At 41.8% G+C, this 144179-nt stretch overlaps 2 protein-coding genes across 2 annotated transcripts; one reads left to right on the top strand and one right to left on the bottom strand.

The window, feature by feature from the left end:
- Positions 1–3432: 3432 nt before the first annotated feature.
- On the bottom strand, positions 3433–22706 carry tmem71 (transmembrane protein 71). Its single transcript, XM_007887886.2, has 11 exons — positions 22506–22706; positions 15588–15682; positions 13705–13768; positions 12060–12269; positions 10314–10486; positions 8433–8636; positions 7786–7861; positions 6957–7021; positions 6781–6848; positions 4521–4547; positions 3433–3915 (listed from the first exon to the last, which is right to left on the bottom strand). The coding sequence occupies exons 2-10, from the start codon at positions 15625–15627 to the stop codon at positions 4524–4526; spliced, it is 924 nt and encodes a 307-aa protein (XP_007886077.1). The 5' UTR covers positions 15628–15682; positions 22506–22706; the 3' UTR covers positions 3433–3915; positions 4521–4523.
- A 29994-nt stretch (positions 22707–52700) lies between these two features.
- On the top strand, positions 52701–130133 carry cables1 (Cdk5 and Abl enzyme substrate 1). The gene is made up of 10 exons (XM_007888370.2): positions 52701–53476; positions 88213–88284; positions 88796–88888; positions 97145–97222; positions 107628–107733; positions 109328–109484; positions 113792–113895; positions 125002–125108; positions 127740–127947; positions 129888–130133. Exons 1-10 carry the CDS (start codon positions 52818–52820, stop codon positions 130026–130028), a joined length of 1725 nt encoding a protein of 574 aa, XP_007886561.2. The 5' UTR covers positions 52701–52817; the 3' UTR covers positions 130029–130133.
- Positions 130134–144179: the final 14046 nt, after the last annotated feature.

Genomic DNA, 144179 nt, shown 5'->3' with positions numbered 1-144179 from the left:
AGATGATAGATACTAAGCTAGAAAAAGTAGTAAACAGTGAGGAGGATAGTAGCAGACTGCAAATGGACATAGACAGACTGGTAAAATGGGCAGACATGTGGCAGATGAAGTTTAATGTGGTGAAATGTGAAGTGATTCATTTTGGAAGGAAGAATGAAGAGAGGCAATATAAGCTGATGGTACAATCTTAAAGGGGGTGAAGGAACAGAGAGACCTGGGGATTCATATAAATAAATATTTGAAGGTGGCAGAACAGGTAGATAAAGCTGGTAAAAAGCATACGGGTTACTAGGCTTAATAAATAGGGCCATAAAATACAAAAGTCAATGATAAACCTTTATAAAACACTGGCTAGGCCTCAGCTAGAGCACTGTTTTCAGTTCTGGACACCATACTTTAGGAAGGATGTCAAGACATAGCAGAGGGTGCAAAGGAGATTTACCAGGATGGTAACTGGAATGAGGGACTTCAGTTATCAGGATAAACTAGAGAAGCTAGGGTTATTCTCCTTGGAGCAGAGAAGTTTAAGAGGAGACTTAATAGAAGTTTTCAAAATTCTGAGGGGATTCGATAGGGTGAACAAGGAGAAATTATTTCCAGTGATGGGTCAGTTTGTAACCCGAGGACACCAATTTAAAATAGTTAAAAGAAACAGAGGTGAGGTGAGAAATGTTTTCACACGGCAAGTTGTTCGGATCTGGAATGCATTGCCTGAAAGGTTGGTGGAAGCTGATTCGATCACAACTTTTAAGAGAGCAGATAATTATTTGGGGAGGACAAGTCTGCAGGGCTATGGGGAGAGAGCGGGGGAGTGGGATTGAATTGAATAGGTCTTTTCAAAGAGCCGGCACAGACACGATGGGCTGAATGGCCTCCTTCTGTGCTGTATGATTCTTATCATTCTAGCGGGAGTCTCCACACACACAAATTGCTCATGTATTACACTTCAGTGTACTTTCCCCATTGAGCTAGTTAGATCAGAGGAAAAGGAAGTGGGGCAGGTTACAAACTTTTCCTGAAGTACTTAAGCATGTTGAAGAAACGGCTTTGAAGTGAAGTTGTTATAGCCCCTGTGCACACCGCAACCATCAGATAGCATTAGATATCAAGCATAACACAAGAATAGAATGTAGGATTAGGCTTTAATTATTGTTTATATTTCTGAATTACGTGAGTAGTAACATAACACTCATTTTCAGGGAAATGCCCTTGGGATCCAGATTTGACCTAGTCGAATAATCTTCTATTTTTTGCCTCAAGTGATTTATTGTCTCTCGGTGATTTATTGTCATTAAAGGACACCAATCCTACTGTTTTTCATCATTTATCTCTGGCAATGTGGTAAACACATCAAAAACAAGTCCAAGAAAAGAATGTATCCACTTTATTTGTTTTCCAGTAAATTCATTACAGCAGGAACTGTCCTATTGACTCCCAATGACCAGTTTAAATCTGTTGAGGAGTTCAGAGGAGCTGGTATTGGGAAGGGAGGTAGGGATGTGCCACATTACCTTTTGTTCTGTCCTCTCTACACTGGCCTGACTCTGTGGTTTCAGCTCTTTTTGTGATCCTACTTTACATTTGTTTTGCTTGGGGATCCAAAGATTGAGCAAGATGATAATCTATCCATTGTTATTTAATGTATCTACATAGAACACTGCCTTTGCACATTTACTGTAGCTTTACGTATTCATAGCTTCCAATAAGTTATCAAATAGACCTGTTAGTTTTTATTCATCTCATTTAATACAATCATATAAAAATGCATAAATAAAGTTGCATATAATCAGGACACAATAGCCTCAACAACATTTAGTAATTTTATTTTTGTTATGACATTTCTTAATCATAAAAAGATTTTCCACACAATTTTCTGATATTTACAGTTTAGAAAGTGATCCTTTAATCTCTGTCTGAATTGTAAGAGTTAAATCTACTACAACGCACAACTTCATGCAATTTATTTGAAGTCTACTTTACTAGGAGGTGTGAGAAAAGGCAATATATGATGTGGTTATTATCACATTAAACAACAATTCAGTCAAAAGCTATCAAGCTATAGTTGGGCTCAAAGGCTGCTCAAAATATCTGATCTCAACCAACTTTGTATTGAGAGGTGCCATTCTTTCCAGCTGTGGAGCACTGTATTTTAAGGTGCAGATACTGTCTTATTAACTGGTGTTAATTGTAACAAGTGTCACATTTCTCTTCCCCCCACCATTAGAACACCTGCATTTAACTTAAATGGCGACCAGTACAAATGACAATATATCTGCCTACACATCTCATCATCCTCAGTACACTTCTGTACTTTGAAATAGCAATATAAACCCTAAAAGACTATGTCCAATAACATTCTGACTTTGTCCCATTCAGTGCTTCTGATTCTATGGAATATTCCTCACATGGATCAGAGTTGTCCTCATCTACAGAATTTCATTAGGGCATTACAGTATTTTTACTCTACATAAAATACATTTTAAAATAGATTTTTTATTATCAATATATAGTCACACATATCTGTTTAAAAAATCACAGGAATAGAGAATTATTTTAAAGAATATAACTGTAGGGGAAATATCTTTCAATTCTGTGTGCGTCTTTGTCAAATTGGGGAGNAAAAATTACTTGTGGGAAATATTTAAATAGCTGTCTTTTCTCTGTATTTCCCATATCAACTTGTCCACTACCTCCACTCATCAGGCTCTGGCCTGCTCCACATCCCCCGCCTGGCTCGCCCCACCAGTCGGGGCTTCAATCTCTCTGCCCCCACCCTGTGGAACTCAATCCCACAGTCCCTTTGCCTCGCTTCTTCCCTTGCCTTCTTCAAGGCACGTCTCAAGACCCTCCTCTTTAACTGCACCTTTGGCCACCCTCCTACCCCTGCCCTCCCTGCCCTCCGCCTCTTCTGATCCCAACCCTCTGCTCGGGTTCAAATCCCTGACTACCCAGTGCTTTGGAATATCCTCCCGATGTGAAAGGCGCTATACAAATGTACATTGTTGTTGTTGTTTGGAGATACTCTACAAACTGCAGGGAATACCTCAGCTGGTGCCATGGATAGGAATTGCCAACAAACCATTCCAACAGGAAAAAAAACTCCTTGTTGGTCCTACTTGCTGAGGTGCAGGCAACCAAAGGTAGAAAACACAACCTCGTCTGACTGCTGTCTACCTGGGTAGTGTCAAAGCCTCCCTTCTGGCAGGTAGATAGGAACGAGCATCAATCACACTGTAACCAACACCTCCATGAGAATGGTTAACTCCTGTTGGTTGTAACACATCATTTGAACATTTGTACAAATTGATTTTATTGTTTGGTGATTCAGGTAGATCAAGAAAAACCTCCCGTTCCACCACTGGCCGCTATTTCAAAGAAACAGGAACTTTTCATCCCACTTATCTTGCTTCCCTAACAACATTCATTTTTATGTTTAATTGACTATTATTCTTCAATGTGAAAAGCACAACACAAATGTGAGTTTTGTTGTAACTGAATGTGGAGGATTATGTGATTGGAAGAGGGATTTGCTGTTCCTTGACTGATTTTGGAGGATTAAAGTGGTCTTCAACCTGCACTGTTCTGACAGGGAATTGCCCCCAACCCTTCCCTCAAGTTGTTTTAGTATGTGCTTTTTTAAAAAAGGTAAAAATAATTTCAATCTGTGTTGGGAGAGAGCAGAAGGATATTAGGTGCTCAGTTATCTTCTCAATTAAACACGGCACCATGATCATTGACATTACTTGTCTTCCTGATCCTCATCCTGACTATGAACCGAAGAAAGGGTCAAAGATTTGCTTCTCGTAGCTTGATTTCCCTTTATCTTGTTAATAAGGTCCATCGGTCTTTTTTTCCCAGCTTCCTGGTTGATTGTCCCATATGCAATAGCAAGTCAATTTTTTAAAAAATTAAGATCTGTTTCAGACAAAAATAAAAGTTACCAGAATATTCCAAACTGTTGCTACAATATCATACAACAACAATGTTACATTTATTTAGCACCATTCACATCGGGAGATCATCCCAAGGCATTGCAATAATCAAGGGGTTACACCTGAGTTGGGGATTGGATTTGGGAGGGTTGGGGGGGGGGGGGGAAGCAAGATGACTGAAGGTACAGTTAACGAGGCAGGTATTCAGACAGAATTGAGAAGGAGTGGAGGGAAAGGGTGAAGCCAAGGAGTTCCAGAGAGTGGGGGTAGGTAGGCTGAGAGCTCGACCACCAATCCTGGGGTTGGCAGGGCAGGAGACATAAGCAAGCCAGTGCCTGCCTACAAAACTACAGTGGCTAAGTAGGCTATAACTAACATGCTACAGTGAACATCGCAACATTACAGGACAGATTCCTTACAAAGGAGTTTTGTTGCACAACATCTCAAATTAAACCCTACTTTACATGATTATCCACTTATCTTAAGATATGAAACATTTCCAACAGCGATGTGTCTAGGGGAAGCATTCCTGCCCATCATTCAGTAAACCAGCATTTGCAATGAGTTAATAAACTGTTTAACACTCACTTTTTAATCATTCTTTGAAGTAATTTCCTTGAAAACAAGAAATACACAGCAGCAGTGTTACAATTTAAAGTGATGATTAACACATAATAGATATATTTTCCAAAGTCAAGTTTTTAAGAAAAATCTGCCTTCACTTCCAGAAGACTTCTTCCTGGGGCTATGCTTTCATGTGCTCTGATCACCATTTTAACTCGCTAAAGTAGCCAATACTCATGCGTGGGGCATGATTCAAGTTTCAGTAACTTGCTCGATAATGGGTGTGCATCAGAGCAGAGTCCAGTCCTGTCCTGGCCCTCATACAACGTTCTCCAACAAGGGATATTGGATAATGATCCTTCCTTTTGACGTACCACTGATAATGTTAAAACTTCTCTAAAGCACAGTATCACAATTACCATTAAGTGTAGTGAATGTGTATGTGCAAATATGGCACCTAATTTACATACAGCAACTTTCCACAAAGAGAAGGAGAATGATCCATTCATCTGGAGAACAGGACTTCACTTTTTGAAATAGTGTCACGGGATTCTTTAACATCCATCTGAACAAGCAGACAGGATCTCGGTTTAAATCTCTCTGAAGGATCTGTAGGATGGCACCTGCCACAATGCAATCCTTCTCCTCCACTGCACTGGACTGTCAACCTGGAACGGTGAATTCTTGTGACAAGGAGCAGGAACCCTGGCTGATTTCCCTACTCAATCCAGAGAATTCATGCCAATTGCAGCTCCAGCACAGGCCAGAGGTTACGAATGGAACCTATATGATTCAGACACCCACTGGATAAACTCACCGAGCCATCGGAGAATACAATATAAACCCTTTTTTTGTTGAGTCTGCATTGACAGAAATCGTAGCTATCCATTATCTTTCTAAATGTTTTAAATTGCACTCATCTCCTTTTGACCAGTTAGTCCATTGCAACTTTGCGGTATTCAGTGTTAATTCTGATTGTTTAGCACTAATCAGTAACATCCATTAAATCTATATGAAATTTATAACAACCTATAATCCCTACATTTGATACAATGCCTTTCACATCTCAAAAGTGTTTACCAGAATTTATTGTAAAGAATAGTGACTACGAAATCTATAGGCAAATTTTCCTTCCCCGAGATATATGTTAACATTTAAATACTGCAATAGCTTTATCACCAGTTAGAATTAAGGTTGGATTATTTAATAATAATTATAAAAATAATCCTTAAGTGTAAATCCCTAGTATCTCTGACTGTACTTATAATAATCTTTGCATTTGATGTAGCGCTTTTCATGTCTTCTAGTCTTGGAGTGATTGATCATTTTTGTTTAGGGAGATTGTTGGCCAGGACACCAGGAGAAACTCCCTTCTCTTTTTCAACATAGGACAACATGCCATGGGACCTTTAACATCCACCTGAACGGGCAGACAGGGCCTCAGTTTAACATTGAGAAGCATCTGAACCTCTAAGATTTAGTACCTCATAAGAAAATGTTCTTACATGCAACAAGCCTGAGCTGCTATGTTCACTTCTCCAGTTCCCAATTGCAACCACCAGTGCTCAGTGGCACCAAGTGGGCACAATTGAAACTGCATTGAAATACTGCTCAGTTCTTTGTCCACCAAACAAAGTTAGAAGAGTCAGAGCAGAATGAAGCGATAGTTCAAGCTATATGTCCTCAAACTTCAAAAATAAATGTTTCAAAACTAGCCTCAAATAAGCTCGGTCTCTTAATCAGTAATACTCTAATAAATAATAATGGTAATCCTTGCATTTGATATAGCGCCTTATCACGTCTTAGAGACGTCTCAAAGCGCTTCGCAGAAAATACAGTACAGTGAATTGATTGTATATTTGTGGGTGAAACGCGACAGCCAATTGCACACAGCAGTGTCCCACAAACAGTTGTGGATTAAGGGACCAAATTTTTTTTAAGGATTATTATTCCTGGAAAAGCAACCCACCAATCGACTAACTGGGTTCCTACTTACTACTAAGTAAACAGGCATGTGGAGGAAGGAAACTTGTCCAAAATTTTGCCCTGCCGGGAATCAAAATCAGATCTCTTTCTTGCGAGGTGAGTTCTCTAACCACTGAGCTACAGGATTGATACTTGAGGGATACTTGAGGGATTGATAGTTCAAATAGCCTTTGTCTGTGCTGTAATATTCTACAATTCTAATGGCAAATCAACCCAGAGGATCTAAGAGAGCCTGAACTCCGGTTGGAAGGCCAACACTTGTTCTCTGACCCAAAATAATCATAAAATGCACACCTACCTCTGTTTGTGTAGGACGTAGGATGTCATGGGTTTTAACACCAGAAGGAAATGCAGATTTTGCTGTATCTGTAAAATATTGCAGATCAGAATTTAGTTACCTCTACTCTACATTGTTTATCACTTAAAGGCCTGTGTGCCAAAGAGTCAGCAGAAAATGAAACAAGTTGTACTTACACAGCACAGCTGTAAACACTAGTGTAGAGGTGAGCAAAGTCGTACCTAGTCCCCCTGAGAACCACCTGCAAGAAAGCCAAAGCAAAAGGTTACTACATGCAACGTTTGCATTTATATAGCTCCCTTCACGTGCGATAGCGTTTCGAAGCGACCTTAACAGCGGTGAAGCAAGAGATCTTGCCAGAGTGGGGGAGGGAGTGGGGGGAGGAGCCCTCGGTACAGTCGAATAGGAAGGACTTCAGCTGCAATCTGAAGACTAGCAAAGAAGGTGCAAGGAAATAGGGATTGAGGCACAGTGTTCCAGAGTTTCGAGGCAAACTGAAAGTACAGCCAACAATAGAGTGGAGAGAACAAGGGATGTGCAGAAAGCCAGAGCCAGCTCAGCGAAGGACCTGGGTAGAGGAGAGGGGTGTGAGCAGGTTGGAGAGGTGGAGAGGTGCTTGAGCATGAAGTCATTTATAGCTGAACGAGGATATTGATAATCAATAAATTGCACACATTTGGAACAAGAGTCTGAAACAACAATAATTTGCATTTATATAGCGCCCCTCACACAGGCTAGAGTCCCAGAACACTTGACCGTGGCGGAGCATGACTCCAAGCCGGGGGGAGATGACAGTAGGCACGGTCAAACAGGAAGCTCTCCAGGAGCAACATGAATATGGGGAAGGAAGGGACAAGGAAGGCAGAGGGATAGAGGAAGAGTGTTCCAGAGTTTTGGGGAATGCGCAGCCACTAATGGTTGAATGGAGGGCATGAGGGACATGCAGAAGGTCGGAGACAGTTAAGCGGAGGCAGTTTAATATCAGTGTTCACATAATTACTGTACCTTACAAACACAGCAACACATACACAGAGAGTCAGAATAATCAGGTAAAAAAAGAAATTCTTCACAGCTGCAGCATCTGAAACAAACAAATTAGGCTGTTAATTTCATGCTGATGCTTAACTTTCTGATCAGAGAAAAATCTTTTTCATTGACTAATGAAAAAAAAATGCATGCTGTAGATCAAACACAACAACAACAACAACAAGATTCCATTTATAGAGCGCCTTTCACGTCGGGAGGACGTCCCAAGGCGCTGAATCACCAAACTAACTTGCACTTATATAGTGTCTTTCACAAAGGAAAACATCTCAAAGTATTTTGTAGAGAATGTACGGGAAGAGAGGTAGGGTAATCAAAGACAGGTTTTGACAGGATTTCACTGGAGAGAAGGCAGGGTGCAATGCATTTAATCCATGACTGTTTGTGGGGCATTGTGTGAAAATTGACTGCCACATTCACCTACAAATACACAGTCACCACACTTTATAAAATCTTTGAGATGTTTCAACATTAGAGGTGCTACATTATTATAAATGACATTACATTGTTAAAATGGTTCATCTGCTTCTTCACCTGCCAACTGTTTCCTCCTTGAACAGTTTGCATTTATGATCACTCTGAATATTTTGATAAGTATCCAGACTCACCTGGACCTTTTGGCATGTGACTGCAGAAACATTTGGCAGAAAGTAATTGGGAATGAGGAGGAAGATCTAAAATGCCTTCTGTCGACTGAGTTACCAACAGACCCTCTGTGGAGCAGACTTCAGTATTCATTAGGGACTCAGTGTTGAATGACGGTGTATTTTCTTCCGATAACCAGGATTTTTCACTGAAGTCTGTGGTACCTTCTGAAATAAAAGATTTAAATCGTACATCAGCAGCCTGAATTTCTCAGGCCTTAAGAGCATTCTCTGAACAAGACTGAGGCTTCATTCAACAAGACCGAGGCTCTCCTGATTGGCTCCCGTCAGCGCCTCCTCACCTCAGGTGCTGACAGCATCACCATCCAAGGATGCAGACTCCACTTTGCTAAGCCAGTCCGGAACCTTGGCATCTTGTTTGACCCTCAACTTTCATTTCTACCCCACACCATGCCTTGTCCCGCTTTGCCTTCCCCCAGCTCTGCAACATCACCCGGCTCCACCACTGTCTCACACCGCAGGCCGCCGAAACCCTCATACACGCATTCATAACATCCAGGCTTGACTATGCAAGCTCCCTGCTTGTTGGCCTCCCCAACATCTCCCTGCAGATCTTCCAGAACGCTGCAGCCAGTGTCTTCTCCCGCAACAGGCTCCGTAACCCTATCACTCCCATCCTCCACTGGTTTCCCATCATACCAGAGGATACAGTTCAGGATGCTTGTCCTCACCTTCAAAGCCCTCCATGGCCTCGCTCCCCCCTACCTCTGTGACCTCCTAGCCCCCTACCAACATGCCCGCTCCCTCCACTCAGCGGGCTCCGGCCTGCTTCACATCCCCCGCACTCTGCCCCCACCCTCTGGAACTCCATCCCGCAGTCCCTCCGCCTCGCCCCCTCCCTTGCCTCCTTCAAGACCCATCTCAAAATCATTCTCTTCGACCTTGCTTTCGATCACCCTCCTTCCCCCAGTGCCCTCCACCCTTCCTAATTCCGACACCCAGCTCGGGACCGAAATACTGACTGTCCAGTTCCTTGGGACGTCCTCCCGACGTGAAAGGTGCTATACAAATGTAATTTTGTTGCTGTTGTTAACACTTTTTTAAGACTATGGAAGTTTGGAAAATAGCTAAATTCAGTCTTAATTTGGAAGCCAGTTTTCCACAGGTCTCTTTAAGAACTCCAGAAAACCAACTTTAAAACTAAAATTCTGCACAATCTCCAATTTTAAGGCAAGTTTTCTTTAAGCCCAAATCATGAGATTTTATAAGTTTAATTACAAATACTAAGTGTAGTGATTGACTAGTGGTACTGCAGGTTACTGTCTGCTCCATGTCCCCTGCCTCACCATCACTGGCTGAGCCTTCAGCCACCCGGTTCCCTGCTTTCTGAAACTCTCTTACATCCCTCTGTCTTGCACTCTCCCAACCTCTTGCTGGTGTCAGGTTGGCTCAGTTGGTAGCATTCTCACCTCTGGAGTCCGAAGGTTGTGGTTCAAGACTTTGAGAGTCTTGTACTCTTGAACTCTCTTGAGACTCAAGACAAACCCACATAATCTCACACTTGAATAGAGTGCTGGGGATGTGATGCATTGTTGGAGGCGCCATCCTTCAAATGGGACTTTAAACCATCTGCCTGTTCAAGTAGATGTTAAAAATTCCATGAAATTATTAAAAATTTGGAGGGTGACCCGGCCAACAATTCCCCCAGATAGAATTGGTCATTAATTTTGTGACTATTTGTAGGACATGCCTGTGCACAAATTGCCCATAAATACATACACTGCATTTTACAGTATATCCTATGAAGAACTTCAGGATGTCCTCCTAACGTGAAAGGCATTATACCAAATGTAAGGATTATTAGTAATTATTGGTATCATTTACCCTGGTTGTTGCTGAAGCTAGATTCAAAGTCACTGCCACCATCAATCCAAGAGGATTCTGCCAGGGGACACTCAGCCCCACTGAAGAGACTGCTGTTTAGCCATGAAACAGAGCTCTTGATGTTGAAAAGATTTGCTAATGATCTGCGGACACGTCTTCTACGCCGGAAAATCCTAGAAAAGAAAACAAAAGTTTTATTGCATTTGGTCTTGAGTAAGACAAGACTGAGGCTTGTGGTGGATTCTTTCAGTAGGTTGAGTTTTGGAGAGACAATTGAATACTATCACAGTCTAAGCCTAGCTCAGAGATCAGTATCACTGACAAGTACTCAAGCGTCCCCTCCCCCTCTTCTGCTCCACCTGTTGAACTTGGCAATCCACTAGAGAGGCATCTGCTGGGAGGTCGTACACAGCCTGCAACCGCATAGAAACTGACCATTTGGCCCAACTAGTCCATGCTAGTGTTTATACTCCACATGAGCCTCAACCCTCCTAATCTCCTCTCCCACACCCCTCTATTCCCTTTTCCCTCATGTGTGCATTGAGGTTCCTCTTAAGTATGTGTCAAGTAGGCTCAGTTGGTAACACTCCTGCTTCCGAGTCAGACGTTGTGGTTTCAAGCCCCATGTCGGGATTTGGAACTCATATAGACTAAGCTGACACTCCAATGTCGCGCTGGAGCTACGTTGTATTGTCAGAAGTCCCTCCTTCAAATGAGACATTCAAGATCCCATAGCACTATTTGAAAAGAAAAGAGAGTTTCTCACGTTATCCTGGCCAACAATCCCCCAAATAAAAATGGTTATTCGCTTGATGGCTGTTTGTGGAGCATTGCTGTGTGACAATTGGCTGCCGTGAATGCCCACCAAAAAAACATAGTCTGTTAAAAAAAGCAAATGCTTTGAAGTGTTTTGGGATAACCTCCCAATGTGAAAGGACCTATATGAAATGTACGTATTATTATTAATCATAAATACATTGATGATTACGCATATTGGCATTATTAATATCATAGTTGATTTCAAGATCCTCATCCTCACCTACAAGGCCATTCACGGCCTTGCTCCCTCCTACCTCTCCAACCTACTATCCCCCTACCTACCTGCCCGTACCCTCCGTTCCTCCGGGTCCGGTCTGCTCCACATCCCCCGCCCCAATCGCCCTACCATCGGTGGTCGGGCCTTCAGCCTCTCAGCCCCGAGGCTCTGGAACTCTGTCCCCCAGTGCCTTCGCCTTGCTTCCTCCCTTTCCTCCTTCAAGGCCGGTCTCAAAACCTTTCTCTTTGACCGAGCCTTCAGCTCCCCTCTCGACTCTCTTCCCCCTTCTCGCTCCCTCCCATCCCTCCCCTCACCCTGACCATTTCCCCCCTCCTCGCTCCCTCCCCTCCCCTCACCCTGACCGTTTCCCCCCTGCTCGGGTCATGACCCAACTGTGCAGCGCCTTGGGACGTCCTCCTGACGTGAAAGGCGCTTTATAAATGGAATCTTGTTGTTGTTGTTGTAGTTAATTCAGCAAGCGGGTGATCCTAATGTGGGAACCTCAACAGTGAATACTGACTCACGGTATAGTCATGTTCATTTAGCCATTGTTCACAGCGACAATCCCATCCTAAGCCAAGGAAATTCCAGTCAATGTCTCTTAAAGCTCATCTCCCAGCTATGATGGGCTGCTAACCACGAGTGCAATATGGATCTTGCTCTGATACGCAGCTCCACAGGCTGAGGCAAAATAGTGGAGAGACACCTACCTCACAAGGTTCTCCTTGTAACTGATGTTCATTTTGGATGGGGTCAGTGTGATATTTCCATCCTCATCCATAAAGCTCTCCTCACTCAGATCATAATAGCCATTGCTCAGCAGGCGAGGACTCCGACGATACACAAAAGGAGAACCAGTCACAGTGTTCAGGTTGAAGAGTCCACTGGGGGTTTCACCAGGTAGCAAAGAGAAGCTTGAACTGCAGGTAACATAATACAAGATTAGAAGAGAACTTTGGATGCAGGGATAACACTAGTCAAATGGGAAAATCTCTGTCCCCAATCTGCTCCTCAAAGTTCTACCAGGCTGCATAAGCAGTGGCCCGGAGCATTGCAAATCTACCTGACTCCAAAGCGGACTACCAAGAAGATTGACTCCCTGCTTATCTCCTGCTCCCATCCTCACCCCCTCAACCCCAGGAGGATGTTCACCTCACTGAAGGAACAGGAAAACAGGATTGTTACTTAATTGCTATACAAACAACCCTTTTCAGCCAGTTTCATGGGTTTTATCTGTTAAATATTAGTTTCATCTCAGTACATAATCATTACAATGCCTCTTCAGATTAGCAACTGAAGGAAATTCTTGCAATAAACTTCACCCCACAGATAAAAATATATTATGTGATGTTTACTGCCTGATGGATGCTAAAGAAAAGCCTCACTTGTGTGCAACAAAAACAGACACCCACCTGCTTATTGCACAAGTTTAGAACCACAGTTATTTGTGTTTAGGTAATCTGTGCACAATAGCAGATACATGAGTGCCGAGCATTAACATCTATTTATTTTGTATATTTATTTAGCACAGCATGTGTGGTAGCATGGCTCAGTTTATAGTACCTTTCCTCTGGGTCAAAAGGTTGTAGGTTCAAGCCTTACGTGGAGACTTTGCGAACTCACAATCTAGACTGACACTCCAGCTCAGTAGTGGTTTGAGAGGTGCTGGCCTTCAGAGAAGTTAAACTGAGGTCCTGGTCAGGTAAAAGTTAACAATCTCACTTTTTAAAAAGAGAAAGGAGTTCCTCCTAATGTCCTGGCTAACTATCCTCCAGATCAATTGATCGTTCACTTCATGACTATTATGGAGCATTGCTGTATGCAAATTGGCTGCCGCATTTGCCTCCATATATAGAGTACCACAGTTACAGCAAATAACTGTGAAGCACTTTAAGACGTTCAATGTTTAAGCACTACATTAAATGCAAGGATTATTTTCTATAAAGTCTGAAGTAGCCCTCAGATATACTGGAGCAATAAAATGCATCGCACTGAGCTTTCAATCCTTCAGTATTATAAGACAGCATCCAATTCAACAGCAAGAGCATAGACAGAGGGGCTAAGCTGGTAATAGGAACAACAGCCCTTAAACTTTTTACTGGGGTAGAATCAACAATTTCCATTTGGTTTGAAATGGTTCCCTGTTTCCGAGAAAACAGATCATTCAAACCAAGTGGGGCACTACACACATTGAGCTAAAAGTAGCAATCTTTTCATCACTTTCTTGCAATTGAATTTTTCATTGTAAGGTTTAATGATTGTTATTTTTACATATGATCAGATAATAGACCCCTTTGGTCCCTATGATGAGAGGAAAAATGCTAACCACTGCTAATAAATTCACAGTGACATTACCTTTGCAGAGCCTCGTCAGAAAACTCATCTCTGTCTGTCTCTTTCTGAAGCATCTGTGTACCTGCTGCAAACATTAAAAAATCAGAGTTAGTTAAAGGAACAGCCTCAAACCTGTAACCAAGGTGAAGATTACTATCAAACCCATAGATGGTTGAACTGCCTTCTGTAAGTTGAATGTGCCTGTTTTACATTAGTAGACATGTGAAAGCTGCTATGGTTTAATCTTTTCCCCAATGAGTATCTGAATATAACCAGCTCAGAGTTTCTAACTAGGAGCACTAGACCCTCCTGACAGTACAGTAGGGTTAGAAACAATCCCTTCTCTACATTGCAAGATTCAAAGGCACTGCTTATTCTTATTCCCTCCCATTCCAATCAATGGGAGAGAATAAGTCTAACTTATCACCACAGCTCACTCTTTCTGTATTGACATTCCTAGATTGTGAAATTGTTGATTGTTATATGGAGAGACTTTAATGATGTACATTTATAAAAGGATTCTCTCATTATAAGCACACATCATCAAAGTCACCATACTTTGTGATAAGAGGAACTCCCACAAAAGCAAAAGGCAGCTGTCAGCTACAAAGTATGGCTCCATTTCCTTTTTCACAAAGTTCAAATAGTTTCATCACTGTGCCTTAGGCTATAGCTCCACGAGCCTGCAATTGTTCACACACACTGGAAAATCCATGTTGGAATGATCATCGCTGGTAAGAAACATTTTCAAATAATTCTGATCTTATTTTGCAAAGTTTTTTTAAGCAAATCTCCAAAATAACTTATTGGGCATTAGTGATTCTACATTGTTAATTAGCCAGAATAGATTTCTTCATGTTGTGAAATGTAATTTCTCCTGTCAAAATAAGGTACATCTGTTCCCAGCGTCACCCAAGCTGAACTGGGCAGTAATGGCTACTCAGACGGATAAACCAGATAAGATTAGAAGTATTTACATCACTGTAGCTATTGAAACATTCAGATATAAATACTAGTATATTTTGCACTTAGTACTTAGACTCTAATACCCTGGTAGTCTAAATCCTTCATTACTGATTGACAAGGGAGTTTCATCCCAGTGTCCTGGCCAACAATCCCTCAGATAAAATTGGTCATTCACCTCATGGCTATTTTGCACTGCCGTGCTCAAATTGCCTGCTGCATTCAACTACAAGTTGCACAATCCCTACACTTTACAGTAAATCCTGTGAAGCAGTTTGAGATGTCCTGATATGAAAGGTGCCATATCGATTATTATGATATTCTCATGAGCGGCCATGGTGCATGAATCACTCCACTGCCGGCAATATTGTGTTCTCTGTTTCTGGCCAAATACCTCCCTCTAAAGTCACCCTCTGACATTCCACCAAAATTATTTTAAATAGTATTCCTAAATCACAGCTGGTACATTGTGCAGGATGTCCCATGACTCAGTCTACTTTCTGCAAGGAACGTAGGTTCCTTCTGATTACCACACGGTAAATAACCACATAGATGCTCACTATCAAATCTGACACATGAAGAATGGCACATTACATTATATCTCTACATCCAGGTAAATTTGGATGAACTTGCTGAACAATGTCCTACATCTAGGAAAGAATAAGTGGTTGAATGTAAACGACTATAATTGAGTTACAAAATATGGCACAATCAAGATGGGTTAAAACAAAGGTCTAAACCAGACACCGGTCTTAACTGTATTTGGGTCTTTTTAGCTGCCTTTAATATAATTTATAACGCTCTGGGACAACATCTGAAATGGGAAGAGAGGAGGAAAAACAGTGGTTTTCTCTCACCAGGTTATTCACATTAGCTTGCTCTTAATGAACAGCGCATCACAGTGTATCATTGAGTGATGGCCTTTTGAATGTTGAGTTTACCTTGTAGTGGTGACGAAAAATAAGGTGATGCTGGATACATTTCTGACGTTGTTTGTTATTCAAGAGTCAAGTATTGATGAGGAGTGAATACTGATCTATTAAAAACAAATAGATAGTTCAATTAAAATAAGATGACTGTTTCAGTAGACTCCTAAAGATTTACTTGAGCACTTCAACAATGAAAAACACACTTGCCTGAGCTGGTATTTTGTCTGCTGGAAATCTTTGTATTATTGCAAGTGTACAAACTGCAGGGCAACCCCATTACACCCCATCATTCTCGCCTTTGACTCAGAAGGTTGTAGATTCAACTTGGGATGTGTTGCATTGTCGAGGGTCCTACCCTTCGGATGAGACATTAAACTGTCTCCTCTCTCCCTGTTCAAACGGATGTTCAAGAACCCATGGCACAATTCAAAAAGGGTTGTTTTTCTGTGTCCTGACCAAAAATCACCCAAATAAAATTGGTCATACACTTCATGGCTGTTTGTAGGACAACAACAACAACAACAACAAGATTCCATTTATAGAGCGCCTTTCACGTCGGGAGGACGGGACACTGCTATGTGCAAATGGCTGCTGCACTTGCATATAAAATACACAATCACGATACAGTAAATCCTCTGAGAGAGCCTACCAACATGAAAGTTACTGTATGAAATGCAAAAATTATAATTTGTATTATTTATCTAATAATAATAATACTTGAATTTGATATAGCTCCTTATCACATTTTCAAGATGTCCCAAAGTGCTTCACAGAACATCCTGTAGACTGTAGTGATTGGTCCATAAACTCAGACCCCACATTAAAACAAAGTTAATTGATAGGAACTGAGCAGAGCAAGATTAGAACCAGTGACCATCCCACCCTATGGTCCTAAATTCTTAGTATGCAAGCACCTAGAGAGGTTTTGCAAGGAGGGCGCTAAATAAATGCAAGTTGTTGTTGTTTCAAGGTTATATTGTTGCAGTAATGCTAGCCTAGAAGTTGAAAAGTGTAAATAAATCCAAAGGATGGTCAAGAACTGTAGAAAACTGGCTTCCAAAATAATGAATTTAAGAATCGATTCCAAAAATCTTAAATCTTGTGACTTAGAACATGAGAATTTCCAGCCCAATGTTAGATACTGATATCTGTTAGTTATCGCGATAAATGTCTTTCTTTGTTAGTAATGTTTTGTTTTCATTATTTGTTTCTTTATTTGTTTATTTTATTATTATTATTTAAAATACAGTAACAAATAAAGCACATTTAAAAAAGGAAAACATTCCCTCAGGAAAGCAAAAACCCTGAGATTGGCCTCTGAAGAGTGATTTCCGTTTAGGTTAACATTCTGCCTCCAGGAGGGAAAGTGAGAGAGCACATGCACTTCAAATAAAACACTGCTCCAGTTATTTCAGTGCATCGATGAAGTCATTGTAACTTCAGAATGCATACGTTTGGACAGCCTTTATCCCATTAATCTGCAGACAGACTGGTTACAGTCTGCAGTACAATCTCATAGTAGCCCGGATGGATAGTCGGTGGGAGTCATGCCCACAAACAAAGTGAACGGAGTTTGAGATTTATTTTCAGTCGAACGAGGGAACGGGACATCAGCTCTAAAATTCCCCAGAACTTAAAGGAAGTTTTATTTATAGAACAGCTACACATTCCCATGATCTGCAGCCTTCTCCCCTCCCGTGCTCCCCTCCTTCCCAAACTATTTTCTTTCAACCTATTGCACAATCCAGAGCTGTGCAGCCAAAATGAGGTCAGTGTTATGCTCTTGCTCAGACAGTGCTCAAGTGAACTAACAGATTGATCAGTGATGGCTGTATGCAGAGCTCTGATGCTTTTCCCTTTATTCCGCAGAGAAACGTCTTCCAGCCAATAACTTCAGAATGTCACAGCCCACATTATTTCTATTTCATCCACTAACCCTTAAGCGCCAGGAACGCTTGTGTTCAATTTCTAAAGGCTTCTTCAATTACATAAACATCTTTACAGGAGTAACGATACTAACTTGGTTTGAACTGTGCTCATTACGTAAAATTAAACGTCTCAAAGTGCTCAATAAAATGCAGTTGATTAGAAATGAAAGTGAACCTTATATAGGTAAAACAGCAGCTAAACTGCATCAGCACATCTCATAAACAAAAATGAGAATGGATTTTAGTATCAGCCACTTAGACACATTCATTAACCACTGTAAACAGACACACTACTTACTTGTCAAAAAAAATTAAGAGGTATATTTGTTTGTTTAAAATACAAAAATACATTATTAGTAGTGGTCATGCTCAGAGGGATCACTGGACAATGAAAGAGTCGACATGATCAAGGCTCCTGAATATACAGGGGTGACTCAGATAACGAGTTTACTTAAAAACATTCAACTATACACATTCACATCATTGCTATCCTGCTCATAGGTCCTCGAAGAGTTAAGATGAGGTCACGGTCTGCATTTTATGTTCAGCGCTGGACTGAAGTGTCAAATATTTTCCCTCTTCCCAACCCCAGGTGTTTATCCCAGTTTTACCATGACGTTATTATATAACGCACACAGACAAATCAAGACACCTTCTATACCTGCCACTGAATTAACAAGGTTCTCATCGCTACAACAGTAGTGTACCTTGTATTAGGAGAGAAAGTGCTGAGGAAGTCTCCATAGCAACTCCTTTGTCTACAATGACTCAAACCTTACCTCTGTCTTTTGCAAATGAAAATTCCTGTTTATCACAGTAAACAAGGCAAGCTTCGAAGCGAGTACTACATTATTGTAAAACATAACAGTCCCATCAACCCAGATATTTTAAACAGTTCTGAACGTGTTATTGCTACATTCTGAAGAACGGTTTGGTTAGTTGATGTCCAAAGCTTTATTCACTTGCCGAAATCAACTGGAGAGTCAAAATAAAGAGAAGAGCCCACACATGCCTGAAAATCCAAATTAAAAATAAAGGAAGTGCCTGAAATGCATGGCAGATTTATCAGCACTGAAACCAAAAAAAGTTAATATTCCTCTAGTATAAAATTTCTCATAAACCTAACCTTAAGACTATTTTGTCTTAAAAATTAAAACCATGCAGGATATTAGAAAATTGTTACATTTAGCTTTATCTCAGAAGCCAGTTAAAATAATAACAATAATAATCTTTGCATTTGATACAGCACCTTATCACGTCAGACGGACGTCTCAAAGTACTTCACATTGTTGACCAGGATACCAGGAGAAACTCCTGTCTCTTTTTGAATCTTTAACCCTGAACCGTCCACCTGAACAATTTTCCTCAGCTCCTAAAAATAAATGGCTTTCAGTTTAAGACTGAGATGAAGACTTTTTCAAAAATTCTGCGCAATGTTAAATTTTAAGGCAAAATGGTCTTACGGTCTGAGACTAGGTGAAATTTTAGTTCCTTGGGTATGGCTCTTCATCATGTGCTCTGGCAAAGAGGCGTGCCTGAAACACTAACCTGTCTTCCTCTTTCAGACACTCTCAAAATGCCTCTGGGCTTCCCGGCTGTGTACACTAATACCATTTCATATTAAAATGTGCAACATAAAAAGACAGGTGTAGGGAATATCACATAATTATAGCCTGTATAGGGAGTACTAGTCTCCTGAAACAGACAACAAATGAGTCCTGAAATCAGGTTTCACTCAGGGGAGTTTAATGTCTTCCTCTATGCTGTCTCCCCTGACAACTGAAGCTGCCAAAAAAAAGCACTAATTGAAAACAAAATTAAACCACTTCACATGAACTGCAGCTTTATTACATTGGATAAATGGAGTGGTTTTGGGGGGGAATTTGAACAATTCACAATTGATTTGAATAATGTTAAGAAAATGCTGGAATTTTGCTAGCGCTCTCCTACTATTGCCCTGGAGTTTCAGCCTAGACGTTGAGCTCAAGTCCTGAACTTGGGGTTTGAACCCATATTAGGAACCTATTAAAGTGCTGAGTGTAGTACTAAAGAACCTTCTGACTCAGATGAGAGTATTGACGAGCCAGGCTGGCACCAGGATCAAAGTAAAAAGTAAATAGTCCAAGTTTTTGAAGCAGTTCACTTTTGTCTTTACACCATTTGTCATGGTTTGGTCTTATTTGATCCAGTTTGTGTGTGTGAGCACTCACATTAGCTGTACAGACTTGATGTGGTTAATTCCGGAAGCAGCTCTCTACTTCTTATGTCTGTTTGGCAAGTCTGCGATTCAAAAAGGACTACACAGATAACCAGATAAAGCATGGTGCAATCAGCTGAAACACAATACAAGCAAGTCATAAAGCAAGTCATAGAGTATCACACACAGCACATTACATTTTCCTACAGTACTGAACACTGTCTTTTCACTCTAGCGTTCTGCGCACACATTTTGAGCTTTTCTGCAAGTTGAACAGCTTGTTTGATGCACCCCTCTATGTCAAAGAACGTCATCCGGGTGCAATATCTGAAGAGTTTTCTAACAAACTAAATTGCTCAAACAGATGACTACACATGCCTGCAATCACATGTAAAACACCCTGGAGCTGTGTTAAGAGGGTCTTTCATCAAAACAGGTCATCCTTTTTACCACACGGAACAAATGTCACTACAAATAAGTGATGCTCAACGGGTCTGTTGTTTTATTCACCAAAATCAGTAACTAAATTCCAGAACTTAAAATTCTTAACATAAGGAAACACACACACACACAACATTTCACTGGTTCTGGGAAATTTTAAAGCATAATTATTAAACTGCATGAGAAATTTGACAAAATCTTGCAGCATACTAGGCCAGAAATTCCGCCTTGTCTTCGGCTGCCAAGTCATTTTCCACAATACTGCTTAAAAATTGTGCAAAACTTATTTCCATGTTAAGGCTGAATTTTAAAAAAATTCTACAATTCTGCATTACCTTAAATTTTAAGAGAAAATAAGACTTGGTGGAATTTTAGACCTAGAATTTTTAAACTACTCATTTAGTGGAAAATCACACCTTCAATTAAGAGTTCAATTGACTGATAAATATCTGAGCAAGGCATCTAAACAAGGACTTCAGAGGCATCACAGTTTTATGTTTTCAGACTTAAGAATGTTGTCAGAACTCAAGAAAATTCTTCAATTTAGTCGTGATTTTCGGGAAATGTTCTTTCTGCAATGATAACATATTTAAGACAATGGTCCTTAGGTGAAGACTATGAGAATTGTAAGACGTCTGATTTCACGGGATTTAAGACATAATGATCATCCACAATTCTCCTTTGAAGTCACGTGCGAGTGTTTTTCAAATGTGACCATGTAAATGTCTTGGAGTAGCTTTAATCAGATTAAAGTGTATAGCACTGAATATACCTCTGATGCCCTACTTACACGACAGGAAGTAATGTGGTATCTAGCTGCAGAGCAGAGAGACCGAAGTGTAGGGCCTGCTCCCATCACTCTATTTGACATTAATTTTTGTAGACCTGGTTATCAATTTTGTGATGTTAATGCATCAGATCCTATTCCCACAATGTTGCCATTAGTTTTCGATCCTTTTTTTATCCCACATCTGTGTCATGACCCGCTCTGCCTTCCCCACCTCCACAACATCGCCCAGCTCTGCCACTGTCTCACACCGCAGGCTGCCGAAATCCTCATACACGCATTCATTACATCGAGGCTTGACTATGCAAACTCCTTGCTTGTCGGCCTCCCCAACTCCTCCTTCCACAGGCTGCAGATCATCCAGAACTCTGCAGCCCGTGTCCTCTCCTGCACTAGGCTCCATGAACTTATCACCCCCATCCTCGCCCGACTCCACTGGCTTCCCATTACACAGAGGATACAGTTCAAGATCCTGATCCTCACCTTCAAAGCCCTCCATGGTCTTGCTTCCCCCCGACCTCTGCGACCTCCTAACCCCCTACCTCGCTCCCCCCTACCATTTTACTCACTCCCTCCGCTCAGCGGGCTCTGGCCTGCTTCACATCCCCCGTCTCGTTCGCCCCATGACTGGCGGGCGGGCCTTCTGCCACTCTGCCCCCACCCTCTGGAACTCCATCTCGCACCCTCCCTTGCCTCCTTCAAGACCCATCTCAAGACCCTCCTCTTCGACCGTGCTTTCGATCACTCTGCTAGTGTACTCTATCTGGGTCCTAAATGTCAGTAGACACAAACTTATCAACACAATCCACGTTCATAGCGAATGCCATTACATTGAAAGATTAACCAATGTAACACTATTAAAGTTAGCGAGAAACAATGTGCATCTACTTGCAGGTGTATTTCACATTCAGAATCAGGTGTAGGAATCTACAGAAACGACAGAATCTGCCAGACTAAAAAATAATGTAAATCCTAGACTACTGTATCGTGCTACTTAATCACATGATTCACAAAATACTTAATTTAATTCCCTCTTGCATTTGCTGATACACTCTTCCTACATCTCTTCCCAGGGTAGTCTCCCAAAAAGGTAAACTACAGTTAACAATAATTACAGAACTTGGGAAGCACTTTGAGACGTTTAAAACTTTTGACATATGAAGGTGCCATAAAAGTGCACGCTCTCGCTTACCCTGTTCCATATAGACCCCACTCTCTCTGTATTAAGTACAGTACATTTATTATTATTATTATTGATATTATTAATTAAGTCTTCTCTGCTACCCTTCAGCCTATGTCTCCTTTACCCTTTGTAACAGACTTTTGACTGATTGTATTAGATCTAATTATTAGGGTTCGGTTTTACTTTACCATTCGATTCTCATAGAAAATTATAATCTCATTTGTGTGGAATACAATTTTTTTTAAAAAAAAACCAAATCAAGCGAAAGGGGCGAATTAAATGCAATCCAAATATTCCATTTTTAAACTAAAAACAAAAACTCAAATATTTCCAAGGATAACTTTTGTGTGTGTGTGTGTGTGGGGTGGGGGGGGGGCAGAGGATTGATTGTTACCTTGGGATAGCAGAGCGAAAGCCTTGGCTGGAGGAGCTATTAACGATGAGGAGTGAAGCAGGGGAGGGCAGCTGTGACCTGGCTGTGGCTGTGGGGGGTGCAGGACAGCTTCATCCCTGGTTTACTAACCCGTTAGAAGCAGAGCCACACAATGGAGAGGGAGAGTGACGGGGGAGAGGCTCTGAGGCTCTGACAGCCGCCCACCTCCCCTCCCCTCCCCTCCCGGCTCGGCTCGGCTCGGCTCGGCGCTGTGCCACCAGGGCTGACGGGGTGTGCACACGCTGATGGCCGGACCCTGGACGTTTGCCGTTGCATTTGTGCTGTGGTGGGACAGTGCGGGGACTCACTCTCACAGACTCTCCGCTGCACAGCACTGAAGGGACGCACCCACTCTCCAGCACTACTGCAGCAGCGCCCAGGTCCTAGAGCCCAGACAGAGATTGCACCTGGGGGTCAGAACTGGCTCCTTTATTTGTTTTGTTCTTGGCATTTCAGAGGGGGTACATATTGGCTTCATTCTGAAACGTCATCCCAATTTTCAGTGATTCCCTTTCTTTTTTCTGCAGCTCTGCACTGAATATGCAGACAATCGTCTTCGAAGTTAAGGCTGAATTAACAATCTGTCCCAAAGTATCTGGAATAGGCCATTCGGTCCCTCCAGCCCGTCCTGCCATTCTTTTAGATCACGGCTGATCTGCACCTCAACTCCAATTTAAATTAAAACATTTAAGCNAAAAAAAAAAGGCGTAGGGTAATTCCAGTCACACCAAAGTAAATGTTACTTACTTGATTTGATATTACTTGATTTATGCCAGTAGCCAACCATCATAGACTAGGCAGGCGGCTTCACGTCACAACGTTGTTTTGCTTTAAAAGAGACATAAAGTAAGAGAGAGCTGAGAATCGGAAATTCCTTTAATCTTTCTCCCATTTCCTAACTTTTAAACCTCTCATAAAAACATTATTCTTTGACCGTGCTTTTGGGCAACACCCTCAAATTTCCTTTCTTTTCCTCCCTGCTCGTTCAAGCACTCTGGGGCACTGCCTTGGTTGAGGGGTGCTAAATAAATGCACGTTTTTGTTTTGTTGTCAATATCCATTATCTTTGTAAAACACATTTCCTACATGAAAGCACAAATTGTTGTTATCAACTACAGGAACATAAACTGGGATACAGACAATTGGGCACACAGAAACGCACTGCTCTTTTTGGTCTTAAACAACAACAAATTGAATTTATTTTGTTTGAATTTGTTTTTAAAACAAACTACCTTCCAACCACACAACAGCTCTGGTTAAAAGGGTGGATGACAGACTCCCAGGAGGAGCAGGAGAGGCTTGGCAACAGCAAACCTTGTAATATTCCCACTCCTGCAGGAACAATCCAGGCTGCTGTTTAGGAAGGATTACTCTGTATTGGAGAAACATGACTCCAAATGTATTCTTTGATGAACACAACAGTAACATTATATTAACTAGGGGTCAGTTGTTAAAACCACTGCCTAGTGCGGAATTGAGTTGAACAGACTAAGGACATGGCAAGTCTGAACCCTAGTCTGTGCTGAACTTGCAGGGGAAGGACTAAGGGAACAATAATTGATCCCAGCTGCCCCTGGGCTAGTGAAGGGAAAATGTCAGCCAGGGATCCTGTTTCTGATAATTATCCAGTGTGTTTTGCTAGAAAGTGGATGTACACAGATATCTGAAAGTAGTCTGTGAAAGTAATTAAAGGAAGATCAATTAAATTAAATATAATAGATGCAAATATCATGACAGCTGTGTGTCCCCTTTGGTAGTCGAGTGATAGTGCAATGCTACATTTATTTTTGATTCAAAAGCTGTCCTGGTAGCTTTTTATTAATGCCACGTGGACTAATTTGCAGATGCAGATAGTCAGGAAGCATCAAATAGTGAAATTAAGTGGACTCTGAATCCTCTCCACCCCAGATGTTACCCTGTACAGGGAGTTAATTAACCAGATATTTTGCTCATAGCTGAAGGCTCCAACACTACTAAGATTCAGCTGGTGTTTGATTTAGGATAACACTTGATCCTCTAAATTATGTTCCACTGTATGGAGCGTTGTACTGTCAGAGGTTCCATCCTTTGGATGAGATGTTAAACTGAGGTCTCATCTGCCTGTTTGGATATATGTTAAAGATCTCATGACACTGTTCAAAAAGAGATGGGAGTTTCTCACAGTGTTTCTGATCAATAATCTTCCAGATAAATTTGGTCATTCACCTTGTTGGTTGCTTGTGGGGCATTGTTTTATGTAAATTGGCTGCCGCAATGCCAATAAATACACATTCACTACACCTTACAGCAATTCCCTGCAAAGCGCTTTAAGACGTTTCAAGTTTATAGGTGTTAGATTATCATTATTATATTATTATATTTTTTTATATAATATATAATAATAATAATGTAATAACATATTATATTATTATCATCTTCTAACTCTTTGTAAATATTCAACCTTAGATACATAGGTCTTTTAAAACAGAGTGTGAACATCACAAACTTTTCTTTTGTATCACCGTCTTGTCGCAATAGTTTTTGTCAGAAAATTGCAAAATAAGCTGTCGTGTGCAGGGATAGGATTCAGGATCATTATAAAGAAGACAGAATCTACATGTTGCAATCGAAATATTCACTAAAAAACTAAAACATGCTGAGGACCAGGACGTATCAACACAGTAAAATAACTCGTTAGGGCTCTAGGACCAGGAGGAAGCCTTTCCCACAACAGTAGCATCATTCAAAAGAGTCGTTTGAATCGGGGAAGTGATCTCAGTCAGAGGTTATAACGGATTGAATTCTGGCACACAAATTGTGATTTTTTAAAAAATGGTGCCAACATGCACCAAATTTGCAAAATCTCGCTTTTCCTCTGAGTTTCGCTATAAATAGGAAAGCCCAGCACACAACAACAACAACAACAACATGCATTTATATAGCGCCCTTCATGCATGGTAATGCATCATGCATCACTCCCACCCTCGCTCGCCTCCTGATTGGCTCGCGTCAGCGCCTCCGCACCTCTGGCGCTGACAGCATCAGCATCCAAGGCTGCACTCTCCACCTCTCAAAGCCAATCAGGAACCTCGGGGTTCTGTTCGACCCTGAGCTGTCCTTTCTCCCTCATATCCGCGCCATCACCTCCGGAATATCACCAGACTACGGCACTACCTCACCCCTCACGCTGCTGAAACACTGGTCCACGCCTTTATCACCTCAAGGCTGGACTATGGGAACTCTCTCCTCGCCGGCCTTCCCGCACCTCCCTCCACAAGCTGCAGGTCATTCAGAACTCTGCAGCTCGTGTACTGTCCCGCACCAGGCTTCGGGACCACATCACTCCCACCCTCGCTCGCCTCCACTGGCTCCCCATCCCCCAGAGGATCGAATTCAAGATCCTCATCCTCACCTACAAGGCCATTCACGGCCTTGCTCCCTCCTACCTCTCCAACCTACTATCCCCCTACCTACCTGCCCGTACCCTCCGTTCCTCTGGCTCCGGTCTGCTCCACATCCCCCGCCCCAACCGCCCTACCATCCGTGGCCGGGCCTTCAGCCTCTCAGCCCCGAGGCTCTGGAACTCCATCCCCCAGTGCCTTCGCCGCCTCCTCCCTTTCCTCCTTCAAGGCCGGTCTCAAGACCTTTCTCTTCGACCGTGCCTTCAGCTCCCCTTTCGACTCTCTACCCCCTCCTCGCTCCCTCCCTTCCCTCCCCTCACCCTGACCATTTCCCCCCTGCTCGGGTCCCGACCCAACTGTCCTGCGCCTTAGGACGTCCTCCCGACGTGAAAGGCGCTCTATAAATGAAATCTTGTTGTTGTTGGTAGCGTCTCGGAGCGCTTCAGTGGCAGAGCCTGGTGCCCAGCAGGGTAGAGGCTATAATAGGCAAGGTCCTCAGATGTGATCTGAAGACAGGGAAGGAGAAGGCAAGGCAGAGGGATTAAGGAAAAGAGATACATAATTCAGGGGGCACTGGCTGAAAGCACAGCCACCGATGGTGGAGCGGAGGGGACGATGGATGTGCAAGAGGCCAGAGCCAGCTGAAGGAGTGGGTGGTGGAGTGGGCAGTTAACAGATCGGAAATGTAGGGGGATGCCAGGGCATGAAGGGATTTGTACATGAAGGTGAAGTATAGAAAATGATGCATCTAACTTCTGCGTCACATCTCTACAAGAAGTTAATTAGATAGGTTTTTGAAGATATTAACATTTCCACAAGTGGAATCAGTATCTACGTTTAAATGTTTTTTTATGAGAAATAAATGGGGGCCAGCTGTAGGATACTGATCATATGCTGAAATATGACCATGTTTAACATTGACTGGTATTTAGATTGACTGCAGCTCTAGGATATTGTTATTTGTTACCTGCAGTCTCTCTTAATTGTCTCAATTTACATTTAAATTAACGTTTAATTTACATAACAATTTACAGTTAAATTAACAACTGACATATTGAGCTCAACAACAACATTATTTTGTTACTTTGTCATTTTCGGCCCTAACGTCTATTGTCATTCTCTACTTTTATTTCCACCCTTTCAATGTCACTTATGCCATTTTAATTTGGAAGTTAATTTTTCAGAGGTTTTTTTGGGTTATGTGAGAAAACAGCTTCTAACTGGGAATTAATTTAAGCCTTTTTTTCTCCCCATCTTAATTTTGAAGATTTTCTTCACCTTAAGAACATGGGAATTTAGACCTTTGAGATTCTATGTGCAGAACAAAAATGGGAAGTCCCAGTGATATAAAGAATGTGGTTGCTTTATTGTAATACTAATGGTGGGATTGCACTATTACCTATTTGTAGAGGAGACTGCTTCTGTGATACCACCTGTGTTTTTCCAAACTATCCAGTTTAAACTTCCAAAAATGAGCAGCAGGAAAACAATGGGATGTTAAACGAAGGCTGATCCACCTGTTCAGGTGAACATTTAAGATCCAATGACGCATTAGAAAAGAGAAGGGAGTTTCTCCTTGTGACCTGGACAACTATCCCCCAAATTGGTAAAATTCACTTCAGGTCTGTTTGTGGGACACTGCTGTATGCAAATTGACTGCTGTGTTTGCCTACAAAATGCACAGTCACTCCATGTTACAGTGAATCCTGTGAAACACTTTGATACATTTTGACAATGTGATAGGTGCTAATATCAAATGCAAGAAGTATTTTTACTAACAATGTGCATCTCAGACAACAACATAGTTTCTGTTGATGAAATTACAGGACTCATTGGAAAGATACTGAATCCAGCAATGTAACAATGTAAGTAAGGCAGCTGACTTACAGATGGATTAACAATTACCATTGAATCAGGGCATCAGTGCTTTGATTGTGTTTAATATTTGTTAATTCTGTTCTCTCATATCACTGGGTTCAGACGTCCTCAGCTTTCTGTTTATGTAGATTATAGTAATATATCTCTATATTTAGTATCGCGCTGGAGGAGGTTGTCAAGAGGAGTCTCAAAGAGCTTCATAGCATTTACTGTAAAGTATAGTGCTTGTGTATTCTTTATGCCTTTAATGGTTACAAGAGCATTGTTGGAGAAACTGCAGTCATTTGAAATGTTGTTACACTTTAGTTCCAGAACATGATCCCTTCTCTTTTTGAATACTGCCATGGGACCTTTAACATCCACCTGGACAGGCAAACAGGTTTAGCATCTCATTTGGATGACACTTCCAATGACGCAGCATTCTCTGCCAGCACTGCACAATACAAATAAATGCAAGATAAGAGCTAAAAAGTATGAATAAGAGATAAAATTTATTGCCAACTCAATTGTGTTCAGATGCCCAGAATTCATGCTAAAGCTATATAGTGCTTTGGTCAGATACTATATGAAATACAGTAAACCTCCTGTCTTACCAGCCTTCGCGTATCCGCAATTTGTATCTAGCCGGACCAAGCCAGAAATGGAAAAAATTAAAAGTAATTCTGTGGGTCATGTGTGGACTCCCAATAGCCACTCTCCTTGTGTGCTTGCTGGCCTTCGGTGGCCAGGGCTATTGGCTTTGATTCTGTTTGAATACTGCGAGCTGCAGGGAGCTTGTTCACTATCTTCTGCTTGTGGGATTTAAACAATTGCATTGCGGTACCGGCATTTACTGGCAGTTTTTCAGAACTGAAAAAAAGTCGATGCCAAAAACAACTGGAAAATAGCTGTACTGGCATTGTAATTACAATTAGCCAGAAACTCCAGCTCGCCAGATTGGATCTCCCCACCATTCATCCAGCCAGCCAGGGTTATAGCTTACAGTGTTTAGTTCTGGTTACAGTGACGTAAGAGAGCTAACCAGGATCCAAAGAAAGCACACAGCAGCGTAACAAGCCTGGTTCAAGTGTTAGAAGAATGAGGAATGACTAGATAGGCTAGGGCTCATCAGTCATGAAAAATAAATACCTCACAGAGATTTCATGGAAGTAAATGAGGTTCTAAGTATAATTTATTTTTAAAAAACTGAAAGAATACTTTCAGATGTGTCAAATCAGCAGGACAAGAGGGCCCAGGTTCAGGTTCAGTGTTCATTGTGAATAGCAATTTTAGGGCAGTCCACCAGGAATGCTTTCTTCACACAGTATCAGCAGGTGGAATAAGCTGCCAGAAAGGGTGGTTGAAGCCAGGACACTGGTAATTTAAGAAACTGTTTGATTCTGTAATGGGAAGAAAGTAGGATGGATATTGAGGATCTTTTCATATGAACCTATCTTGTAGCAATAATAATAATAAGCCCTCTTTAACACTCAAACATCTCAAAAAACTTCACAAGTAACTGCTATCAGTGACCGTGTTTTATTGTAGGAAAACACGACAGCCACAGTGAAGCCCCATAAAAAGCCATGGGTGAAAGACCAATTTATCTGGAGGATTGTTGCCAAGACACCAGAAAAAAGTCCTATCCCTTTCTAAATACTGTCATTAATTCTTGAAAATGCACCCAAATGGCAGATGGAGCAATCTCATTTGAAGGACAACATCTCCAGCACTGCAATGGAGTGTCAGCCTCGACTGTGACTTCATTGTGCAGAATCTGTGGAAATTTTTTCAATTCAGTTGATTTGTTCAAAATCAAAGTGTTTCTTATCTAAAAGTAGCCCCAATCACCACCCCTGTAAGCCCCTTAAGACCGTTTTGCCTTTAAAATTAAAGATTGCACAGACTTGTGGAAAATTCTACACTTTAGACTTAATGTGGAAGCCAGTTTTCTGCAGTTCTTATGAAGAACCAGCTTTCAAATTCAGACTGAATTGAAGAATTTTCCATAGTTCGATACAAAATAAAATTTTAAGATGAAATGGTCCTACAGGCTAAGTCTAGGGGCAATTTCAAACCTATTGTGATTGTGGGACACTATCCACTGGCGGATGGTACAAAGAAAGTCGTGGATACCTTTTATTTTTGCCAAACATTCCAGTAACTTTAATACTGTGTAAGTATCAGGGCTCCCTCCAGTGGCAGAAAGGAAAGTTCTTGAAACAGTTCCATGTTTTGCAGGAACTATAGGACCTGTGATTGGAACAGAATGTATGCCCAATAATGTACTTTCCCATTTGCCATGTGAAGGGCTCCATTCATTCTTCTGAGAAAACCATGAATACTACTGCCGTTGAATAGGTTGTGTGAGCCTGACTCAGTTGGTAGCACTCTCACTTCTTTGTCAATAAATTTATGCGTTCAAGCCCCACATTGGGACTTCAGGAGTCCTGTAGCTCAGTGTTTAGAGCACTCGCCTCGCAAGCGAGAGACCAGGGTTCAATTCCCGGCAGGTCGAGATGTTGGGCAAGTATCCTACTCCACACACCTCTGTTTACCTAGCAGTAAGTAGAAATCTGGTTGCTAGTTGATTAGCGGGTCGCTTTTCCAGGGATAATAATCCCTTCAAAAAAAACAATAATAATTTGGTCTCTCAATCCACGACTGTTTGTGGGACACTGCTGTGCACAATTGCCTTCCACGTTTTGCCCACAAATATACAGTCAATTCACTTTACAGTATATTCTGTGAAGCGCTTTGAGACATCTAGAAGACCTGAAAAGCGCTATATCAAATGCAAAGATTATTATTATTATTCAGTGTTTGGTGGCATTCCAAAGCACTACCTGGGGAGTCCTGCATTGTTACAGTTGCTATCCCTCAGATCGTACTGAGGTCTAGTCTGTCTGTTAAGGTTAAATGTTAAAGATTCCACAATTTGAAAAGAGAAGGGAGTTTATTTAATCTGGTCTCCACATAAATTGGAAATGTATTTAATGACTGATTGCGAACATTGCTGTTTGCAAACTAGCTGCCACATTCAACTAAAATGTCACTTCACTTTACAAAAATTATGTGCAAAATGCATTGAGACATTCCAAGGTTATTCGAAATTCAAATGCAAACAATAGGAAGATAAAGGTAAACAAATCTGTCTATTGTATTAAGTGGGATACCTATTGAGTTGTAGTTTTTTGTACAGAGCCAGCCATCATTCAGTGTTCTGAATAGACAAACGGGAGCATAAACCTATGTTTGATCTCTGAGGACACACTTTGGATGCATGATAATAGCCACATTGAATGTGTCTATTGAATATGTACAATGTTGCAAATGTTATTCTATAGTAACATTGTAACAATTTCAGACCGGAGAAGATCATTGATCAAACTGGTTTACTTCGATGTCCCACATGATTCATTTTTGAATCTAATAGCACTACAGCCTTTTAACTGACAGGATTTTGTCCAGCTCCTTTATGAAATCCTTTTGCCATTTCTCATTTGACCTCTTGTCTACAAATTTGTTCACATACCTAGGAAGTCTCCTGCAGTTCCTATTGTTCAGTTTCGCCCACAAAATATAGTCAATTCACTTTACAGTATATTCTGTGAAGCGCTTTGAAGATGTCTAGAAGACGTGAAAAGCGCTATGTCAAATGCAAGGATTATTATTATTAGTAGTAGTATTGTTCCTTTAATTTTTGAAGGTATGAAGACCTTCAAAATTTTATTTGTATTTCATTGTACCTTTCATTGAATTTTATATTTGCAGAAATGCTGAATCCAAATTGTCAAAAACCCTTAATATTCTGATTTGTGTATCAGCCTGGCTCAGTTGCTAGCACTCTGACCTCTGAGTCATTTCATGACTGCTTGTGGGACATTGCTGTGCACAAATTGGCTGCCCTTTTGCCCACAAAACACATACTACAAGCTTTGGGTCGTCCTCCTGGCGTGAAAGTATTATTATTGTTAAGTGCTTCTATCTATCAAGTTACACCCTTCCCCCACCTCTTCAGTCATTTCTGCTCAAGAGAGATTAGTCCCAGCAAAGCCACCATTTCCTTGAATAAAAACAGAAGTCGCTGGGAACACTCAGCAGGTCAGGCAGCATCTATGGAGAGAGAAAAGTGAGTTAAAGTTTCAGGTCAATGACATTTCATCAGAATTCACCCTTTCCTAAGTTTGAGAATTAAACTAGTACCTCCCCTTGTACCATCTCAACAAAAAAACACATTTCTTTATGATTCGTCTGTGAAAAAGTAAGAGATTGACTCTGCTGAAGTTATAGAGTCAAAATAGAGGGTTGTGGACCCAAAATATTGACTCACTTTCTTTTCTTCATAGATGCTACCTGACCTGCTGAGTTTTTCCGGTTCTCTCTGTTTTTTGTTGGCACTGAAGGAATATTGTGGTCTACTTTAGCATGCCAATAATTATCATATCATACAACAATGCCAGGCTGGCTCAGTGGAATCACAAACTGACACTTCAATACAGTGCTGGGGGTGTATGTATTGTCAGTGGTGTCATACTTTGGATAACTGAGATCCTGTTTGCCTGTACAGGTGGATGTTAAAGATCCCATGGCACTATTCGAAAAGAGAAGGGAGTTTCTCCCCCAGTGTTCTGGCCAACAAATCCCTGAAACAAAATTGGTCACTCATTCTATGGCTGTTTGCAGGACATTACTGTGTGCTAACTAGCTGCTGCATTTTGCCTACAGAATATACAGTCAGTCCACTTTACAGTACATCGTTTGAATCACCAACGTGATAGGGCGCTATGTTAAATGCAAAGATTATTATTACTATTATTTTTGCCTTTTCACCCTTGTGTTTTCACAGGAAAATGGAGTGGAGAAAAGTATCCGAGGACAAGAGTGGTTCACAGAAAAATTCTGCTCAGGAAATAGGAGCACCATAGATAAATTGTAAAGTAGAATGCTGGGTATCCATATGTCCAGTTATTCACATGTTAATGTAACTATGTAGGCCTATGAAGCAGTTATGTAGTTGGATATGGGACTTGCGATAGGGATGGTCTGATGATGGCTACATGATGCTAACAATCTTGCACGTGTGCAAACAACTTCACACCTACTTATCGACAATGATTTTTTTTGCCAGTAGTGAAGGTAAGTCTTTGCATTTTTACATTATATAGTTCAGGATTAGAGATAGTCATAATATAGAGGTTTGTAGAGAAAGAGACTCGGAGACCCAAGGAAAGAGCCTCAGTAAGCAGACAGATACAGTATGGTACTATAGTGATATGGAACAAGTTTTTAGTTGACGCTGAATTCAATTTATATTTACTGATCTCCAATTATCTATATTCTACATACTGTATTTCCAGTTAGTCTGGATCTTATCTCTTCTGTAATTGGCGGAATGCTGGTAAGAGATGTTGGGAACTCTAGAAGACACAAGGAAACTGAGAAGAGATGCTGCCAGGATTGGAGAGAATGGCCGAGGAATCTTAATTATGATGCTAGAGGCAAAGATATGATTCCTATAAATTCTTCCTCTCTTGCAATGTCATGTGATGCAAGGAGTGTTCACTTGACAGCTGTGATCAGCCCAAATAAAATAGGTCACTCACTCCATAGCTATTTGTGGGACATTCCTGTGCAACAAATTGGCTGTCCATGTTTGCCCACAAAACGCACAGTCACTGCACTTTACTGTATATCATGTGAAGAGTGATACTGGGTTCAATTCCCAGAAGAGTGAAACGTTGGGCAAGTTTTCTCCCTCCACACACCTCTATTCACCAGCAGTAAGTAGGAACCTGGTTGTTAGTCGATTGGCGGATCGCTTTCCTGGGATAATAATCCCTTCAAAAAAAAAAACTTGGTCACTCGATTCACGACTGTTTGTGGGTCACTGCTGTGCATAATTGACAGCCGCATTTCACCCATAAAATATATAGTCAACTCACTTTACAATATATTCTGTGAAGCACTTTGAGAAGTCTCACAGATGTGATAAGGCGTTATATCAAATGCAAGGATTATTCTTATTACAGGCACTTTGAGATGTCATCCAGACGTGAAAGATGAATATCAAATGGAAGGATCAGTACTATTATTCTTGAAATAGAGCACGACATTTGCTATGCTGCTTTACAGGTTACACGCCCTGCAGTGCATTTTTCCAGATTTCCGCCACACTGCTGGAAGGAAAAAGTAAGGGGAGCAAATTTGGACAAATATCTGCTTTGTGACTGAAATGTAGCACTGGTCTTGATATTCCTGACAATCTACAGGAATTCCATTCAATCTGGATTGACAGGAATAGCAAGATCTGCTACTGGAGCGGCCATTGGGATGGCATGATGTTTGTAGCTCCAGTTACCAGAAGGCGACCCCCATTTCTGATTTGGTTTCCTTATGAGGATTCTAATTTGAAAGTGAGCCACAAGGCATCAGGTGAAACATTCATGCCTCATGTGACATTGGCTGAGAGGGAGAATTTACAGGATTCATACCTTTGCCTCACATATCTTCATTAGGATTCCTCTGTCACTGTCTTTGGGTCCAGCACAATTTCTTCTCAGTTTCCTTGTATTTTCTGGAGTTCCCTCAGCATTTCTTACCAGCCCTCTGTCAAATACAACAAATCTACATTGTGCCTGTATCCTGAGCAGAATTTTTCTGTAAATTATTCTTTCCTCGTATAGTGTACTTTTATTTTCTTTGTTCTCTCTTTTTCTGTGGAAACACAGAAGTGGATATTGTGACTCGTAATCACATCTGATGTTGCATGTTTCACATGCACTCCTCCAGCTCTCCCTGTGTGGGCTCCACAACCAGTCGTGGATTGAGTGACCAATTTAACATAACATAACATGTAGGAGCAGGAGTAGGCCATTCGGCCCTTCGAGCCTGCCCGCCATGGCTGATCTTCTAATCTGACTCCAGCTAATAACCTGACCCTGACTTATCCCCATATCCCTTATCCCTTTTGCAATAAGAAATCTATCTATCTCAGTCTTGAATATGTTCAACGACTGAGCGTCAACAGCCCTTTGGGGTAGCGAGTTCCATACATTCACCACCCTTTGAGTGAAGAAGTTCTTCCTCAACTCAGTGCGAAAGGGCTGGCCTCTGATTTTAAGGTTGTGACCCCTGGTTTTAGTTTCTCCAACCAGGGGAAACAATCTCCCACTACCTACTCTATCATGCCCTTTGATGATCTTATAGGTTTCTATAAGATCTCCTCTAATTCTTCTATATTCTAGAGAATATAGGCCCAAATTGGTCAGCCTATCCTTCACTTTATTATTATTTATTAATTTATTATATATATATTTTTTGAAAGGAGTTATTAGCCCCAGAAAAGCGAACCGCCAATCGACTAGCAACAGGTTTCCTACTTACTGCTAGGTAAACAGAGATGTGTGGAGTAAGGAAAGTTGCCTAAAGTTTCGCCCTGCCCGGGAATTGAACCCAGTCCTCTTGCTTGAGAGGTGAGTACTCTAACCACTATGTACAGGACTGCACAGTGTGAATTAGTAAAGTTATGCAAGTTACAATCAGTTAATTAATCAAAAGTAATGCTCATGTATATTCAGTACAATTCACAGGTAAAGTTGGCTGGACCAATTTTGTGGAGAAGAGTTGGACGAAGAACTAACTGACTGACTGGCACCTGGATTGTCGTTTTGTGAGCGTCAATCAATATGTTGACGGTTGTCTCGATCTTTGCCTTCTTTCTTTGAGATATTAGTTGCGGGAAGCTAGTTTTATGGGTAGCTAGTCCGTTCCCAAATCTCTGCTCTTCTGCTTTCTTGCTAAATCTACCATTCTTTTACCCAGTTTTTACATTACATGTTTTGGACTCCTTTTTCACAATCTGTTTTGTATATTTCACAAAGTCAGCTTAACTTCTGCAAAACATAAGACTCCAGACAGCCTTGACTCAGTCATTCTGTTCTTTTTATTTTTATCAGAAATTATATGAGCTTATTTGATCCTTTGACAGTCTCATGATGGAGGATTTCAGCCAATTTACTCTCTTGATTAGAATGTTTAAACAATCAGCGTTTTTATCCTATAAACACATCCATAGTGTCTTGCAGTTCCTTCTTTTTGGTCAACTTATAACACACATGAATCCTGGGATTGCTTAAATTGCTTACAGGAGGGATGGAGATTTCCTTGGAGCTGAGGTGCCTTCAAGGTGACGTTCTTGGCAATGCAATGTTGGAATCGAGTCAATCCTCTAAGGAGGTCTCATTAGAAGGACTTGGAATGGTAAATGGTAAAGCAGTTACTAAAAACAGGAATTCTTCACACTCAGCTCCTGATAAGTTTGGAAGTCAAAGTCTTAACAAGTAGTGTGGTCCTAGCTAGACAAGCAGTGGGAAGCTTGCCAGGCAATGCTCTCAATGGCAAGCTATAGCATTTTTAGCTGGTTAGACTCCAGCAGGACCACAATGCACAATCTTGAGAAATATCACTGTGTCTGGAATAGAATGCACACATTCTCTCTATCTCTCTCTGGAGAGAGCTCCCTGTTTCCCTTATTCTGGAAAGCCACTTGGGCCATTCTTAGCTCAGCCCATTCCTCCCAATATAGCATAAATCTATTTTTTAAAAAATAAGTCCACACTGAACCTGTGCCAGTTGTTAACTACCCTCTGGGAAAAGAAAGAGTATTATGCACAGGTTGGCAAGAGTTAATGCTTGGGGATCTAAGTTGGGATATTTCTGGGAGTTGGGAGTTTAACCGTCTAAAACCCCATCTGAAGCCACATGGTGTGCCGTTAAAAGATCTCATGTCGATTCTAATGATTCCAACTTGTAAAGAGCAATTTCAGGACCAATATCAGAAAAGTTTTCTTTTCCCAAAGAAGGGCTGAACACAACAAAACAAAACAAAACCAAAGCAGCAGCTTCAGGAAACCTGGTAACATCAGAGAGGCCATCATCATCATCATGAGTTTCTCATTCTCATCTGACCAAGCCTCAGGTGGATACTGTTTTTCTTCTGTGTATACATTTATATGTTCTTGTAATGGTCACTGATCTGATTTGATATCCTCTGTTTATGTACCCAGCACTATACTGAGATCATGTACCTGAGATCACTTTGTTGTAGATATCAGCGTTGTGTACAAATAAACTTTGATGCAAACCTATAGTTACACATATTAATAATTTATGTAATCATATAATATAAGTTATTTATTATTTCTTCAATTATAGGGTTTTCCTTTTTAATAATATGTAATTATATATTATTTATGTGTATTTATGTCTTTATAATAGCCTCTATCATATTATATTATCTCTTACAGTGCATAACTTGCCAGACAGTGCTCTCAATGGCAACTATACATTTTGATTTGAACTCCAGCAGTAGCCCAACCTGGGGCTCCCAAGGCTTGGCTTTCACCAATCTGTGGCTAATCCTGTATGGAGTTAGATCAGCAGGGTGCATCCCTCCAGAGAGAGAGTACTCAATAAATTGCAAACACCAGGAAAATTTCCATGTGCAGATGATATGTACAGTGTACAGTATATGTGGAACCTCTCAGTTTGGTTTGGATACTCTTAATGATGGTGATGTGTTGCTGTATGTGTCAGACACCCAGCTGACCAAAAACAAGACAACACTTTTTTCTTCTTTGTTTCTCCATCCCTTGATGATTGCAAACAGTTTTGGAATTCTTCCTCGGTTATCAGATCTAATCCTTCACAGCGGGTCTGATTCAATGTAAAGGGAATGGAGATAATACAATGAGTTTAGCAGGAGAACTTCCTCTATATGAATTAGACAAGTCAGGTGAAGGCTTTTGATGAGAGATGCATAGAAAGGCTTGTTAAAAAGAAGATTCTTCAAGACAAGGTGCTGAACAATTAGAAAGTACAAAGGAAAGTGAGTGAGTTGTTTTCCTTATATAAAATTAGCTAATCGATATGTCCTGCAAGCTTCCTTATAACAACAATTTGCATTGATGTCATGTTTTTTGCGTAAAAGTGTGAATAGGGTATTTCTGTACTGAGGATAGGGTCCGCTACATTGCAGAAGTAATTAAAATATAGAATTCCAAAATCCCCTTGCTCCCACTGAAGAATTCAAACTACAAAATCAAGAAGTTACTTTGAAATAAAATTGGGTGTTCTACGCTTTCTTATAAGATCATAAGTACAGAAATAGAAGACAAATTCAATATTGTATTGTGTTGTCCTTGCTTTGCTGAGGTACAGATGCTTGTTTGTGACTTACAGGTGCCAAACCCCTCATGACTTTACCAGCCAGGCTCAATTGACTAATCTGTTCAACCAGCCTGTGGTACATCTAAAACATGTGACTAGACCTATGTCATACATACCTAAATGTATCCCACATGAAAGTGTAAGGTAAGCTCAATATCTGTTCTTTTAATTGATTGAGATCAGGTTGTGCTGCTAAAATATTCTTTCCCTTGATTGATAAGATTACAGTATCAGAAACACTGGACTTTCTTATGGGTGCCAAACAAACCGACTGGTGCTGAAATATTTTTTATCTGCTGCTAAAATGCTATCACCACATAAAGGAATATTCTTACTGCAGTTAATCAGGTACCTGCTGAAGAGGTAATTGAAGGTAAATTAGAGAAATGACTGACCCAATAACTCAGCACAACAAACCTATATAGCTACAGGTTGGCTATGCAGAGTTGTTTCTGAATGGTTTGCCTCTCATACAGTATCTGGTTCAAGTGCTGTGCTTACTGACACAGGACTCCACCTAGGCAAACACAGCAGTCAATTTGCATACAGCAATATCCCACAAACTGCCATGAAATGAATGACCAACTTTATCTAGAGCAATGTGCAGGATTGCCATGGGATCTTTAATGCCCACTTAAACAGGCAGACAAGATCTTGGTTTAAAGTCTCATCTGAAGGATGGCACATCCGCCAATTTAACACTCCCAGAACTGTTATTGGCACTGAGGTCTGTGAGGTGACCCAGTGTGCTGTACTGCCTGTAACATGGTATCTCAGCAATGAACTAGTGCGCTCCTTATCTTGTGTTGCTCTGGCAACACTTACTAGATTTAATTGAACATCATTCCTAGCAGAAATAATATCTTAACAATAATGGTCATCTTTTGCTTGGGTAATGTTAAAGCCTCTTTTTAAATTGCTTTTCAGAGTTACCACGCAAGATGAAAATCGATACAGGATTCACAAGGGACTCAACTATGGCCTAAGCTCTAACACTGTGGTGGTTGATGCCAAGCACATGTCAAGCAACTGGAATGTAAGTGTCAATCATTTCATAGAATTCAGAACAAACCGATGCAGAAAAGCAATGAGCAGAACTTGTTTAATTTGAACTCTCCTTTTTACAGGTCAACGACCAGACATCAGTAACAGACAGAACAATATCAGAACGTTTGGGTCAACACTTATTGAGGTCATGTATAGCTAGTCTATACTGTAGTAAAATATTTAATTGTAGATTGACTTCATAGATTACTGCAACTCATTTTTTTCATAATCACCTTCTTAATAATAATAATAATCTTCACATTTTGCATAGCACCCTATCATGTTTTCCTTCTCTCCTTGCAACCTCTGTCTCTTGTCTGGTTTTATAGCTGCATTACTCTGCTCAAAGACCGCAAAAGATCCTTTGTAAAAAGGAATGACAACAGCTACAAGGCAAAGTAAAATATATGCTGCTGACGGGTTAAGTAAGGTCACAATCTAATGGTATTTTGTGGTACACTACAAAGCTTTACTATGTAGAATTGAGCTAAAGAACCCTGAGCTATTTCTAATGGAGTCTTTTGTAATTACCAAATCAACATTATATAATGGATGTAATTTAAACCTATCCAAATAAAATGTAATCAAACTGTATTGAAGATTACATGTAGCCATGTGCAAAAGTGTACCAATCACTGCAATGCAAATAATATTTTAGAAACAAAATATGTCTAATGATCTCTCCACCCTGATGTGAGCATGGTTTCTTTTTATAATTAAAATATCAGGAAATTGGTTTTGTAATATTCGTAGCTTGGAAAACTAGAGTGGGGGATGTAATAGTGACCTTATTGGCTGTCACTATATAACACACCACTATAACTGTCACTGGCTCTCTATACCATACAACCTAGAATTGCTTTGGTCAGCCAGGAGTCTGGCACATGGAAATTTCACTGTGACTAGAATGGAATGTGCACTCTCTCCCTGAAGGCACACACCCCGCTTGCCTAATTTCACAGAGTATTCGGCACAGGTTAGCAAGATCTAAGCTTTGCGCCACCCAGAGTGTGCATTCTACTGGATAAAATTGCATAACTTGCAATTGAGAGTACTGTCTAACAAGCTTTCTGCTGCTTATCCAACTAGGACCACCCTACCCATTAAAGCTTTGGCTTGCAGGGATAACGGAAGCTGAGTGGTAAGATTCCCTGTGTGCAGTGACTAGTCTACCCTTCCAAGTCCTGACTATGAGCCAGGATGCCTGTGCTGTTCCCAGTAGTGCCCTGGAATACTGCAGACCTGCCTGCCTCAGGAACCACCATAGAGGATTGACTGGAGTCTGACATTTTGTTGCCAAACACAAGCCCTCGAAGTCAGCTCAGCTCCAAGGAGATCTGCTTAGCTTCCTCACCCCACTGCCCTAAGGAGGATAGTGGAATCTGTTAAAGCTCATGTAAATTTATTGACAAATAGAGAATAACAAAGTTACCATAGAACGTTAATAAAATGCTGCAATACCACTCTAATTCACAAGGTGGTGCCATTAAAAGAATGAATGTGCATTCTTATTGTACTTTATAATAATATAATAATAATCCTTGCATTTGATATAGCGCTTTTCACGTCAGGAGGACGTCCCAAAGCGCTTCACAGACCACACTGTAAAGTGAATTGACTGTATATTTGTGGGCGAACGCGGCAGCCAATTGCGCACAGCAATGTCCCACAAACAGTCGTAGATTGAAAATGACCAATTTAATTATTGTTTTTGGTTTTTGGAGGGATTATTATTAGGTGTGTGGAGTAAGGAAACTTGCCCAAGGTTTCGCCCTGTGCTTGGAATTGAACTCAGGTCTCTCACTTGCAAAGCGAGTGCTCTAACCACTGAGACCACTGAGCTACAGGATGTATGATGTCTCAAAGCACGTTACTTGCAAGTATAATCTGTATTGCTTTTGTAGACAAACAAACAGAGACTGTAACCAGTGAGCTCCCAAAAAAGAGCTGTGTGCTGACTGATCAATTGATTAGTAGGATTGTTGGCCAGGACACTATGAGAAATAACGTTCTCTTGTCAAATAGTGTCACAGGATCTTCCACTGAAATAGCAAATGACACATGACTTTAAATCTCTCATTTGAAAAACAGCAGCTCTGACAATGCAGTGATCCTCCAGTCCTCTACTAATCAGCCTAGACTATGAGCTCAAATCCCAGTGTGGAACTTGAACCAACACTGACCCAGAGAGGAGTGTTATCTCTACATGCACACACCTCCACCAGTGTAAGCACATAGAGCTCTGTTGTGTTTACTGAAGGCTTGATATGGAGCTGACAACATAACTTTGCACTGCCAGCTCAAACAACTTTACAGCATGTATCAGAAAGGAAGCCCGCCTACAGCGAAACTGGTCTGTTAAATTCCCCACACATCTATATTTTATTTTCATCCCATTCTGTAAATAAAGGCTAAAACAGCAAAATATTTATTGAGTCAACACCACATACAACAACTGTTCTTTAAAACAGATACGCAAGCCATGAAATATGAAAAATAACATTCTGAAGTGCAGGAGCACTGGACTCTGCAAGTTAGGAGAGTAATCATTGTTAAGGGCTGCTTACAAAGCATGTTATTGTTAGGAACTGTCAGTATAAAAAAGACTAAAACAAGACATACCAATATTTACTGAGAGAGTGAGAGAAGCAACTTTCATGATAAACTAGTAACATACGAACATAAAAAATGCTAGACCAAAAAAGGCTAAGGTCCATCTAGATTTGTTCTTAATTTACTCCCATTCAATTGCAGGCCATGTCCTCTGGTTTTACAATTCTGGACAAGTTGAAACAGCCTGTCATGATCTATATTGTCTTGCTCCTTTAGAATCTTAAAAAGAGCAATCATGTCGCCTCTCAATCTTCTCTTTTCCAGCGTGAACATACCCAATTTACTTAGTCGTTCCTCATAGTTCAGTCCCTCTATTCCCTCAACCATTTTAGTTATCCTCCTCTGTAACTTCTTGATTTCTCCAATATCCTTTTTGTACTGTGGTGACCATAACTGTACACAGTACTCTTAAGGATGGTCTCCCCAATGATTTATACGGTGGCAGGATTATCCCACTGTTTCGGTTTGCTATTGATCTTTTGATACATCCCAACATCTGGTTTGCTTTACTCACTGACACAGAGCATTGTTGGGAGAGCTTCAATTTATTGTCAATCAGGATCCCCAGGTCCTTTACATTTTCCAAACATATTATTTTCCTTCTGTTCAAATAATAGTCCCTTCCAGGATTTTTTGTCCCCATGTGAAGTACTTTACATTTCTCCACACTGAATTTCATCTGTAAGGTTGGTATTATGGAAAGATGAGGTCAAATGGACAGAAAGGTTGTCTTCATTTAAACCTTTCTTGTGATTGACCACCCTACCAGTCCTGTTTCTTTTGCAAATGAATAGTACGGTTAACACCAGAAGAATTTTATAAAGAACTGCCACTGGAGGGCTCTACAAGACAATCAGTTCCTAGAGAGTATAAGGGAGTCTGGTGAATCGGAGCAATGACCTCATGCTTGAAGAATCAATCTTTATAGGGCAGAAAGGTTAACAATGCTTTACTTTTGCACATTGCAAGCAATATTATGGTTTTCTGTTTTATTGTTGAGAGTGAAATTTATTCCGTAATAGACAGAATGCAATTATTTAAACCCGATTGCTGAATAATTAGGAATGTACACTTCTTTGTTGGCCAAACACACATGAAAATATTTAATCAAACTTTTAAAAAAATATATAAAGGAGGTACAGATCGAAAGCTCTCTGTAGTCTGATGACTAATGTGTTGATTGTTCAACTTCAGGAGGTGACACAGTATTAGTCCCCTACTTTATCACATGGCCTGAGAGTAAGACCCCGAAGAAACAACAACAACAAATTGCATTTATATGGTGCCTTTCATGTCAGGAGGACGTCCCAAGGTGGACAGTCAAGGGTTAAAGGACAACACTAACACCTGGAGGTTTACATATTAACTTTGTGACAGTTAAAAAGTCCTGGCGACCAAATGTGCTTATTCAGTCAGACAGCCATGAAGTTTCCAATTAGATTCTTTGGTTAATATTCTGGTTGTTAGGGACCATCTTAGAGCCAGTGACTATAATACACAGTAATTGAATTTAATATGGTGTTTGTAATGGAGAAGGAGAGGTCACAGACTAAGGTCATAAATTTAAACAAAGCTAATTTTGAAGGCATGAAAAAGGAATTGGCAACTGTTAAATGAGAACACCATTAACTGACAAAAATACAGGTGAGCAATGGGAAATATTTAAGAACATAAGATAAGAACATAAGAATTAGGAGCAGTAGTAGGCCATTTGGCCCCTCGAGTCTGCCCCGCCATTTGATAAGATCATGGCTGATCTTCAGACCTAACTCTAATTACCTGCCTTATCCCCATATCCCCTAATCCCTCTATTTTTTAAAAATCTATGAGTCTCAGCCTTGAAGATGTTCAAGGACTGAGCATCTACAGCCTTCTGGGGTAGTGAACTACCCTCTGAGTGAAGAAATGTTTCCTCGACCTCTGAACACTAACACTATCTAACCTGAAAGGCCGACCCTTAATTTTCAGACTGTGACCCCTGGTTATAGATTCTCCTACCAGGGGAAACAGACCCTCAGTGTCTACTTTATCCAACCCTTTAAGAATCTTATATGTTTCAATAAGATCTCCCCTAATTCTTCTGTACTCTAGAGAATACAGCCCTAGTTTATTCAGCCTATCCTCATAGGTCAATCCCCTCATCCCAGGAACTAACCTAGTGAATCTATACTGCATCCCCTCTCGGGCAAGTATGTCCTTTTTTAAATAAGGAGACCAAAACTGCACACAATACTCTGGGTGCGGTCTCACCAAGGCCCTATACAGTTGCAGCAAGACTTGTACTCTAAACCTTTTGCAATGAATGCTAACATGCCGTTCGTTTTCTTAGTTGCTTGCTGCACCTGCAAACTAACTTTTTGAGACTGGTGGACAAGGACACCCAAATCCCTCTGATCACTAACACTATCTAGTCCTGTAGCTCAGTGGTTAGAGCACTCACTTTGCAAGTGAGAGACCTGAGTTCAATTCCAGGCAGAGGGCGAAACCTTGGGCAAGTTTCCTTACTCCACACAGAGCCTAATAATAATCCCTCCAAAACCAAAAACAATAATAAATTGGTCATTTTCAATCTACGACTGTTTGTAGGATATTGCTGTGCACAATTGGCTGCCGTGTTCACCCACAAATATAGTCAATTCACTTTACAGTGTGTTCTGTGAAGCGCTTTGGGATGTCCTCCCGACGTGAAAAGCGCGATATCAAATGCAAAGATTATTATTAGTATTATTATTATTATCTAATCTCTCCCCCTCTAGAAAATAATTTGTTTTTCCATTTTTTTTACCGAGGTGAATAACTTCACACTTCCCCACATTAAATTCTACCTGCCACCTACTCGCCCACTCCCCGAGCCTATTTATATCCTGTTGCAATCTTTTTGCATCATCCTCAGAGCTTACTCCCCCACCTAGTTTAGTATCATCCGCGAATTTAGATACGTTACAATCAATGTCCTCGTCTAGCTCATTGATGTAAATTGTAAATAGCTGAGGCCCAAGCACTGATCCTTGTGGCACTTCACTGGTCACATCTTGCCAATTCGAGAATGACCCGTTTATCCCTACTCTCTGTTTTCTACCCGTTAGCCACTCTTCAATCCATGCTAATATGTTCCCATTAATCCCGTGGGCCTTAACCTTGTGCAATAGCCTTTGGTGTGGCACTTTGCCAAATGCCTTTTTAAAATCTAAATATACTACATCTACTGGTTCCCCCCTATCTAACCTGCTAGATACATCTTCAAAAAACTCTAAAAGATTAGTTAAGATGTAATTCACAAGATTCCAACTAAATACATACATTTAAAAGCCAAAGATGGAGCTTCGGGTGTCAAACAACCGTAAAAAAGGTAAAGGAAACCATCAGACAAAAAAGAGAGGATGTACAAAACAGCAAAAGAAAGTAGAAAGTCAGAGGATTGGGTGCGCTATAGGCAGCAATAAGGTGACACCAAGCAAATAATAAGAAGGGCAAAACTGAAATATGTTTTTAAAAAAGGCTTGTGGATGATATTAAAGGTAATAGTAAAAAGATTTTAGAAATATATTAAAAGAAAGAGAGTGATAAAAGAAGAAGTGGGCCCACTAAAAACAGATGTAGGCAAAACTGTATTATATGGTAAGGAAATGGCAGAACTGCTGAAGGAATACTTTGTATCAGTGTTGACTGCAAAGGTGGATAAGCTGCAGATGGAGCATTCTGTCCAGTCTGGGCAGCTCAAATCAGGAAGTCTGTAGGGCCTTGGAGGAGTGCAAAGGAGGTTTACACGAATGATTTTGAGGATGAAGGACTACAGTTATGAAAAGAGATTGGAAAAGCTCCTCCTCTTTTCCTTGGAGCAGAGAAGCTGATTGAAGTGTATACAAACATGAGGAGTTCTATTAGGGTAAATAGGGAGAAGTTATTTTGATTAGATGGGGAGTCAGTAACTAGGGGATATACATATAGGACTGCCACGAAAAGAATGAATGGGGAATATAGGAGAATTTTTTCACCCAGGGAGAAGTTGGGGTGGGGAACACAATGCCAAGTAACCTGAAGTCGCAGCCTAGGCTGACACTCCAACGTAGTGCTGAGATACTCTGTATTGTAGGAAGTACCATCTTTCAAGTGATACGTTGAACTAAAAGCCTGTTAAGGTGGAGACCCCATGGCCCTATTCAGAAACAGTAGGGAGTTTCTCCCGATGTCCTGGCTGACAATCACTTGAATAAAATTGATCATTCACTTCATGGCTGTTGATTGCTGTGCGTAAATTGGCTTCTGTGTTCACCTACACAGTTACAGTTACTACAAATACACAGTTACTTCATTTCACAGTAATCACTGCCAAGCACTTTCAGATGCCTCAAGAATGTGATCAGGCACCAAATAAAATGCAAGGATTATTCATATTGTTTATTGTTGTTATTGGTTTTTCGTTACCTAATCTACCTATCCTATCTTTTCTTCTCTAATTCTTTTCTCATATAGAAAATTAACTTTAAATCACTTTTCTCCTTTCTCCAAACTTCCACCATCCATTTTGGAGGTGAGATCACCTATTTTTGAAAAAATGTTTTGATTAGTTTTGAAGACTGAATTCCCAGTTAATGGAAAGTCCAGACCCAGAGATGTGAATTGGTCAATGCTTTTGGGTGTATAAATGTGTCAAAACATCAACAAAGCTGATTAGTATACTAGCAGAGTACGCCTGTCAAAGTCTAAAGTGCAGTTCAACAATCGCGGGAGGTGAAAATTGTGGCAATTCGTAACAGTTATTACTAATAATTATCATTAATAACAATTATTAATAATTAATTATTATTAATCTGAGTCGCAAATAGGGACTTCTTCTGACAACCAGAAATAAGTCAGGCTGATCCGTTGGGACTGTGCTCTGGAATTCTATTGTGTCAGTGCAGAGTTTCCATTCACTGGCAAATCATATGTTTGGTCATTGTGTGAAATCCCAGTTTGCTACTTGGATTCCTTTTAAAAGAATTCCTTTGAAATCTCTGTGTATTAGACCCCAGAGACTCAGTGAGTAAATGTGGAGGGAATAGTTTCCCTTGATTTCAATTCATTTGCTTCTTCAAACTTTCCACCCTTTGCATTTCCTCTCCTTTAAAATGTATTGCAGTTAGAAATATTTCCGTTTTTTGCTTCTTAATTGCTCTTTTGGCTGGGTTTCTTTTCCTCTCTTTTTATTGGAATGGATTGTGCTGTGTTATGGTTTCTGCATTGGTCTAGCGAATCAAGCGTCTCCTTTTCTTCCTGTTTGATTCATTTTAATTATACTAATCTTTGCAGTTGATGTAGACCTGTTCACCTCTGGAGGATGTCTCAAAATGCTTCATAGGATACTGTAGTGACTGTAGTGACTGTATTTTGTAGACAAATACAAATACAGAGGCCAATTTGCAAAGTCCCACAAACAGCCATGAATTGAGTGACCTTTATTTTTGGTGGTTGTTGGTCAGAATGCTGGGAGAAACTCCCTTCCCTTTTCAATTAATGCCGTGGGATCTTTAACATCTCCTTGACAGGCAGACGGGACCTCAGTTTAATGTCTCATACAAGCAGCATAACATGTGCTTTCATATTCCATTACTCTATAATTCGCCCCAATAGTGTTGCTGCAGTTATGCTTGGAAATTTTTGAGTGAAATTGAATGACCTGAAGAAAATAAATCAACCTTATCTTCATTATAATTCAATAGACCACAACAATACTCAGCAGTTGCAAAATTTATAGGGCACTGAAAGAAACTGTTCTACAGTATTTCAAAACAAAGTTAATGAGTTTTAAAGTCTGCCCCTGATTTTAAAGCCTGCTCTGGTTCTATCTGCTCATTTCAAAGAATTCCAACCTCCAGGATATGTTCTCTTACTTTTAATCCTTTTGCGGCATATGAATCACTCACCGTCTCTTTGCTGCACGTCAGCTAAAACACAAAGGGAATCAAAGTTAGTGTCTTGAAAATGTCTGGGGAAAATATGAATGTTTTCTCATTGAACCACAATAATAATAATCTTTGCATTTGATACAGCGCTTTTCACGTCTTCTAGACGCCTCAAAGTGCTTCACAATAAAATGAATTGATTATATATTCGTGGGTGAAATGCGGCAGCCAATTGCACACAGCAGTGTCCTACAAACAGTCATGGATTGAAGTAACCAATTTATCATTGTTTTTTTTTCTTGAGGGATTATTATAGGGAGTGTGGAGTAAGGAAACTTGCCCAAGGTTTCGCCCTGCCAGGAATCGAACCCAGATCTCTCGTTGTGAGGCGAGTGCTCTAACCACTGAGCTACAGGACTCCACTCCACAATTTGCCAAGTTTCATGAGTTTCAAGTGAGATTAATGGGAAAAGCATATTGGTGATGCACCCCCATAATAATAATATTCTTCGCATTTGATACAATGCTTTCCATGTTGGGAGGACGTCTCAAAGATCTTCACAGGATTTCCTATAAAGTGTAACGATTGTGCATTTTGTAGACAATTTGCACACAGCAACACCCCACAAACAGCTATTGAAGTGAATTTATCTGAAGGAGAAACTCCATTCCCTTTTTTAATAGTGCTATGGGATTGTTAATAATAATAATAATAATCCTTGCATTTGATATAGCGCTTTTCACGTCGGGAGGACGTCCCAAAGCGCTTCACAGAAGCCATTTGTCCATTTGAATAGACATACAGGACCTTGGTTTAACATCTCATCAGAAGGGTCAGAGATTGGACATTCAGCCGTAATGGATAATTTCAGCAGAGAAATTGCTGTATTCATAGAATCATAAAATGCATATCAAAATGCAAAGTTATAATACAGGGTAAAACACTGGTCTCACAAAACTAGATAAAATCACTCACAATTGGAGCATCAATCACTTCAGAACTGGATGTCTGCAGGGATTTTCTTTACTTTGCTACAAATTGCTACAGGTCTGTCTTTTAGATAAACATTAAAATCGAGGTCCCTGTTCAGGTGGCCATTAAAAATCGCAGGGCACTATTTGACAAAGAGAAGGAAGTTGTTCCCAGTGTCCTGGCCAGCAATCTTCCAGATTAATTGGTCATTTGCCTCACAGTTGTTTGTATGATCTTGCTGGTGCAAGCAGATACCACATTTGCCTGCAAAGAAAAACAGTCACTATACTTGACAGTAATGATCAACGATCTATGAAGCGCTTTGACACATTTCAAACGACACAGTATAACAATGAAAATTCTTTCTTTAACTGAGTGCTCGAATTAATCTACATGAAAGAGCTACAGTTAGGAACGGTGACAAAACATGTATCAAAATGCAAATAAGTGAAGCCACACTCATTTTACAACTTCAAAGCAAAATATCTTTAAAGCTGCTGCGGGAGATAGCCATTCAGAACAATAATTACACATCACTTTGTCACAGTGAGACTTTGTGGACGCATCACAATTTTTGTGTGACTCAATGATTTATTTTTCTGGTTTTGCCCCTCTTCTGAAGGTGGTAGTTTACACTAGGATGCAGTACCAATAACCTCCCACTTCCCTAGAACATTGCTTGAATATCCATTATTCATGTATGAAACCAGTTTAAACAAGGAGGGAGGGAGAGAGGGAGGAGAAGGGGGGAGGGACATCACTGACAAACCTGACAATATTTTTACACAAAAACAGAAGTCGCTGGGAATACTAACATTGTACTGACGAAGGGTCGTGGACCCGAAACGTTGACTCACTTTCCTTTTCTCCGTAGATGCTGCCTGGCCTGCTGAGTGTTCCCAGCGACTTCTGTTTTTGTTTCAGATTTCCAGCATCCGCAGTATTTTGCATTTGCTTATATTTAATTCACTGCCACTTCTCTTCTAGGGATGCCTACCTTGAAGAAGTTCAGGTCTTCTCTTCGATGTGACTTTCATTCTTCCCTTTTACACTGCTTTCCTTTGCTATCTGTTTCCCTTCTTGTGTTTGATGATGTGCTCACTTCTGACGAAGGGTCATGGACCCGAAACGTTGACTCACTTTCCTTTCTCCATAGTTGCTGCCTGATCTGCTGAGTGTTCCCAGCGACTTCTGCTTTTGTTTCAGATTTCCAGCATTTGCAGTATTTTGCGTAATGTTTTGACACATTGAGGACCAAAAGATGATATTTACGAACTGTATTTGCAACTAGTTATCGCCATGGACTAATTGGGCCATGGATGAATGGCCTGTTTTTGTCCTGAAAAAATGATGCTGTTGTTGTATGTAATTCTATGTATTTATTGCATTAATTGTGACTTGCTGTTTGCTAATATCAGATTACAAGGTTTGTTTGCAAAATTGAATGCTGGCAAAGTCTGAAAAAAGCAAAACAATGGAAATCTAGGATTTCAAATCTTACCAGCTGGGCATTTGCAAATAATGCAACAAAACCGAATATCACTTTTTAGACCTCAAAGTCTAGTCAAGGCAAAATCTATCACAGACTTTTCCAGCCTAAACCATTGCATAGTATTCAGTAATCAGAATGATTGTTACCCCTGCCTCACCTCCCTCCCCCTTCCTAAATGGGAGAAGGGAATGGGGACGGAGCAGGGGTAAGATAAATGCTCAACAGTATATGATACCTTACATGGGGTAAACTGTGGGTAAAGTGCCTAAGCATAGAGAATGTGCCTCATGAATGTCACACTGATTCTCGAGGACTCCACTCTAACGAGAGATTGCCTTAAGGAAGATTTCTCACAGGTTAACAAGATGGACATGGCTTCTTATACACAATGTAATTTGCATTCTGAGCTATCATTCTGGTATAAGATATCACTTGCTGTTCTCATCTGTATGTCTTTTCAACCCCAGTGAGGCTAATTCTCTTGTCCCCATCGCTGTGCTGTTCAGACCAGCTACCCCATTCCAAGAATCAAACCATGGGATCTTCCTGCTCAGGACTGCAATGCATCAACGTTGAATACATGGCAAAGAGGCATACATTTATGAAATAATGAAAATGTGATTGATTGAAGCAGAAAGCTTTAATGTATGTAAGAAGAAAGTTGATGCATACATGATGGAGAAGTGAATAGTGAGATATAGGAGAGGGGATTGGAATACAGGACAAGAGAATAATTGTGCGTCCTGTAGCTTATTGGTTAGAGCACTCAAAAATGTATGTACAGGAAACATGTGCGTGTACGGTGCACATTGGGGCGCCTTCCAAAAGCGGAAAGTATGCCTTATCAGGGTATGCGCGTGTGCACACGTGGATGTGGTGTACACAGGGACGACTCCAGACTGTTTTAAAGGGGAGTCCCAAAAAACGTGTGCACAACCTGTGAAGGAATGTACCGTAAACAATGGAATTGTTTTTGTATTGGCAGAAAGGGGAAAAATTGCAACAGAAGATGTTGTACATTGTGCTTGTTTTAGATTTCTGTTGTACTAAACATTATATTTATAAATAAATATATAATTTTAAAAAACTATTAGCTAGAGCACCTGCCTCGCAAGCAAGAGGACCTGCCTGTTTCCCCAGCAGTAAGTAGGAACCGGGTTGTTAGTCAATTAGCGGATCTCTTTTCCGGGGCTAATAATCCCTTCCGAAAATAAGTAATTTGGTCACTCAATCCGCGACTGTTTGTAGAACACTGCTGTGTGCAATTGGCTATCGCGTTTTGCCCCCTAAGAGATGAAGGGGGAGTAAACTTGGAGAATAAGTACGTTGCTAAATAAGAGTAGTTAATACTGGATCCATACTTTTTTGTTCCCCTTGGAAAGGGAGCTGGAGTTTGGTGTTGCTATAAAAAGCATCAAACCTGGAGAGAAACAAAGTTGAAGCTTTAGGGATGGAGTGATCTGCCCCAGTCAAGCATCCCGTTTAAATGCTCCGGCTTACTGGAGACAAACTGCCTCTTCTCATTCCACAGATTCTTGTCCTTTACTTTGGGAGAGGTGTGTGTGTGTGTTGGGGTGATTGGCAGCAAAACATTAAAATATTCACCCACAAATATACGGTCATTCACTTTACAGTCTATTCTGTGAAGCGCTTTGAGACGTCGAGAAGATGTGAAAAGCGCTATACCAAATGCAAAGATTATTATTATTGTTGTTATTATTAAAACAAGAGTGCAGCATCTTACAGTGAAAATAACCCCAGTCTGGGTGTTCCTGTCTGCATTACATTGTTTTCAAACAACCAACCGCTGTTATTTATTTTTGCAGCAGGTCTCTGATTAAACAAAAATGTGGCTTGGCATCGTTAGCGATCCAAATCAAGAGGTTTTAGGAAATTGTGATCGTTTTTGTTTGGTTGCAAAAGGTGTGGGGGGGGTGGGGGGGTGAGGTTGGTAGGGGCGATGGAAGCTTGTACACTGAATGATGCAAGTGTGAGGCCTGCTGGCTCTGTAGCACATGGTAAAGGGGATGATCCCTCAACCCTATACATGCACTCACTCACTCACTCACTCACTCACTCACTGTGTGGAAGCAAAGGCTAGAATCAGGTTTGGAGATCTCACTTGGAAAATGCACATTTTCTGTGTGTGATGAGAAGGAGTGAAGGGGGGGGGGGGGGGGGGGTCAAGAGGGGTTGGGAGGAGGTACTTTATTTGCATCTCATGTAACAACCTGAGCATCTGCATGTATGGACTACGTTCCCTGCAGCAACAGAGCGAGAAAAAAGAAGTGGATCCCCCAACTTGGGAAAGCGCTGACTCTGAGCTCCTGCAGCCACGACACTTATTACATAAAAGCTGCTGTGTCTGTGTGTGCGTGAAAGAGGGTGGGATCAGGCGCTGTGACTGGTGGCCTCCCCCCTCCCTCCCTCCCTCCAGCCCCCTACTTCTGGGTGAAGTTCTCCAGTTGGTTGGACGTGGGTTCACTTCTTCCCTCCCTCCCTCTCCATCCCTCCCTCCCTCCCTCCTCCCTCCTCCCTCCCTCCCCTGTCCGATGATTGCTCTGGACGTGAGATAGCGCTTCGTAGCGTTTGCACAGAGCCAGTGCGAGGCGCACACTGCGCTCTCCGGTACAACACAGCAAACTATCTCCTCCTCCACAACACACACACTCACACACACAGACACTCACACACACACAGACACTCACACACACACTCACACACATTGCATTAGGACACGACAAAGCCCCGCACATCCCATCCCATCCCCATCCCCATCCCCAGCACTTGGGGAGGATGGCGGCTGCCACCCGCAGCAGTAACGCCGCCGCCGCCGCCTCCTTGCAAATCAAACACCCCGGGATCGACCCCACCAGGAAGCGGATAGACCCGAGGAGGAGACAGGCGGCGCTCAGCTTCCTCACCAACATCTCCCTGGACGGGCGGCTGGTGCCGGGCGGCTGCGGGCGGCAGCAGGAGCGGGAGCGGCAGCAGGAGCGGGAGCGGCAGCGGCAGGAGAGCGGGGCTGGCGCCGGGGACGAGGAGCCGCCGGCGAGCAGCCCCCGCCCCGGCAGCCAGACCCTGCCCCCGCCCCCGCCCCAGCCCCAGCCCCAGCCCCCGCCGCCAGCCGCCCCGACCTGTGCACAGCCTCCGCTCTGCAAACCCGGGGCTCCCCCGCCCGCAGCCTCCTCCATCGCCGCTCCGATCTGCGGTGATTTAGCGGAGGAGGAGGCGGCGGAGGCGGTGTTTGCGGAGCGCAGGTTACAGCCGTGCGGCGCTGCTGCCTCTCCGCTCGCCGCTGCCGGTGCCCCTGCAGGCGGCAGCAGCAGAGCGAGGATCAACTCCTTCACTCAGGGAATCCTACCCACTGCCTTCTCCAGACAGGCGTCAGTCCCCAACTACTGCCTGGAACAGGGGCAGATGGGCAACAGTACTTTTGATCTGCAGAGATCCAGGTGAGTGCGGTGTTTGGCATTGTCACAAATAACAACAACAGTAACAATAACAATAACAAAGCTGACGTATGGCCATCTATTGGCAATGTGGACCGGTTGTGATCAGCAGTCACACACCTGATGGTTTAAGATTTTTTTTTAATTCCCCCCCACTCCCCCACTCCACCCCCACTCCATGTGCGTTGCATGTTGCAATGTGGCACTCACTCACTCACTCACTCACTCACTCACTGTGTGTTTGTGCAATGTTTGTTTACACCCCGTGTCTCAATAGCACACAAGGGCTCACTCCCATAATTCGGTGTCAGGGTCACAGGCTGGAGTTTGGACTTCGTGTGGGGCTGTAGATTGTGTTATACAGTGTATGTGCAATGCTACAGTAATTTATATGCAGATTAAAAAGAGCTACACTATTTCAGTGGAGGCCTTTATACCGATTCACTGTATATCTTCTATCTGAAGTACTGTATATCTTCTGAAGTACAGTGCTTAAGATAATACACGTTATGGGAGTCAAATATTTTCGACAGTTTACCTCCAGTGATTAATTGCTTTCGTTTTTTTTAAAGAGTTTTTGCTTCCAAAAATGTTCTTAAATTGTAGCAATGATTTCACATTTTTAAATCACATCAGAGACGCTCTTTATTTAAGATTACTTTTCACCCATAAAAGCCTTTGCAAATCACTCTTTTCCTCCTGCCTGAAATGCATGTTCTTGTTTGGGTAACCCCACAGTAACTTAGCTTTTGGAGGAATGTTAGGCTGAATAATTCATCCCTGGTTCTGTTGAAAAGCATAGAGTACCAAAGTCTTGGGAGCAGCAACTGAACCCACAATGTGAAATATTTTAGCAGCTTTGTGCCTGGGAATGCTAATCCTGTGGGTGGGAGGAGTTGGGGGTCTTGTGGTTGTGTCTTGAGCAAAGTCTCCTCTGATGCTGCTCTTGGCCCCTCATGGTTTTGCTGGATGTTAAATGCATTGTTGTGTGTCCTGTTTAAAATCTTCCCCTTTCTGTAAGCCATGTAACATCAGGATCTTGGCAATTATCCCACTCAGATGTGGTAACTCATCTTTCGACTGGTGTAATCCATTAGGAACCGTGCTGCAATACACACCCACCGAATTGCACCATGTGCAATAACATGTAAAACGGTTGTCTCAGGCCCTGCATTGTAGTAGAAGGAAGTATGTTTGGTCTTTTGCTGAAAACCTGGCACAGTGAATGCAAGATGTAATACATTTAGGTTTTATTTACCACTAGCTGTAACCGTTTCACCTTCGCTTGCAACCAAACGATCCAATATAGAATGTAGATTGACACACAGACAGACATTTCGTCTTTATCTATACTCAACTGGTAGGACGCCTGTTGGGAGGACTCAGTGGGAAGATTCAGTGGGAGGACTCTTGTTGGGAGGTTTCCTTGTTGGAGTGCATACATGTGTGATGAACTTGTTTAGGTCATAGCTTTTCTCTGCTACTTTGTATATTGGTATAGATGTATCTCTCTAGAAGGATATACGATTTCCTCTGTCGCTACTTTGTTGCAGAATGCCATGCATATCTTTATTTTGGGGCTTAATTAAAGCATTTTTTAAATAGAGCTCATCAACGAAATGAGATCCCCGAGGAAAAAAAATATGCCCATGACACTCCTCCATGCAAGACCTTTCCGATGAGGTATAAATCATGTCTTTACGACAATCGGTTATTGCATGCTTGGCAGAAAGACACACATACACACAGCCATTTTTCACCCCTCTGTTTATTTATCAGCTTTGAGTAGTTATGGATAACTTTATTGTAGTTCACCCACAAAATACACAATCAAACCACTTTGCACTATTATCATGTGAAGTGCTTTGAGATGTTTTGACAATGTGATAAGGCACTACATCAAACACAAGATTTATGTTGTGTTGCACAAGTTATTTACAGGGTCTCTTTGGAGCTGAACGGGCCCCAAAGTGACATGCCTGGCAATGGAATGTCAGAATCGAGCCAGTCCTCCATTACTCCCGCATTTACCAGCAGCGGGCAAAGATGTCCTCAACCGCCGTCAAATTTGCCCTTACCAGCCAGTTGCATTGAATTTATGGAAAACATAGTCTTAATCCATTGCTACATGCACAGATGAACTTCATTTCCTGCGATTCAATGCAATTCCAATGTTTGCTGGTAACTGTGCGTGCGGCGACGAGTCAAGACACATTGAATTGTGGGAAATGTAGTCTTGATCCATCACCGCTTGTGCACTTACAGGCTTCAGTGACATAGTACTGCATGCTCACTTACCGCTGCATTGAATTGAATTACGTATGTGCAGTGTAGATTATTGATTATATCTGATTTTATATGACATACAGTTTGGTGGCAACTCAGAATTGGCGTATGTCGTATTAAATGTTATGGTTCCGACTGATATGACTTATGTGAGTTTTACTGAATGTGTTTTGTAGGATGTACTTAATTCATCACATCAAATTGCTCACCACACTTCCGTGACCAGTCATAGACTGTGTCTGCCAGTGCTTGATTCTAATGCTGTAGACTTCAAAATGTTGCCTTTGCTCACAATTCAATTTTTGTCCTTATATTGCTGGGTATTATAGATTTCCATGTTATTGCATAGCCTGTGTTCTCAGCCCCACCACCGACCATTGTCACTGTTGGATACATCATAGTTAATTGTCTTTTGGTGTGATCATTTTGCATCTCCCGAAGCTATACCACATTCAAATGTCAAATGCCTAATGTGGCAAAGTATACTGTGTTTATACTAGAGTTCAAATGTCTAACTGTAACTTGGCAGTATGATAAAATGAACAGTTAATTCTCAACTCTGTTAAATATATATTGGAGTTTGGAAATATAGAGTTTGTAGAGAAAATAACTTGGATGATAGTAATGGTTTAAGTTACAAGAATGCATATGCTAGCAAATGTAATGCTAAACTAATTCTTACATACACAGTAGTTAATAGTAATCCTTATATTTGATATAGCACCTAAAATGTTGAAATGCCTCAACGAGTTTCATGGGTAATTGCTGTCAGGTACAGTGACTGTATGTTTGTAGGCAAGTGAAGAGGTCAGTTTGCACACAATATCCTGCATGCAGTGATCAAGTAAATGATCAATTTATCTAGAGGATTATTGACCAGGACACTGGGAGAAGATTCCTTCTTTTCGAATTGTGTTATATAATCTTTAACACTCACGTGGCAAGGCAGACAGGTCCTCAGACAAACATCTCATCCAAATGTGGACACATCTAATAACGCTTGCTCCCCCAGCACTGTGATGGAATGTCAGCTCAAATGGACCGTGAACTCAAAGTGGCTTGAACCCACAACCTTTTGACTCAGGAGGCAAGAATTTGACCAAGCCGACTTGGATGCCGTAAATGATCAAAGTTAAAATGGCGAACCTTGTCATGTGAGAATAAGCCAGATATCGACCTTATTAGTCAAAGAAAAAACGCAAAATCTCATATATATATATTGATTATAATTCGGTTTCCCACCTAAATACTCCCAGAGTAGGACATTGCTTTCATTTGCTTCCCATAGTTTGGTATGAATTATGCCATTTCTCATCTAAGCCACTAAATAGTATGCATTGCTTGGTGGAGTATTCTAATAATAATAATAATGCTTGTATTTGATATTGTAGCTCAAAGAGAAGAAGGAAGTGGCATTGTCTGTCTCACTGCCCTGGAAATACACTCTTTTAGCAGCTGAGTGTTTTAACAGTAGTGCTGGCTGTAGTCATGGAGAGTTTATTAATAATAATAATCATAAATAATCCTTGCATTGATGTAGTGCCTTAGCACATTGTTGAGACGTCTCAAAGCGTTTCAAAGATATATTCTTACATATACGTATATGGTGTTTCACCCACAAAAATATAGTCAATTCACTTTACAGTATATTCTGTGAAGTGCTTTGAGATGTCTTGAAGTCGTGATAAGGCGCTATATCAAATGCAAGGATTATTATTATATATTGTAAAGTGGATTTATTGTGTATTTTGTTTGCGAATTGCGGCAGCCAATTGCGCACAGCAGTGTCCCACAACCAGTTGTGGATTGAGTGACCAATCCACAATCCCACCCAAAAAATATTGGGGGGAGGGAGGGTTTAATACCCCCATAAAAGCGATCTGCCAATTGACTAACAACCGGGTTCCTACTTACTGCTAGGTAAACAGAAGCATGTGGAGTAAGGAAACTTGCCCAAGGTTTCTCCCTGCCTGGGAATTTGGAGCTTTCACTTCCCTGTTCTTTCTGCTGAGCTGCAATGGCTTGGTGGATGGACTGAGGTGCAAAATTCAAGGAGATGGGGGGGCAAAAAGTAACTGTAACAATGTATATTGTTTTGTTACGACAACTATTTTGTGATGGGTTTTCAATGTATTTTATTCCTAGATTCTCCCTTCATAACATGCCAGAGTGTTCATTTTCCAGTGGAGAGGTTCCATTAAGAGCTTTGAGATGTCCTCTCAAGTGAAAGGTGCTATATAAATGTAAATTGTTGATGTTGGCCCTGATATAATGTGCACCATAATGACACCGTTGTTCAGTAACCAGTCTGCTAATAAGCATCCACAAGGCAGAGCCCATTGGTCCAAAATTCCGTCTCCTCTTAGTGTGTAAAACCAATTTGACTATTGTGAGTTTGTGTAGAATTGTTAAATTCAGTTTTAAGTTTCAAGGTAGACTTTCAGGTTCCAGGCTGAAACTAGTAGAATTCTGGGCCTCTGATTGTCTGCTAAACCCTCGCCTCGAAAAAGTACTTTGACCCGTCACTGATCTGCAATCCAGTATCCATCTAAGGTTTGTGATGCACTAAGCATATTTACCACCAATTATGTGCAACCTTTATAGTGTGATTAAAAGACAGATGAAGATGGCTTGAAGCTTACATTAAGAACTAAGATGGTTCACCTGTACTGTAGTTATGATAACAGATTATCAAGCTTCTATAGCATCAAGAGACATAATGAAGGCTCGTAAAACCTCCTTTCTCCATATAAATTTAGGGATTACGAGGATTATGGTAGGAATGAGGATTGCTCGCATTAAGTTGCAAAATGTTAATTTTTTCTAAATTTATCTTCTGGTGAATATTTGTGCACATTAAGGTTAGTGTTAACAAATAGAGCATTCATTTCAGTTTTCGTCAGTATTAAAGCATTGTCTGATTGGATATAGGGGACAGATTTTAAGCAAAGCTCTAACTGCTCTGACCTAACAATGTGTTTAAACCCTAACCTCAGAGAGCACCTGCTACACCACTGTGAACTCCACTTTCTGGACCAGCCATTGTTACAATCTCTGAGCGAGTTTGAGGGCAGGTTTATGCTATTGGTCCACAAGCACCAGGAACTGAGGGAAGCTGGCCAAACCCATATCAGATAGCACCCTTGTAGCCAATAGAAACAAGAGGCTTTCGTATTTGTTTGGGCTGGATCCAAACCAAGGTCCCAGAGGAGAAAGAAGAGTACAGTGACTGAATTATTGTCCAGTCCATTTCAAAACTATGGTTTACTTGAGAGAAATTTGTTAATTTCCTGATATCCAAAATTTAAGATACAATAAAAAATTACATTTGCAAACGCCTTTACACGTCGGGAGAACGTCCCAAAGAGTCAGGGATTAGGACGGGGGGGGATTTAGGGAGCCAAAGGTGGAGGGCAGAGAGGATAGGAGGGTGGTTGAAGGCACAGTCGAAGAAAAGGGTCTTGAGGCATGCCTTGAAGGAGGCAAGGGAGGGAGTGAGCCGAAGGGAATGTGGGATGGAGCTCCAGAGGGTGGGGGCAAAGAGGCTGAAGGCCCAACTGCTGATGGTGATGGGGAACAAGGAGCAGGCCAGAACCTGCTGAGCGGAAGGAGTGGATAGGTTGATAAAGGGTTAGCAGGTCAGAGAAGTAGGAGGGGGCAAGGCCGTATAGGGCCTTGAAGGTGAGGACGAGGATTTTGAACTCAATCCTCTGAGGGATGGGGAGTCAGTGGAGCCGGGCGAGGGTAGGTGTGACGGAGCCTGGAGAGGACATGAGCTGCAGAGTTCTGGATGATCTACCGCTTGAGGGAAGGGTGGGAAGGCCGAGAGGCAGGAAGTTGGCATAGTCGAGCCTGGATGTAATGAAAGCATGTATGAGGGTTTCAGCAGCCTGAGGGGTGAGGCAGAGGCAGTGGTGGAGTGAGGCAATGTTGCGGAGGTGGGGAAATGCAGAGCGGGTCATAGCACGGATGTGGAGAAGAAAGGACAGTTAAGGGGTAAACAAGATGACAGTTAAGGGCAAGCAAGTTTTCTGACTGGCTCGGTGAAGTGGAGTGTGCATCCGTGGATGCTGCTACTGAGAGTGCCTGAGGTGTGGAGGTGCTGGCGCGAGCCATTCAGAAGAGCTTCGATCTTGCTGATGTTCACTCTAGAAAGTTGGCTCTCATCCAAGACTTGATGTTTGGGTTTCATTCGCAAACATGTGTAAGTTGACCCAATATCTGCGAATCATGTCTCCCAAGAGGGAGCATGTACAGGTTGAAGAGGAGAGGATCAAGGACAGAGTTCTGAGGGACACAGCACGAGAAGGTGCGGGGGCTGGAGGAGGAGCCATTTGTGGAGACAAAGTGGATCCGGTGTGAGAGATAGGATCTGAACCATTCAAGGACAGAATCTTGAAGGTTGAGGTGAGAGGAGAGGTGGTGGATCAGGATAGAGTGTTCAAAGATGTCAAAGGCAGCAGAGAGGTCAAGGAGAATGAGGATACAGAGGGAGCCTTGGTCACAGATGGACATAATGTCATTTGTCACCTTGACCAGAGCAGTTTGCGTGCTGTGGGCAGCACAGAAACCCAATTGGAGAAGTTAGTAAAGGGAGTGGCAGGATAGGAAGGAATGAAGCTGGGAAGCAACGACTCCTTCAAGGACCTTGGAAAGGAAAGCAAGGTTGGAGATGGGGCAGTAGTTAGTGAGCAGGGATGGGTCCAGGGAAGGCCTTTTTAGGATAAAGGTGATGACAACTGTTTTTAGGGGGGTGGGAATGTTGCCAGGGAGAGGTTGAGGACGTCCAAGGGTAAAGGGGCAAGGAGGTGGACCTGGGAGGTAAGGAGAGAAGTAGGGATCGGATTGAGGGAGCTGGTGGTGGGTTTCATTTGGTAATCGTGGTGGTGAAAGGAGCTGGAGACAGGTTCGAAGGTGTGGAGGGAGGGATGGGTAAGGGCCGGAGTGTGAGGGAGTGATGGGGAGGGGGTGGTGTTTGAGATGGCGGAAACAGCTGAACAGATTCCCTCGATTTTGGTCTCGAGGAAATCCAGCATCTCCTCACAGTTGGAATTGGAGGAGAGAATGGGTGAGGCGTGAGAAGGTGGACGGGGAGCCGATCTGTGGTCAAGTAGAGGAGCCTGAGGTTGTCCTTGGCCTCCAAAATTATCTTGGAATAGAAGGATGATTTAGCGGAGGTGAGGGTGGAGTGGTAAGTTTTGATGTGGCCCAGCCAGATCTGCCGGTGGACCGTTAAGAAGACTGTCATCAGAAACCCACAATTGAATTGCAATCTTGAATTCAATGTTTGCATTTGCTATAATCTTCAAATAGACATTCAGAATAGGCTTACAGTGGAAGAGCAGGGAATTGGGATAGATGACTTCATTGGATGAGCTAAACACTGACACTAATACAATGGGGTGAATTATCCCTTTTATGTTGTAGATTTCTATGGTTCAATAATTTGTGGTTGAGGCAATGCTGTTAAAGGCAATAGAGGGTGATTAGGACATTGTGACCTGAAGATTTTGTAATATTAGCTTTACTCGGTCAGTGAATCATATAGAGAATAACTATTGTTTGATTCTGTGTTTGGTCAAATTGTACTTGAGGAGTTTAAAGTTTTGGGAATTCAGCTTGAGTAGGTTTGTGAATGTCACCTGAACTGTTACCTGTTAACATCCTGGAACTCACTCTTGACTCTTTATTTCTATGATGAATGGAACCCTCCTTTCCTTTTTTATAAAGCAGTGTCATCTGTCACTCCTAGTGATTCTTCCACAAGTTCTCTTCCTGTCATTGGATTGCGCATCACCCTTTGCTGTGCCATTTGGCACAGTGAGGCAGGCACATGGTTTACAAGATTTTAAATATTTTTGGTCAGCCAAATATCTGACAGACATGCAAACCCATTTCTGTGCGTTAAGCGTATTCAAACTAAACTACTGGGAGTTCCACACAGAAATTTCCATTTCCATTCATCCTAAATGTCCTGTCACTCTGGAGGCAAGATAAATGTTAGTCCCAGAAAATAGGCGCAGGTTGGCAAGAGCCAAGGTCCACAGTGTGTAGGGCTATTGCTGGAGATTAATAAGCTAGAACTGCACAGCTTATCTTTTAGAACACATTGACCAGCAAGCTTCCCGCTCCTTGTCCAGTTAGCATCACCCTACTCATTATGGCTTTGGCTTGCAGGGTTTAACAGGGGCGGAATGGGAAGAATCCCTGCTCCAGTGAATGATCTGCTCTTCCAAGTCCTGCCAATGAGTCAGGCTGGCTGGCCGGCCTTGGGGTACTGCGGACAAACTTATCCCGCCCCCCCACCACCCCATGGATATTTACAAAGCTGGATAAGGTTTATGTTATGAATGATTTGTCAGCTCAGGGGGAATTCCCCCCGTACTCCTCGAATAACCTTCCTCGGGGGGGGGGGGGGGGGGCATCATGTCCATTAGTGGCAAACCATGGTCCAGTAATACAACAACAACAACAACAAGATTCCATTTATAAAGCGCCTTTCACGTCAGGAGGACGTCCCAAGGCGCTGCACAGTTGGGTCATGAACCTGAGCAGGGGGGAAATGGTCAGGGTGAGGGGAGGGAAGGGAGGGAGCGAGGAGGGGGAAGAGAGTCGAGAGGGGAGCTGAAGGCACGGTCAAAGAGAACGGTTTTGAGACCGGCCTTGAAGGAGGAAAGGGAGGAGCGGCGAAGGCACGGGGGATAGAGTTCCAGAGCCTCGGGGCTGAGAGGCTGAAGGCCCGACCACCGATGGTAGGGCGGTTGGGGCGGGGGACGTGGAGCAGACCGGAGCCAGAGAACGGAGGGTACGGGCAGGTAGGTAGGGGGATAGTAGGTTGGAGAGGTAGGAGGGAGAAAGGCCGTGAATGGCCTTGTAGGTGAGGATGATGATCTTGAAATCGATCCTCTGGGGGATGGGGAGCCAGTGGAGGCGAGCGAGGGTGGGGGTGGTGTGGTCCCGAAGCCTGGTGCGGGACAGTACACGAGCTGCAGAGTTCTGAATGACCTGCAGCTTGTGGAGGGAGGTGGCGGGAAGGCCGGCGAGGAGAGAGTTCCCGTAGTCCAGCCTTGAGGTGACAAAGGCGTGGACCAGGGTTTCAGCAGCGTGAGGGGTGAGGTAATGGCGTAGTCTGGCGATGTTCCGGAGGTGATGGAAGGCGGTGCCAGTTGTGGTGCGGATGTGAGGGAGAAAGGACTCTTGTAGGTACATATACACCACATGGAAACTTTTTATCCAGGTTCAATTTGTTTTTTGTACTACGTAAAGAGTTTGGTAAGTCTGTGTGTCTAGTTTCGGTATCAACCAGTCCAATATTAGAACAACATTAACATGAGGGAAACTGTATAAGAAAAAGAAAGCGTCCGTCCATGGTCCTGGATGAGGAGGAGCAATAATACAGCTTTAAGATGTGAATTTTACTGTTTATCACATGGCCAGTTCTGATGGCTGTTGATAAGATGTGAATTTGTTGCTGTTAAAACTGGATAAATAGAAATTGTCTGTTTACCACACTTTGCAGTAGGCTAGCCTAAACAATTCCAATCATCTGTAGTGCATCTCACCGTATTGATTTAGGGTCCTTACTCTCTCAGCAGAATGTGTGGTTCTTGCAAACCGATTCACGTTTTAACACAGGTTTTGTCCCTTGCAAGAGAGTAAGGTGGAATCCTTCTCAGTTACACAGATCTACCTAGCTTTGAGCACTTCCTTCCTGAGTAGGGAAGTGTAAACCCAAACTTATTCATTCACAAAGCTCAGATTAGATTACAAAGTAGAAATCTTCTGCCATCTTTAACTGAAACCACATAAAGGTGAATTTATATAGTGCCCTTCACACAGGATATGGTCTCGGACCTACATGACCTGTGCCATGCCATATAATGTGTCTAATTTGTGGGATTTCTTCATCCTATTAGAATTTCAATTGACTGCCCATGGGAATGAAAATATATTATAATCTTTGCATTTGATATAGCACATTTCACATCAGGGAGATGTCTTAAACCATTTCACATAATTTGCTGTAAAGTGTGCAGTGACTCTATTTTGTAGGGAAACATAACAGCCAATTTGTACACAGTTGCATCCCACAAACAGCTATGAATGGGGTTAGATTGGAATTGCTTTAGAAAATACTATTCATTAGACTCCATTAATAGTGAGATTTCACTCTGGACTCTCTCGCCATATTACATTAATCTAATTTTGTCTAGTACAATGTCTTTTTTGTCTGACCATAATTCAGATCTGCACTTCTTCTGTTGTAGGAACGTATTCCTGCTAAGTGTTTAATTTTGCACCATTGTACAATAAAAGGTGTAACAAAGTTCTTGTGAAACACATCCCTCAACGCCATTGAGTCTGGGAGCTCCCAATTTTTCACTAGACAACATTCTGAAAACGGAACCTGTATCTTTTGAACTTGTAATGACAGCGTGTCCTGGTAAGCTCTGTGTCAGCACTCTGGTTCCTGTGCATTGTGTCAGGATTTTGACACTTCGGTAACAACGCCTCTACGTTTTATACCAATATAATTGCAAGCATCCATTCAGGCTACACACACTTATCAGTTAACAGGTCACAGTTTTACTGTCTAAACTAGTCTTATTCTGACCCGTCTCAAGTCAATATTTCAGGCTAGGAACTGACTGTAGGAATATTATATAGTATGGCACCAGACACAATGCTGACTACAGTGATAAATTGTGAGCTTACAACCACAGGAAATAGCTCAAAGCATAGACAGCCACGAAAGGATATAACGAAGAAACTCAGTGAAAATCCAAGTACAAAAAATGTTCATTTGCAATTGTGTGTATGTTTTGGTTGTTCCAAAAAGTGAATGTGCAATGCAGATTTTATTTATACTGGTCTGGTTGTGTAAGCCATTTCAGAGAATCCTTTTTATCAGTGATCAAAACAAGTCTTTGTGAATAGTGGCTTTGTTTTCTGTGAGGAGGATATTAAGTCATGTGTTCAGATTGGATTACTGCCAGTGCAGGAAACTGGTTTAAAAAAAACAGTCTTAACTATAACAGCTGAAGTGGACAGCGCTGCACAGAGTGTTTAAAAGGATTGTACGTATTTACATAATACATTGGAATGTTTGCTTACATCTCTCCACACAACAAGGGAAATTATTGAATCACCGAGTAAATAGGGAATTTTTATAGCTGCACCAGTTACTGGTCACCTCAGCTTCATTACCTTAACACTTCAAGGACTGTGGTTTGTTATTCTTAGCATGTACAGATAAGATGGTTAGTATTTGAATAATGTTTCTGCTTGAAGATTCAGCGCTTACTTTTGAAGAACTTGGGATTTAAAGGGACACAGCGAGACGAGACATGATTTGGAAGAAATTCCACCTGGGTCTAAATTTACTTTGTTAACGTTGCATATTAGAGCGCTCAGAATTTCCTAAATTATGGTTTTTAATCTTAGCTTTTTTTATTTCAGATCTAAAACCTGCTTCAGAATTGAGGCTGCATTTAAGAATTAGCAAAATTTTGGATGGCTAAAGTGTCACATGAGTGAAGTAAAGAATAATAATAATCTGTGCGTTTGATATTGCACCTTTTCACGTCGGGAAGATGTCTCAAAGCGCTTCACAGGATATACTAGAAAGTGTAGTGACTGTATTTTGTAGGGGAATGTGGCAGCCAGCAATGCCCCACAAAAAAGCATGAAGTGACTGACCAATGTTTATTTGGGGGATTATTGACCAGGACACCAGGAGAATCTCCCTTCTCTTTTTCAATAGTGCCATAGGATCTTTACCGTCCACCTGACCCAAGTTGATGGGACCTAGAAACAATTTAACGTAAACTGACTAAACCCAGGTGAAATTTCTCCCCACTCATCTGTAAATGCATCATAGTCATGGCAAGATTAGACCCTGAATTTCATGTGTTGACAAATATTGTTTGTTACACCATTACCTATATGTAACATGTTTATAATAGAACTGCATCATAAAAGATGACTTTGTATTAAAGAAGAGCGCAGTCAAACCATCTTCCCCCAGAGCAAGAAAGGGTAACAGTAGCTCACCACAGCAGGCTCCCCTCAACTCCTCCAGAAAGTTTACTTACTCACACAATTCCCCAACAAGGTGAGCGAGCTAATTGCAGCATCACAAGTGATCCAATCAAAATTGTGACTAGAAACTTGTAATGAAAGATTGGGGCTCAATGTGTTAAAGACTGTGCTTGAATGCTTTTTCTTTTTACCTTAACTCGTGGATCTTAATATTGGTCATTCACTTCATGGCTGTTTGTGGGACATTATTCTGCACAAATTGATTACTATGTTCATCTACAATATGCACAGTGCACTTTACCCAATATACCCTTGATAGTCTATCCTGTGAAGCGCTTTGAGTCATCCTCCCAACATGAAAGGCACTATATCAAATGCAGGGATTGCTATTTATCTTTCAAGTGACAATTGCGAAATTTGGAACCATGAAAACGGTGGGGTGCTCTGAGCCTTCATGTGGGTAGTGCCCCAAGACGCTACACCTGTGTTATATAAAAGCAATTTTTTTTGTTTGCCGACCCGCTGTAACATGGTATCTAATTTTGGATCCAAAGCACTATCTCACAATAGGATTGGCCTGATATGACAGGTTTGAGAGTGATTACCTCTCCCCTTAATTGACCCAGCACAGTGGTTTAATTGCGCCAAAGGAAAGGGAAGGGAGTGGAGAGGAGTGTTGACCTCCAAACACATCAAATAGTTAAAGAGGGGTTTGAGTGGCACTTATTGGAGATGTGATTTGCCTGTGATAATTCTGACTATGAATGTCTTGTGTTTGAAGTGGTATTTTTAAAAACATTGATGTGGTGCTTTTATTTTAAATCACATTTCCATTGGTTTGCTCATCAGTTTTAAGTCAGTCCCACAAATGAGTGTGCCATTACATCTATGTGACTGCTTCAATTTAGAAGCTGAATCGTCAGTAAATAGTTAATGTTGAAATCCATTCCTTGTTCACCGCAGAGAAATCAGGGTGAAACAGAGGGAAGACTGACTATAAGGCAGTGTAACCCTGTGTGTTTTGTACAGAATGGGCCAGGAAAGAGGAACATTTTCAAATGACGTATAAGCCAAGTGGAAATCAGATCGATCGTCAGGAAAATAGAGAAAGCAACTAGTTCTCTGTATATCATATAATCCTTGCATTTTTTTGATATAGCACTTTTCACGTCTTCTCGACGTCTCAAAGCGCTTCACAGAATAGACTGTAAAGTGAATTGACCGTATATTTGTGGGCGAAACGCGGCAGTCAATTGCGCACAGCAGTGTCCCACAAACAGTCGTGGATTGAAAATGACCTATTTATTATTGTTTTGTTTTGGAGGGATTATTGTTATTAGGCGTGTGGAGTAAGGAAACTTGCCCAAAGTTTTGCCCTGCCTGGAATCGAACCCAGGTCTCTCGCTTTTATTATATTACGTTATATTATATGGCAGCATTATTGTATTTACAAGGACATGTTTCTGTTACCTTAGATGGAGCAATTCTCTGTAGCTCTGAATATTTAAGCCGCAGTGAAGAAATGACCAAGATGGTGGTGTCCTGGTGGTAGCTTGTCTGGGAGCAATATTTTGGATCTAAGTAAATCTAACACTTTTCTGTGTAGCGGATATTGTCGGGGAGTGATTTCCAGTGAGTACGGTACACCAAAGGAGTAAACAAAGGTCATCAGTCACTGATGGGTAGTGACCTGTCTTTTCCAGACTGTCGGATCTACTTATAGATAGTTTTCAAAAACGCATACAGCCACACCCACCCGGACATAAACAAACACAATGTGTTTCAAATATGGCATTTCCAAATCAGAAATTTGGAACATTCAGCCCACTGAACCTGTTTCTCTCGTTTCTTAAATTTTGGCAGAACTATTTGACATACTTTTTAATACTCCAGGTGTCCTGCTCAAAAATTTCCCGCAGATAATATGGTCATTCACTTCTTGGCTGTTAAGAGGATATTGCCCTGTGCAAATGTGGCTGCTGCGGTTGACCTACAAAATACGCAGGCGTGCTCTGCATGATTTCTCATGAAGCTCTTTGAGATACCCTCACAAAGTGAAAGTTGCTTTTTCAAATGTAAAGATTATTATTATTATTAACAATAAGAAAGTATTTCAGTTTGAATTTGAACGTTCAGTCTGCAGTATTTGTTCCAGAGGGTAGAGTTTTCCTTTGAAAGAAATAGTTGGCAGTTTGTAGCTCACATAAACTGGTGCTGATTCTGGCTTGTTGCTTTAGACGACCACTGGTAGTAAAACAAATGCTTGGTAATACATGCAATCACTCAGGCATCCGTGATGTCATTAGAAATCAAGTGCACACAGAGAGAGGCTTTGCAATGTTTGCACAAGTCCACTTTCCACTTCGAAGACAGGTACGTAAAACACATCTGATCCACATGCAGGTTTTACTGCAGCCTGGCAGAATCATAAGAGGTTTGTTCTCATTTGGGTTCTGCAATCAAATTGCTGTACAATGAATTCACAATGAAGATGTGAAGGCCCAGCTTACAGCTGAAGCACACACCAAATGTGAGTAGCTGATCAAAACCAGACTTGAGCTACCAGAATATTTTTTTAGCTGGTTAGTGCGTGGCCCAGAAACTGTATGTTTTGGAATCGGTGATGAATGAGACAATGTAGGAAGTAAGACTGGGTCTTTTTGTAACACATCATCGTGTTCTGCAACAAATGGGAAGCCTTTTGATTCATTTCACATAAAATTCTTTATGTCAGCAACCAATATAGCCCCTGGCTTTGTCAGTAGCACTTTGGGTTAGAACGTTGGGGATTCAAGCCCCACATAGGACGTTGAACTCGCAGTCTGTGAGCCCACGTTCTAGGTTGACACTCCAGTGCAATGTTGGGGGAGTATTGCTTTGTGAGGTCGTGTTGTCTTTTGGATGAGACGTTAAACTGAAGTTCTGCCCATCTGTTCAAATGGGTGTGAAAGAACCTGTGCCACTATTCAAAAAGAGAAGGCAGTTTCTTCTGGTGACTTGGCCACCAATCCTCAGTTAACTTTTTCATTCACCTTTGGCTACTGTTTGTGGGTCATTGCTTTGTGCATATTGGCTGTCAATTTCTCCAAAAAATACAGTGTCACCGCAGTTGACAGTAACTACTCTGAAGAGATAATGTGATTTATAGGTGTTATATCGAATGCAAAGATTATTATTATTAAACCAAATTCAGAAGCAGTTAAGTTGTCTGTGTATTATAAAGAATAACACAGAGTCCTGTAGCTCAGTGGTTAGAGCACTCGCTTTGCAAGCGAGAGACCTGAGTTCAATTCCAGGCAGGTCAGGGCGAAACCTTGGGCAAGTTTCCTTACTCCACACAGAGCCTAATAATAATCCCTCCAAAACCAAAAATAATAATAAATTGGTCATTTTCAATCTACGACTGTTTGTGGGACATTGCTGTGCGCAATTGGCTGCCGCGTTCGCCCACAAATATACAGTCAATTCACTTTACAGTGTGTTCTGTGAAGCGCTTTGGGACGTCCTCCCGATGTGAAAAGCGCTATATCAAATGCAAGGATTATTTATTATTTGATTTTCTACAGCATCCTTCACATGGGGTAGGGTCTCAGAGCATTTATGTTCTCATCACAGGGTTGAGATAATAATTATTAAATCCTTGTATTTGAAATAGGGCCTTATCGCATCATTGAGACCCCTCAAAGCGTTTCATGGAATACATTGTAAACTGTATTGACTGTATTTTGTGGGTGAAGTGCGAGATGAGACCTTCAAGCTTGAGGTTATATCCAAACATGAATGTGGCTCAGCATTTGACTGCATTTAAGCCACTGGCCTCATGTTACTGCTCGTTTGTGGTTTCACTTGGAGTTGGTCATCACTACTGAAATCAGAGAGCTTGATACAGGGCAGCTTTCACTCATTCCACTTGGTGAGGAGTTCCACCTTGCAGGACAGTGTGCAATTTGACAAATCTAGTAAATGGTTTATCAAATTGAGCTTTGCACCAAGTAAATGCTCAACTCAGGACTGAAAAAAAACATTGTTTATCCTAGATTAATCCCCTCCCCCACACAAATAGTCTACTTGATTCCATCTTGTGTCCTTCAATTGAGTTTTTCATTAAATATTGAACTTATCTAATCCTTGTTAGGAGCAATGCTGTTCTTCAGATGAGGTGTTAAACTAAGGTCCTCACTGCCTGTTCAGCTGTACGTTAAAGATCCCATGGCGCTATTCAAAAAAAGAAGAGAGTTTCTCCAGGTGTCCTGGCCAATAATCCCTCCAAATAAAAGTGGTCTTGTATAAATTGGCTCCCGGCTTGTCTACAAAATACATAGTAACTACACTTTACAGTAAATCCTGTGAAGCACTTTGAGATGCTTTTATGGTGTGATTAAGGTGTTATATCAAATGCGAGGATTATTTTTACAACCCCACTGTAAAAGTACCTTACTTTGATTAAGATGGTCCAAAGAATCTTGAAAACTTCAATGCAAAGTTCCAGGTTGTGTACCTTCCTAGATATGTAGCTTGGATACTTGTTCCCTGGTGTGTATATCAGATTTGGCTGTTATTCTCAATTATTACTCAGACAGAGATGGATGTTGGATGAGGCCCGTGAGACCTCACTAAACATAATACCTAAAAGTTTGCCTTCAGCCTAAGCAGTATTTATATTTTATGGATTCATTTTAAAAAGTCTTTGCCTCAGCTTTTGAAGAAGTACTTTCTGGGGCAAATTGAAAACTGAACGAAAAGCCTTGTACTCTATCAGTGTTTATTCAGCTTCTTGTCACTGAGGCGGGGAACATGGAACTGGAGCTGAATCAGGGAAGTGCTCTAAAGCGCAACATAAGCAAAATCCCTGGGACTCATGGGATTTAATACTGTATGTTTTTCTTTCATGTGGATTCCAAATGCTGCATTGAGGCCAATATGTGGCTGGGAAAATTCAATGGCATTATTTTGGATTTGTAGACATTCTAAATGGTCAATATTTACATATCAGTCTGGCTCAGATGGTAGCACTCTTGCTGCCACTTGATCTAAGGATTGTGGGATCAAAACCTCCCTCCAGGATTTCAGCATATAATCTAGGCTAATACTCTAGCTCAGAGGAGAGTTCTGTGTTTCAGGCCGCTGAAACTCTTGTTCATGCCTTCATCATCTCCAAGCTCGACTATGCAAACACCCTGCTTATCGGCCTTCCCAACTCCTCCCTCCACAGGCTGCAGATAATCCAGAACTCTGTAGCCTGAGTCCTCTCCCGCACCAAACTCCGTGACCCCATCTCCTCCATTCTCACCCGACTCCACTGGCTCCCTATCCTTCAGAGGATCCAGTTCAAGATCCTGGTCCTCACATACAAGGCTCTCCATGGCTTCGCCCCACCCTAGCTGTGCGACCTCCTAAACCCCTACCAACCCACCCGCTCCCTCCGCACAGCCGGCTCTGGCCTGCTCCACGTCCCCCGACCCACCCACCCCACCATTGGCAGGAGAGCCTTCAGCCACTATGCCCCCAATCTCTGGAATTCCATCCCCCAGTCACTCCGCATTGCCCCCTCCTTATCCTCCTTCAAGTCACGCCTCAAGACCCTCCTCTTCGACCATGCCATCGGCCACCCCCCATCCCCTCCCCTCAGCCTAATACTGTGTTCAGAGTATCTTAGAGTATTACCAGGAATACTGGTTATATTAATCTGCCTATGACAACTGAGAAAGTTTTTGACATTTCTTGGCCAATTCCACCAATCTGGGGTGGGGTGGTGGGGTTGGGGGGTTCGATGTAGTGGGCGCGGTGGCAAAGGAAATTAAAATAAACATTGTGCATCTTTCCCCTTCCCCAACAAATGTGTCTTTTATCCACCAATTGGAATATGCCATTGAAACAGTCTGGAATCAGGATCATGGTAAGATTGTATTCCAGGCCAAATTGGAGAAGGATTGGTTGAAGATAGTGTAGTTATTGTACTGTGGTTGTCAACTCTTCTACCTATAGGAAGTAAATGCTAATAGCTAATGCTAATTTAGTACCCAAGCATTGTTTCCTCAAACCCAACTCAGAACCTCTGATGGCCTAGTCTAAAGGCAGTGTCTGGGCAGACTAGGAGGTTGTAGGTTTGTTCCCTGGTTTGTTCCCTGAAGTAGGAGATATCAGGCTGGGCAAGAATTGGTGCATTTCATTTAGCCTCAGCGTCACTTCAGGGAAGAAAAAGTAAGCAAGGGCTCTCACTTCTGATTGTCGCCTGTGACTTCTGGTGGAAGGTGTGTGTGTGTGGACATCTCATGGGAACATGATTTGGCTCAACTCTGATGTAAAAGAGAGTTCTGTAATGTAGTGGTGTGGAAGCAGGTTCTACACCTTCAAAGCTTACGTTTTTAGTCTATGTATGAGGCTGCAGCTGAGAACAGCACTGCACCGTGTGAAAGGATTCATCAGGTTTCACGCTGCTCGGTTGGCAAAGCGTACCATGGAAAATGGGACTTTGGTTACCTCACCCCAGGGATGCCATATCTCCTTTGGCAGAATCCCAGAGCAACGGTGGGATCTGACTCCATAGAAGAGGTTACATACAGCCTTCTAATCTCTGTGCTAAGGAGGAGGGGTGTATTGGGTAAAATGAGATGTAAAGTTGCAAAGCATTATTTTAAAAAACTGAAAGATGTTATGCGTTTATTGTTTACAGCTGACACTCCCGGATACTGAATGATTAATTTGGGTAGGGCACCCTATTGGAAATGATTAAAGATTCATTGCTGAACATTTGTTTGTGGTTTTCAAAAGATGCCATGTATACATCAGTATCAAATGCAAGGATTATTATTGCACCTTATATAAATATCGCCAGAGGTGTCTGTCAAAACAATTCCAGATTCATTGCCTTACCAAGGCTGAAGGGGATTTTGTTCATTTATTTTATAAGAGCGGTAATGAATGAGAATGCACAGGACAGAAAGGGAGGTGAAACTTGTACTGACAGGCAGAAGAAACATTTACTTTCTCTGGTGATTGGTGGGCCCCTGAACAAGACACACGCATTGACCACAGCTTCTGTGCTACAACCACTTTCATAGAAATTGCTGTCTCGTATTGTGACAGTAGGCAAGAACAGTAGGCATTTTGTGCACAGCAAGATCCCAGAAAAGGTATGAGATGAGTGACTAATTAAACTGAGAATTGTTGGCCAGGATACTGGGAGAATCCCCTTTTTCAAACTGAGTCGTGAGTCTTCAGCATCCACCTGAAGAACAGGCAATTGGGGAATTGTTTTAATGTCTCATTCAATGGATGGAATCTCCATAAGTGCTGCAATGGAGCACCAGCTTGGATTGTGAACTCAGGTCTAGACCTGGTTCAGGGCTTGAACCAACAAGCTTCTCACCCAGAGGTGAGAATGCAACCTGCTGAGCAGGATGACACCCATAGTGTGAGTGTTCACAGTGACAGCTGATCCAATGTTTACTGGACATGCATACCTCCAATAGTGTGTGCTGCATATTGATTTGCTGGAGTAGGAATACTGACTTTTTTTTTCCTGTTGTACATTTCTGTGTTCCTATTTAACTAGGGTTGTAAATTACGTAAAAAGTCTGAGGATCTATGCCACCAATTGCCTATATATTGTGGAGAGGATCGTATATTAACAGATAGGCCAAAATTCCTGCAAGATGCACATCAGAAGTCCTTAATTCCACCTAGTCTTAGTCTACAAGGCCATATTGTCTTCAAATTTAACAATGTGCAGAATTGTGGAAAATTCTTCAATTTGATCTTAATATTTTGGAAATTGGTACATTTTAAAAACTGGGGAAAACCCGATTTCAAATGAAAACTGAATCTTTATGAACTCTACATGTAATAGTTTTACAATGCAATATAGATTTATATAGCGCCTTTCACGTCAGCAGGACATCTCAAGGCGTTTTGCACACTGAGTAGGAATTTGGGGCTTCAGGCTAGTTGCCTAGCTAGCTCACAGTTTGATAGGGTAAACATAGGGAAGATCTTTCCACTTGTGGGGGAGACCAAAACCAGGGGTCATCAATAAAAAATAGTCACAAATAGATCAAATAGGGAAGTTAGAAGAAATTTCTTCACACAGAGAGTAGTGGGAATGTGGAACATGCTACCACAAGGAGCTGTTGAGGCAAATAGCATTGATAATAATAATAATCCTTGCATTTGATATAGCGCTTTTCACGTCGGGAGGACGTCCCAAAGCGCTTCACGGAACACACTGTAAAGTGAATTGACTGTATATTTGTGGGCGAACGCGGCAGCCAATTGCGCACAGCAATGTCCCACAAACAGTCTTAGATTGAAAATGACCAATTTAATTATTGTTTTTGGAGGGATTATTATTAGGCGTGTGGAGTAAGGAAACTTGCCCAAGGTTTCGCCCTCTGCCTGGAATTGAACTCAGGTCTCTCACTTGCAAAGCGAGTGCTCTGACCACTGAGCCACAGGACTCCAATTATTATTGATGTATTTAAGGGAAAGCTAGATAGGTACATGAGGGAGAAAGGAATAGAAGGTTATGCTTGAAGGCTTAGTTGAGGAAGAGCAGGAGGAGGCTCATATGGAGCATAAACACGGCATAGACCAGTTGGGCCGAATTGGCCTGTTTCTGTGCTGTATATTCTAATGTATTCTTTGGCTGGACAGTTTGTTAGTCAGTTTGCGTCTAGTAGGAAGGATCCCATGCAGCCTGGAGTGTGGAACACATGATGACTCGTGCCTTTTATTTTACGCTCCCCTACGACTTGCCCTCTGTGGACCTATTCACCTTTTTTATGATCATTCTGAACACTAAGCATGCCAAGAGTGTTTGAGTTGCGTTCTTGAATAAGAAAAAGTAAATGTATTTTTGATCAGGTATGCTAAGTTATAGTTGAGTAGGAATGGGTTAAAGCCACGTTAACACAGTCTCACCTGTACAGCTGTAGAATGAACTGAAATTGTAACTCATGATGTCCTTATAATCACACACCAGGAGATTAATGCACTTGATAGATGTTCAATTTGTAAATAAGATTGCTTAAGGTTGCAAATACAAACTACAAAGGTTGTTTGTTTTTTCCATGCAGTTTGTACAATAATACAGTACATTGATAGACACAGATGGTTGTGATAATAATCATCCTTACATTTGATATGGTGCCTTTCATGTCAGAAGGATGCTTCAAAGCGCTTCACAGAATATGCTGTAAAGCATACTCACTGTGAATTTATAGGTGGATGGGGCACCAATATCCCACACCCGTCATAAAGAGAATGGTCAATTCTAACTGGGAGATTGTTGGCTGGGACATCAGAAGAAAATCCTTTCTCTTTTCAAATAGTGTTATGAGTTCTTTAACATTCGTCTGAACAGGCAGATGGAGCCTCAGTTCAATGTCTCATCCACAGCATCTCCAACAATGAAACACACCCCCAGTGTTGCACTGAAGTGACATCTTAGACCATATGAGTTCCAAGTCTCAGTGTGGGGCTAACCTATCCACTGGCACTATTCAAAAAGCGAAGGGACCACCAGTGCCTTTGCCAACAATCCCCCAATTAAAATTGGTCATTCATTTCATGGCTGTTTGTGCGACATTGCTATGTGCAAATTGGCTGCCGTGTTTACCTACGAAATATCCAGTCACTACACTTTGGAGTAAATTCTTGTGTAGTGTTTTGAGACTTCCAGCCTTCCAACATGAAAGCCACCATATCAAAGACGAGGATTGTTTTATTATACAGTAGCTATAGTCGCTGTAGTTGGCAGCAGTTTTAAGCTACTGAGCTTGTAAGATTCCTTGTGGACTTCATTTGTTTTTGTTATGCTTGATAGGATTCTGGAAAGCAGCCAGAACCCATCCTCAATATTGACATCAGGATTCTAACACATTACAGGCTGCACAGACTGGACATAATATAATAAAATAATCCCTGAATTTAATATAGAGCCTATAATATTATTATTTTGCATCCACAATGCTATGAACAGTTTAGTTATTAGTACCAATCGATGTTGGTGAAGTTATTTTCCACACTTTCCCCTAATTGTCCTGTGCATTTTCTTTTGCAAGTATGTCCAAACATGCTGTTCGTGGGACATTGCTGTGTGCAAAACCAGCAGCTGCGTTTCACCCACAAAATGCATAGTCCACTTTACAGTATATCCTGTGAAGTGCTTTGAGAGGTTTTGATGATGTGATAAGGCATTTTATCAAATGTAAAGATTATTATTTGTAGACAAAAGCATCTGTCAACAGCCATGAAGTGAATGACCAGTTTTATCTGGACCATTGTTGGTCAGGACACCGGGAACAAGTCTTTTCTCTTATCGAGTAGTGTCATGGGATCTTTAACACTCACCTGAAAGGGCTAGTGACGATGGGCCTGTTATATGCTGATTATTTGCACAGAATGAAAGTACAGTATATTTTCTCTCTGGCTACATTACACGAGTTGACATTTACAGCAATTTCTAAGAAGCATTACGTCTTTTAGAATCTCAAACTGGAGTTGATCCAAGAATAGTCTCTCCCAGGCCTGTATATTCCCAGAAAATCGTAAGCACAGTAGTCATTGTGCACAGTCGTGGGTCATTGTACACCATGTATCTTTCTCTCTACTACTGATGTATTAAAGGGGGCTAAACACAGCATTTGCAACCTGAGATTCCTGCTCTAATTGCTGCTTCTGTCCCACTTACTTGCAGCCTACCTTCTTCACTTACAATCTTCCCTTACAATCTTCTCCCTCCTCATCTACCCTAGGCCTCTATGCCTCAGTTGGCCCATTCCCCTCAACTTCGAGCATCATGCAGATTCCTTTATCAGATGAGTGAGGGGAATTTTTTTACGGTTAACTACAGAAATTTGCAATGGATCAATTTATCTATCAAGGAAGAAGGAAATAATTTTGCGGCCACAAATACCTCAAATCACTTCACAGGTAATCATTTTTATATTGTGTTATCAAGGCACAAAACACTTTATAATAATTACTGTCAAGAATCGTGACTTTTCTGCAGAAAAACAGTGGCCATTTATACACACAGCAAGGTTTTATTAATGACCACGAGTGAATTACCAATTAACCTGCAGAATTGTTGGGATAAGAACTTCCCTTCTCTTTAAGAATAGGGATCTTTCAAACAAGGGCATCTGAAAACAAGCAGATGGGACCTTAATTTGACAATGCAGCACTCCCAGGACTGGAATACAAATCCATTACAGGAACAAAAATGAATATTCTTGTTCACACATAATTTATTCTTCCAGCCTCCAGTCCCATTTTAACAATATGTTAAACAGATATCACTGATATAACATTAGCCTTTGACACAGTGAGTGAGCATGTCCAGAACTAACGTATGATAATGTACTAATGGTTCCGGACTGCTCCATGTCTCCCGCCTGACCTACCCTATCATCTTTCAGCCTCTCTGCCCCCACGCTCTGGAACTCCATCCCACAGTCCCTTCGCCTCACTTCCTCCCTTGCCTAAGGCCGGTCTCAAGGACCCTTCTTTTCAATTGTACCTTCGGTCGCCCTCCCACCTCTCTGCCTTCCCTTACCCCTACCCCACCCCTCCCTCATACTCGGGTCCTGACCCTTGACTGTCCAGTGCTTTGGGACATCCTCCCGACGTGAAAGGCGCTCTACAAATGTAATTTTGTTGTTGTTTGTTGTTGTTGTTATGATAGACTTGTACAGATTGTATTGTTGATTCAGGGAGATATATTTATTGCCACACCTCTTCACAACATTTTTGTAGGATCATAAACCAGAACAGCCTGTTGTAATGATTTATAGATAATCTGTCCTGTTCTGTGTTGAGCTGTTTTACACCTTGGTTTTATTGCTTACCTCAGATTAAATTGACTCCAGAATAAGCCACTATGTGAATGTTGTGTCAATTTGTCTCAGTTGGTAGCGCTCTCACCCCTGGGTCAGAAGGTTGTGGGTTTGAGTATCCAATGTAGCCTGACACTCCCTTGCGAGTACTAGGAAAGTTTTACATTATTGGAAGTATTGGAGATCTTAAACTGAGGTCGTGTCTGCCTGTTCAGGTGGATGTTCAAGATTCAATGGCATAAGAGTATTTCTTTTTTAATAAGAGTCTGTCCTCCTGGTTTCTGGCTATGGTACTTCTCTAATTCAAATTCACCAAAAAGCAATATTGGTCATTCATCCCATTGCTGTTGTTGGGGCAGATTAGGTATTGAATTTGTCCACAGATCAGTCACTACACTTACTCTCACACCATTAGATGTAGTGACATTTACAAGATGCACAGAGGTGCACTCTCTGAATGGTAGTGCACATGATCAGTCACTACTTCATGCTAATAGAATGTTTGCACCTTAAGGGTTGCACAACTGGTGGATCCCCACCCTCCCTTTGCAAGATCTCAGCATAATTGAGACATTGATCTATTACCTTTTGGACTAAACACCTTAAGCATTCAGAACCATCTCAAGTAGAAACACAAACCTACAATGTGCAAGTGCATTCTTGTCCGGTGACCAGGCTTCTCAGTGTTTCATTCAGTTATAATAATAATAATAATCATAATAAAAATAATCCTTGCATTTTATATAACGCCTTACTACTATATATATTTATATATGTAGACATCTCAAAGTGCTTCACAGAATATGCTGTAAAGTGGATTGACTGTATTTTGTGGGTGAAACATGGCAGCCAATTGCGCACAGCAGTGTTCCACAAACACCTGTAGATTGAGTGACCAAATTGTTATTATTATATTTTTTGGAGGAATCATTACTCCGGCCAATCGACCAACAACCGGGTTCCCACCCATTTGTAAAAATGAAAGAAGGCAACGAGTAATAATAATCCTTGCATTTGATATAGCCTTCAATCCTTACCACCTCTTTGCTATAGCGCCTCATATGGATGTCTAGCAGCACTTCACAGTATTTACTGTAATGTGTCGTGACTGTTTATTTTATAGTTGAATGAGATTGATTTGTGTGTGGAGTAGATCTCTGATAAAGCATCCGTCTGAATGTTCCTTGAAGTGCATGAACTCTAGAATTGAAATATTTTGCAATGCTAATTCTATTGATCATTTGGCCTTGCTCTGCCTGGAGAAAAACTATTATGTAACAGAGTGCTAAATTCATAATTTCACTGTGAATGAACTTTGGTGGCTCTGGGTTAGATACTGGGAGAGTATCTTTTTTCTAACCACATACTGTATTAGTCATTGGTGCTATTTTGATTGACCTCTTTCTATAATATGTTTACTTACTGTTCTTGTCTCCTGGCTCACCAGTGCCCAGTTCTCATTGTGTTCGTCAAAGCTTTCTAATTCGCTGAGTGAATGAAGGCCTTAGACAAATAATTTATTCACTTTGCTGTTTTAACCTTCTTTATTAATCTCAATAAGACGCGAGAAGTCACTGACTACTCGGAACACAGGTATGAGGTTCACACTTTTCTATTGAAAGACCACTTACCAGTGCACAGACACCATATAGGTAACGTCGACTAAACCATACCATAGTTTATCATGAAGACATCACCAACATAACATTCTGTATTTTAGCTGTATACAATTTTTTTCCATGTATTTATTTCCAGATGCCAATATCATTCTTTTGATTGTGTTATTATATTTGCATAATTTCTGTCTACCTTGTGATTTAGGATGATATAAGTAGACCACCCTGCATTTGCGTTTTTAAAGCATTGTGGAGGCATCTTTCTGTGGGTTGACCTGGTTTATATTCCCCTCAATTGGTTACTCATCTCATTGTTTATGGGACAAATTAGCTACCGGGTTTGCCCATGTAACAACAACAACAACTTGCACTTATATAGCGCCTTCTAAGCAGGTTAGCATCCCAGTGCGCTTAACAGTGGCGGAGCCTGACTCCGAGCCGGGTGGGGGTGTAGGGGCAGGAGGTGGCCATAAGCATGGTCAAAGAGGAAGGTTTTCAGGTGGGACTTGAGAAAGGGGAGAGAGGGGGCAAGGCAGAGGGACTGAGGGAGAGTGTTCCAGAGTTTTGTGGAGTAGTGGCTGAAATCGCAACCTCCGATGGTGGGAGGAAGGATGCAAGGGATGAGCAGGAGGCCAGTGCAAGTTGAGTGGAGATGCCTGGTGGTGGACTGGGGAGTGAGGAGGTCGGAGAGCTAGGGAGGTGCCAAGGAGTGAAGGGATTTGAACACAAGTGTGAGGATCTTGAAGTCAATTATTCAGTGATGGGGAGTCAGTGGAGCCTGGCCAGAACTGGTGAGATATGGGTATGGAGTTTGGTCTTGGTAAGTATATGGGCGGCAGGGTTTTGAATGAGCTGGATCTTTTGAATAGTGGAGATGGGGAGACTGGCGAGGAGTGCGTAACAAACTTCAAGGCTAAGTATTGAGTCTTAAATGCATATATCAATTTACTCACTCATCATACCCTGAGATAGGAATACACCACAGATACCAGAAACAGGCATGTTCGCAAGATTGTTTTTGAAGAAGGCTTCTTCGCTTATTTAAACTCATCAAAACATCCATCTTCCCAACACAGCATCAAGCTGTTTTTTAAATGAGTCCTGTATCCTGGCCTCAACCACCCTTCCTGATAACCTATTCCATCTAAGTGTGGTTAGAGCACTCGCCTCACAAGTGAGAGGACCTGTATTCGATTCCCGGCAGGGTGAAACTCCACACACCTCTGTTCACCTGGGAATAAGTAGGAAGTCGACTGGCCGGTTGCTATTCCAGGGGTGATAATCCCTTCAAAATAAATAAATAATAATAAAAAAAATTTGGTCACTCAATCCACGACTGTTTATGGGACACTTCTGTGCACAATTGGCTGCCATGTTTTGCCCACAAAATATACAGTTAATTCACTGTGCAGCATATTCTTTGAAGCGCTTTGAGACATCCTGAAGATGTGATAAGTGCTATATCAAATGCAAGAATTATTATTATATTAAAGTATTGTTCTGGGTTTACTCTTTCAATCTCATTTAAAATTTGTACATCTCTAAGGTTCTCTCTGAGATGTCTCTTTTCAAAACTAGAGAGTACCAGCCAGTGGCGGAGTCAGGTTTTGCAACTGGTGGGAGGGACAGGACAGGGGATGGGGGGTGGTGGAGCGTGATGGGCCATTAGTGGCGCCACCTGGTCAGAGCAGCTTCTGTACTGAATGCTGATTTTTTCTTTTTTCTTATTGCCATCAGTTTCACTTTGATTCAGGCAGGTTTTACCTGAATACCATATCATAATCTGCAGGGACAAAAGACATAATTGACTTACAGCATTACTGGATTTTTCAGAAGTCAAAGGTCTCCGGTTAGGTTTTTCATGCAGAACAAAAGCAGTTTTAGAGACTGCAGGTTTTTCTCCCCAATAAGCACTTAAAGGGACATCGTAATGTGATCTGAGGAGTTTCACTGCAAGGTACAAGCTGCAACCAAAACTGCACAAGTTCGTTGCTGAAAAAAATTCTGCAACAATTGGCAGTTTGTCTTTTTTAAAAAAAGTTATCCTTTTGCAAAGCTTCTTTATCATTTTAGGCACAGTTGTATGCACAAGCAATGATATCGTTGCATCTTCAACACATTCCATTGAATTACTAGCTCCTTTTAAATGTTCTTGCATGGCAAATACTTTTGCATGACAATTTAACAACAGGACAAAAACATCCTTCGATTACTTTCATTGGACTGGCAGTCTTTGTTCAGTTAGTTGCCAGTGCAATGAATTTATTTTCCGCACTGATGTTCTGAAACTTGTTGTTTCTCCATTCAAGTAAGGTCCCTTGCATTGAATAAATGGAAAAATAGAAATATGTTTCTCTTGCATTGTATTGCATACACTATGTGAGCCCAATGTCAGCACACGTGCTATTGTGGATCTCGGGGGATGCATCAGAATATTAAACAGCTTAGTTCCTGCTATTTATTTCTGGTCCTACAACCGATATTTTATACTTGTGATCGGAAAGCGTTATTGCCTCTGATGCTATTGTGTCACTTATAATATTATAATAATAATATAATCCTTACATTTGATAAGCATCTTTAACATCAAGAGGAAGCGCTTCACAGGACATCCAGTAAACAACAACAACAACTTGCATTTATATAGCGCCCTTCACGCAGGGGAGCTTGAATAGGGTGGAAGGAGTAAGGGTTTCATTGAAAAACCGCTTTATCACGATTGGCCACTGTTTTATGCCAAGCTCAGATCATGACAGCGCTCGCTTCCTCTGAGTGGACCAGAGATTTTTCCTGATACTCAACAATGTCTGATTATGCCACTTCTGGTTTCTCCTCAACCATTCTGACCTCTGACCACGGTACCACTGGCTTCCTCCCGCTCGGATCCCTGCACTTACCGTACCTCCCTTTAATTCAATAATGTGAGAATTGCAGACTGTGGCCCTGTAACAAGCAGGGTATGCAATAACACTGTAACCACTGGAATGAGTGTGGCTCAGTCCTACATTCTAATCTCTCAGTGCAAACATTCAAGTTGCTGACTTTTGAGAGAACATATGGAAGACACCACCACGCAGCACTGAAAGAACAAAGCATTTCAGTGGTGTTATTGTATTGCTCAGGCATTGTGCCAATATTGGCAATTGATGTGGCATTTAACTACATTGCTTCACACACATGTCCAAGTGACTCACTTTGAGTTCCTCCTAAAACATGGAGCATCAATGCACATTCTTGGATATCTGTGCCTGTCAAAATTGGATTGAAGTCCAAAAAAAAAATGGGCTCTAAATTGCTTAACTTCTTAATTCTTAATAAGGAATCCCATAAGAATTCCCTTTGATTCCATATCAGAAATAGATTGTGTGACATATTTCTGGTTGCCAGGAGAATGCTCATTTGTGAGATTTGGATTCTTTATTAAGAAATAAAGGCATTTATCTACAAATACACAGTTGTACACGTTACTTGATTATTATGAGTATTGCAATTTAGCCCCTGTTTATTTCTCACCTAACACCTAATACCACTGTGGGAGAATATCACCACAAAGACTGCGACAATTTAAACAGAAGGCGGCACCTCCACCTTCTCAGAGCAACCAGGGATGGTTAGGTGTTAAGTAGGGAATTGTAGCAACTTGTCTCAGTGACAATGAAGAAATGGCAATGTACGCCCAAGAATTATTGGGAGTAACCAGGAGTTTGACCAATCTTTAACCTTTGCACTGTATTTACATGAGACATAACCGCAAAGGACAATCAGCAAATGAAGTGGTGTGTTTGGTTCAGTACTTGTTTAGTCATTTAGGATTTATTGCTCCAGTGCTATTGCATCAGCTTCATTTCTGCCCTTGAACTCATACATGTGACTCCCATAACGCTTCCTCTTCAGCAGGATTCTTTGCCAGAACTGCCTTTTCAGCCAGGACTGCCTTTTCAGCCAGGATTACCTTGACATCATTTGCTTCTCAGTGCTAAAGCACGGGCTGATAAACTGGCAGAAAGAGCTCTGCCTGTGGCAATGTGCCGATGCAATTTGATGATGTAATGGCAACAATAATATTCGAGCATTGTGTATGTGAAACAGAAACAGCCGTGTCAGCTGAACCATTGAAACACATCATGAAAACAACAGATTTTATTCTGTATCTCTAGCCCTCCCCCCCCCCACCCCCGTCATGTGCCCCTTTTCATGAACTCCCTTCTTAGTTACTTTGCTCCAGTGTTTCTCAAAGACTGATGGTGCTCTCCGATTACTCGATGGCTTACCCATACCAGTGATATCTTTAGACCAAGTGACCAGACAGGTTCATTTAGTATTAAGCATTTTATAATAATAATAATCCTTGCATTTGATATAGCGCTTTTCACATCTTCTAGATGTCTCAAAGTGCTTCATAGAATACACTGTAAAGTGAATTGACCGTATATTTTGCAGGTGAAATTCGGCAGCCAATTGCCCATAGCAGTGTCCCACAAACAGTCGTGGATTGAGTGACCAAATTATTACTGTGCTTTTTTTCTTGAGGGATTATTATCAGGTGTGTGGAGTAAAGAAACTTTTCCCCCTGTTTCGCTCTGCTGGGAATCAAACCCACTTGCGAGGTGAGTGCTCCAACCACTGACCTACAGGACTCCTACAATTTTAAGAAGAAACTGATCTGATCCTTCGTATTAAAAAGCTGGAGAAACACTGATTTATACTCCTTCTGGCTGGGGGTCAGGGAGAGTTGGGCTGTGGGCTTTCCTCCATGAACTGCCCTCAGTGCCAATCTCTATAATAAGATAATATCAGGATAAAATGGTCAATGCCAGTTTAGATTCCCTAACATGAGGTGAATAGACAGACTTGCATCTCTGACTCCCCATGGAGCATTCCAACCTATAACTCTGGGACCTCAGCTTCTCCATTTTGGGCAGTGCCGTACTATTTGCCTTTGTTACAGTAATACAACCAATTGATTCTCTTACTGCCCCATTGTTCCCAGCACATACCATCCGGCCTCATTTCAAAAACTACATTTGTGCAAATTGCTCATGTCAATCAGTGGCATGTTTGTGCCACTTCTGCTCCTGCCCCTCCCCACATCTTGGTATTGTGTGAAACATGGTCATGGAGGTCAAGGTGGGCTCCAGAGAGGAGGCAGATACATTGTCCGCTGATCTAAATGGGTTATTTAGATGGACTGACAGCAGTAAGATGCTCACTAATGGTGGGTAATGCAATATATTGCACTTTGGTCTCCAAAACCAGTTTAAAAATAATGATCGCTGCATTTGATATAGCACCTTATATATCAGGAGAATGTTTCAAAGACCTTCACAGCTGTAAAGTGTAGTGACTGTATCTTGTGCGAACGCAGCAGTCAACTTGCACACAGCACTGTCGCACAAACAACCATGAAGTGAATAACCAGTTTTATCTCTGTGAATATTGTCGAGTACCAGGAGAGTACCAGGTCGAGTACCTGGTGCTTCTTGAATATCCACGCACACAGAAAGTGACATTATCAGCACTTTCTGCACAGAACATATGGGAGGTGATGTCAGCAGCAACTTGATGACTTAGAGGTCGACCATTTTGTAGCGTAGCAAGCCATCAGAGCAGCCCTGGAAACCGAGGGTACCATGCTTCCGCTTAGTGCACGTCCTCAGTAGACCTAAGTGATCCCGTGCTCAACTGGAGCTGCGAGGTGGGGAGGACTTCTCATGGGTTGCCTCCACTTTGATCGAACCGCTCTCCCTTCTGCACATCACCTATTACTTCTTGGCCACGAGTACAGACAGACAACCACTTCAGATGCTTCTCTTGAGGCTGTTGCTAGGAGACAGGCGAGTCCGGCCTGGATAACTCCCCCTCATTTTCCCAACCTCCCTGCCGGCAACCAAATCCTTTGTAAATTCCCTTACCAGTACGGTTGGGGCTGTTTGAGAAATAGGGTCTCATTGTTTCCAGGTTAACACAGTTCAGCTTGCAGTGACTAACCTGGATTTAAGAAAAACAAATCAAACTTGTAACTAGCCTGAGCATGAATGGGCATCATTGTTCTCACTGCAACAAATGAATAGTCAAATGAATACATTGGACAGTAATCCCCAACCATGGAGTTAAACCTTTAATCTTTTCTCTTATGCTTTGCAACATTTAACAACTCTTATTTATGTTCACTGTCCAAGAAACTTGTCATTGCTTGTCTCCAGCGTCCCCGTTCATTTATCATCCATTCTTTTGCTGATTATTCCAGTCTACATTCGCCTACATTGGAGTCCTGTAGCTCACTGGTTACAGCACTCGCCTCGCAAGCGAGAGACCTGGGTTCGATTCCCGGCTGCGCAAAACTTTGGGCAAGTTTCCTTACTCCACACTCCTCTGTTTACCTAGCAGTAAGTAGAAACCTGGTTGTTAGTCGCTTTTCTAGGGGTAATAATTCCTTCAAAATAAATATAAATAATTTGGTCACTCAATCTCCAACTGTTTGTGGGACACTGCTGTGCATAATAGGCTGCCGCTTTTCACCCACGAAATATACAGCCGATTCACTTTACAGTACATTCTGTGAAGCGCTTTGAGACATCTCTAAGACATGATAAGGCGCTATATCAAATGCAAGGATTATTATTATTATGTTTTAGATCTCTGTGCTTGTACTGCAATGGCTGAATCACTAAACTTTCAATTCTGCATGTCCTTTCGGTGGGCAATTGCAAATCATATCATAAAGTCACCCACGGAAATCTGCAGCCTCTCGCATTTTGATTGCTTTGGTCTCTATCCTTCCCCTCTTGACATTCCTGGTCTCACTGCAATATAATAGTAATAATTATTATTATTATTATCACTGCAATATCTCCTCTGATCAACAAAGGGGACTCCCACATCTATTCCATTGCCTCCAAAATGCTGCATGTGATGAAATGATTTACTAAATGTATTATATATAAAACAAAAAGAATACTCTGCTGTCATGTACCATGAAGAAATGACATCACTCAGGAATGACCTTTACTGGCATACGAGGCCTTTGTAAATTCTAGTTGCGAGTAGTTTACACACTTTGGGTTCAGGTGGTGTAAGTTTTGCTAACATCTCGGGTGGGGGGAGGGAGCTTTTCATGAGCAAACAGGGTGGACGTTTATAACACTTACTATAAAAGTTAAGATGTCTTGAGTGAAGTTTTGAGTGCAGAGCTGGTCAACTCGTGCCCTGTGCTTTATAGTATGGGAGAGTTTAATGCTCTGTTTACTTTATGCAGCTGCTGCTGTCAATGACAGCCTCAACTTTGGTACATTAACACAGTGAAGTAAATGAAAGGGGAAGGATGGGGGCGGTGGGGGTACTGCCTCACTTTAAAGAGGGAGTTTTCACTGACCCGGGATTTGAATATATATATATTTCCATCCTAAACAGTACTGGATCTCTCTGTCCAACTGAGAGGCTCAGAGCATCAGTAGATGTCAGCCCAGCCTTTTGTCACTTGTACTTTCCCCGACCATTAGAGGCAGTCAGGCAGCTGGATAGTAAGTGCCAATACCTGGGTGTTGCTTGCACTGCAGCCGACAGTGACAGTGGAATAAAGATCACATTAAAGACCGGCATGTCAATCAGTTAAAACAAATTATTTTCACCCACAGCTTGAGGCATCCCACCACCCATCCACCACTACCACAGTGCCATGCTGTGTGCAGTCTGGACCCTGCTTGCCTGCTTATTCCTGGGGGCTGGTATTGTAACCAGCTAGGCTTCCCGATGCAAAAAGTAAGCAGACGTTCCAAAAATTGAATCCTGATTTTTTTCCAAATGAACCTGTTTTTCAGTTACATTTTCTTTCCCTGATTCTTTTGAATAAACCTTGGGAAACAAAGCAGAAAAGAATTTGCTTGTTTTTTTATTTGTGAATAGAATTCATGAGAAGTTATGAGCTTGTGCGAAGGTTTAACATACAGTATCATAGAATCATAGAATTATACAGCACAGAAGGAGGCCATTCGGCCCATCGTGTCTATGCCGGCTCTTTGAAAAGAGCTACTCAATTCAATCCCAATCCCCAACTTGCACCCCATAGCCCTGCAAACTTGTCCTCCCCAAATAGTTATCTACTTCTCTCTTAAAAGCTGTTATCAAATCAGCTTCCACCACCCTTTCAGGCAATGCATGCTAGATCCGAACAACTCGCTGTGAAAAAAACATTTCTCCCCACCTCTCTTTTAACAACTATTTTAAATCGGTGTCCTCGGGTTACCAACCCACCTGCCAGTACTCCAAATACAGGTGCTCGGGGTGAGGGTGGAGGTTTTGAAGCGTGCTTTCTGATTCTTTGTACAGCTGGCAGTGTGAGTTACTCCAGTCTCTGGCTATAGAGGTTGGCGTGTGTGAGCATGTCTTCTATTTAGCTTGACTGTGCTCAAATAAGACCTTCGAGGAACGAGTCAGACTGACACATGAGAAAGAAATCTCATCCATCTCTTTATCCAGCTTTTCCTGCACATAAAATAATGAGAGATGAAGACTTCTTTTTTAATTACGGTGAGGGACAAATTGCTACTGGACAGACTCAATTTTTTCTTCCCCCTCCCTTTCCCGTCCCCTACACTTTATATTCTTAATCTTTGGTTTACATAAATTGAGGCTTCAAAATCTGACTTTAGCCTTGGAACTATTTCTTAAAATTGAAGATTGTGCAGAGTTTAAAATTATTTAACGATTTGGAAGCCAATTTTTAACTATTTGTTAAAAGACTGAAGTTAAGAATTTTCCAAAATGTTGTGCTATCTTAAATTGTAAGGCAAGAGTGTTGAGATTAAGGCAATGAGGTATTTGGGGGCTCTTGAATATACTAATACATGTGCAATTATTAAGCCAGAATGCACTTGCTATGAGATTGCGTAAAAGAAAATGGTTAATTCCTTACAGTCATAGTGAAGATTGACTGATTGAGAGGTCCTTTTATTCTTTCCAGGCGCCGACTGATTTCCCAGCGTTCTTCTTTAGAAACCCTGGAAGATATTGAGGAAAATGCTCCCTTACGGAGGTGAGACCACATGCAATGTACTCAACGTCTCTAACTGGTTTGTTTTGCCATCGTAAGGTGGGTTAGTCAATCAACAAAACACTGCTACAGTCTACGATTACAATTTCACAATAGCCTTCCAAGACTAGGGTGAGTTAATTGATGTACATTATAAAGATGCACTAATGTATTACATAGCCATGGATGCATTTCCATAGTATGTTGCATGTTGCTTCAGGCAACAAAGAGAAGATTCGGAGTCCCCTGTTTGCAAAATATGTCATTAGTCAACAATGTAACCTGCAATATGTAGCAACAAAATCAAAGGAAGCTGAATGAGAGTGTATCAGCGTTTTACTCTCAAATGTTCATCTCGCATTCCGCCACAGCTTCCTCAAATGCCAAGGCAGCAACCTGGGCCTGTGTCTTGTCCACTCTTTGCTTCCTGTCTTTGTATTTTGAATTAGAATGGACTATGCTGCCTCAAAGCCAATAACACTCAGTTTTTCTTTGTTGCTTTGATTTATTACAGATGTCGGACTCTATCAGGTTCACCCAGACCAAAGAACTTCAAGAAGATTCACTTTATCAAAAACATGCGGCAGCATGATACCCGCAACGGCAGGTACATTTACCAAATGTTTCTCTGTTTTACATGAATCCCTTTGAAAAATGTGAAGTGTTGCTATGGAGGCAGGGCTTTGAGTGCTGGCAATGTCAACAGTGAGTCAGGAGGGGATCACAACTTTCTGTCACATTGTTTTAGTTCAGTAAATGAGCCTTCCTGCCTCCAGACACCATTAGTTGCTACAGCCAATGGTGTTGCCTGGGGAGGAAGAGGATGACTTATTGCTTGAAGAATATTGGAAACCTATTCTTAGAATGGGACAGTTGATTCTATGTTTGGCCACTGAATGACATCAACCAAATTACAAAGGCAAGGGGGGGATCTATCTTACTCTGATCACTAAACATAGTGATTTTTTTAAATACGACTTTATAATAGGATTTTAAAAAGATGGCTATTATTAAATCATTGTCACTCCTGGAGACTTACCTATTATCCAGGCTGTGGTTGATGTTCTGTGTTGCCATCTCTTGTTTTTTTTATTCTTTATTCTCCCACAAAATAGGCCCACTCCAATTTTCTGTATATACTGTGAAGCACTTTGAGACATCTCAACATGATCAGAAGTTAATCAAATGCTGAATTAAATGTTATTGTATTAAAAAACAGTAAACTCCTGATAGCTCATCACTCCAAGGGAAAAGGGCTCAGTGAAGAGTTATCCAGAATGCTGAGTTAGGCCTATGTATAAATGCATAAATAAATACGACTGCATTATTGGTAGCATGATGACTTAAGTGTTAGTGACAAGTTTAGCCAAGGTCGAGTTATCAGGAGTTTACTCCAGTTTATAGAAAGTCCTGGGAAGAGTGTTGAGACATCCTCCTGACATGAAAGGTGCTACAGCAAATGTAGGGAATGTTATTATTTTATTATTTTTCCTTGCAACCTGCCGAACAGGACAAAAAAACAGCACAGACTAGTAGGGTTGAATGGCCTGAATCTGTGCCATTCATTCTCTATGTAAGTCCTTCCCTTTTCTATTAACTCTTTGCTCTCCTGTTTTGCACCCTGACTTTAAATGACTTGTATTTAGTTCATTGTGTAAATCTAGAATCCCCTGTGATATCTGTAGCTACACTCTCAAGGCTACAGGCCCAGTTACTTCTCTGCTGCCTCAGCTGTACCAAACCAGCTGAACTCAAGGTTTGGGAATTTGTGTGCTTACATTTGTTTTTGTTTCACAAGAGAAACAAAATAGCCCAAATATGAACGATTTTAAAGAAAGAATGATAAAAGGGTAATTGGTGAGGTAGTTTTTATTTTGTCAACGTCACTGATCTAGTTGAATTATGTTGAACTTTCTTACCATTTTAGTCATTTCTGCTTGTAGGGTATACCTGGTACAGCACAGATACCAATCACTGTTTTTATAGCTCTGTAGCAACTGAGTGTAAAATTATCCATTTGGTTAATTGGAACTGTAATCCCATTCCCTTGACTTTCCTCATGCTTTTTATTTTGTAACATCAAATAAGGGATTCAATTCTACTGGTCCATAAAATGACTAACCTTGCTCCAATCTGATAATCCTTGCATTTGAAACATCATCTTTTATGTGAGTAGGATGTCTCAAAGCAGAGAATTAACTGTAAAGTGTTGTGATTAATATGTAAACAAATGTGGCAGCTAATTTGCGCACTGCAATTGTCAAAAAACAGCCATGAAGTGAATGTCCAATTTTATTTGGGGATTGTTGTCCACGACACTGGCAGAAATTCTTCTCTTTTCGAATACTGCCATGGGATCTTTAATGTCCATTTGAACAGGTCCTTAGTGTAACATCTTATCCAAAGGATATCACCTCTAACAATGCAGCACACCCTCAGCACTGCAAAGGAGTGGTCAACCTAGACTATATAAGTTCAAAGACCTAACATGGGGCTTGAATCTTCTGACTCAGAAGCTATAACTGAGCCAGGTTGATACACTGTGGGGAAAGGGGAACTCCCTTTTTAATCAGGCGTTGCCGAGATTAGTGACATTACTGAGCACTGTCATTTCACTTCCCAGATAGATAATATTTGAATGTTTAGTTGTTTTCATGACATTTAGTGCCAAAATTTTCTTTTCCCCTCAGTAATTCTTAACTCTTCTGAAGCCCAAGTTTGTCTAAGGCTTGAAGACTGAGGGGAGTCTCTTCCAGCATCTTTCTCACATTCCTGGACAGTATTTTAGAAAAAATTCCATCTGATCCATCTAATCTTTAACCTTTTTTGGGTTTATTTTATTGATATTGCTCTTGCAAACATTCGCTTGCTTCTCTCCAATTTCATAAGATAAAAATGTTTATAGTTGGCATAGTGCTTTTCATGACAGGAGCACAGCTCAAAACGCTTCACAAGGTATATTGTAAAGTGTTGTGACTGTGTGTTTTGTGGGCGAATGCAGCAGCCACTTTGCACACAGCACCATCTCCCAATTTTATTTGGGGAATTTTTGGTCAGGACTCCCTTCTCTCACCCAATTCATTCCATAATGGGATCTTTTGCTAAGGGCAGCAATGTTTTTTGCTAAGGCTTTATAATAGAATTTCATGTTATAAAGGTTTAATGGAAAAGTAATCCATATAAATTAGTCCATACTTGGTATTTTTGTGGTTTATTATTTCTATCCAATAAACAAAAAATCCCAGTCCGTTCATATGATTGAAACAATTATTGTGTATGTCTATATATTACTGTAGAGAATCCAAATGAGAACCGACATTAACCACTGAATCAGCATTGATGGTGGTGTTCTCCACAGTGCAAGGAATATTTACAAGGATTTACAAAGTACATACACATGGAAACAGGCCATTTGGCCCAACCAGTCCATGCCAGTGTTTATATTCCACGTGAATCTCCATGGTTCCTGAGCCAGGCAGGTCCACAGTATTCCAGGGCATTGCTGATGACAGTACAGCCAGCCTGGCTCATCGGTAGGACCTGGAAGGGCAGACCAGTCACTGGGGGTAGGGAGTCAAGCCACTCAGCTCCTGTTAACCCTGCAGGTCCTAGCTGGACAAGCAGTGGGAAAACTTGCTGGACAGCAATATCAATCGCAAGCTAAGCAGTTTTAGCTGGTTAGACTCCAGCTGCACCCCAACACACACTATACGCCTAATACTTTCTGGAATTAGGTAAGCAGCATGTGTCCCTCCAGGGAGAGATTGCACATTTCATTCCAACAATCTATCTCTGGGATTTCCGTCTCTAGGTGGGATGCCTGGAAATCTCAGTTTGTTTTGGATACTCTTAAGCATGGTGATGGGTTTCCGCATGTGTCAGACACACAGCTGACCCCCCAAAAAATGACTCCCTCCTATATCCTCGTATCCCTCTCCCTCATGTAAAGGCCTGGCTTCCTCTTGAATGCATTTATACTATCGGAACAAGAGAAAGGAAACAATAGATTTTAGAATAGAAAATGTGATATTCACAAAAGGATTCGTAAATATCGATTCCTGCTGGTAACTGCATGTACATCACCCTCGCCCATGAGAACGCCACTCCCATCCGTGACATTAAACATGCCCCACAGAGAGTGGGAAAGCAGAGGGAGACTCACCCTGTGCTGCTCTTGCTCACCACCTAGTGACCACTCTGAGTGGCACTGATAGGGTCTTGGTAAGAGATTAACGAGAGCAAAGAGGGAAGAATAACTTTCAAGTAACTCAGAGGTTTAATTCGATGGTAACAGGCATATGGCCACAGCATCTCAAATCCCCAAAGGGTAAAAAAAAACTTGGAAAACAGACCCCAGTAAATTCTCAATGTTTAATAAAAGCTTAGTTTTGAGATGTGTTTGAGAGAGTGCGCATCCATTTCAATAAATATCTATGTATTGGTTCAGTTTGGTTTGGATACTCTTAAGCGTGGTGATGGGACTCCCGGCTGACCCCAAAAATGATGTGTTTGGAGATAAATATAAAACTATATGAAAAGCTAAACGGGGGAGAGTTACCTTAACAGGTAGAAGGGATCTCAGTTTAATATCTTATCTGAAGGATGGCACTTCCGACAATGCATTGCTTCCCCCCAACAATATGCTGGAGTCTCGTCTAGAATATGAGCTCAAGGTGACAATATGGGCCTTGAATCCACAATCTGATCCATAGAATTTTAACATCAATGCCAAGCTGACACAAAGCCGACAAGTGCATTAGTCATTCACATACTAGACATTCATTACCCACACGCCTGATGAATAGGAGGTTGTGGTTGTGGCAGTGGGAAAATATTTCAAAGTTCCTCAGTCTTATCTTGAAATTTGCACACAAATTCTAAACCTTCTGCCAGATCTCTATGATTAGCCACACATTCAGTAGGTATTGGTATGGAAATCAGAATTGAAAGATGCATTACAGATAATATTGGCACTATTCGAAAAGAGAAGTTAGTATTTCCTGGTGTTCTGGCCAACAAATCCCACAAATAAAATTGGTTACTCACCCATAACTGTTTGTGGGACATTGCTTTACGCAAATTGCCTGCAGTGTCTACCCACAAAATACATAGTCAATCCACTTTACAGTATATCCTATGAAACGCTTTGACACGTCTCGATGACATGATAAGGTTTTATAACAAATGCAAGGATTATTATTATTTGTTGTTTTAATTGTGAATAATCTTTTCCTGACAATGCAAAGTTGAAAATGCTTTTTATCCTGCAACGTACACCTTTTGGCTAACTGTCAAGAGTCCAGCGTTTGACCAACTCTTCGAAAGGTTAAATGAGGCATTAAAAGTAAATGTAAAGAAAATTGAAAACATATTACATCGCAGTAAGCAGTACAAAACTGCAATAGGGTGCCAATTTTATTTGCATCTATTCTTTAATGCCCGCTGTCACATTTTGAAGGAGTTTGTCACACTTATTAGCTATGGGAAGCAAATGGCAGTAAACGTGGTTGATCAGAAAGGTCCTGAGAAAGGCCTGGAGCAAGCCTATTCCAAAATGATTGCAAGCTTGGCGAATGTATAGCACGCATTTGACTTCCACAAGGAGTGTAGCCGTATGAGGTTGGAATGGCTTCAAATTCTCTTAGGTCAAGTAGCTGAGCAGCAGGATGAATTTGGTTATTTTCTAGTTATTTTCTAACCCTAACCCTTTAAGAAAATATACAATCCAGGATTCCTCATTCTTCCCCAGTGAACAGCAGGCACAATCCAAACAAAATTGAGGATACTTCTTGACCAATTAGTTATGCATTTATCTGATATAACTGGCCTCCAAATCACAGTCTCTACAAAAGAAATCCCTCAAGAGTGGGATAAACTGCCTCTTATTCGCTGCAAGGCTGTTACAGCTCTGAGCTGTGTACAAACAATCTCACCATTAATCCCTCACAATTTACAAATTATACTCAGGATTAAGTGACATCTGCAAGGAAAATGTGTTTTGCTAAACTATTGAATTAATCCTCCTTATAAAGCAGGTTTAGTGGGACGTCGTCCTGACGTGAAAGGCTCTATATAAATTCAATTTGTTGTTACTTCCATTCTGCATCATTAGCAAAGACAACATTGGAATTCTTAGTTTGGAATTGTTGCATTGTAACCATTGGACTGTCTGGCATTTGTATCTAAACAATTAGGTGAGTTTTAATCCACGACTCAATATCTTTTAATTACTTAAAGATTTGCTTAGCAAGTATTCAGACACAATAAAATGCTTTCAGTAAATGCTTATGCAATGTTTAGTATCAAAATAAGCAATTACTGGAAACCACATAACTTATCAATGCAAAGCAGAAGATTTATCCAGTTTGGCCCTGCCTCTTAAGGAGGCCTTGCATGCTTGAGGACATATCTACAGCTCGAGGTCTTATTGATTAGCCGGCCAAGCCAGTCAACCATTACAGAGCCTTGGGTAACTGTGCATGTGCCCGTCATATCCAGACAAGTTTACTGGGAATTAGACTAACCTCAGGGACATTCACTTATCTCTTCCCATCCAAGGAGGATATTTTCAGATGCAATACTCAAAAACCTTGAAAGGTAGAGGTGACCCATGGGGTTTTGAACTCAGGACCCACTGCGATTTCAATCCTCTAGTCCCAATCTTGTGCTCACTTGATTAAACTATTATCCAGATGTGCAAAGAAAGTTTACGTTGGGAGTTAATTGATTCACTGTAAAGCTGAGATTTCAGGTTCAATCAGGAATAGGATGTCCAAATGGCCTAGTCATGTAAACTATGACTTTGCTCTGGGATGACGCTCAGTTGCAGACCCATAGTTGCCAGAGGCTGGTAGTCTATGGCATTGTTTTGGTGAGTTACAGCAGTTCCTGAAACACTTTGTAATAGCGGAGTGTTCTAATGTGTGATATGGTGGCAGAAGAACTGAAGGCCTCTCTTATCTCACATGTTTGCTGCCTGGTATGACACACCCTTGCAATTGGGGGAGATTGTGAGACTCAGAGGCCACTTGTGAGAGAAACTTATGAAGCCAATTCCAATTCTATTAAAAAATGAATGGCGATTTATCTTATACTGATCTATTGTGTGGTCTACAGTTGTTTGGTGGTATGATTTTCAGGAGTGTTTGTGCAGTTTTGTTTTGGCTGCTGACATTTATGCTCTTTTTTGGGCAGAGCTGTAGATAGCATGCAGGGTGCTTTGTGAAGTAGAATTGGTGCTTTAGATGCTCGTATCTTATTGTAAGTATGTTGTTTGCAGCCCTTTTACTTTGATGCTTTTATTCTTGTGGAGGACGGGGGTTCTTAATGTTGTTGTGTTGAACTGTGGAGAAGCACAATTATCTTTCTTTCTTGGCTTAGGGAGGCTCACCGTGACAAAGTTTTAGAATCCCTGTCCAATAGTATCCTCATTGAATAAAGTAATATCCTAGCTATTGTATTATTTAATATGTATGTGAACAGTATAGTTAATTTATTACATACTGTAGAGTAACAATATACAGTAGCTATACTACTCATTGTGTACACAGTGCTATATACTATTACTCATTGTGTACACAGTGCTATATAGAACCACAGACATTTATTGCAAAGAAGGCCATTTGGCCCATTGTGTCTGTGCTGGGTCTTTTAATAGCGATCCTTTCAGTCCCATTACCTGCCCTTCCCCATTTCCCTGTAGTCTGCTTCTTTTTAGTTATTGATCCAGTTCCTTTTTGAAAGCTATATAATAATAATAATAATCCTTGCATTTGATATAGCGCTTTTCATGTCAGGAGGACATCCCAAAGCGCTTCACAGAACACACTGTAAAGTGAATTGACTGTATATTTGTGGGCGAACGCGGCAGCCAATTGCGCACAGCAATGTCCCACAAACAGTCGTAGAAGCTATTCATGACCGGACCATGCCAGGTGTATCTAGATCTTGTGACCTAACAGGTTCATTTCGTAAGATCCAATGCCGGGTTTGGTTTGTGTGTATGACAGTAAGGTGAGCTGTATCTGAGTGGAATAATTGGCAATGGACTAGCAATTATCTTGCACTGTTCCCTTCTGGCTTTGTTTGACCATCTGCATGAAACAAAGTAACCGATTGCTGTAGTGGAGGAAGTCCAGGAAGCTGTGTTATGCTGCTTCACTCATGACCCTTTTTCATGCTGTGCACCACCTTTTAAGGAGATGTATTGGCTTGATTAGTGTTTCTCAACCTTGTTGACACCGGTCCCTCGTGTCAAAAAGGTTGACAAACACTGATCAAGCTGACCATCCATCCTTTTAAAAATTCCTTCGACACATCTTTCTCATCATCCAATAACCCTGAATCTATTTACTTTCGGCAAACTTATCCTGTTTCTCTTTGAAACCCTTTTTCAAAAAGCTCCTCATTCTTCCAACTGTTCTGGTAATTTGTTCCACGTATCTTTCACCCTTTTACTAAAGAGACACAATAATAATAATAATAATCCTTGGGTTTTGAAATAGTGTGTTATCACGTTGCCAAGACGTCTCAAAGCGCTTCACAGAATATACTGTTAAGTGAATTGGCTGCATATTTTTGTGGACAAAATGCGGCAGCCAATTGCATACGGCAATGTCCCACAAACAGTCGTGGATTGAATGACCAAATTCAAATGTGGAGTAAGGAAACTTGACAAAGGTTTCTCCATGCCCGGGATTGGTACCCGGCTCCTCTCGCCTGGGAGGTGAGTGCTCTAACCAATATGTTACAGGACTCCACATATTCACCTGTAGAGTACAGCTCACGAAAAGATAATCTTATTGTTGTGTTTGCCAGAACAGTGAACGTAAACATGAGTGACTGTTCATTTCTCCTTTTATAGGATAGTGCTAATCAGTGGCAAGCGATCCTTCTGCTCAGTGTTTTCAGTAATGCCCTATCGGGACAGCAGTCAGCCAGGGTGAGTACGTACATGACACTGGATTCTACAGAGAGATTTTGTGCAAGTTGCTGTTTTGATTGAATTAACATTGGCATTATTTATCTGCTCACAGGTTGTTCTGGAGTGTTAGACATTGTTTCCAAAAGTTTAATATAAATGCTTCTGTTTTCTTCTAAGACTTGATTTGGAAGCCTGGTCATTTTAGGAATTGCAGAAAGCAGGTTTCCAAATTAAGACTGAATTTAAGAATTTTTAAAAATGAATTTAAGATTTTTCCACAATTGTGCGTGATCTTACATCATCCTACAAGCTAAGGTTCGAATTCCAGGCCTCTGCATCCTTGTGAAATTTCTCCTTTTCCAATGCTTAAGACCATACAGAATTTTGGAAAATAACCTTAAATTCAATCTTATTTTGGAGGATGATTTTTCTTCCCAGTTCCTCCTTTATAGGAACTGAGGAAAATCAGCTTCCAACTTAAGACTGAATTTAAAGAAGGTGTTCCAAAATTCTCAATGTTCTTAAATGTTAAGACAACTGTCTTCTTAAGACTAAGAACATGAAAAGTTTGGGGTTACAGAATCTCCTTACACAAGGACTCTGTTCTCAATTTTCTAAATGACTAGCAAATTTCAACTTTCTTATTTTTATCCCAAAATGTTATCATAGTCCTTGGTTAAATACATGCACGAAATGTTCCTGTTTCTGATCCAGATATGGGGCTTGGGATGGGGGAGATGGGGAATCCTGGCCTTGTCAGCGGATTCAGTCTCAATGACACGTATTTCTGTCTTTTGCTCTGAGATGGGACATATTCCACAAACACGATAATCAGCAGGATGATATTCAGAAGAGGTTTTCCCTTTTTTTAAAAAAATGCACTGATTAATGATTAATATTTGTGTTTGATGTCACGTTAGAACTACAATACACTGTGAATTGTGATACTATGGAGGTAACCGATACTATGGAGGTAACCAAGCTGGTAATCTGCCACAACGTCATCCCCAAAACAGCAATGAAATGAACTATTGTTTGTGGAGAGGGGCGGGTGATATGAAGCAAGCTGAGTTGGCAGAGCAGAGGAAGATGGATCAGCTTTAGGACAAAATATAACATTTTTGAGTGTTTGCAATATTAACCTTCAGTCTGGTACTGATATCCCTATAATACCCAATTATATTAAGCCAAGTTTAACAGCATAAGAACATAAGAATTAGGAGCAGGAGTAGGCCATTCGGCCCCTTGAGCCTGCCCCACCATTCGATACGATCATGGCTGATCTTCAGACCTCACTCTAATTACCTGCCCTATCCCCATATCTCCTATAAGGCAAAAAGCCAGCCAAAAAATCTAGAATTTTGTTAAAATATAAGCAGAAGTGGGAGATTGAAAAAATTAAGCATTTAAGAATAATTACCCTTAATATTTCAGAAAATGCTGAGGGACCAAACATGCCTATTTCAGTCTGCCTTTTGGTCACAGGCATTAACATGAATGATATCATCCCAAGTGAGCCAACTAAACAAACACTTACAAATCTGCTGCTAAAAACAAGAATCAACTCTCATTTTCAGACTCCGAAAACAAGTCTAAAATAAACTTTTAATTCAAGGTTTTCTAAATGTTATTGATATGCACTGTCTCTCTCTTTCTAACTTTCTCTCTGCTAGTATTATTTGTGCATTTGTTGCAGGAACTTGAAGCCCCAGCTCAGCTCCCTATCATTTGCCTTGGTCTAATCATGCAGAAGTTTGGAAAATTCTTAAGATTCAGTCTTAATTTGGAAGCTGTTTTTCTGCAGCTCTTGAGAAGAGACTTAAAATTGTGTTCTGAAAATCCAGTGACTGTCGCAAGCATTTCAGATCGCAGAGTCGGGAGAGGGAGGGAAGTGGGTCATGCTGACGGATAGATGAAAACCACTGTTATTGTTATTGAGGGCAGTGTGTTAATACAATGGGATAATTCTGTACCATTATTATACAATTGAACTAACCCCTAGACAAGATCAGCTGATGATATACCATCTAAAGTAATTAACTGAGGTAATTTGAACATGAAAGATGCCAAATCCAATGTGCAGTTTATTATTTTTATTATTCCTATTGTTCCAGTGGCTCATGGCAGGGCAGTGCTTCACTTGGTATCACTGCTGGATGTTCTTATAGCTCGCTTGAGTCCAATGAAATACAAAAGCTGATGACCCTTGCCTTAAACTTGTTGTGCTTCAGTTTTACAGCTAAATGAATGGAAGGCAGAGCCTTACAAAGAGCAGTGCCCTGGTCATGTGCTGTGCATTCTCAAGGCAGCTCACCGATTTAATTCCTCACCGATAGATCAGTCACAATTTACTAGTCTAGCCCATTAAGTTTTAAGCAAAGGAACCTTTTGCATTTGATATAGTACTAGTAACATCTTAAAGTGCAGCTCTCTCCCAGGACTGCCCAGTAGTGCCAGTCTAGATTAAGAATAATACTGATTAACAAAAATACTCCTTGCATTTGATATAGCGCCTTTGACATCAGGAGGACATCTCAAACCACTTCACTCAACTGTAAAATTTGGTGACTGTATTTTGTAGGCAAAAAATTATGTGCTCAACATTTAACATGGTTGAACTTACAATAGGCAAAGTCCGAACAACTGAGCTATGCTGACATCTTGCCCTGGAAGCAACCCCAAACAGCTTTTTGCTGTAAGACTTGGAGACCTGTCAGTAAAATAAAATTGGCCCCTTAAGATTACAGAAGGATCCTTCAATCAAAACACTTTGGAAAATGTAATTCATTTGTTATTGTTAGATTTGGCAGGGAGAAGGAAAACATTTTTTTAATGTGCAGATCTTGTTCAGACAAAACATTCACGGTGACTTCTAGCATAAATTATATCTCCAGTGGCATCCTTGATACTATTTATGGGAGTGATCCAAATTTAATAACTGGTGGAAAGAGAGTATATTAATCCATAGATTCCGTCCTCCGGGTGAGACTTTAAACCAAGGTCCCAGCTGCCTGTTCAGGTGGATGTTAAAGATCCCATGGCACTATTTGAAAAGTGAAGGGAGTTTCTTTCAGTCTCCTGCCCAACAGTCCCCTCAAAAATAAAAAATATGGTCACTCACTCCATGGCTGTTTGCGGGACATTACTTTGCACAACTGATTGCTGCATTTCGCCCACAAAATACAGTCAATTCACTTTACAGTATATTCTGTGAAGCACTTTAAGACATCTCAACAAAGTATATAGCAAATGCTCGTTCTTTCCCCTCTGTGAGCCATGCTCCAATGCGTGCAGATGAAGACACTGATTACTCAAGTAATTGCTGTATTTGAGTGACCAATGTTATCACAGAGCAATGTTGTCACTAAGCACTGAACAATTTGCTGTGGTTTGCGGAGCAGGGCCTCTGTTTATGGAATGTGGCCCAGACTATTGGCGTGTGGTTTTGCAGTACCTTAAAGTTAATTATGAAACCAATAACATGGGTGGGGGGGTGGGGAGGACCCTCTGTTGACCCTCTCTCGGGCTGCAGTATCGTGCCCTCTGTAGAGCAGAGACACGGTACAGGATAGACAGATGCTTATTTCACTGACTTGACTGTCTCAATGTCTTTGCAACTCTCGCTGGATAATACTCTTCCTTGACAGGCACACTGGTAAGAATTTAAACTTGTTTATAACGAGGATCTTGATTGCTCTTAATAAGCAAAGTTTTCCCCCCTTTAATGAGTCTAAATTGTGGTAATTCTTAATGGCATCCCTTAATAAAGAATCCCAGAGCCATGTATGAGGACTTTATCCATTAATCTGTCGGTTAGGTGTATGCTAGACAGAACATGAAAGGGTTTGAAGGTCAAAATGAGGATTCTAATGTCAATTTGTTGGGGTCCTGGGGGCCAGTGGGGCCTGGTGAAGGTGGAGTGATGCTTGTGTACAGTCTAGTTTGTGAAGGCTTATGGGCTCCAGAAGTTTAGATGGGTTGGAGATTGTGGAGAATAGAAAGGGAGATCAGCGAGCACTGGAAAAGTCTAAACTTGAGGTTAGGCTTTTAAATGTATAATTTCTAGTCCTGCTCTCATATGGCCAGTTTTCATGAACAACAACAACAGCAACAACAAAATTACATTTGTATAGCGCCTTTCACATCGGGAGGACATCCCAAGGTGCTGGACAAACAGAGTTACGGACCCGAGCTGAGGGTCGGGGTGGGGAAGGGGGGAGGGCAGTGGGGAAAGCAGGGAGAACGAAAGTACTGTTGAAGAGGAGGGTCTTGAGGTGGATCTTGAAGGTGGCGAGTGAGGGGATGAGATGGAGGGACTGCGGGATGGAATTGCAGAGTGGCGGAAGGCCCGCCCGCTGATAGTGGGGCGAGCAAGGCGGGGGATGTGAAGCAGGGCAGAGCCCGCTGAGAGGAGGGAGCGAACAGGGTGGTAGCAGGTTAGGAGGTCGGATAGGTAGAGGAAGCAAAACTGTGGAGGGTTTTGAAGGTGAAAACCAGGATCTTGAACTGTATCCTCTGTGTGATGGGAAGCCAGTAGTGCTGGGCAAGAATGGGGGTGATAGGGTCGCGGAGCCTAGTGCAGAAGAGGACACAGGCTGCAGCCTGTGGAGGGAGGAGTTGGGGAGGCCGACAAGCAGGGAGTTTGCATAGTCGAACCTCAATGTAATGAAGACATGTATGAGGGTTTCTGTGGCCTGCGGTGTGAGACAGTGTCGGAGCCGGGTGACGTTGCAGAGGTGGGGGAAGGCAGAGTGGATCATGGTGCAGATGTGGGGTAGAAAGGATGAACATCAACCTCTCAGCATTGTAAAGCATCTGGATCATGTTCACCCTCATCTTTACACTAAAACCAAGTGTACAGTGAGTTAGGCTTGGTCTGTCAGCCGTTGTGTTCAAATAAAACCTAATTCAATTGTTTATTTAGGTTCAGTGTTGGCTTATTTCTTGGTTTGTTTTAAATTGGTGGAGTCCTGTAGCTCAGTGGTTAGAGCACTCGCTTTGCAAGCGAGAGACCTGAGTTCAATTCCAGCCAGAGGGCGAAACCTTGGGCAAGTTTCCTTACTCCACACAGAGCCTAATAATAATCCCTCCAAAACCAAAAGCAATAATTAAAAATTGGTCATTTTCAATCTACGACTGTTTATGGGACATTGCTGTGCGCAATTGGCTGCTTCTTTCGCCCACAAATATATATACAGTCAATTCACTTTACAGTGTGTTCTGTGAAGCACTTTGGGACGTCTTTCCGACGTGAAAAGCGCTATATCAAATGCAAGGATTATTATTATTATAAATTTAGTTTCAATTCTGCATCTCTCCTCATAACTGTGTCTCTCCCTATAGCTCTACATTAATATCCTTTTGTAGATTTGGCGTGCAAAATTGCCCAAAATATTCAAAATGGTACTGCAACCGTGATACGTTCAGAAATAAAAAAGCTACTTTTGACTTACAGTCAATTGCATCAAGAAGTGAACTTCTGTTTGATTAGTTTTGTTAATATATTCCTACAAACCACGTGGGTCTTTTGAAGTTGAGACCACATCTCAACAGCTTCCTTCTCCTAAATTTCTCCTAATCCATGATCTCATGTGAAAAACAGGAAGTAAAAGAAAATGTTGTTTATGATGACCGTATAGTATTGATTAAATGCCGATGAGGTGTTGAAACAACAAAACATATTTAGTACAGTTGCAGGCACATGATTGAGAAGGAAATGATAGTATCCTAGCTTTATGAATGTAGACAGTGCAAAATTGTTTTGGTTTCTGCTTAATCCGCCCTGTAAACTAATCCCTTAAATCCTGTTGAATTGCATCATTATATTTTTTTCACATTAAAGGTTGGGTTTCGCTGCTGGTACATAAAAACATAAAAAGTTAGTTGCCATTTGGCACAGGTTAGTAAAACTCAGTCCGTGATGGGAAACAAACAAACTGGAAAAAAAACTCAGTCCGTGATGGGAAACAATCTGATTGCTTTACATCTGCAGACATTTTCAAATCATTTTGAAACAACAACTTGCAGAGAATTGTAGAGCACCTTTTTATGTAGGATGGATGTAAAGATATAATAAAGGAGCATTAACAGGAAAGGGGAACAATAAGGGTTGAAGAGGTATATTTTTAGGAGGGTTTTGGAGACAGCTTAGATGAAGCAAGGCAAAGAGGTTATGGAAGAGGGACGTAGGGGAAAGGAATGATTGCTGAAGATTCGGCCACATGGGATAGAAAGAATGATGAGTGAGCAGTAGAGCAGAATCAGAAGAGGGCAAAAGAATAGGACTGGAAAAGATTGCATTGATAAGGAGAGGTGAACTTGTGAAGGGATTTGAAGATAAGAACAAGATCTGAAAGTTGATAGTTATTGGAAGACCATGGAGCTTATCAGACAACGTACTGTGTGTCAGCTTGGCTCAGTGGTAGCATTCTCACCTTTTGAGTTGTGGGCTCAAATCACATGTCGGTACTTGAACTCTCACACAGTGTAAGCTGACACTCCAAAACAGTGCTGGGGATGTGTTGCATTGGCAACCGTCTGCCTGTTCAAGAGGATGTTATAGATCCCATGGCATTCTTTGAAAAGAGAACGGAGTTTCTCCCGGTGTTGTGGCCAACAATCCCCAAATAAAATTGGTCACTCGTTTCATGGCTATTTGTGGAACATTGGTGTGCGCAATTGTGCTGCCGCGTTTGCCTACAAATACACAGGCACTCCATTTCACAGTAATTTCTGTGAAGCACTTTGAGACATCCTGATGACACAATAAGGCATTATGCCAAATGCAAGGATCATCATTATTATTATAGCAACACCCATGATACTATGAACAGTCTAGTTATTAGTCGACCAATCGATGTTGATGAAGTTATTTTCTACACTTTCCCCATAATTGTCTTGTGCATTTTCTTTTGTAATACAGTAAGTATGTTCATACCAGTCAATTGTTACCGTGAATGATTCTCTGCGTGAACACTATGGCAATCAATGTTTTATGAATCTGCACAGCATAGTTATAAAGCACAAAGTTAACAACCTCAGATCTATTGACGGAAATCCCATTGAATTACAGGAGGCATGGTGAGCGTTTGCCAGAGTTCCTGTTCTTTTTGTTCGGAGCAGACTAAACAATGGGAAATTAATACTTCACTAGTAATTGTTTCTTCTACAATAGCTGAACTATAAAAATATGACTGCTGAAGAATCAGCACAAATATCCAGGCTGCCAACATGTCTGTCAGTGTACTGAAAAACGGAGGGGTAATGTCTCTTTCTGAAGCACTGATGCAGATCAGAAAAGACTGTTTGTGGGACACTACTGTGCTCAATTGGCTGTCAAGTTTAGACCACAAAATATACAGTCAATTCACTTCACACTATATGCTGTGGAGCACTTTGAGATGTCTAGAAGATGTGATAAGGCGCTATTATCAAATGCAAGGATTATTATTATCGTAGTGCTATACACACCGTTTATTCCACTGAAGTGGAAAGAAATTGACAAATGTTAGCTGTGATTGAAGAGAGAGTTTCTATTGGGCGTAGGTAATGGGATCTAAACCCTGATATTCTCAAACAGTTATAAATAGCAACTCCAAGGTGCCTCACAATTGATCCACAGGAACTCCATTTGGGAAGTGGATCATGTCAGAATGGAGTTTCTGCAAGTAAACGTGACACACTTCCCGCTACCAGGAGACGTGTTGTTTCAAAATCTGTTCGCTAATATCTGGTCTGAAATTTCACCTAGTCGGCCTGTGAAATTCTTTTGTCGTAAAATTTAAGATTGCGGAGACATGTGGAAAATTCTTAAATTCAATCTTAATTTGGGGAAGCTGCCCCTTCTTAAAAAAACTGCGGGAAAATTGGCTTCTAGATTAAGCATGAATTTAAAAATGCTGTATAATTCCATGCAATCTTAAAGTTTAAAGACAAAGGGCCTAATGGGTGGATCGGAGGGTGGAATTTGGGCCACTTAACTCCTAGATGTTAATATAAAACACTTTTGTTTTGAACAACACAACTTGATTTTTCATTGTGATGATTTTTATGGTCACTTTCTTCTGATGTGATGGACAGCATTGGCTCTGGGTTAGTGGTACTATTTTTGGTTGCTGGTTGCCCTCTGTTATCTTACCCAACAGCTATTTGTTTGACCTTCACAGTAAATATCAGCAGGTGACATGACCACGGGGGTGGGGTGCCTCACAGCCGAGCCTGAGATTTCACCCATTATTCATACATTTACACGTTTTAAACGGTGGTCTCTGGAAAGCATCAACAACAAGTTGCATTTACATAGCACGCCTCACGCCGGACGGTGTCCCGGAGCGCTTATAAAGCAACCAGAGACTGTATGATTTTAAGTTTCTCAACTTTTAAGACAAAATGGTCTTATAGCTGAGACAGGTGGAATGTCATGCTCTCCTAGAAACCCGGCTAATGTTTCTTCTCTTTAACCCGGGCCAAGAGTAACATGCCATCTGCTGCCCAGGTTGTGATCAGTGAACTCGGCACAAAGTAGGAGTTGCCCTGTAGCTTTCTGGTCCGTCTGCTTTAGCAGCAAACAGACATTCAAGCCGATGCTTACCCAATTGTGAGGCTTATTAATAATAATCCTTGCATTTGATATAGCGCCTTTCGTGTCAGAAGGACGTATCAAAGCATTTTACAACAAGATTTCATTTATAGAGCGCCTTTCACGTCGGGAGGACATCCCAAGGCGCTGGACAGTTGGGTCGGGACCTGAGCAAGGGGGAAATGGTCAGGGTGAGGGGAGGGAAGGGAGGGAGCGAGGAGGGGTTAGAGAGTTGAGAGGGGAGCTGAAGGCACGATCAAAGACAAAGGTCTTGAGACCGGCCTTGAAGGAGGAAAGGGAGGAAGCAAGGCGAAGGCACTGGGGGATGGAGTTCCAGAGCCTCGGGGCTGAGAGGCTGAAGGCCCAGCCACCGATGGTAGGGCGGTTAGGGCGGGGGATGTGGAGCAGACCAGAGCCAGAGGAACGGATAGTACGGGCAGGTAAGTAGTGGGATAGTAGGTCGGAGAGGTAGGAGGGAGCAAGGCCGTGAATGGCCTTGTAGGTGAGGATGAGGATCTTGAATTCGCTCCTCTGGGGGATGGGGAGCCAGTGGAGGCGAGCGAGGGTGGGAGTGATGTGGTCGCAAAGGATTTACTACAAAGTACAGAGACTGTATATTTTCTAGGTGAACATGGCAGGCCAATTTGCACACAACAGTATCCCATAAACAGCCAGGAGATAAATTACCAATTTTATTTGAGGAATTGTTGGCCAGGACACCAGGAAGAAATGCTTCTCCTTTTGAATAGTATTATTGGGATCTTTAGTATTCACCTGAACTAGTAGTTAGGATCTTGGTTTAATATTTCATCTGAAGAACGCATTTTCAATAATGCAGCTCACTGTATTGGCTACAGCTATTGTATTTGAGTGTCAACAACAACAACAAAATTACATTTGTAAAGAACCTTTCACGTCAGGAGGACAATAATAATCCTTCCAAAACCAAAAACAATAATAAATTGTTCATTTTCAATCTACGCTGTTTGTGGGACATTGCTGTGCGCAATTGACTGCCGCATTCGCCCACAAATATAGAGTCCATTCACTTTACAGTGTGTTCTGTAAAGCGCTTTGGGACGTCCTCCCGACGTGAAAAGCGCTATGTCAAATGCAAGGATTATTATTATTATTATTATTATCCCAAGGCACTGGACAGATAGAGTTACGGACCCGAGATGGGGGTCAGCGGTCGCGGAGGGTGGAGGGCGGGGAGCAATCAGGGAGATCAAAAGCACGGACAAAGAGGAGGGTCTTGAGATGGATCTACATAGTGTCATGCCTACAATATGAGTTCAAAATCCCAATGTGGTGCTTGAACACCCACAACCTTGTGATTCAGAGGTGAACGCACCAAACTGACACTAGGCTGTGCACAGAAAAAAGCCAGAAGTTCTACCTAGTATTCATCTGATGTATCATTTGGTCTTCAATTTTAAGATAGCACAGACTTGTGAAGAATTGTTCAATTCAGTCTCCATTTTTAAGTCATTTCGTTTTTACGATCTGCAGAGAGGGCAATTGACAGCTGGAACAGGTTATCAGGAAGGATGAACATTGGTCTCATTCAAGAAACAGCTGGATGCTAAATGGGAAGATGTGGCATGGGTATTCTGTAAGGATGAGATCAAATAAACTGAAGGGATTTCTTAATCTGAACCTTTCTTGTGGTCTTGTGTGATGAATAGAAAACATGTGGATGAATCCAGCTGGTTTTCCTTTGCTTGTCATTAAAATCTGCTGGTTATTGTTAGTACGAAGTATATGGATAGTAATTGTACAGAGACAGAGATGTGTGCATATTTTTCTGGTGCATCATAATGTGTGTTATCTGATGATTTTCAGGGATGTGAAACAAGAGCCCGGGCGACAGAGACATCCTTCCGGTGGAGTCACTGCCAAGGAAATGATGATTGGCCTTGAAGGTGTAGAACTAGGGGCTGATGGGAAGGTGGGTTTCACTTCCTATAAGGTCTGGAAACTGCGCTAACCCTTGTGTTTCCTCAAATACTTTTGTTTGACTTTAGAATTTTACCTTTAAAGTCATTGGAGTAATTGTAAGAGAAAGTTGTTCACTCGCTCACAATTTGTGTTTGAAACAAGCTGTAGATTGTAAATATGGATTTAGCCATAAGTAGAGCGCACAAGGACTGCTGACATTGTATTGCCCACGTCAATGATATTTTGTATCATCTGTGCCATTTTTAAAGGCCCCAACTGGGATAAATTCTTATACCTTGCAAAATATTAAGGAAGTATAATTCAAGACTGCCCTCCAATCTATTAAATCCATTGGACAATAAAATAAGTCTAATTTGTGGATTGTGCAAACCATTTGCAAATACTTGTATCCAGAGGGAATCACAGATGTTTTTAAATAAATAAACTGAAAGGATTAAAGGTGGTTCTGAAATAATTTATATTGTTTTTAGTGATATCATTAAGGGGCATGTGTAATCAATTCTCTTGTTACATGGTGTTTATGTACAGTTAGTGAAATCTGCAAGTTAGACCCTCAATCCTTACCATTGTTTGAAAGATACAGACAAACTTGTTTGTCTACACTCTTGTTTGACAAAAATGTAGAAAGTGTTCAAAAACAAAGTTTCCCTTCACTTGCTTTTTTTTTCGCGTTAAGATGAACTATGTCAGTAACTGGGGGAAAGAAAATCGATATCAATATTCTGCACTTTCTAGATAAGGCATGGATGCCTGGATAGATGCTTCTTGGACAGATACTGAGGAAAGTTTCCTTTTCTCTTACCAGCAAAGTATTTTTATTTCAACTGCAGAAGATGCCTCTGACCATCCAAGCCAACTTTTTCTGTGATTGGGTTGATTGTGCTGAGCACTTATATCCACTAGAAACTGGATTATGATTACCCAGCGAATCTTACATCTGGCAGAAAGAGGAGATTTCTCTCCCACCAGTCTGGTTTAGATTTAACCTTACTGCTGACATTTCTCGTGGTCTTAGCCTTAGAACCACTGTCTTAACATTTAAGATTGTTCAAATGGTGGAAATGTCTGAAATTCAGTGTTCATTTTGGAAGCCAGTTTTCTGCTGCGCTTTTTAGGAATTTGTCAAAATTCTTCCTGATCTTAAATGTTAAGACGCTAAGACCATGCGGAATTTCAAGCATTACTGACTGCACCAAAACTCCATAATATAACAATTTTACAGAGAATATCATCGATTTTTTAAAATCTATTATAATAATAACCATACGATAACCAGGAGATTTTATCAGTAGCAGCTAGTTATTGGGTTTGTTTCACAACTGAAAATGCATTTAAAACTGATTCAGAAGTTAGCCGGCAAGATTGTTCAAAGGATCCCAAGTCCAGATTGAATTAAAAATAGTAAAAGAAGCAAAAGTTTAAAAGAGTATAATAAAAAGCAAATCTTTCAAGAACTCATCATGATGGGTTCTTGAAAGATTCTTGACGGGATAGTTGCTGTGTTTTCCCCATAGAGATGGTGTAGGCACGTAATTGAAGAGGAGCAGAGATCACTGATTTCCAGTTCTGGCTTTGTTTCATAGACTGTTTCATACACTCAGTTTCTTTATCCAACCAATGTGCTGGGCGGCAGAAGGAATACAATCGATTCCACGGCTTCATTGTCTCAGTTCCGGAACAGCAGTCATCGGAATATCCCCCTTGGGAGGGCAAACAGCTCCCAAGGGAGCATTGACACAGGTACTGAGGAGGAAACAGTGACTGTGTTTGTGTGTCTATGTGTGTGTGTCTGTGGTGGTGTGTGTGTGTCTGTGGGGTGGGTGGTGGGGGGGGGAGTTGCATTTACTTATTACAATAATATGTAAAATGGTAATAATAATAATCCTAACAATAATAAGTAAACTGCATAATTGGCTGCAATGTTTCACCCATAAAATATACAGTCAATTCACTTTGCAGTATATTTTGTGAAGCACTTTGAGACATCTCGAAGAAGTGATCCCGCGCTATATCAAATGCAAGAATTGTTATTTTTATAATAACCAAGGTTGCAGGCTTGCTGGGATTGACCTGCTGAGAATATCCAGCATTTGTCCTCTCTGTACATTACAGATGAGTAATGGAGCTGCAGGTGGCACACTGGCAACTTTGTACATTTGGACTTGCTTCTACTACAGCTCACACACAGGCTGCTGCCTTCAATAAGAGGGAGGCAGATAACAATAATCCTGTTATATGTCCCAAGATCTTTTGAGAAGAACCTCCGTTATTCTCTTGTTCAGAGAGAGACAGCACAAGAGGTTATCCTCAAAAGGAGTTGTAATTCCATCCATATAACCATGTAAATGTAGTGCCAGGAGGGTTTTCTTCTGGTGACCGGTTTCCACTGCGTTTGAGTGTGATACTCCCACACTGGTTTTGCTCCCCTTATTTATCTCTCCTCTCCTGTACATGGCTACTCTGTACATGTCATTGGCTGGCGAGTGTTGAATGAGCCTAATCCTGATAATTCCTGTGGTATACACACACGTGTTTGTCCAGCAGAGGCTGCTGCATAAGTGTCAGGAGACTGAACCCCAGCTAATTTCATTTTTTTTCGTTCTGAACCCGGGGAGCTGAGGCTTTGTCTCCTGAGCTGTGATCAGCTGAGTTGCCATGGGCCAATGATCTGACCTGGGAACTGCTGGGCTAGTATGGCATTGGATGGTGAATCACTCCGAGCAACCAAGCAGTGCAGTGAAACATATTTTATGTTGGATTTGTTCCACTTTTTCCTTTTTAGACATTCTCTCTGAATGGATTTCTTTGAGACATGAGAGTAGAAAGCAAAACAGCGCCTCCGGAAGCTGTGTGGGGAAACCACCACCCCCCCCAGCACAGCACCAAGGCAATGTCAAATGGGTGATCGATGGTGGGTGGGGGGTTCCAATTGACCTTAAAAGATGGGGAAATCATCCAGGCTTTCTGCTCCTAATTGCTAATTGATATCCAGTGGATCCCCACTCCCCATTCTCTTACCCTACTCTCTCTGGGGATCTGGGGCTTGTGGGTATAACCACATGAACTGGTTTGATTGTTATGCGCTTACAATCAAATAGCCGGCCAGCATTCACTGTCAATCCCACACACATAGAATGTCTACGAGGCTGAGGTACAAAAGGGCGCCTGGCATCTGTTGAATTGTACGCCCGCAAACAATCCGTGTCTGTAAGAGAGAGCCTGGCAAGTGCGGCACACACTTTAAGAATTGGAGCATTCCCCACTTACTGCATTGGGAGCAGACTTTCCAGAAAGCTGCATTTGAATAAAGTTCCCCACATAACGAACCATTGTGTACTGTAGTACTCAGCTGTAGGTTTCTAGAATTTTAGAATAAAAAGATTAAAGGCAAGTATGACTTGGAAAGACTAGAAACATCCTCTATCCCTCAAAGTACTGATTCTGTTTATTTTAAGTTCTATTGCAAAAACAAATTAAATGTTAATTTTGTAATCTGAGTTAAAGTAAAGAAGGATCTGCAAATATTATCAAAATGAATGTGCATTACTTGATAAAGTGTAAAAGTAATACATAATTCTAAATCTGATTTAAGTAGCAGTTTGTAAAGTGATAAAGGAGGATGAATATTCCTTGATATATCAAAGTCATCACTGTTGTCATAGTGCCTGAGCAATGTCTCACTAACTGCTGACTTAACAACAACAACTTGCATTTATATAGTGCCCTTCACACGGGGTTGCGTCCCGGAGCACTTAACAGTGGCAGAGTCTGATGAAGAGCTAAGGGGAAACGGAGGGGGCAAGGTGACCATAAGCACGATCAAAAAGGAAGATCTACAGGTGGGATTTAAAGATGGGGAGGGAGGGGGCAAGGCGGAGGCATTGAGGGAGTGAGTTCCAGAGTTTCGGGGTGTAGTGGGTGAAGGCACGCCCACCGATAGTGGAGGAGGGAGCGAGGAACAAACAGGAGGCCGGAGCTGGCCGAGCAGAGGCAGCAGGTGGTGGAGGGAGGGGAAAACAGGTCGGATAGGTAGGGAGGTGCGAGGGCATGAAGGGATTTAAAAACGAGTGAGAGGATCTTGAAATAGATCTGTTCAAGAATTGGGAGCCTGGTAAGGAATGGTGTGATGGGGGTACGGAGCTTGTGCGGGGGGTATTCAGGTGGCGGAGTTTTGAATTAATTAGATTTTGTGTATGGTGGACCAGTGAGGAGGGCATAATCCAGCTGGGAAGTGACAAAAGGCATGGACAAGGGTTTCAGCTGTGTTGGTTGTGAGGTACAGACAGAGTCCTGTAGCTCAGTGGTTAGAGCACTCGCTTTGCAAGCGAGAGACCTGGGTTCAATTCCAGGCAGGTCAGGGCGAAACCTTGGGCAAGTTTCCTTACTCCACACGCCTAATAATAATCCCTCCAAAAACAATAATAAATTGGTCATTTTCAATCTACGACTGTTTGTGGGACATTGCTGTGCGCAATTGGCTGTCGCGTTCGCCCACAAATATAGTCAATTCACTTTACAGTGTGTTCTGTGAAGTGCTTTGGGACGTCCTCCCGATGTGAAAAAAGCGCTATATCAAATGCAAGGATTATTATTATTATAGAGGCGGGCAATGTGGCGGAGGCGGTAAAAAGCAGTCCTGGTCAGGAAATGGATGTGCGGTACGTAGGAAAGCTAGGGATCAAACCTGATGCCTAAGTTGCACATGGGTTCGGTGAGTCTGAGGGAGAGCTTGGGGAGGTGAGGAACGAGCATGCATGCAAAGCAACATTGTGTATTGGCATTATGGCTTTTCTCTAGGTAATGAGATTTAATACTATTGAAGTACTATTGAAGTATTGAGTCTTAGTACCTAAGAGTATTTGTACTTATGAGTAGGTTGCTTTATTGTACAGTTCATACTATTAGTTACTAAGAGTCAATATACTTCAGTAGTAATAATAATAATCCTTGCATTTGTTATAGCGCTTTTCATGTCTTCTGGACGTCTCAAAGTGCTTCACAGAATATACTGTAAAGCGAATTGACTGTATATTTGTGGGCGAAATGCAGCAGCCAATAGTGCACAGCAGTGTCCCACAAACAGTCGTGGTTTGAACTGACCAATTTGTTATTGTTTTGTTTTGGAGGGATTATTATTAGGCGTGTGGAGTAAGGAAACTTGCCCAAGGTTTTGCCCTGCCTGGAATTGAACCCAGGTGTCTCGCTTGCAAGGCGAGTGCTCTAATCATTGAGCTGCAGGACTCACCTCACAAGCGAGTGCTCTTACCATTGAGCTGCAGGACTCGCCTTCTCTTCAACCGAGCCTTCAGCTCCCCTCTCGATTCTCTACCCCCTCCTCGCTCCCTCCCTTCCCTCCCCTCCTCCTCCCTCCCTTCCCTTCCCTCACCCTGACCATTTCCCTCCTGCACGGGTCCCGACTCAACTGTCCAGCGCCTTGGGACGTTGTCCCGACATGAAAGGTGCTCTATAAATGCAATCTTGTTGTTGTTGTTGCTGAGGCACTCGCCTCACAAGCGAGAGACCTGGGTTTCATTCCCGCCAGGGCGAAACCTTGAGCAAGTTTCCATACTCCACACGCCTGATAATAATCCCTCAAGAAGAAAAAAATAATATAATACATATATGCTTGTGTGCATATTTGAAGAATGAAGGCAACATTATTTGATTAACAACTACTTCAAAATTTAAACAAATGGCACTGTTGTTGTAGTTACAGTGTCATGCTCACACATGTTATGGTCTAACTTCTATCCTAGTAAATATTCCCAGTCGAGGTCCCGTTGGCTAGAAGTACACTCTGCTCTACACGTCAATCATGTTGGAGGAGTGTTTTAGTGGTTTGCTGTGATGTACTCCCAGTTATCGGAAGGAGTCCCCTTTTTCCGTATTAAGGAATCCTCATTAAAAATACTATAAATTAGATCATTCAAATACTCTTAATTCATAGTTACATTTTGTAAGTTACTTTCATTAACGCCTGTCTACTGAGAGAGAGGACAAGGATCAACATTTTATCAAAATAATAAGATATTGGAATTTTATTGCAGGGAATGAAGTGGGAGAGTTTGTGGAGTATGACCCCAACCTACTGGATGACCCGCAGTGGCCCTGTGGAAAACACAAGAGGGTTCTGATATTCCCTTCTTACATGGTAGGTGGCTGGTACTCTCTGGTGTATGGTAGCAATCTAGTAAAGCTGATACCTGTGAATTTACTAAACAAAGGAATATAGGAAAGTACAGGCCTGGAAAGGGATCCCTGTCTTCAATCTGGTTGGTAAAAGTAAAGTGAAACAAAATCTTATACTGTACCTCTCAATTGCTTTCTTTGCAAAATAGATAACTATTCCTCTTTTAACCTCAATCCTTGCTCAATATCAAATGCAAGGATTATTATTGAACATATTAACCATTCTCTGTATAAAATATCTTGTTAAGAACTTAATCTTCGCCTTGCTGGTTCTGAGCTTGAGACTGTGTCTTGTAGATTTTTCAACCATGTTAAATTTATTGAACGGGTTCAGTTGTTGTTATTAGAATTTAAAGTGATCATATTTTGTTATTAACAGCACCAAACCCCTCTGCCGTACAAGAACTGTATTGGATACCATACAATTAAAATCAGCCAATTGGAGAAATCAGGCACAAGGGCCTTTTTAATGCACTGACTGTTTAACTGTTTAACTCCCTACCAACCTGCCCGCTCCCTCCGCTCATCAGGCTCCGGCCTGTTCCATGTCTCCCGCCCAACCCGCCTTACCATTGGTGGGCGGGCTTTCAGCCTCTCTACCTCCACACTCTGGAACTCCATCCCACGGTCCCTTCTCCTCGGTTCCTCCCTTGCCTCCTTCAAGGCCGGTCTCAAGACCCTTCTCTTCGACCGTACCTTTGGTCTCCCTCCCACCTCTCTGCTTTCCCTCACCCATACAGCACCGCTCCCCCATGCTCAGGCCCCGACATCTGACTGTTCAGCGCTTTGGGACGTCCTCCCGTTGTGAAAGGCGCTCTATAAATGTGTTTTTGTTGTTGTTTTCATTCTTTAAGCGATGCAGAGAGACAATACTGAGGCTGCAGCTTCAGCTCTCTGAGTAATGAGCTAAGTACTGAGATCGCTTTTTGCTTTATGAACCTGCCAAAAGTTACAAAGGGAACCCATAAAGGATGAACACAAGAATTGTTCTGCCTCCACATCAGAGGCAACTGTGAGCTGTTAGGTTTATGATGCAGCGACTGAAACTTGCAGCTTTAGTCCTTAAATGATTAATCTTTTTACATCTCGACTTTCCAATGGTCATTTGACATTTAGAAAGAGCAAGAAAATAAGTGTTTCATTTGTCTGCAGTAAATAATTCTTGCAATGTTTTTAAGCATGCAAATTTTGTTCTGGGTACAAATCTGTGAGATAGTAACCAGATATCTTTCAACATCACCGAGTTAATATCAGTTTGACTACTTTTCCATGCAGCAGAACAAAAGATAATAATAAAATAATTTCTGCAATTGTTATAGTGCCTATAACACCAGAACATCTCAAAGTGCTACATAAGCAATTACTGTCAAGTGTATTGATCTAGGCAAATGTGGCAGCTATTTTGCGCTCAGCAATATCCTGCAAAACTGCCAAGATAGCGTTTTGGCAGTTTTGCCCAAAGCTAGGTAGGGGTGGGTGGAAAAGAGGTTCACTCTCAATGTTACCTATTCAGCAATGTGATAGTTATCTGTAGTGATCAGTATCACATACCACATTTTCACCTCACTATATCAAAGTCCAAAATCAGCTGTGTGGAGATATATCGGTGACACATAGAGCATATTGGGCTCTCTTACTAAGATAAGACTCTTGACAACGTTGTGCGACACAGATGTGTGTGCTTGTGTGCAAATGCAAACCGCTGTGGTCCAATTTAATCCATTTTATATTGGAATACCGAAGCTGTCTTGATACTTGCTGTGGAAAACCTGCAGGATTGACAATGGAAGCTTGCATTTAATGTTTTGTTGCATTGGAATGGAGCCAGTTGGGGCTGGCCAGTCAGTTTGTAAATGTGAGTGTCAGAGACAGAAATGTAATGAAGTCTGTCTCGATATGTTATTCTCTGCTATGTCTCTGGCCCTTTGCCAAAGCCCTTTCTCCCTCTCTCTCTCCCAAAATGTCTATGAATCGTCCTTTTCATTAACTCTTCCTTCCTGCTAGTACAATCGCCGCCGGTCTGTCTAAAGAGAAAGCTCTTTTCCTCTAATTCTCATTGTGACCAACATCAGGTTTTATCCTCACAGTGGGAACTTATTGTATTCCCATTGTTAAAAGTAAACAATATTTTGATTTTCTCTTTCTAATGGGAATGTCCTGAAACTGCTGGCGATGTAGTTACAGGCATAATCCTGGCAGACTCATCCGCTTTGGTCTGTGTCTTTGGGCGGAGGATAAAGTGGCTGGACTGATTGGGGCTGATATTTGCTCAGTTTCCTCTGCTTGTCAGCTTGCATCTTACAGAACACCTGTGGGTGTGGGTGTCTTTTAATTACAGCATGAGATAAGATGTGCAGGATAAAGTGCACCAAGACGATAACGTCTTGATTGTGAGAAAATCAATACCAAAATCTCCAGCATGCCATTGGCAGGCTAATACAACCCAACATTACATTTGTGAAGCGCCTTTCATGTCGGGAGGACGTCCCAAGGCGCTAAAATGACTCATTCCGCACTTCATATTTGGATGCCTCAAATTATTTTTTTCCCCCAGAGAATACTAAGAACAGGAACAGAAGGCCCCAGAAAGCCACGGATGTTAAAGGGGGGGAGGGGGTGGTTGGGGTAAGGGAGGGTAGGAGGGTGGTCGAAGGCACGGTCGAAGAGGGGGGTCTCGAGACGTGCCTTGAAGGAGGCAAGGGAGAGAGCGAGGTGAAGGGAATGTGGGATGGAGTTCCAAAGGGTGGTGGTAGAAACGCTGAAGGCCTGACCGCCGATGGTTGGGCGGGCTGAGTGGGAGACGTGAAGCAGGCCGGAGCCTACTGAGTGGAGGGAATGGACAGGTTGAGAAGAGGTTAGAAGGTCCCTGACGTGGGAAGGGGCAAGGCTGTGGAGGGCTTTGAAGGCAAAGATGATGATTTTGAATTCTATCCTCTGAGGGATGGGGAGCCAGTGGAACCGGGTGAGGGTGGGGGTGATGGGAAAGGGCACAAGCTGCAGAATTAAAACTATTACAAAATCTGAAAGTTAGTTTAAAAAATCGTTCACACAATTTGTTGGCACGATAGGCCTGAAATTCCGATGCATATAAATACATTTTTTCTTAGAATTACATAGATTGTTACAACACAGAAGTGAGCTTAAGCACAAATTAATCAATGTCCATGTTATGAGCTGCCACTCCTCTTAATCCCCATGTCACACCCCTCTATTGCGTTCTCCCTCCTATATGCATGTAACATCTTGCAGAATTGTGAAAAATTCTTAAATCCAGTTAAAATTTGGAAGCAGGTTTTGTTTTAAAAACTGTAGAGAATTAGCTACCAAAGTAATGCTGAATTTAAGAATTGTCCATAATTCTGTATAAACATTTTAAGCCAAAATAGTCTTACAGGCTAAGACCAAGTGTAATTTTGAGACTATTTGTGAAGCTTGCTGTTTAATGCGTTTTCTGAATTTGTTATAAATATTGATCTATTCCTCTGATCTTTCTCAATAAACAGGGGAACAAATTGTCCTTTGCACATCATGTTACATTATCCACTAAATCAGTCATTAGAACAAGCCAATAAGTCTGTCAATAGCAAATCTGTTGCTACACGACTTCATGCAAATTTGGCCATTGAGGTGTGTTGGTACACATGATGTTTCTCAGGGTTTGGTCGCACGCAATCAAATGCGTCATGTATTAAAGAGTTTAACTTATTCCAAGGTTTAAAAAAAAGATGAAGCTGACTTTGAACTTTATTGCTAAAAGAGCCCTTTGGTAGTGAAGGGAAGTGGATGGTTATGAGTTATTTGGAGCATGGGTCAAATCCAGTCATTTGGGATAATGATAATCGGGGTGAAAGATACAATCTTTCTCATCATTATGATATTTTCACCCCATTCACTTACTATCAATCCTTCTGCAAAAGGGGGAAAAAATATTTTTAGTGGAATTAATGGCAATTTTTTATACTTTCCTTCACATCTCTAGACCATTGCCATGATCAGAAGGGAATACAGCAAATATTCGGTTACCACAGCAACGTTACTTATGAGCCTAATGTAACACATTTCCAATTAACTAGTTTGTAATTGGTGCAAGTTGTTAGAATTTAAAACTTGGCTTCCCCAGGCTCAGTTGGCAAAGACATTGGGAGGAGTGTGAAGGGAGCTTGTGCAGTCTCAAGTCCATTCTTTGTGGGCAAGACTTCACAATACAACTACAGCCGAAATCAACAACTTGCACTTATATAGCGCCCTTCACACAGGGTAGCGACTCGGAGCACTTGACATTGAACAGGCATTGAACTGTGAATTGTTTAGAGATTCTACAATAATCCTTGCATTCTACAAGTATAGTTGGTGCTGGTGGTTGAATGTTGCAGAGGGAAAGTAAATCCCCACGGAATTTGAAGTTCATTTGAATTTGAGAATGGGGCAACGTAGGGGAAATATTATCCTGAATGGGTTGCCTGAAGAGGTTAAATTGGATCTGATCTTACCAGGATTAGTGAGGGGGAACCAGCCAGGATTCCTCCTCCTTGTCCTGCGACAGCAACTACTCCCAACCAGGTGGAGATAGATCAAAGGTCAGACTGGGTTAATAACCTCTACATTCGAGTGGCCTGTCGTTACTCACATGAACAATAGCCACTTTAATGACTTAATGCATCTGTGTATCTGAGAGATCAGTCAGGGTGTTTTGGTTGTCTGTATATGGATGATATACATTTCTGATTGTTGCTTCTATTGTGTAGTAACTCTCCCAATTCTAGCCAATAGAGCAATGTAACTCCATCTCATCAGAAATGCAATAGAGAAGCTTGAATGTGTGTGAAAGAGAAAGAGAAGCTTCTGACCTCTGCATTTCTGGCTGAAGCATATGTGTATGTGATTGCGATACAGATTGTGTGTGTGAAGCAGATGAGACCATCTCCATAATATGGATCTGTTGGTGTGTGTATGTTTCTCTCTTTCTCTCTGAGGTCTGTGGGCTTGTGTGAGTGAAACTGAAGGGAAGCTGTATCGAATAGTTACTGATTACATCAGTCACCAGGAATACATGGCAATGGCATTAGAGAATAGTCCTCTGAGGCACTCCATTCAGTCTGGTGAGCCCCAGCGCAGTTAACTTGTGCATTGACCCAGCACAGCTTTACATCGGGTTTATGCAGCACAGAGAGGGATTATTTTGATAGGAATGGAATATCTTCTACTTTTCTACCCTGTACCAGATCGGATAGAATCTCTCAATTTAGTTAGAGGCTTGACTGAAGGGAACTCACTCTATACTGCTCCACCAAGAAGGCTGGCATCTTTTTGCTGAGATGTATTTTCAATTCTCCCTCAGCCTATGATCGAGCCCTTCCTCAGCTTCTCTCTTTTTAGGTCCCTCTAGGCTCATAGATAATTCTTCAGCTAAGAGGCAAGGCATGTTGTATCATGCTCCCAATCTCAACCCTGGCGCTGGGTAACCAGCAAGTGACTGAGATGACTCACTCCCTCCTCTGGTTTCTCTGTGGCCCTGATATGTAGTGTTACATTTTGCTACAAAATGCACTTACAAACAGCAGAAGCAGATAGATCCTTCAAAGCCTGAGCCAACAACACCCACCGTTCTGCAGTATGTGGCTAATATTTGTGTGTCCCTTTTCTTTTCACCCTCAAATTTGGTAACCGCTTCCCTCCTCCTTCCTTAGCACTCCCCATCCCCCAGCTCAGGCTCCAGGCCGGCTCTGTGAAGTGTTTTGAGATGTGAAAGGCGATCTAAAAATGTAAAATTGTTGTTCTCACATTGCTTGACTTCTCTCAAGGACCATTTTAAAAAAAGGAAATAATTAGTCTAGCGCCTGGACAGTGTTGTTTTCTAGGAGCCCCAGTGGTTTGGGCTCACAATACAAACCTGATTACATTAACGGTTTCCCTGGAAACCTGTAGATCTTTGCCCTTCTTCCACTGTATGTGTTGGCTGCCGTACAGTGCAGGAGACATGTCTGAGAAATTGGCAGCTTCCATTGTCGGGAATGTGTTGGCTTGGCGTCTCACCAGGGGAGTGTTGAACGTGTGAACCTAATTTCATATCTCTATTGTCACAATGCGGTCATTGTGAAACAAATGAAATCTGTGCGTAGCACGACAGAAAGGTAAGCTCATTGAGGCAAGCTTAACATTGAGCTCCAGGGTGCAAGTTACAATACATTTCAATTTACATTTGTATACTGCCTTTCATGTCGGGACGACATGCCAGGGTGCTTGACAGTCCTATCTTGGCACCTGAGCTGGGCTAGGAGCTGAAGGGAGTGGAGAGGAGAAAGGTGATCGAAGGCGCGGTCAAAGAGGTAGGTCTTGAGACAGACCTTACATGGGCTGTGGACTGGGATGTTTAAAGCAGCCTTGAACCTCCCACTCCTCCGCCTTCCCTCACCCCTACACCACCCCTCCCCTATGCTCGGGCCCCGACATCTGACTGTTCAGCGTTTTGGGACGTCCTCCCGACGAGAAAGGCTCTCTATAAATGTAATTTTGTTGTTGTTGTTGAACTAGCCATGCACAGGTGAATCTCAAAAGGGATTGATGGGCACACTATTGATACTGGCAGATTTACTAAACTGCATAAGGATTTGTACCAAAAATCCTTGTCTTTGATATAATGCTGATAGCATCAAAACGTCTCAAAACATTTCACACGGAATTGCTGTGTACATGGAGATAATCTCATTCATATTGAAGCTGATTTTTGCTGAGAATGAGCCAGAGTGCATAACACTGAGGTAAATGGCTCTTTTCCCAGTGGCTCCTTGTGCCCGTCCATAAGGACAAACAGAAACTGCTATGCATATGAACTCCAGTACTTTGTTCTGGATACTTTTAAGCATGGCAATGGGTTTCCACATGTATCAAGAAATTGATGGATGAAAAACATTATCAGATCTTGGTTTCCTGCTCTTGATCTGTTCACGTAAAAGTACATATATACATTAACATAAATGTAGGTTTGTGTGTGTGGACTATAGACGTGGCTTGACTGTTACGTGTGTGTGGACGACAGGTGCAGCTTAATATAAGTGTAAAGACCAAGGATGTCTGGTGGCCTTGCAATCTATCTTGGGGATCTCAGAGTGTGCACTGGGGTATTGCTGGGGTTTGTAAGGACAGGCTCAGGCTTGGCTTGTGATGAGTGGACAACTTGCCATTCAATTGAAGAATAGCCTCTAGGGCAGGATACAGGTCCCTGGAGTAGTATTTCAGCAAAAGTCACCATTTTCAGGACAGGGAAGAGTGAGAATGAAGAAGAAAGAGTAACAGGGAAGAATCAAAATACTTTATTAAAAAAAATCTTCTTGCACCAATTGACTTCTAAATACCCAGTTAGAACACGTGTCTCTAGAGCAGGAAGTGATGCTAACCTGAAGTAGGAACTCTTCAGTCAGGACAATATATCTCACCACTCGTAACAAAACCATCATTTCAGAGAAATCACAACAAATAGTTCACCTGACAGCCTGTTCCTGAGAGTGTGTGGATTATTCAATAGGACAGAGTGTTGAGTGTAAAGATATTTGATCTTTTGCACTAATATTGAGAGTTGGTCATCTTGTCCTATTTATGGCTCCAACACCTCTCCACTTGTCCTTCTCTATAGGACCACGATGATTAAGGTTCAACGTTCATCTATTTAGAGTCAGAGCACTGTTGGGTTCAGTGTGAAGATTTGAACATTCTTTATTCTGAACTAAAACAAACAATGAATTTAGTGTTGATCTATTTTATGCCTTGTTTGTACTTGACAAGGTTCCTTATCAGAGTGTTAGTTGTACTGATGGCTGAGATGGTCACTGAGACTTGGCGCTGAAGAGGTTCAGCTTTGATTGCTGGTCCTTCCTGTTTTTTTCTTGGCTGTTTCTCACTGAATTACTTCCTGCCAGCTTAGAATAAAATAGCTGCAGAAAGACAGTGTATTGGAGCAGGTTCTGAGAGGAATGTCCAAGTGGTGCTTAGTGCAGCCAGCATAGATTGCAAGGTCACCAGACATCCTTGGCTCTTCAGATTTATATTACAAGCTGTGTCTACAGTACTGTGAGCATTCCGCACACTTAGTCCTGTGGAGCAGGAAGATTTTATTTATACTTAGGCTCTACATCTCTCTGATTCAAAGTTTAAAAGATGGCAAACTGGGTATTCTGCATGTACCCACGGGCTGAAATTTTTAAAAAAATTTAGGCTGTTGGCCATTTCCGGTTAGGTTTGAATTCCGGATACCAGCAATCTGGTAAATTGGGGATTTATTGTAGCATCTTTTACATCGAGAGGGTATCTCATAGTTTCACAGGATTTGCTGTGAAGTGTAGTGGCTATAATAATAATCCTTGCATCTGATATAGCGCTTTATCATGTTGTTGAGACATCTCAAAGTGCTTCACAGAATATACTGTAAAGTGAATTGACTATATTTTGTGGGCGAACTGCAGCAGCAAATTGTGCACAGCAGTGTCCCACAAACCGTCGTAGGTTGAGTGACCAAATTTTTTTTTAAGGGATTATTATCCCCAGAAAGTGATCCGCCAATCGACTAACAGCTGAGTTCCTACTTACTGCTAGGTAAACAGAGGTGTGTGGAGTAAGGAAACTTGCCCAACATTTGATTATATTTTGTACGCAAACGTAACAGTATTTTAATATTGACAAAGAGCTGGATGTGCAAACAGCTCTTTGATCATGTTAAACAATGGTCTATTCAGGCTTCTAGGAGCCACTACCTGCAGATGGTGTCAGGACCAGGCTTCATCCTCAATGGGTTTCTGCTGCATATCTAGTGGAAAATTGTTGCCCAAATCACAAACTTCAATCGTGCGCTGGCAAGCAACTTACTTCTGCTGGCTGCCTCCCACCAATAACCTGCCTGAGATTCACCCAAGTGAAATCATGAACCTTGCTTCACAGAAGTAAGCAACAACAACAACATTACATTTGTATAGCGCCTTTCACGTCGGGAGAACATCCCAAGGCGCTGAACAGACAGAGTTACGGACTCAAACTCACCCAAATGCATGCAGTCACACGCACACAAATAAACAAATTAGCTGCTGCATTTGCCTACAAAATACAAAGCTATTACACTTTACGGAAAACATTTGAAGCACGTTGCAATTCATGGTATTACAGCAAATGCACAGATTATTTTTATTACCACAGATTTACAAGACCAATTCAAGTCCACTAAACATATACTACTCTAACCGCCTTCTTTCCACTATTGAACAGAAATTGATGAGTTTGCAATTGCCTGTGTCCTGGGATCTATCTGTCTCAGTTATTCCTCAGTATTCATAGGTTCTTTCCCAGCAGTTTGTCCTGTTGCTTTGGTGAATGAACACATTGCAGAATGAACTCATTAATTTAGTTTTATTTGCAGCTGTAGATCAGAAACAGCATTATAAACAATTATCTTTTCATCTTGAACCAAATTATGTCATGAGAAGATAATAATAATAATAATCCTTGCATTTGATATTGCGCTTTTCAAATCTTCTAGATGTCTTAAAGCGCTTCACAGAATATACTGTAAAGTGAATTGACTATATTTGTGGGCAAAACGCGGCAGCCAGTTGCGCACAGCAGTGTCTCACAAACAGTCGTGGATTGAGTGACCAAATTATTATTGTTTTTTTTCTTGAGGGATAGTTATCCCCGAAAAAGAGACCCGCTATTCGATTAACAACCGGTTCCCACTTACTGCTAGGTAAACAGGAGTGTGGAGTAAGGAAACTTGCCACACATTTTGCCCTGTCGGGAATCAAACCCAGATCTCTCACTTGCGAAGCGAGTGCTCTAACCACTGAGCTACAGGACTCCAGATGGTGTTTTATACACTGCTCTTGAGATGGAAGTATCTCAGAATTAAGACAGTTGTGTGGACTAAACTGAGGTCAGGAGGTGTTTCTTAACACAGAGGTTGTGACAATGTGGAATACTCTGTCCGAGAAAGCTTGTAGAAGCAGAATCAACAAAAATGTTTAAAAGAGATATACAGATATAAAATAATACTAATCATAATTGCATTTGATATAGCGCTTTTCACGTCTTCTCGACGTCTCAAAGCGCTTCACAGAATAGACTGTAAAGTGAATTGACTGTATATTTGTGGGCGAATAACCGGGGAATAGGAGTATTACGGGATATGGCAGAAGGATCAGGCTAAACGATCTGCCCAAATTAGATAAATAACAATAATAATAATAAGTCTTGCATTCGATGTAGCACCTGATCCTGTCATTGAGACGTCTCGAAATGTTCCACAGCATATACTGTAAAGTGGATTGACTGTGTATTTTGTGAGCAAAACGCAGCAGCCAATTGCACACAGCAAACAAGCATGGAGTAAGTGTCCAATTTTTATTGGGGGAGAGGGGGCGGTTTTTGGTCAACACACCGGGAGAAACTCCCTTCGCTTTTTCGAAAAGTGCCATGGGATCTTTAATGTCCACTTGAATAGGCAGAATGGAACTCATCCAAAGGACGACACCTCTGGTTGAACTGGCTCAATGGGCTGAATGGCTTCCTCCTGTTCCTAACTCTTTTCCTAAGCATTTATTAGTATTTCTGTAGATTATATTTTAGAATTTCCTCGCAGTTTCTGTCATCGCAGAGAAGGATTTGATTTAAACTAAAGCTCTAAAAGCTCTAAACAGAGCTTTTTATTTCATATCATAAAAGGAACATTCATATCAAAAATTTCTGGAAATCCCAGAACTGTAGTAACGTAAAAGGCAATTTATAGTAGTGTTCTTAGTGTTTGCTAAATTCTGATATAGAGTGTTTTGTACTTTGGCCGGTACATGACTGACATGGCAATGCACTTGGTGTGGTAACTTGGGGGTCAATTTGCCCTTATAAAAATTATACTTTTTATGTTTGTTCTGAAATACCTTTGATTTACTTCACTAGCTTTCTTTACAGTTAACTGCTTACTCTTTGGTTCCAGTTCCCCCCATTTTTGACATTGATATCAGGTGGATATTTTAGAATCGTCAGAGAATGCTGTTTGTGGACAATACTAAAAGCAATGTTTCCTTTTCTTTAGACAACAGTAATTGAATATGTCAAGCCATCCGATCTCAAAAAGAACATGAATGAAACCTTCAAGGAAAAGTTTCCTTATATCAAATTGACGCTCAGTAAAATCCGGAGGTAAGCAGGAGGTTGGGACAGAGCAATCTGTTCTCTGATATTGTAAAGTATGAGGTAAAATTAGCTCTATTTGGGATGGGGTAAGAAGCGTCCATTTTAGACACTCTCAGTCCACCTGAGAAGTCAGCAGTTTTTAAAAGCCATCAACAGTGCGAATGTAGGCCAACTTCCTAATTAAAACGAAGGCTAAGAATTTTCCACAATTCTGTGCATTCTTAAATTATACAACAGAATAGTCTGCCCTCTGTTTCCCCTCCCTAGCCTCCTCTCATAATCCTCTATTCCCTTCTCACTCACATGTATATCAAGTTTCCTCTTAAATGCATTAGTGCTCTCTGCTTCAATATGGTTTAATATCCTTCAATACCCAGTGTTATTAAATTTGATTAAATCAGCTTCATTCCCCAAGACACTGTGCCGAAAAAGACATCCTCATTGTCACAATAAACATTTACAATTCTCTCATTCCGAAAGCTAATTTGTGGCCAGTTCATTCTCAACAAACTTGTTTGTTTCAGTCAATCTCACAGTGTTACACACTAGAAGTGAGGGGAGCAATGTGTTCGGATTTCTGATGGAGCCTCATTCTCTTCTCTTTTTATTTGTTTTGTTTCCCTGCTCTTAAGTTATGTCCCCAAATGTTGAAGGACCCTATGACCTACTAAAATCAGCCATTTTAGTAATAGCACATTCTAAACATGCCAAAGAGATGAGAGCCTGCTGAGCACCGATGTCTGACTTTGCTGGTGCTCTGGGACTGAAGCACATTCAGCAGGTGACTTTTCGTCCTGTGCTGATGGGCGGGAGCCGGCTTTCCCAAAAGGGGTGTCAATGGGAATTAATCCAGGTGGTAAAATATAAGCAAGTTACCCGGAGAGCTGTGTATTTTATAATCGTTCTTTTTGTTTACAGAACATCCAGCTTGGAATTCTTCTCCCATCCCTTTATTATACAATACAAAACAATTTACATTTATACAATGCTTTTCATGTTGGAAGTCTCAAAGCGCATTCCACAACTGTCTGGCCACCTGAGCTGGGTTGTGGGAGGGGAGTAAGAGTTCAGGAGCCTGAGGCCAAACCTGCTTCTCTGTTTGACGACCATTTGGTGCTTGATGGACACAAAGTCGGGGTGGGAATTGTTGACATGTTTGAATTTATCCAGAACATGACTGCCCAGGTCTTTGTTAACACCAGGCCTGCCCTCCTCGATTGCTACATAAGTGCAGAGCTGTAGCTGAGTGTTTATATCTGGTGACCAGGCTTTGCCATTGGAAACTGCCCAGAGGCTGTTCCACACATCTTACTAACTGCCCTGACAGCTGACAGGATCAGACAGCACAGCTGTCAGTCAGGTTCAAAAAGGTGGACAGGAACCCTGCTACCTGAGTGCAGGAGGTGGGGAGGAGTGTTGGTTTGGGATAACAATAACATAGAGAGCTGTGTTAAATCTGCAACAGCAACGCAGCTAGAGAAACGAACAATGCACATTTAATTTTGCTGTTTAATTTTATGCTGGAAAGAATACAAAGGTGGAAAGATCTGCAGATCTAATTTGTAATGTTTGCAACTCACAGTTTAACACTTTTGTTGTTGAAATGTAGCAGACACTAGGAAATTCTTAATACATTCAGTGCTGGACCAGCATAATACAAAAAGTTATGGGAAAGGCTGTGGTCTAAAAACTTGCTGTTATGCTGGTATGGGTTTAGAGCGAATGAGATAGAATACTATATGTGTTTATTATTTATTTACTTCCAGTTCATTATTCCTTTTACGATTGAGTCATCAATTTACGTCCTGTCTACCTTGCAATTGAGGTGCTTGTGAAGAAATTCCACTTCTTTTTCAAAGTGTTTTTCTTCCAGTTATCTTGTCTTACATTCCTCTACTTATCCAATCACCCCTCCACCCCAATTCTAATCAGTTGGGTATTCCAATCATTGGGAGCTTGGGCTTCCAATCAGCTATACAATGCTTCAAGATGTCCTCCCAATGTAAAGGCGTTATATAAATGTAAGTTGTTGTAGGACGTTGCTGGTTGTAGTTTAGCTGCCCTATTTGTCTCTACAATAGTAACCCTTACATTTGGTATAATGCCTTTCACGTTGAGAGGACGTCCCAAAGTGCTTCACGGGATATACTGAGAAAGTGAGTTTCTCCCGGTATCCTGGCCAACAATTCACCAAATAAAATTGGTTCGTGGGAGACTGCTGGGCACAACATGGCTGCCACAATCACTGCACTTGACAGTATATCCTGTGAAGTGCTTTGTGATGTCTTCCTGATGTGAAAGGCACTGTACCAAATGCAAGGATTATTATTATTACTGTAAAGTGCAATGACTGTGTTTTGGGGGCAAACAGTATTCACTTAATTTCAATGTGATATTCTTTGCGATGGTTCAAGGGCTTTGGGTTTCTTTCCCATCAAAGAGGCTGTAAAAATGTAAGTTCTTGTTGAGTTATAAAACAACCATCAAAACCAAAGTGGAGGTGACATCACCGTTTAATTCAGGAACAAAGTGGGTCTTGGGATCACCATCATGTGACAAAACCATCAGGCGGGAAGCTCTCTCCTTCCGGTCATTTGTTTTCAAGTTGTTGAGGGTGTTTTGGGATTGTTCCCACAGCCTGAAACGTGAGATGCGGAAGCTGGCTCAGGAGGAGTGTGGCCTGGAAGAGCCCACTGTCGCCATGTCCTTTGTCTACTTCGAAAAGCTGGCCCTCAAAGGGAAGCTCGATAAGCAGAACCGCAAACTGTGTGCTGGTGCTTGTGTTTTATTGGCAGCCAAAATAGGCAGTGACCTCCGAAAACATGAAGTCAAGCATCTGATTGACGTAAGTACATTGAGAAAAGCAGACATGCTCACTGCATTCCTAGTGTTCTAGGTGGTAAATCCACTGAGCTGTGTAAAACATATTTCGCCCACAAAATATACAGTCAATCCACTTTATAGTATATCCTATGAAGCGCTTTGTGATGTCTCAACGACGTAATAAGGCACTGTATCAAATGTAAGGATTATTATTATATCCTGTGAAACTGAGACGTCTCAATGACGCGAAAAGGCATTTTATCATATGCAAGGTTTGTTCTTATAGACCACTGGGGAAGCAGCAATCATGGGGTAGAAGCTCCAACTAAGATTAGATTCACTCTATATAGCAATTCAGAAAATACAGAATTTGGCGAGTTCTTAAAGGCAATCTTCATTTTTGGCTACCTCATTATGGAGCTGGTTTTCTGTAAGTTCTTTTAAGAACAAATTGTCAAATTTTTGGATGCTCTGAAACACGACATAAATAGATGAGAGTAACAAAATGGAGCAAATCCTAACCCAGGTGGAATTTCTGTCCTGAGGTGCTATAATTGATCTGCTGGACTGGAGGGAGGGTTCCAGCTCCTCATTGCTATTCATAGATTCATAAAAATTCTTGTCCGGGAAACAACTCAAAAGTAAAATGCTGGGAGTGATCGTGACTTCCACTTACCCCGTTACTGACAACTGACAGACATGCAGATATGCAACAAAGTACATTTTGTAAAAATGGGATTTCTGAGTACTGCAATTATGGTGTTTGTATCATCTGAAAAAACAACACACTTACACATTTGGTAGTTGTTTAGTTGGCAGCCTGGTTCAATTGGTAGTATTTTCATATCTGAGTCAGAAGGTTGTCGATTCTAGCTGCATATCAAGACTTTGAGCTCGTAGTCATAGTCTTATAGTCATTCTCATTCTTGCATTCTTACAAATGCTATCCTTCAACTTAATCCTGTATCTTAGTGATTAGAACACGCGCCTAGCAAGCAAGAGAACCTGGGTTTGATTTGTGGGCAGGGTGAAATATTAAGCAAGTTTCCTTACTCCACACGCCTGTTTACCTAGCAGTACATAAGAACCCGATTGTAAGTCGATTGGTGGATCGTTTTTCCGGGGGTAAGTAATCTCTTCAAAAATAAATAAATAAATAATAATAAATTGGTCACTCAAGCCATGACTGTTTGTGGGACATTGCTGTGCGCAAGTGGCTGCGGGTTTCACCCACAAAATATACAGCCAATTCACTGTACAGTAGTTTCTGTGAAGTGCTTTGAGATGTCTCGAAGATGTGATAAGGCGCTTTATCAAATGCAAAGAGTATAAAGATTATTATCATCCTTTAGATGTGATATTAATCTGAGCTTCAGTCTGCCCTGTTCAGGTGGGCTTTAAAGATTGCATGTCACAGTCAAAAAGAGAAGGGGGTTTCTCCAGGTGTCCTGGCCAACAATCCCCCAGATAAAATTGGTGATTTGCTTCATGGCTGTTTGTGGACATTGCCGTGTGCAAACTGACTGCTGCATTTGCCTACAAATATAGTTACTACACTTGTCAGTAAAATTTTGGGAGCTACATTATCTGATCCCAGCCAGGACAATTGTGCAAAACACTGCAGTTAGCTTCAGTGTTTAGGATTGAATAAGTGAGCTAGGTTCCTGCACCCAGTGTTTATTCAGGGCTCCTGGTAGAGCAGCTATGTATGGATGCTGGGGAACAATATGACTAAGCTTGTTGTCATGTTTGAGTAGCTCACTGGTCTTTAATGTCCAAACTCACATATGATGAATGTCCATGTGGGTGAAGTCCTGAAACTCATAGAACCAAACAACAAGATTCGCTTCAGATGAGAATTTAGAAACCAAAAACTTGGATTAATTATTAATTATTACAATTACTGATGGGATTGTGAAAAATTGTCCATGTAACGCTTGTTATTATCTTTCATTCCTAAAGAAACTGGAAGAAAAGTTCAGACTCAACAGACGTGAACTCATAGCATTTGAGTTTCCAGTGTTGGTGGCCTTGGAATTTGCTCTCCATCTTTCTGAACATGAGGTGCTCCCACACTACAGAAGACTTATGCAGCATTCCTAGCCCAGGCCATATATCAGGCCAGGCCAATGCTTTATTCATCATCATGTTTCTCCTCTGCCCCCAAAGAGCTCTGTGTGCTGCTGGAAGTAAATGGAACACTAAGAATTTTAAAGACTGGAAGAGCTTTCTCTGCTAGGAACATGTGCTGGAAATGTCACTGCATAAAATGAATGAATGATTGAATGATTGAATGAATGAATGAATGCATCTATTTTTATATCTCTCCTGTTGGAAGTGCACTTTTGTGGCCTGAAGATGTAGCGCTGATGTTTATCAGTCTCTATTTCTGAGTATGATGTCTGTTTATTTGACATCAACCCTTGATACTGAACAAAGGTTAGGCTTGAATACTTAGCAAGAGAGTTTTGATGGAACATTTCTATGGGATCATATTTATTAAGTAATCCCGTCTGCCCTGCATTATGTAAACTAAATACCAAACATTAATTTCTAAAAGAATTGATTTCTATGCTGAACACTGAAGACTTTTTTCAGTATTACAAATCACAACTGGAGTGAGAGAAAATGCATTACTTTTTATATATTGTACATATTTTTTCTTTCAGTCCATGTTACAACTTTACAAGTGCCCCTTTGTTTTGGAGCACTACTCTACGATGGAGATGAGTAAAACTGCACTCTTTAGCTTTGACAAACTCATACTCTATGTTAGAGTTTATACTAAGCACGTTGGTAGTGCTGTGTTGAGGTTTTAGTGTTTAAAGAATAACTTACTTTCGGTTGATCCATTGATATGATTATTGGATTCCTCCCCACCCCCCGCCCTCCTTTTTGTGACATTACTTTTTCTTATGTTTGATTATATTTTGATAATGTTTAACTGGTGAAATATTTGAATGATGAGAGCTATTGCACTGTTAGTTAGTGAAAACAAGCCATATTTATCAGAATATATAAGCACAAAATTAGGCCAGTATGTATCATCATTTTCTTTTACTGGTGATTGAAAGATGAGATAAGGATTGTTCTGTAAAATACATTGCTGGTTTAACAAAGTACAGACTTACCAAATAGAATTGCTGAATGTAAGGATGTTGGTAACCTGATTTCATTCATGGTGATTCAAATTTGTACTTAAAAAGAGTATTCAAATGTTAATGACACTTTCTTACAATCAAGCAGTGTTTCCAAAACCTTTAGTGTTAAATATCATAAGCTGTATATTTTACACTGTATGTTCAAAACTTGATTTATTGAGTAAAACAAAATATTTCAACCCTCTCGGACTTTATTTTTAAAAGTATGCATTTGCAACAATCATTTTAAAATGTTTTATTTGGGTGAAGTAAAAATGAATTGTGTCTCCTATCATCTGGGGACTGTGTTTGTGCTGAATTAACTGATCTCACCCAGGACAGCGATTGGTTGAGGAGCTGCAATTGGTCTCTGATTCCTGGTTGAGAAAGGGGTGAAGTTTCCCACTCTCCTGCTGGCCCCCAGCTGTAGGCTCATATGGGGGGTGATTAGACTTGACTGTGAAGCCACCCTCAGTTGAATAGCCCACCAACACTCATCGAGGCTCATGCGTGAATAATTGTCACTTGAGCAAGGTATGGTCCCCATGGAGCTATTTCGGTGTTTTCCTGGCTCAGTTGGTACCACTCTTATCTTTGAGTCATGAAGGTTGTGGGTCTTTGAACTCATGGCTGACATTCTAATGCACTGCTGTTGCACTGTCGGAGAAGCTTTCCTTCAGATCAGATGTTAAACTGATGTGCAGTCTACCAGGATGGACGGTAAAGATCTCACGTCACTATTTGGAAAGAGAAGGAAGTCTCTCATGGTGTCCTGGCCAACAATCAACAACAACCAACAACAACTTGGATTTATATAGCGCCCTCCACGCTGGACAGCGTCTCAGAGTGCTTCACAGTAATGGATCCCGTGGCCGAGCCGGGTGGGGGGGAAGAAGGTGACCAAAGGCACGGTCGAAAAGAAAGGTCTTCAGCAGAGACCTGAAAATAGGAAGAGGGGACGAGGCGAAGGGAGTGAGGAAGGGAGTTCCAGAGCCTCGGGGCATAGTGGCTGAAGGCACAGCTGCCGAGGGTGGAGCGGAGGACTCGGGGGACAAGGAGGAGGCCAGACCCGGTGGAACGAAGGCAACAGGCACTGTTGTGAGGAGAGAGGTCAGAGGGTAGGGGGGTGCAGAGGAGTGGAGGGATTTGAAGACAAGGGTGAGGATCTTGAAGTCGTTCCTCTCTGGGACAAGCAGCCAGTGCAGTCTGGCAAGGACTGGGGTGATCAGGGAGCGGAGTTTGGTGCGGGTGGGAATGCAGGCGGCAGAGTTTTGTATGACGTGGATTTTATGGATGGTAGTGGAGGGGAACCGGCGAGGAGGGCATTTGAATAGTCAAATATTCAAATAGTCGAGAGGTGACAAAGGCATAGACCAGGGTTTCAGCGACTTTTGGAGTGAGGTATTGGCGGAGAAGGGCGATGCATCAGAAGTGGAAGAAAGCGGTGCTGGTGAGGGACCGGATGTGGGAGTGGGAGATTTTTTCCCCTGGTTGGAGAAACTAAAATCAGGGGTCACAACCTTAAAATCAGAGGCCAGCCCTTTCGCACTGAGTTAAGGAAGAACTTCTTCACTCAAAGAGTGGTGAATGTATGGAACTCGTTACCCCAAAGGGCTGTTGACGCTCAGTCCTTGAACATATTCAAGACTGAGATAGACAGATTTCTTATTGCAAAAGGGATTAAGGGATATGGGGATAAGGCAGGGTCAGGTTATTAGCTGGAGTCAGATTAGAAGATCAGCCATGGCGGGCAGGCTCGAAGGGCCGAATGGCCTACTCCTGCTCCTACATGTTATGTTATGTGGGGGAGGAAGGATAATTAGGGGGTCAAGCCTGACGCCTAGGTTGCGTACGGGTTCGGGGGAGGTCGGGAAGGTGGAGGAGGTGAGAACCGTGAGATTTTAGACGTTGATGAGAGCCAAAAAGTATGGCTTCCGTCTTGTCAACATTCAGCTGAAGGAAATTTACGCTCATCCAGCTCCTGACAGGCAGGCTGACAGAATGTCAGGGGACTGGGGGTCGCAAAGTGAGGTGGAAAAATAGAGTTGGGTGTCGTCCGCATACATGTGGAAGTGTACCCCATGTCTGCGGATGACATCCCCAAGAGGGAGCATGTAGGTCAGAAAGAGGAGGGGGCCAAGGATGGATCCTTGGGGTACCCCGCAGGTAACTGGGTGAGCCATACGTGCAGATGTACTGCTGGCGGTTTGTGAGGTAGGACTTGAACCAGGCGAGTGCGGTCCCACTAAGGCGGATGACGGAGGAAAGTCAGTGGAGGAGGATGGCGTGATTGACTGTGTCGAACGCGGCAGAGAGGTCCAGGAGGACGAGGAGGCAGAAGGAGCCCTGGTCACAGATAGAGAGGATGTCATTGATGACTTTCACAAGCGCAGTCTCTGTACTGAGGACAGGGCGGAAACCAGACTGGAGGGGTACGAAGAGGGAGCGTGAGGACAGGTGTGCGCAGAGTTGATTGGCAACATTGCATTCTAGGACTCTTGCGAGGAAGAGCAGGTTAGAAATAGGGCGGTAGTGGCTGGGGTTTGAGGGATCTAAGGAAGGTTTTTTGAGGAGTGGGATGATGACAGCAGTTTTGAGGGGGCAGGGACTGATCCAGAGGAGAGGGACTGGTTGATGATATCAGCCAGTAGTGGGCAGAGGAGGGGGAGCTTGGTGCTCAGTAAGTTGGTGGGGAGGGGGTTGAGGCAGCAGGTGGTGGGTTTCATTGAGATGATGGTGGGTGAGAGGGAGGAGGGAGAGATGGGGAGCGAGGAATGTAGGATGGGGGTGGTGGTAGGAGCTGATAATGGGGAGGGTGAGGGGGATGGAGAGGGGGTGGTGGAGGGTGACAAGGGACAGGTGGATGAGGCTGCCTGGCGGATGTTGTGTATTTTGGATGAAAAGAAGTCCATGACCTCCTTGCACTTGGCATTGGATGTGAAGATTGAGGAGGCCTGAGGGGGGGCACGGAGGAGGTAGTGAGTGGTGGAAAAAAGGATTTTAGGGTTGTGTTTAGCCTCCAAGATGATGTTGGAGTAGAAGGCCGTTTTTGCGCGTGTCAAAGAACAATGTGGAGATGCTCAAGCCACAGTCGGCGGTGAACTGTCAGGCCAGTTTTCCGCCCTCTGCGCTTGAGGAGCCGGGTTTGGGCTTTTAGGTAGTGGAGGTGGTTGTTGTACCAGGGGGATCCGGTGGGTTTGGAGATGGTCCTGGATTTCAGGGGGATAGGGAGTTGAAGGTGGAGGAGAGGCAATCATGGAGCAGCTGGACGGCTGCTTCAGGATCTCCGTGGGTGGAAGGTCAGAGGAATAGGATATTTGATGATGTGAGGGCCTTTGTGAGGGTCTCAGGGGGTAGCCTTTTCCATGGGCGGTAGAGAATGGTTGAAAGCTTGGTGGAGGAGAGAGGGATGTGAGAGGAGAAGAAGATGAGGAAGTGGTCCGAGATGGTCTTGTCAACTATGATAAGGTGGAAAATGTCAAGTCCATGGGTGATAATGAGGTCGAGGGCATGACCACAGTTGTGGGTGGGTGAATTTATATGAAGGGTGAGGTTTAGGGAGGAGAGGAGGGCAGTGAAGTTGGAAGAAGTGGTGAAAGGGGAGTTTAGATGGAAGTTGAAATCGCCCATTATGGGTAGGTGCTCAGAGCAGAGGGACAGGGAAGAGAGGAGAGTAGGGATGTCTGTGTGGAAGGAGCTGGGGGGTTTAGAGGTGCGGTAGACCAGGAGGATTTTCAATGGGAGAGAGGGATGGAAGAGGGTGAGGTGCTCGAAGGAGGGGAAGCAGCCAGAGGAGTAGGGGGTAAGACCAGGGAGGCTTTGGAGATGAGGGCCACCCCACCACCATGTTGGTTTGGACGGGGGGTGTGGGGGAAGGTGTAGCCTGGAGGGGAGGCTTCAACTAGGGGGACGGGATCATTGGGGGAGAGCCAGGTTTCGGTGAGCCCCTGAATGTCAAGATGCTCATCCAGGCTGAGCTCGTGAACGGTGAGGGCTTTATTTGAGAGGGAACAGACATTTTGGAGGGAAATGCGGGTGGGTTTGCTGGAGGGAGGAGAAGGAGGAGGGAGTGATGCGGAGAGGATTTTCGGGTGTACAGGAGAGATGGTTGTGGAGAGTGGTGTGAGTGGAGAGTTGGGGAGGGTACGTATGAGGGAGGGGGGAAGTTAGGTTTGCCTTAAGGAAGCGGTTTGAGTGGAGGGAGTGAATGATTGGACACGTGGAGTTGTTGCTCTGGGACAGCCAGTGCCGGGAGCCAAGCTGAGCCCGGTGGAGGATGCTCAGCTGGAGCAGAGGGAAGTGGTGATGGGGTCGAGGAGAGAGAGAAGGCGGGGAGGGCGGTGGGAGAGAAGGACAGAGGGGGAGTAGTGGATAGAGGGGGGTGGGAGGAGAGACATCTAGAGTGGACGGAGAGGCTCGGGTTGGGGCGGCAGCCAAAACTCGCCCACAGAGACCGGGAGCGAGCGAGGCTGTGTGGTCATGGCCGGGATGTCAGTGGCAGCGGCTGCCAGGACATTGTTTTTTTTTAATTATGACGTTAGGCCGACGTCACTTTGTGAATCAGTGCCACCTCATCACCTACCTCCGCCCCGCGCTCTCCTGACTCCGTTCCCACACATAAAAGTTAGTCACTCACTTGTTGCTGTTTATGGGACATAGCGGTGTGCAAAATTGGCTGCCATGTTTGTCCACAAAATATTGGTGTCCTGGCCAGCAATCCTGCCAAAAAAATTGATCATTTACTTACATGGCTGTTTGTGGGACATTGCTCTATGCAAATTAGCTGTTGCATTTGCCTGCAAAATATAGAGTCGCTGTGTTTTACAATGAAGTCTGTGACGCACTTTGAGACAGTTTGACGATGTGATAAGGAAAAGGCATTGAAATACAAGGAATATTATTGTCTCAATGGAAAGAAGAAGAAAAAACAACAAAAACAGTAATGATTTACATAGTGCCCTTCACACAGGATAGCATATCGGAGCACTTATTTATTAGGTCATCTTTTGAAAAGGAGGGAAAGGGAGAAAATTGGCATAAAAAATGAAAATGTTTTGAGTCTGTGGGAGGGTTACTTTTTCTAACCAGTGGCCTGAGTAAACAGTCAAGGAATTTAGTCTGTTTCAGGACATAATTAAAATATAGTAGGTGTGAAATAAAAGATTAACTGTTGAATTCTCATTGTCAGAACCTGTAGCTATAGTTTCCTCTTCACATCCTTTCCAAACTCTACTTTGGCACCAGTTGTGTTTTGTTTCATGTTATTTTCACAGGGATAGTGCAAATGTATTTTGCAATGACTGATACATGTGTGAAATTTGCTGATTCAACAGAGATCTGCTGAGGAGGCTATTTACCATGTTGTAAGTCTATTCACATAATGTGAAGTATATATTTGCCCAGGGTCTTGCTCCTGTTGTCCTGTTTTATGCGAGAAATCCAGTACCTCAAGAATGTTGCTGTGAAGTTATGCAAAAATAACTATCACAAAAGTATAAGAACAAATTGCCACCATTGAATCTCCTCCTTTCAAACACAGACAGACAAGGCACACAAACAGACACAAACGCATATGTGTCCTTATTCTATGAGATTAGATGATTTCTTAATTGATTGTAGTTAAAATCTTCACATACATTTAAAATACTTAAAATTAAATACTTTTAAACTTATTTCAGCTTTGCCTCCCCGTATATATATATATATATACCACATATGTTTATATATGTACACACATGCATAAACATATGCAAGCTTAGGGATCCTTTGATTTCACTTCTTTAGTCCCACCGAATATTTATCTTTGGGAACAGTTCAATCTTGTCTCAAAGGATGCATAGTGAGGAAAGAGAGTGAGCCAAGGCAGAATGATTATTCATCCCAGAATGACATCTTCCTTCTCTATTTGGGGAATTCTCTGCTATTGATGCTCAAACCACTAAACTGGTTGCTAACTGGGGAATTCTTAATTCTCAGCTTTTTGCTTCTGCATTACCAGTTCAAGAAAAATAAAACAATCTCCATCCTTCCCACACACATCAATAGCTGTAAAGTGACTGCAGGATTGCATCTCACTCCACCAACGCACTGATTACACGGGGGCTCTTGCAGAAATGGACAGTTGACAAATCACATGGATAATCCCTGGTGTTGAAGGGATGAGCTATGAAGTAATTAACTACAAAATCTCATCCTTTCAGAATATCCCCCCCACCTTTTTCCAATTACAAGTTGTTTCTTAAATGAGTCTAATGCCTGGCTTCAATCATTGATCCGGGCAAAGTGACTACCCTTGTAAATAAATATTTCCCTGTGTGTCCTACAATTGTCATTCACAATCCTGAACCTGTGTCCTCTTGTTCTGCTGCCTTGGTGTATCTGAAAATATTGTGCTGGGTTTATTTTCTCAGTCCATTTAGTATTTTATACGCCTGTCCCTCTAGGAGGTCCCCTCTGGGATGCCTTGTTTCGAAGAAGAGCCACAAGATTGGTCTGGTTAAAGAAGGCCCCTCGGCCCATCCTTCACGAACACCCACCCTACTGTCCTGCCCATCAATTCAATAAGCTGCTTTTCAATTGAGTCCCTTGTCCTGGCCTCTATCAGCTTTCCTGGCAGCCTGTTCCAGTCGTTGATTACCCTTAAATAAAAACGTCCTCACACCATCTCCACTTCATCTCCACAAACGGTTTCTCCTCTAGCCCCCACACCATCTCGTACGGCGTTCCTCAGGGCTCTGTCCTTGGTCCCCTCCTCTTCAATATCTATATGCTCCCTCTTGGTGACATCATCTGCAGACATGGGGTCAACTTCCACATGTATGCAAATGACACCCAACTCTATCTCTTGGCCTCTATCCTTGACTCCAGGACCACTGCTGTCTTAACAGAATGTCTGTCAGACATCAAGTCCTGGAGAACGTCAACCATACCAAGGTCCTCCCAATTGGCTCCCGTCAGCGCCTCCTCACCTCAGGCGTTGACAGCATCACCATCCAAGGATGCACACTCCACCTTACTAAGCCAGTCCAGAATCTTGGCATCTTGTTTGACTCTCAACTATCCTTTCTACCCCACATCCATTGCCATGACCCCTCTGCCTTTCCCCACCTCCGAAACATCGCCCGGCTCCGCTACTATCTCACACTGCAGGCTGCAGAAACCCCCATATGCATTCGTAACATCCAGGCTTGACTATGGAAACTCTCTGCTTGTCGGCCTCCCCAATGCATCCCTCCATAGGCTGCAGATCATCAAGAACTCTGCAGCCCGTGACCTCTCCCGCACCAGGCTCCGCAATCCTATCATCCTCATCCTCGCCTGATTCCACTGGTTTCCCATTGCACAAAGGATACAGTTCAAGATCTTGGTCCTCCACTGGCAGGTAGGCCTTCAGTCACTCTGCCCCCACCCTCTGGAACACCACCCTGTAGTCCCTCCGCCTCGCCCCCTCCCTTGGCTCCTTCAAGACTCATCTCAAGATCCTCCTCTTTGATTACTCTGTTTCTCCCCCTGCCCTCCACCCTCCCCAATCCTGACTCCCAGCTCAGATCTGAAACACTGACTGTCCAGCGCCTTGGGATGTCCTTCTGATATGAAAGGCGCTATACAAATGTAATTTGGTTGTTGTTGTTGTTCCTGATATCTGTCCTGAAACTGCCCTTTACAAAACTAAACCCGTATTCTTTTCTTTTACTGCCACGGTACAATCTAAAGTATTGATTTGGGTATTCTTTTCAAATCCCATTTATATTTTGTACACCTCTACGTGCAGTAAACCCTAGCTTATCTGGTCATTGCTCATTCCTCTAATGTTGGGGATTGTTCTTGGTGCTCCTCTCTGCCCTGATTCTAAGGCCTGCACAATCCCTTATGTCGCAGTGACCAGGAACGTGAAACATTTTGAGATCCATTTATATTTTGATCATCCAGATGACACACCTGGTACCTATCACCATGCTAAAGAGCACCCAAACTAGACTGAAGAATTCCACATCCGGAACTCTGCAGCTCATGTCCTCTCCCACACCAAGCTCTGTGACCCCATCACACACGCCCTCACCCGGCTCCAATGGCTCTGCATCCCTCAGAGGATAGAATTTAAAATCCTCGTCCTCACTTTCATGACCTTGCACCCTCCTATTTCTCTGACCTGCTGACCTCCTATCAACCTGTCCACTCACTCCGCTCAGCAGGCTCCGGCCTGCTCCATGTCTCCCGTCTGACTTGCTCTACCATCGGCAGCCGGACTTTCAGCCTCACTGCCCCCACTCTTTGGAACTCCATTCCACAATCCCTTCGCCTTACTCCCTCCCTTGCCTCCTTCAAGGCACGACTCAAGACCCTCCTGATGTAAAAGGGGCTTTGCAAATGTAATTTTGTTATTGTTGTTGAAGCACACCTGGAGACTGACAAGACTTTTTGGCTGTTTAGCCAGAAATATAAAGGCAGCTGTGAGCTTGTTATGTCTTTCCTCGTCCTACGCAATGTAAGGGAAAAGGATAGACTGCTTGGAGGTAGGGATGTGCCTGCTGCTGCTTCAAAGTGCTGAGTCTGGCAAATACAAATTAATGTAAGGCGGAGGTTGGGAACTTCTTCAAAGGAGGGGATTAATGAAAAAAACTCAAGTTTCAAAGACAATAATATGAGGAAGTTGGGAGAATGTAATTTATTTCCTGAAATTAGCAATATAAAAACAATTGCATTATTTGGATAAACTACATATGCCAAGATGGATATAAAGTTATATGTTTAAAATCTGAAGCAAAAGGTGTTTACAACAATCATATTTGCAGCATTTTAAAAATATACCTCAAGAATATACGTCAAGAATTTTATTTTTTATTAATGAATTTTCAAGCATTTTGTGGCAAAGATCTTTGAAGAATCGTTCTTATATCAATATCCAGTACTACCCGGTCATGACCAACACAGCCAGATGCTGAGTACTTTACTGCAACCATATGTTTTGGCCCCAGCATCAAACACTCACCCCTGTATGCTCGTGTGACATTTTCCAACTGCAAAAGCAGTCTTTGGAGTCTGACTGCCAAATGGCAATCTGTGGATTGTTTTGTAATCTAGATTTTTAATTGTTCTCACACAATTCAGATAGTTTAATTCCAATGCCATGCTCTTTCAATGCAAGGATTTTTCAGCAAGCACATTTAATTTCTCTACTACTCAAGTATCTATCTATCTCTTTTGCGCTTGTTTAATGGGATCCCACCACACCCTGGCTCGACATGAGGCTCTGAAACCGTCAAACGTTCTGAGATGCTACCCTGCATGAGGTGCACTATGTAAATGCAAGTTGTTGCTGTTTATCTTTGGAGAAATTATGTTCGATGTAATCATCCTTTCAGGCCTGCACTAGTTTTGGGGATTCAGTTGAATCCAAATATCATGCACCTTCTATCTGTGAGTTTCTCTATGCATGCCAACCTCTCCTTCTGTTACTTCTACTTGTTTGGGGAGACAGACATTATTTTGAAATCATCTTTGGCAGTATTCCTACAAGATGCTGATTTTTAAGGGTTAAGAGTGTCATTACTCAGCAGCAAGTAGCAAAATTGTCCTTTGCAGAATGCAAGTTAACGGTAGGTGGTGAGTGTGTGCCATTATTACAGAAGAAAATCTAAAGTGCCTTCATCCCTGAATCTGAAAATAGGCCCATTGTTTATCTACATGAAAGAACATATGTGCTTGAATAAACAAGTTACTGCATCTGACCATAAAAACATGGAGAGGTTCCAGAGTGTGAATTTATTAAGTGGAATCCCTGTGACCAACAAAATGTCAATGTTTAAATCATTTCATTCCATTCAACAGCTGCACATATGCCCTTCTGAGATGGAATAACCGTTTCTTTCCTGCAAGTATATTGGGAGCTATCCCTTGACATGAAAATGGTAGTTTAGCATAGGCGCTCCAATCAAGCCACTTGCTGCTGAATTTGTAGCCTCTATATACTTCACCAAACATTGGAGTTAAATAATGAATCTAATTTGAAGCACATGATTGGATGTCCCAGGAAAAAATGTGTTTGACCAGTTACGCAACAGAACTTGGGGGACTGAATTCAAAGATATCATGAGCTCTTTCTATATAATAAGAAGCAATGGCAGTTTTTCTTCATATTTTATTCTAGCCTTCCTAAGTCTTCCTTTGGTTGTTAATCAATTGGCGAATCATTCTTCTGGGGGTAATAATTTCTTAATTTTTTGAAAAATTGATCACTCCATCCACAACTGTTTGTGGGACACTGCTGTGTGCAATTAGCTGCCGCATTTCACCCACAAAATACACAGTCAATTCACTTTACAGTATATTCTGTGAAGCGCTTTGAATCATTTAGAAGACGTGATTAGGCACTATATCAAATGCAAGGCTTATTATTATTCTATTGAAATTTGCTCTCTTCTAACACTTTTATCCTGGACTCTTTTTTTTATCCTTACCATGAACTTAATTGCATAAGTTCACTATTTCCTAAATGTTCTAACCTTACAGCACTCGTTTGATCTAGAATTATGCTTTCCTAGCACTTGCCTCTTTGATCTTGTTGGCTTCCAGAACAAACAATGACCCATTTATAGCGCTAGCCCCAGTGTAGACCCTACTATGTCGACTTCCAAGAACTTGGGCAGAGGCACAGGTCGGAGCAGAATTCTTGAGTCAGCATGACGCACATGGGTTTGCCAACATAAAACACAGAGCAGCTGGCATTTCCATGGGCAGCAGGAGACTTGCTGCATCAATATGCTTGCTACTACCAGCACTGCAGAGGTGAGGAAACACATCTTGCCTTTGAAGACAGCAGCAGCAGACTTACAAAGCAATGAGAAAGCAGAGCAGGACTGCAATATAAATGTAACATGAAAGAAAAGTCAATCTCTGCATACAAATAGGAAATTGACATCATCCTACTAGGTAGTATATGGTAAGCTAGGGACACCACAGCATTGCCCTTTGGTCAGGTGATCTTCGCCAAATTTGTCTTTATATGAAACTCGTTCATAACTAAACCCAACATCCTGCTTTGTAGTACTTGCCAGTTAACCTGCTTGACCTCTCAACAAATCAACATATTTTCAACGGAGTACTATTCAAGTGCATTATGAAGCTATCTCCACAGTGCTTTGCAGCAATGAGTAAGGCAAACCAGTTGCTAGGCTGTATTAAAAGGGCAATATTGAGTTGAAATAGTGGGGTAATCTTGCCACTTTACAAATCACTGGTGCGATCGCACTTGGAATACTGTGTGCAGTTCTGTCACTGCAACATAAAAAGGATATTGCAGCGATTCAGAAGATAGAGAGGAGGGGATCAAAAGAATTGAGGTGATGGAGGGACTGACTGCACTATGAGGAGTGATTAGATAAACTGGGCATGTTCACACTGGAGAAAAGAAGGTTGAGGGGTAATATTATTGCGGTGTTTAAGGTTCTGAAGGGAGTAGATAATGTTGACCATGATAAGCTGTTTTATCTTGTACTGAACAGTAGAACCAGAGGACCCAGCCTACAACTAAAGGGAAGTAAATTCAGAACAAATCTGTGGAGACACTACTTCAGTGAGAGAGTAGTAAACTTATAATAATAATATATTATAATAATAATAACTTATGGAACAGGCTCCCTAGGGAGGCAGTGGAAGCAGAAAATGTCATTTGTTCCAAGAACAAATCAGATAGATTTCTGCTGGAAAAAAATATCTTGATACCGTATATAGTTTGTGACACACATGTCAAGTGACTGCTAGCACGGTGGAAGGCGAACGAGATGGACCTTGGTCTTTTGTCTAGCAAATTCTTATGTCCTTATACTCTATGGTGGACTATACTTATAAAATGCACAATTATACACGAAGAGCAAGCTGAAATAATGCTATAACTGAACTAAAGGAAGAAACTGAAAAGATATCACTCAGTCTTAGAAAGGAGAAAAAATATAAGCAAACAATTCAATCCATTCTGATTCAGCTACAAGCAATAAATGCATTTCCAACAGCTGGTTTAAGATATAGTTATTGCTGCAAAACACAGTGATGATCACTGGCTGCAGTTGCAGGCCTACTTCTCTGTACCAAAGAATAGTAAAAAACAATCCATGTTTTCAGTGCAAGACAAAAGCAATTAATCGTGGAGTACTAAAAAATAATTTATTACATTTTTGACTCTCTTGCTTAGTTCATAATCAATGCTACTACAAAAGTGAAGACTTTATGTGTGATATATCTAAACCAGAGGTCTCCAAATATTTGATCACAGCTAGGTGGCAAGAGGACAAGAGGAAGGAGCGATAAAACTGCATTGCTAATGAGACCAATGAAAACAAAGCCAGCTGCACGTCGAAATAAAAATATAAGCTTTAATGTTTCAACTGCAATAAATATTGCTCCTTCATTTTTATCCAGCACATGCGAGATGCCACCTAATGACGATTGACTGGTTGGAGATCCCTATCTAAACAAAAACAGTATTTAAAAAAAAATCTCTTTTCTTCAAAGTGTGTTCTGGTATTTCCATTTTTGATCCTCATATTCCAAAGATAGTTATTCATCAAACCATGATCCAATACAGTACTTTAATTTGAGCAGCTCTCCTTAGTTTTACAAGAAGGCTGCTATAATAGTCAAACCCCTTATAAAATAGTTAGAATGCGTATTTGGCAATAAGAAATGATCTATTAGTTCTTTAACAATAATCCTTCAGATGAGATGTTAACCGAGGTCCCATCAAGTGGATGTTAAAAATCCCATGGTACTATTCAAAAAGAGTTTCTCCTAGTGTCGTAGTTAACAATCCCCCAAATAAATTTGGTCATTCACTCATGGCTATTTGTGAGACATTGTTGTGAGCAAATAGGCTGCCTTGTTCACCCACAAACCAGTCACTGCACTTTACAGTATATCCTGTGAAGTGCTTTGGTCATCCTCCCGATGTGGAAGGAGCTTTACCAAATGTAAGGATTATTATTCTACATTATTACAAAATGTGGGTGAAACTGAATGATCAGTTTTTACTGAAATAAATAAACAGAAACATTTATAAATGTTCCTCATCTCACACTAGATCTCTGAGATTTAATATGATATGCACCATCTGAATTCAATC

Source organism: Callorhinchus milii, unplaced genomic scaffold, assembly GCF_018977255.1.
Source record: "Callorhinchus milii isolate IMCB2004 unplaced genomic scaffold, IMCB_Cmil_1.0 Scaffold2, whole genome shotgun sequence".
In the NCBI taxonomy this organism is placed as follows: Eukaryota; Metazoa; Chordata; class Chondrichthyes; order Chimaeriformes; family Callorhinchidae; genus Callorhinchus; species Callorhinchus milii.
Note: the sequence above shows the minus strand (reverse complement) of the source record. Positions and strands in the feature narration are given on the sequence as shown.

What these genes read in the sequence shown, in the direction of transcription:
- tmem71 (XM_007887886.2), bottom strand. Translation starts at nt 15,627, where the DNA reads ATGTATCCAGCATCACCTTATTTTTCGTCACCACTACAAG. An exon ending in TCACATGCCAAAAGGTCCAG is followed by an intron (nt 7,862 to 8,432) that starts GTGAGTCTGGAT and finishes TGTTTGTTTCAG; the next exon opens with ATGCTGCAGCTGTGAAGAAT. An exon ending in AGTGTTTACAGCTGTGCTGT is followed by an intron (nt 6,849 to 6,956) that starts GTAAGTACAACT and finishes AATATTTTACAG; the next exon opens with ATACAGCAAAATCTGCATTT.
- cables1 (XM_007888370.2), top strand. Translation starts at nt 52,818, where the DNA reads ATGGCGGCTGCCACCCGCAGCAGTAACGCCGCCGCCGCCGCCTCCTTG. An exon ending in CCAAGGGAGCATTGACACAG is followed by an intron (nt 109,485 to 113,791) that starts GTACTGAGGAGG and finishes ATTTTATTGCAG; the next exon opens with GGAATGAAGTGGGAGAGTTT. An exon ending in ACGCTCAGTAAAATCCGGAG is followed by an intron (nt 125,109 to 127,739) that starts GTAAGCAGGAGG and finishes TTGTTCCCACAG; the next exon opens with CCTGAAACGTGAGATGCGGA.